The 118,105-nt window shown below is 39.5% G+C and overlaps 3 protein-coding genes across 16 annotated transcripts; 1 reads left to right on the top strand and 2 right to left on the bottom strand.

The window, feature by feature from the left end:
• Nucleotides 1-412: 412 nt before the first annotated feature.
• On the bottom strand, nucleotides 413-23,005 carry ATP5F1C (ATP synthase F1 subunit gamma). Of its 8 annotated transcripts, none has more exons than XM_036461422.2 (10): nucleotides 22,897-23,005; nucleotides 14,109-14,143; nucleotides 13,243-13,374; nucleotides 9,087-9,291; nucleotides 8,177-8,320; nucleotides 7,148-7,212; nucleotides 5,590-5,745; nucleotides 4,808-4,904; nucleotides 1,509-1,545; nucleotides 413-553 (listed from the first exon to the last, which is right to left on the bottom strand). In XM_036461422.2, the coding sequence occupies exons 1-9, from the start codon at nucleotides 22,950-22,952 to the stop codon at nucleotides 1,539-1,541; spliced, it is 897 nt and encodes a 298-aa protein (XP_036317315.1). In that variant the 5' UTR covers nucleotides 22,953-23,005; the 3' UTR covers nucleotides 413-553; nucleotides 1,509-1,538. The 8 variants fall into 8 exon arrangements, with proteins under 8 accessions (XP_036317315.1, XP_036317298.1, XP_036317323.1 ...); XM_036461405.2 differs by having other exon boundaries at nucleotides 22,882-22,984; XM_036461430.2 differs by lacking the exon at nucleotides 1,509-1,545.
• KIN (Kin17 DNA and RNA binding protein) lies at nucleotides 22,951-61,254 on the top strand. 7 transcript variants are annotated; one of them, XM_036461374.1, is made up of 13 exons: nucleotides 23,153-23,339; nucleotides 27,196-27,290; nucleotides 29,698-29,741; nucleotides 29,823-29,945; nucleotides 31,876-32,057; nucleotides 32,865-32,913; nucleotides 33,826-33,883; nucleotides 37,841-37,970; nucleotides 43,428-43,478; nucleotides 47,725-47,793; nucleotides 48,612-48,711; nucleotides 50,727-50,827; nucleotides 60,937-61,254. In XM_036461374.1, the coding sequence occupies exons 1-13, from the start codon at nucleotides 23,226-23,228 to the stop codon at nucleotides 60,997-60,999; spliced, it is 1,179 nt and encodes a 392-aa protein (XP_036317267.1). In that variant the 5' UTR covers nucleotides 23,153-23,225; the 3' UTR covers nucleotides 61,000-61,254. The 7 variants fall into 7 exon arrangements, 6 of the variants coding, with proteins under 6 accessions (XP_036317259.1, XP_036317265.1, XP_045444582.1 ...); XM_036461366.2 differs by lacking the exon at nucleotides 27,196-27,290 and having other exon boundaries at nucleotides 22,951-23,339; XM_036461395.2 differs by lacking the exon at nucleotides 29,823-29,945 and having other exon boundaries at nucleotides 23,152-23,339.
• Nucleotides 61,255-68,291: 7,037 nt separating this feature from the next.
• ITIH2 (inter-alpha-trypsin inhibitor heavy chain 2) lies at nucleotides 68,292-107,385 on the bottom strand. The gene is made up of 21 exons (XM_036461344.2): nucleotides 107,172-107,385; nucleotides 105,282-105,356; nucleotides 103,312-103,344; nucleotides 101,732-101,901; nucleotides 97,966-98,070; nucleotides 95,148-95,310; nucleotides 93,295-93,402; nucleotides 92,216-92,344; nucleotides 90,455-90,571; nucleotides 86,988-87,156; nucleotides 86,262-86,387; nucleotides 84,073-84,254; nucleotides 82,765-82,950; nucleotides 82,253-82,392; nucleotides 80,080-80,249; nucleotides 77,413-77,550; nucleotides 72,119-72,232; nucleotides 71,194-71,392; nucleotides 70,483-70,655; nucleotides 69,154-69,265; nucleotides 68,292-68,475 (listed from the first exon to the last, which is right to left on the bottom strand). The coding sequence occupies exons 1-21, from the start codon at nucleotides 107,253-107,255 to the stop codon at nucleotides 68,328-68,330; spliced, it is 2,841 nt and encodes a 946-aa protein (XP_036317237.1). The 5' UTR covers nucleotides 107,256-107,385; the 3' UTR covers nucleotides 68,292-68,327.
• Nucleotides 107,386-118,105: the final 10,720 nt, after the last annotated feature.

The raw sequence follows: 118,105 nt of genomic DNA, 5'->3' as shown, positions 1-118,105 counted from the left end.
CAGCTAGGGTGGCACCCAATCTTAATGGTTATCTAAATGTGAATATGGAATTAATATCATATTGGTATGTTTCTCAGTGCTTACAAAATGTATTTTAAAATTTATTAGGCTAAGTGTATGCCTGGAATTCTGTATCCCATATATGAGAGACAGCAGGTGACTGCAATCCAATATTTTACTTCATTGTGTTGACTGCTCTTTGACAGTGCAAAAGGATGGAAGCCTGGCTGAGGTGTGGTCTGTTGGTTGTCTCATCCTTCCACCCTGACCTCAAAGAGGCCAGATGTTTTAGAAAGTCTTTTCGATTTTCAAAAAATTTAATAGTAGCGTATTAATAGTTTTAAATTTTTTAACATGTCACTTAGAAAACTATGTTATTCTTATATACTAAGTAAAGACAATGAAATCAAACTTTATTGTAAGTTGTTTATTGTAAGATAATTTACAAATATCTTGCTGTCTTTAGTAATTTAAACAACAGACCAATAATTTCTTCTGACCAGGACAGCAGTAAGATAAAGCAAAATCAGCTGGCTGAATTTTTCTTCTTTACCTGAAAAAACAAAACACAGAACAAATAAAAATCAAGCAATATTTTCAGAAAAAATAATGGTATCAAAAGACAATACAGGGACTGTCACTTATATGTTACTGTTCAACTAACATATATTACTGTTCAACTAACATATTTTCTTCCTTATTTTATATGTATGTTATAAAATAGTAAAAAAATAATTTCTTGATTGAAAAGATACAAAATCCACAATTTTGATAAATGTAAATTGCCCATTGTTTTGCAGTATTTTATTTTTCAGGCATCTTGTTTTTTTTTTTTTTTTAAGTTAACTTATGAATTAATACATTAGATACTTTTGGGTTTTAGTTAATATTTTATCTAGCTTGCATTTTAATTTTTTTGTCCTTTATAGTTTCTATTATCCCATGTCATCATTTTAATAAGTGTTATAATACCAACCTACCAAAAGATTTAAAGAGTTTTTACATAATAAAATGTTCCCCTACATTAGTGGTTCTCAAATTTTGGTCTGGAGACCCTTTCATGAGGTTCATGAGGGCAAGACCATTTTCATAATGTTATCTGCCTGTTTTAGTGTCATTCTCATGAATAGATGGTAGTTTTCCAGTATGTGATATCCGAATGTAATGAATACAGAAAATAGATGGGAATCTTGCTGAGTTTTTTTTATCAGAAATTCAGGGGTCCTGAGACCATAAAGTTTGAGAACCACTACTGTTATCAATCTATATTTAATATCTCAAAATAATGCTAATTCTCTTTCCTTGAAGTTTACTTAACAAAGCTAAAAAAAGAAAAATTCTCCCAGCATTATACACATGCTTCCATAAGTTAGCTGTTACACTAAACAGGCCTAGCAACCTAAACCTCAACAGTGTCACTGTTGCTAAATTAGCTTCAGTTCTTAACTGCCTTGTTTTTTTTTCTGAAAGGGTATGGGGAGAGAGTATGTGAAATATTACCACTTTACCTCTTGTCTGAGGACAAAACTTGATTTTCATTAATCCCTGGTTATTATATTAGAGAAAAAAGACAAACACAAACAAGCAGGTCAACAAGCAATCCATGCTAGTTAATCATGTACGCCTGCCAACTAAAAATGTCTTATTTCTTCATTCAGTACCCTTGAGGGTATCACATACTTACCAAAATATTCCTTTAAATCAATCAATGATTACTATAAAAATCTTATAGATCTCAATCTGGTTATAAGCAATAAAACCATATTCATGCAAATAGGCAAGACTGTGAAAGTATAATTAAAATCACAATTATTCTATAAAAAATAAAATGCAATATATTAGAAATTTTAGGCTGACAACTAATACTTGGCACTTCAAATACTGTGGTTTATTCATGCTTTATATTTTATTTCTAAAGAGCTAAAAGTGTTGGTGTTAAATGTTAACGTCTTTAACTAGAATGACCAATAGGGTAGAAAGCATGCAAATCCATAAACAATTCAACCCTGGGACCACAGAGCTAACTTTTTAGAAAGGATGTGGGCAACCTCTAGAAAGCGAAAATTTAACAACTTCCAATTTTTAGAATTCTTTTTAAAATTCTGTTTTATGTCCCAATCTCCTCCTCATTTTCCTTGATTTGCTACTGTGTAGTCAGGTTTCCCAGATTTCTAATCCATTTAAGACCCTAATCCACAATTCTGCAGAAATTATAATCTCACACTTTATTCCCGGTTTTCCTTTTTTAAGAGCAAAAAAAGAACCTTGGTTCTCTATATCTCAGAGACCCTGAACCATCAGAATGCAGTCTTTCCTCCAGGCCTTCCCACATTTGCCATTCAAGAAGCAATCAATTTAGCATTAGCACTAGGCCATATATATACGTAATAAGGAGGACAATGAGTTATATAATTATTTAACCCTTGGATTAGTGCCCATGTTTTTGATGACAAAATTGAGTTGCAGAGAGTATCTTAACCAAGTTTATCAAGACAGTAAGTAGCAGGGCCATTCATTATTGCATTGTAATCTATGATGCTAATAGAACATGAGTGAGCAGGCTGAATGATAGATTTGTCTTAAAGGAAGGGTCCTTAAGATAGCAAAGCTGATGGATGCAACTAATGGTCTCAATCAGTTTTACTTGTGTCTCTGGCATTCTGCCCAGTTTCTAGCCTTGAGGCAATACTTAAAAAGCAATTTAAATTTCACCATAGTGTTGAATCTTTCCTGAATTCTTAAACATGTTTTCATGTACTCAACAAAATGTTATTTCTCCCTCTACTGAACTTCCAGTTCTTAATATACTTATGGCATGTCAATCATTCACTCAACCACCATTTATTGAGGAAGTACATGCCAGGTGATGGGGCTACAAAAGTGAGTACGATAACCCCTCCCAAGCCACTAGAGCATACAAATAAAAAGGTAATTCCTAATACAATGTTAAGTGCTGATAAAGGGAAGCACAAGATGCTGAAGAAGGATACCCCACCCAAACAATGCAAGAAAGTTTCTGGAGGAAAAGAATTCCCTCAGCTCAGTTAGGAAGGATAAACAGGACTGTCAGATGAAGAACCAAATGTGCAAGGGGAAGAAAAAGGTGGCACTTGAAGCAAAGGCACATGCCACTCTGAAGGGAAAAGAGCATATATTTGCAGAACAACAAGTACATCAATGTGGTTGAAGTTCCAGGAAAGTGAGAAATAGTAGTGGTAAGAGACTAGACTCCAGAGAATGGTGGTGGCCAGAAACTATAGGTCCACACATATCAAGCTAAGCTGTTTCTATAGGATGACACTGAGAGAATGGCTCTATTAACTTCATCATACTACTTTGTCAAATTTTGTCTATAAACGGCTAAACAGTAAGTATTTTAGGCTTTGTAGGTCACAGTATTTTTTTAAACATTTTTTAATTGATTTTTTACAGAGAGGAAGGGAGAGGGACAGAGAGTTAGAAACATCAATGAGAGAGAAACATCAACCAGCTGCTTCCAGCACACCTCCCATTGGGGATGTGCCCGCAACCAAGGCACACATCCTTGACCAGAATCAAATCCGGGACCCAGGACCCGAGTCCACAGGCCAGCACACTATCCACTGAGCTAAACCAGCCAGGGCACAGTCGTCTCTCTTTTTATAATCCTTTAAAAATATGAAAACGGCCAAAACCGGTTTGACTCAATGGATAGAGCGTCGGCTTGGGGACTGAAAGGTCCCGGGTTCGATTCCGGTCAAGGGCATGTACCTTGGTTGCGGGCATATCCCCAGTAGGGGGTGTGCAAGAGGCAGCTGATCGATGACTCTATCATCGATGTTTCTAACTTTCTATCCCTCTCCCTTCCTCTCTGTACAAAATCAATATAATATATTTAAAAAATAAATAAATAAATAAAAATATGAAAACCATTCTTAGCACTAGACTTAAGTTTTTTGACTTCCATTCTACTGCAATTTCAAATATAATTTCTGTCTTCCCTGTTAAGGTGGTGCGCTCTTTGAGGGCAAACACTACTATATCCAGTGCTTAGCATAGGGGCTGACAATGAATAGGCTCTCAAAGGAAATCTTTTCAGTTCAAGAGAGAAATATACAAGAATCTGCATTAAATGGGCATTAAGGGAAAAGAGTCATGGGCTATTTACAAAGTAAAACTTACAGAACTTGCTGACCAATTAGTTGAGGGGATAAAAAATAATTCAAAGACAACTTATACGTTTTATCCTTCATCACAATTACCTGAATATTTTTATCCTGTTAGCTTTTAACAATTGTACTTTGCATATAGTGAGGGTGTAATTTAATAATGTTTTGAATAGAATTCCCATTATCTTAACCCTGGTTTCACATTAATATTTTCTCAAGGAAAGTGGTATACTATTTTAAGGTTCTGATACAGAAATCTTAATAATTTAAAAAGTCCCAAACCCTACCATCATTCAATGATTTATACATAAAACCAAACCCAAAACCAGTCCTGTAATTCAGAAAGCTTAGTTTGTAATGTTTTAAGATCCAAACACAGATTTTTATAAATGATATTCCATTGTCCACATCCTTATTCCCAATGCTTTATTTAGAAAGTGAAGTTAGCAATATTGATTTCTAAAGAAAAAACTAGCCAAAAACAATCATAATAAACTCAAGATTCCATTTTCACCAAATAAGTACACAGTTAAGCAATGAGTCATTTCATCTTTAACAGGCAAACCAAACAAGAAAGCATTTAAACACCCAAAAGTTAAACTAGCAGACATACAAATATGAGAACAAAAACTCTCTGAAGGTAATCTACAAGTACTTACAGAGCTGCAGCACCAGAGATGATTTCAATCAACTCCTTTGTGATGACAGCTTGGCGGGTGCGGTTGAAGGTCAAAGTCAATTTGTCAATCATTTCAGCTACACACAAAACAAAAATATTAGACAACAAAATCTAAAAACTAGAAGGGAATAACTGCATTAATTTATTCATAGATAAATGTTGTTTAATTTATCAATAAGATTTTGGGAGTTTTTCTTGGGGGTGAGGGACCTGGACTAAAATTGGACCCCAAAAATTTCAAGGTGTTTTAAAATCTTTATGGGATACTTTTCCAAGTATTTACAAACTTAATGCCTACCAAGTAAGATATACTTCCTTTAAGGCAAAGAATATTACTTTTATATCTTTTCAGATGAGAAGAGAGATATTTGATCAAAAACTTCATAGAACCAGCCGAAACCGGTTTGGCTCAGTGGATAGAGCGTCGGCTTGGGGACTGAAGGGGCCGGGTTCGATTCCGGTCAAGGGCTTGGTTGCGGGCACATCCCCAGTAGAGGGTGTGCAAGAGGCAGCTGATCGGTGACTCTCTCATCGATGTTTCTAACTTGCTATCTCTCCCCCTTCCTCTCTGTACAAAATCAATAAAATATATTTAAAACAAAAAAACAAAAAAACAAAAAAAACTTCATAGAACCAGTAGTAGAGCCCAGGACTAAGTCCTATCTCTCATTCCCCAATCTACTTAAAGAATGGTCATGTTTTTGATATGAGGGTCTTCATGCCACTACGGAGCAGAATTTTCTCAAAAAACTGTGTGCTTACAAGCATTTTTGCTCGCATTGTCCATGGCTGTCATCCTGGCACTTTGCTCACTCGTGGTGGACTCCTTCAGAGAATAGTAGATGATGTTGGCCAGAGTGTATTCCTGATAATTCTGTAGCACGTCAGCATCAATGTCATCATAGATACTCATGCTCTCTGTTAAAACAAGTGATAAATCTCTGAAGCAATACAGCACAAAGACTAATCACAGTGGCTTACTATTAAAAGAATCCTTTATAATTACAGAGAGGAAATAAGTGTTAGAAAGGGCAAGACTCCATTCTAATAGTCTTATCTATTTCCACACTGAAGATTTTCAGCAATGTGTAATAAAGCACTGGGTATCTCTCTATATAAAAGCCTAAGTGACCAAACAACAGGTCACTATGATGTGCACTGACCACCAGTGGGCAGATGTTTAACATAGGAGCTGCCTCCTGGTGGTCAATGTGCTCCCACAGCCAACCTCCCGCAGACCCGTGGCCCCTCCCCCTGACCAACCTTCCACTGCCCTGATTGGCCCTGAGTGCTGGCCAGGCCGAGGGACCCCACCCATGCATGAATTCATGCACCAGGCCTCTAGTTTTTAAATAACTTTACTATATTTCATGGTCATGAAGCTGTCATGAGAGCATCTGGCTGAGCACAAAGTCAGCAAACAATAAATGATTTGTTTTTATTTTATTTTCCAATAAAGAAACTAAGAATGGAAACTACGTAACATAATACAAAAATCTCCATTCAACCTTTTGGTTACTGGAGAAATCAGCAAGTGTCAGTCAAGAAAATGAGAGCAGGCAAATTTTTCCAAGAATATAGAAGAGTAGGAGAAATAAGAGGCTCATAGGAATTTTAGTAATCATGTTACAGAAATTTAGCAGCACATTTCAAAATTCATCCATTGGGGGAAGTGTGAAATAGTGCTATTTCATCAAACTTAAGATACTACAGATTATAACCTATATTTGATATGCCATTAAGAAAGAAAACAGCATAGTCAAATAAAAATGACATGCCACTGACCGGGAGAAGCATCCCAATTTTAGAAATAATTAAAATGCAAAAAAGTGTACATCTTAGAATAGATGAAACATGATAAATAAAAGGAGAAAATGCCTTAGGAAAATAAAAACAGTTCCAGAATATTGTTTTTACAATGCTCCATTGAACAATGGTGACTTTATTCAAACAATAAAACAAGAGAATTTACTGGAACAATATAAATAAGTTGTGAATACTGTTCAAATTTCTATTCTAGACTTTCAGGTTGTACTGGAGTGAGTTAGTTTGCATACAAGACTGCAAAGCCAATTTCTGTCCCCCGAGGACAGAAAGCATATCAAAGACTGCCCTCAATAGCTATTTTTTGAATTAATGAAGGAACGGAGTAAAAGTTGTCAATTAATGCATCATGGAACCCATTAATAGATGGTGACAGAAACAACCAACCATCATTTTGTTACTTCTGAAACAGGCCATTCTGACATAAACCATTTTCCTAAATGAATAAATCTCTCCTTTTATGTGGTAAAATACTTGTCATACAAAAACTACTTACCAGCACTTGCAATGGTATTAAGAGAAAAGATGGGTTTTTCGTCTGTCTTGTAGGAGATGACAGACCTATAAAGAACAAAAGCAAATGTAAATCCTATACTAATAAAATATTAGTAGATAAATTGACCGTCACTTTGCAACACCCACAGCCAATTGGGATCGAGTATTTAAATTAACCCAACAAAGATGGCAGTGGCCCCACCCCTGGCTACTCTGGGCCTCTAGGCAGCATGTGTCCTCAGGGCCTCCCTGCCGGGCTCCACACCTGTCAACCGTCCTTGCAGTCTCCCTGTGGCCCAGCTCCCAGCCTTAGAGGCAACCCTCTAGTGCCTGAGGTCATAGCTCCCAGTGTCTGGTGTCTCCCTCTACCCAACTCCTGCCCCACAGCTCTGGTAAACAAAACCCTAGCATTTGAGCAGCCCATAGGCACGAACACACATGGGAGCTCACTTGGTGCAGTTAGCATGCCCCGGGAGGCCTGGGCCAGCCAAGGGGCAATGGCGGTGGCTGTGACAGGTGGCAGCTCAGCTTTGCTTTGAATAGATGAAAGAGGCCACCTACACAGTAACCCAAATTATCAGATCTCCTCCTCCCTATCTCACCAAATCAAGAGAGGAGGGGTGATGGGCATGGAGGGAGGGCAGGTGGATAGGAGGTGGAGAAGGGGTCCAGTTGCTTCCCATTTTCACACTGGGCAAGTGAAAAGCACTAGCACACTCAACCTTTCCAGTCCTCCCCGCCTGCCTTGCTCCCCCCACCTCTTCCCTTCCATGCCTCCCTGGGAGTGCCAGCACTGTACAGGGAAATTCTCCAGAGAAGGAGGGCGAGGAGGAAGTGGCGCCAGAGCGCACACGGCCTGCCACCATGGCCGCCACTGTACAGGCTGCTAGAGTGAGCCTGCCATGTGCCGGCAGCCAAGGGAAGGAAGGCCTATTCCTGCACGAATCTTAATGTATCGAGCTTCTAAACTGTTAAGTATTTACTTATTTTTAAATATTAACATAAGCTTTGATTTCTAAAATTTTCTTGCCTGAATCGATTAAAGATGATAGATCCTTCATCAAATTCATATCCAGAATTTAGTAGTTCCAGGGCAATGACTGATGCATCTCCAAAAGTAGGGGGTTTTCTTCCCACTTCTTTGAACGACACCAGAAACTGGTCAGAATGAGTCCTACAATAAAGTCAAGAGAGCACATAAGATGTTTTAATGGAATTATTCTTCTAAAAATCACAAAAAAAGCCAAAACCGGTTTGGTTCAGTGGATAGAGCCTTGGCCTGCGGACTGAAGGGTCCCAGGTTCGATTCCGGTCAAGGGCATGTACCTTGGTTGAGGGCACATCCCCAGTAGGGGGTGTGCAAGAGGCAGCTGGTCGATGATTCTCTCTCATCAATGTTTCTAACTCTCTATCCCTCCCTCTTTCTCTCTGTAAAAAATCAATAAAATATATTAAAAAATAAACAAACATAAAAAATAAAAAAATAAAAAACACAAGAAAAAAAAAAAGAGATCCCAAGATTTTTGGAGGAAAAGGGGGTGTTCACTGAATCACTTTGTTCCATACACTATCATGATTATCCTTTTCTCTCAGCACCTGCAAAGAGACCAATAGTCAGGCCTTTCTTGTTTTATTTTTCTATGCCTTTGTCTTTCTCCTTCCAATCCTAATTAACTATTGTTCGTTCTGACATTTCCAACCTGTGATAGCTTCTCAGATCCAGTCCTGATGTTTAAAAAGGTCAATAGCTTTTGATATACCCATTGCATTTCATTTATGGTTTGGATGAAAAAGCTAAACACAAGTAGAAAAGGAGGGAAATCTATATATTCTAATATATTCTGGGAAAAATAAAAATAAAACATAAGCCCGAGTACAAAAACTAGCAAAGAAATTTCCATTTATTCATGCTTTTTAAACATAAATAATATATAAATTACCTATGAAGTATAGCCCTAATTTTATCACCAACTCCAACAATCTTAACTTCTTTCCCAGCTGCTGTGAGCGTAGCCACCTCATTTTTCATCTGTTTAGCAACCGAGGAATGGATAGCACCACAAAGCCCTCTGTCTGAAGACACGCCGATGAGGAGGTGCTTCTTCATGTCCTCAGGCACCTTAATATCAGCCTTCTCATACAGAGCTTAAACACAAACGACAAAAAGCAAACACGAGAATTTATGTATGCAATTCATTCCAAATACAATAATCCCTAATTTACTGTTTTAAAAATGATGCATTTAAATTTAGGTGGCACTTGATTAATATAACCAAAACATCCTGTGTATTTATTCTATTTATAATCAAGATGAAAACCACAAAGGTTTAAATCTACATGACAAAGGTTCCCAAGAGTCCATTAACGGCCACTTTATCTTAAATTCTGACTAAAATAAATCTCTGGTTCAATTAAAGTACTTTTAAAGAGACTAGAATTAAAGAGGTAACAACTTATTTGTTATCAGACTTTTAAATAACGCAAATCCTTAGTATACAATTAAAAATGGCAAATATTTACTAAGCTTCTTATATAATTTGCATATCAAGCTCTTACAAAAACTGTTATCCTATCTAATAAAAGAGTAATATGCAAATTAACAGTCACTCTTCTACAAAGATAGCGGTGCCCATGTCACCATGGTGAGGAAGCTAGCATCCCACTCCCAGGCTATAGAAGGAGGAAGGGCTGCATACAGAATGTTGGGCTGCTGGGCCGGGGGCTGCTCAGAGCTGATGCTGCCTGGCTTGGGACACGTCCCAGGCCCAGCAGACAGAAGCCCAGCTGACAGAAAGTGGGGTCACTGGGCTGGGGACATGCTCAATGGCGCCCAGTGGACAGAAGCCCTGCGGACACAATGCAGGGGGCCCTCTGTGCATGAGCTGCAGAGGAAACACTTTTTCTGAAGGCTCATTGGCTAAGCTCCCTGTAAGCTGCCTCTCACAGTGTTCTTGGTAACTTGAGTAATAAGAATCCAAGAAGGTGATCTAGGGTTTTTCCACCACACTCCTGGAAGAAAAACTAAGGTCTGCTGCTGGAGGGGCTAAGAAATTTAATATCCTGCCCTAGACAGTTTGGCTCAATGGATGGAGCCTCAGCTTGCTGATCGCAGGTCTGGGTTCGACTCTGATCAAGGACATGTACCTAGGTTGCAGGCTCCTCCCTAGCCAGGGCCTAGGTCAGGTCTCATGCAGGAGGCAACCAATTGAAATGTCCCTCTCACATTGATGTTTCTCTCTGCCTTTCCCTCTCTCTTCCAAGCTCTCTAAAAATCAAGGGAAACATCCTTAGGTGCGGATAAAAAAGAAAGAAATGTCATATCCTATGAAAGACACACCTTGAAAATGCCTAAAGAAAGTTGTCATTTTTTCATGGTGTAGGGACTGAAGTCAGTGTTGATGAAAACACCTTGGCGGCTGTGACAGTGGCAGCAGCAGCGGGGTGATGGGGCTGGCGCCTTCCCCTGATCACCCCTGTCACCTCCAGCAGAGGAAGGCCAGACTATGGCTTAGGCCCGCTCCCTGTCAGTAGGAAATCTCCTGAGGGCTCCCCATCTATGAGAGGGGGCAGGGTTGGCTGAGGAAACCCTCTCTCCCCCCACAGTGCACAAATTTCTAGTGTTAAAATAATGTTGCCACTTCATTTTCAGGATTACTTTAACAACCTCACTTTGTTGGTATCATTTTCTAAGAAGCAGAGACCAAAAGAGGATTCAGTGGGATGAAATATACATGGACTTTACTAGGAGATATGCATATGAAAGAAAATAAGAAATCAGAAGAGTCATCATACCATGCATGATGAAGGTCTGAGCCGTGGGAAGAAAGGTTGGGTGGCAGCTTCCCAATGTATTGTAGTTTAAGGGAAGCTCAACAAGGCTGCTGGGAACCCCAAGTCTCCCAATAACATGCCTGCCTGTATCTACCCTGTGCTCAGGTGCTGGCTAGGAGCAGGCCATTGAAAGCATGGCTGGATGTACATGCAGGATGGATTTCAGCAGCTGGTGCTCACTGTAATTGCAAGGTGCAACTTTATGGCTGCCACATTTACCCATTTCAACAAAATTCTTGTTACTACTCTTTTTCAGTATGAATTTTCAAATTTCAATACCTGAGACCCTCCACAAAAAGCAGAGAGAAGTGCCCTGGCCGGGTAGCTCAGCTGGTTAGATTGCTGTCCTAGTCAACCAATGGCCTGGCTAGTGTGGCTCTGTGGTTGAGGTCAACCTATGAACCAGAAGGTTATAGTTCCATTCCCGGTCAAGGCACATGCCACGGTTTTGAGTTGGATCCCCAGTAGGGGGTGTGCAGGAGGCTGATCAGTGATTCTCTCTCATCATTCATGTTTATGATCTCTTTCTCTCTCTTCCTTCCTCTCTAAAATCAATTTTTAAAAATACTAAAAAAAAAGAAAAAAATCAACGGAGGAATGAACACATAAATGGAACAAATTAATGTTTCTCTCTTTCTCAAATCAATAAAATAAAATAAAAAACAAAGCAGAGAGAAGTAGTCAACTCCAAAGTTCAGCAGTGAGGAGAGAATATTTCTTTTAAGTTGCTTTTTAATATTATATAGTATAAAATGCCTGCTTTACATTTTAAAATATTTCAAATAATTAGCTATTTAATATTTACCAGTTAGGAGTTTTTTTTTCTGTTTGTTTTGGTTGTTTTGTTATTTCTCTTTAGTCGAAGGACTTTAAAAGATGATTGGCAGCCTTAATTTGGATGTTTAGTATTTTTCCACAAATAATCAGTTATCTAAGCCAATTTCTTCATTATATAATTTTGTGGTTATAGACTTTTGGAGGGTAACAAATTTATTATACATATTCATGACAGCAAGAAAAATAAATAGTAAATGACTTTTCTTTTTCATAATAAATAGCTATTGAATAATTTAACCAACCAACATTTACCAAGCCACCAACTACCGTAGATGCTTTAGTATTATGCTAAGGAGGGAAAGAGACATGAAAGCAAATGGCTCGCGCTGACAAGGACTGATGAAACCTAACCTAGCAACTCTCCTCCAGGTGAAACTAAGTATGATATTTAAACAAAGGGGCCATTTCTACTGATGCCTAGTGCTCCATAATTTCCTTACGTAAAAATTTCTTTAGCAGTATTAATGCATGTTTAAAATATATGGAAGAGCACAATAAAACTACTGCACAGGACAATTTACATCTAATACATAAACCTATTAATATACAGATATATAGCATATCTCAATGTATACACACTTTAATAGCTGAAAGCTCAATTTTGAAAACAAAATCTTAATAAACACTGACTTTATAATTACTCAAAGTGTGAGCAGACATTTTTTTAGACACAAAATATTTTCTCTAATTTGGAAATAAGCAAATTTTGTTTTATTTATAGTTGGTGTTTAAACACTGCACTCATGTATTCATGAGCCATGTCCACGACTACTCGGCCAACTCTCCACTGCAGAGTATCACCTCCCCACCCTGTACTTCTAAAATATCACATCACAACTGAATAGGACGAACTCAAGCATTGGAGTTTAATGCACTATGTTCTTTCAATGGTATATTCAATAATCTAGAAAACTTTTCAGAATCTTTAAAAAATTAACACAACAGGTATGCAATCTCAGGCAAGTTACTTGATGTCATGTGCTTCAATTTTTCTCACCAGCAAAGCAGAGGCTCAAACAGTTCCTACCCCAATAGGATTGCTGTGAAAAATGAGTACATGTAAAATAGTCAGAATAGGCCCATTGATACTAAATAAGTCATTAATAGTGATCTTCTTTATGTTAAATTAGAGGCCTGGTGCATGAAATTCATGAACAGGTAGGGTCCCTGGGCCTGGCTGGTGATCAGAGCCAATCAGGCCTTCTGACTGCTGGCCAGTTCCACGCCCCCCTTGATGGTCAGCGCACATCATAGGGAGTGACAGAATTCCAGGTTGAACTCCTGGAGGAGACACTTTGCATATTAGCCTTTCATGTATGTATGTGTATGTGTGTGTATTTTATTTATAGATAGACAGATAGATAGATAGATAGATAGATACAATAGATAGATAGTTCTTCATAGTTTTGAATTACATTCTCCTCTTACCCAAAGATCCTGTTCCATATACTCGAGCTGGTTTCAGCTCCCTCTCAGCTCGGGCATATTTTGCTGCTGCTACCATTTTCATAGACTTGGTAATTTTCTGGATGTTTTTGATTGACTTCAGTCGCCTGGTAACTGAAAAATAGAAGTGTTGTGTTAACACACTGTGGGCGGAACATGAGCATTCTCATGTTTTCATAGTACACATTGTTTTACATAAATGTTAAAGTCACATTTTAAAATTAAATACCCATTTGAAGTTATTTATTACATGTTCTTACAAGCTAATATCTTTTTAAAGTAAGATACTTTGTAAACTTTTTTGTACTCATTTATTAGAAACTTATCTGGCCACTGGGTAAAGCTAGCAATAAAACTACTGGTGCACAATTTGTTAAGATAAAAGTTATAATTTCATTTGTGAATTTTTCTAAACTGTAAGCCCTCATTTATACCATTAATTAAGAGCATGATGCTAAGCTAGGGTTAATGTTAGAATGAGTACTAATAAAAGGTCAAACTTAGCTGACAATTTAAGAGATCAGTAAACTAAACACTGAAAATATTAAATGGTATTGAAAATGACTTTTAACTACATGTTTCATAACCTTTTTTATATATATCTACAAACAGTGTAGTTTTACTCAATTATAACATTCTCATTCTACAGACAACAGAATCCAGAAACCATGCATCACCTCAATGGTTGAGCATCTAGAACAAGTTTAATGCCCCACACATATGACACAGATTTATTTTGTCAATTTTGACATAATATATAATGGGCTTAAAAAGGTGGCATATTTTTTAAAAGTATTATTGCCAAAATTTAGTTTTTCTTGATTCATATACTGAGATAAAGTACTTACTGTCTTTCAAAGTTGCCATATTTCGAACTTGGATCCTGAAAGGTTTAAAAAGTATTTTAGTTTTTTGAAAAAATAGTTCCATTATATAATAAAAACTTTTGAAGTTAATATGTTTATTTAAAGAATACCCCATAAAGAATTACTCAAATATAGGACTCTAAATATATACATATATGTTAATTTTAAATCCCTCAATATTGATACCTAATCCTGTATCAAAGACCTGATTTTATTTAACTTAACTAATACAAACCTTTCACTGAACTCACATCGGCATTCATACATGCTCTCTTCCCATCTTCATGTCTTTGCCTATATTGTCCTCCCAAAAGAAAAGTCTTTTCCTTTAGTTAGGCTACCCAACTTTCAAGGTCAGCCACCTCTAAAAATAGCATTCCTTGCCCGGCAGTGTGGTACAATGGTTGAGCCTCAATCTATTAAGTAAGAAACCATGATATGATTCCGGGTTGGAGAGCATGCCTGAGTTGTGGCTCGATCCCCAGTAGCGGGTGCGCAGGAGGCAGCAGATCAATGATTCTTGCTCATTATTGATGTTGTTATCCCTCTCTCCCTCTCCCTTCCTCTCTGAAAATATATAAAAATATATTTTAAAAAAGCATTCATTGACTTCTTCAGCTCACCAAAACCTTTTTTAAATAACACTTATACATTCTAACATAACAAAATGTGTGAAAGCAGTTTTATTCCATCTAATTCTTAACTTCCAACTCAATTCAATAAACATTTACTATATAGCTACTGTTCTTCAGGATATGGTCTCTGATCACAAGAAGGATACACCATTATCTCATAAACAAGATTCATGAAAATTTAGCTTTACATTAAGTTTACATGAAAAATTTTCTATAATTTTAAAGTATAATTCATAAAAGTCAAAATGACTTAAATGTAATGTTAGTGAAAGATAAATATGAGAAAATCTCTTCCCTATCAGGAAGGCAACATATTATCAAATATAAATTATCTTCCAGCCTTTATATCCATACAAAGTACTTGTGTGGCCCAGAACAGTCCATGGAAGACTTGAAGATTCAGTAAATTTGTGCATAGAGGTGGACTAAGGAGGGCATTCCCCGAATTGGGAAATCGTTTTGAAGTTGTAGACATGAATTGGTTTAGTAAGTTTAAATATTATTTTATAGGGAATGAGGAAGTGAACATCCATAAACCAACAAACAGTTTAGTTTTTCAGTGAAGTATCTTGGATGGCAGTGAAAAGCCCAAAATAATGTTGGAATACTGATGACATGGAAACTATATAGGGGCTGTTGCAACTTCTAAACAAAAGCAAGAACCTAGACTAAGATGTTAGCAAAGCCAAGAGATGAGGTTTGAGATTAAATTCTTAAGAGTGAAGAGGAGCCCAGGGTGGCTCAGTGGCTAAGCATCAAACTATGAACCAGGAGGTCAGGGTTTGATTCCTGGTCAGGGCATGTGCCCAGGTTGCAGGCTTGATCCCCTGTGGGGTATACAGGAGGCCATTGATGGATGATTTTCTCTCTCATCACTGATGTTTCTACTTCTCTCCCTCTCCTTTCCTCTCTGAAATAAACAAATATATAATATTTATAAAAAAAAAAAAAATGAGTGCTGCCCTGGCCAGTTTGACTTGGTGGATGGAGCGTCAGCCTGTGGGCTGAAGGGTCCTGGGTTCGATTCCGGCCAAGGGCACATGCCTGGGTTGCGGGCTCAATACCCAAAGGGGGTTGTGCAGGAGGCAGCCAATCAATGATTCTCTCTCATCATTGATGTTTCTTTCTTTCTTTCCTTTTTAAAAAATATACTTTATTGATCTTTTACAGAGAGGAAGGGAGAAGGATAGATAGAGTTAGAAACATTGATGAGAGAAACATCGATCAGCTGCCTCCTGCACACCTCCTACTGGGAACGTGCCCGCAACCAAGCTACATGCCCTTGACTGGAATCGAACCTGGGACCTTTCAGTCCGCAGGCCGAGGCTCTATCCACTGAGCCAAACCAGTTTTGGCATCATTGATGTTTCTATCTCTCCCTCTTCCTTCCTCTCTGAAATTAATAAAAAATATTTTTAAAAAAAGAGTGCAAAGGAAAACAATAAAAATGACCCAAAACTTTCTAATTTAATGACCTGAATGGATGATGTTGTCATTAATCAAGATAGATAAAGTGGGTGCAGATGATCTTCCTGGAAAAAATGACTTTTGAATATGATATAATTAAAAGACTATGGGCCAGGTGGAAATGTCCAGTGGGTCTGAGATTTTGAGATTTGTGATACAGATTTGTAACTATCAGTAAACATAGTAGTTGATGCCATGTTTTCCAAAGGAAAAAAAAATGGGAATAGAAGCAGGGGAAAATTCCTAATTTTATGAGGTTAGCTTTATCTTTATACTGAAATCACATAAATACATTAAAAATGACAGAGAATATCTCTAATGAACTAGATGCTAAAATCCTCAACAAAATATTAGCAAATTGAACCCAACAATATATACAGCATGGCCAAGTGGAATTTATTCTAGGTATGCAAGGCTGGTCCATCATTCACAAATCAAATACTACAATAGTAATACCCATCACATCAACAGGTTAAAGAAGAAAAATCATATGATCAATAGATGCCAAAAATATCATTTGACATATCTAATACTTTTTAGCAAATTAAAAATAGAAGAAAAAACTTCCTTAACCTAGTAAAGAATATCTAGCAAAAACCCCATGGTTTAATTTAATGGTGAGAAACTTTCACCCTAAGATTGGAAATAAGACAAGATTGTCCTCTCTTACCACTCCTATTCACATCATACTAAATATCCCAGCTAATATAAGATGAGAAAATGAAATAAAAGGTATATAGACTGGAAGGGAAGAAATATGTCTTAGTTCATAGGTGACCTGATCGTCTAGGACTAGGTAGACTATCCCAAAGAAGTAGCAAAAAAACTTCTGGAACTAGTAACCAATTATAGTAAGATTTCAGGATACAAGGTTAATATATATAAAAGTCAGTTTTTCCCTTTATACCAGCTATCAACAATTGAGTTTCAAGTTAAAAAACACACACAAAAAAAATACCATAAACTGAAGACTTAAAAAATAGATATGGTGACAAATTTTATGTTTTACCACAATTGTAAAAATATACAAAGATATATATAAACCTAACAAAATGTGTGTAAGATATATATGAGGAAAACTGCAAAACTGATGAAAGAAATGAAAGATTCAAATAAATGGAGAGAAATTCCATATTCATAGATAGGACAATTCAATGTTGCTAACAAGTCAATTCTTCCCATTTGATCTAAGATTATTACAATTCCAATAAAAATCTCAGTAAGTTACTTTGTGACTATCAATAAACTGATTTTAATGTCTATATAGAAAGGCAAAATACCCAGAATAGCCAACATTACAGTGAAGAAGAACAATGCCGGTGAAGTGACACTACCAGGTTTCAAGACTTACTGATTCCATAAAACAAGGCATTGGTGAAAGAATGGACAAGTAGATCAATGGAACAGAATACAGAGCCCATAGACTCACACAAATATATTAAGTTTGACAAAGGAGCAAAAGTCATATGGAAAGGACACTCTTCAACAAATGGTGTTGGTGCCCTACCAATCTTGCTCAATAGAGCACTGGCCAGCAGACTGAAGGGTCCTGGGTTTGATTCCAGTCAAGGGCATGTACCTCATTGCAGACTCAATCCCCAGCTGGTTTGGGGGTATAATAGGCAACCAATTGATGTGTCTTTCCTCCTCTCTCCAAAAATTAATGGAAAAATATCCTCCGGGGAAGATTAACATCAAAACAACTTCTACAAGATACCAAAGGAGAAAATCTAGGTGCTTTCTTTGACTGAGTTTCTAGCTAAAACATCCAAGGTATTATCTATGGGAGAAAAAAATTGAGAAGTTGGACTTCATTAATTTTAAAAACTTTCACTCTTCAAAAGACACTGTTAAGAGAATGAAAAGACAAAGCCACACACTGGAAGAAAGTATTTACAAAACTCATATCTGATAAAGGACTGTTATCCAACATCTACAAAGAATTCTTTAAAACTCAGCAATAAGCCGAAGCCGGTTTGGCTCAGTGGTAAAGCGTCGGTCTGCAAACTGAAAGGTCCCAGGTTCGATTCCGGTCAAGGGCATGTACCTTGGTTGTGGGCACATCCCCGGTGGGGGGTGTGCAAGAGGCAGCTGGTCGATGTTTCTCTCTCATCGACGTTTCTAGCTCTCTATCTCTCTCCCTTTCTCTCTGTTAAAAATCAATAAAAATATATTTTTTAAAAAAATAAATAAATAAATAAAACTCAGCAATAAGAACATGGACAACATAATTAAAAAAAAAAAAAAGCAAAAAATTGGAACAGCCACTTCACCAAAGAAGCTATACAAGTGGCAAATACGCATATAAAAAGATGCTGAGTATCATGTCATTAGGGAACTGCATATTACTGGGTTACAACTACCAACCTGTAAGAATATCTAAAATTTAAAAAACTGACAATACCAAGTGATGATGAGGCTAAGGATGTGGAACAAAAGGAACTCTCATTGATTACCAATGGGAATGTAGAATGTATGGCTACTCTGGAAGATGGTTTGACAGATCTTACAGATCTTAAACATAGTGTTAACATATGATCCAGCAATCATGCTCCTTGGTATCTAATCTACTGAGCTAAAAACTTAAGTCTACACAAAAACCAGCACATGAATTATTAAATATTTATTCATGATCACCAAAAATTGGAAGCAACCAAGATGTCTTTCAATGTGAAAGGATAAACAAACTGGTACATACATATATACAATGGAGTATTATTCTGAAATAAAAATAAATGAGCTCTCAAGCCACAAAAAGACATGACAGAACCTTAACTGCATATTGCTCAGTGAAAGAAGACAATCTTTAAGGCTATATACTGATTTCAACTACACATCATTCCAGAAAAGACAAATTACAGCAACAGTAACATTATCAGTGGTGGCCAGGATTTGAAAAAGAGATTTTTGGGGGAGCGAAACTATTCTGTATGATACTGTAATAGTAGGCACAAGTTATTATGCATTTGTCAAAACCAACAGAACTATACAATAGGAGTGACCTTAATGAAATAATGCAACTTAATTAATAATGTATTAATGATCCATTAATTGTATATATACCACACTAATGCAAGCTATTAATAATTGGGGTACTGTTCAAAGTGGGGTGTAGTTATACAGAATGCTCTGTACTTTATGATCAATTTTCCTATAGGCCTAAAACTACTAAAAAATAACCAACCTATTAATAACAACTTAAAAATGCAGATTATGAAATGGTATGTTATATGATCCCATTTTTTGTGATTATGTGCATAAAAATAAGTCTGGAAGGTGACAACCAAAACTGTTATCTTTAAAAACTTTGTCTTATCTAACTACTGGTATTGCTTAGCCAAAGAAAAATATGGAGACAAGAGGACAGAGACTTTATGGGAAATACTACTGTAGGTTTGGTTAGAATGGATCCACTAAAGATTAAAGTTATAAATACTGACAAGTGCAACTATTTCAAGTACAGACTTATATGAGCATCCTGTTAATTAATAGTACTTGAAAAGTGGCCCCATTTTTTAACAACTTTCTTTTTATGGGGTAATGATTTTTTTACTTTAAGCATTCTCAATCTATAGATTATTATAGACCCAGTGCACAAGTTCATGCATCAGTGGGATCCCTCGGCCTGGCCTGCGGGGATTGGACTGAAACAGCTTCTCTGACATCCCCCAAAGAGCCCCAGATTGTGACAGGGTGAAGGCCAGGCCAAGGTAGGGCTCCAGGGGCGGGGCCAGCTGACCTTCCACGGCCCATCCTCCCCCACCCCACTGCCAGCCAGCCCACACTCATGCACAAATTTGTGCACTGGGCCTCTAGTTATAAAATAGTTCCATTTTAGAGAATGTGGAACACTAGGAAATACAGATGTATTTTTCCCTAATTTGAGATGGAAAAAGTAGAGACTCTTCAAATTTCTTATTTCAATTTTCTTAAATACTACTTAAAAAAAAGTTAATTTCTGAAACTTTAGGGCACTTGCTGATTCCCTAAACAATTAAAATAATTTCATCATGCCGGGACCGGTTTGGCTCAATGGATAGAGCGTCGGCTTGGGGACTGAAGGGTCCCGGGTTCGATTCTGGTCAAAGGCATGTACCTTGGTTGCGGGCATATCCCCAGTAGGGGGTGTGCAAGAGGCAGCTGATAGATGACTCTCTCTCATCGATGTTTCTAACTCTCTATCTCTCTCCCTTCCTCTCTGTATAAAATCAATAAAATACATTTACAAAAAAAAAAAAATAATAATAATTTCATCATGATTTCAATTAAGCTTCGTGTTTAAGGTTAGAATGCAAACTTCCCTGAAGCAAAAACTGTAACAAATCCATGTTTAAAAACTCAATAACCAAAACAGAACCAAGGAAATGCCCTTTCATGGTACTGTTAAAGCAAAGGTATTTTTCTACATCTCAAATTACTTCTGTGAAGTGTGAAATTTTGAGATGGTTTTCATTTCTGAATTTAAAAGGCAATTATAATTAATGGGAAAGAAAAGGGGCGAATAGGTAGAAAAGACATCAGGCCCCCAAAGTGATGGAAAATTTGAAGAGGGTAGAATATGCTTTCCACGTGGAATACCAATATTTGATGAATATTCATTATCTACCAATTTAAAACCATCATTCCAAGGGGATTAAGATCAGGACTAGGACCTTTATTTGAAGATTCAGGTTCCAATTTAGGTCCCTAGAATTAGTTGTCTCAGACTGAGAGAGCTTTTATTTAAAATAATTCTTTATGAAAAGATTTTCAAATTGTCTTATGGTGTTTTTTTGGTTTTTTTTTTATGTGTTTTTAAAGTTATTTCTACAGTTTTATTTTTATTTTGTAGAAAAGCAAGGAAGAATTTATTGACCACAGCAAAAAGCTATTTAGGACAGTGAAACAAGGAAGGGCATAGAAGAAGCAACAGGAGAGTCTAGGCTGGGCTGCTTTAGCTCACTGAGAAGTCAGAGAAAAGGGGGCTTTGGAGACAGGCTCAGGGGGTTAGCCTGGAATGAGCTGCCACTGCCATTGCTACCCTGGATGCAAGTCTATGTGCCTGTGGGGGAATGGCACCAGTGTACTCCTAGGAGGGAGAGCATGACTACAGTTTATGTAAAATATTTTGTCCTCAATTCAGAACATTTAAAAAAAGATAACTCAGATACCATTTAAGGCTCTAAAAATATAGGAGGGAGGGAGGGAGGGAGCTAGCTGATGATTGCTGACCACCCCTGCATGCCAGGAACTGTCCCATGAAGCTCACTTAAGACCACATCTATTTAACACCACATTTTAGCGACTTAATGCAGACCAGGCACCTAACAAATGTGTGCTGAGTGATTAGCAAATAATACAACTCATACAACCGAGAATTTAACAGAAGTGACGTCTTAATTCCCGTGAATAATCTTCCTCGATATATGAGGGTGCGGTGGGGAAACCTACTTCCAAGGCAAATCCACCAACATTTTAATGTAGGCATTTTACAGCATACTAAATGACTTCCTTATCCTATTATAAATTCTTTTCTTAATGAAAAACATACCTATTTCAATTAATGCTTTATAATACCTTCACATAAACTAGGATACAAAAATCTAGTTTAGTGTTATAGCTCTTAGAATTCTCCCTTACTGTAAACCCAGGGAACTGCTACACAGAAGATAACTAAGATCTCCTTAGCACTGCATCTGAAATTTTCCCAGGCTTTGCCTAACATAGGTATTTCATCCTTTTATATGGTTCCACCACAAGCCAACGTTGATGTGCCTATTCCTAGGCCTTTTACTATGCAATTGTTTTTGGAAGCCAATGTTTAAAATCCTTAAAAATTGCAAGACAGTTACTTGATCCAAACTCCTCCTCCTCCTCCTCTCAGGACCTTGGGACAATTTCATGACCTTGCAGGGTTACTGCTTCAGCATAATGGTTGCAAGATCCTATAAGGTGTCTTTCTCTTGCTCGCCAACAGACAGATTTTTTTAAAGGTCCCTTTTGCACCCAAACTACCACCGGCCCAAGGAGGCACTTATTTGGTTCACCAGCGCCCAGCAAAGCGCCTGCTACGAGGCAGGTGCTTCATAAACGTCTGGCTGAATCGGACAGCCCTTAAAGGGTCACTCCGCTCTACACTGGCCATGCAAACTCTCTCCAACACCGGGGAGTTCTAAAAGGCGTCAAGGACGGAAAGAACACCTTAATCTTCCCCTGGACCTCACCTTGGATGCTCCCTTCCCCCTCACGTTGTGGGCCCAGGTCAAGGCTGCACGATATTCGTGGCCTGGCACCAAGCGGGAGCTCCGCAAATACTGGTTAGCGGAATGAATACAATACCGCTCAGAAGTTTACTGGGACTAAGGCCTCAATCCCCGAAATTAACTCGGACTAAGGTCACAACTCCTCGTGCGCCCTCCCCCCCTCCTCCCGCCCCACTCCGCCCCGGGAGACGTGGCGTAACCTTGCGGTCTCTCCGGCCCCTTCACGTGCCCTTCTCGGACTCGAGGCGCTTCCTGCACCCCGGGGCCCCGGAGCCTCCAGGGACCGAGGCCTCCAGGGACCAGGGTCCCGGCCGGCCTGCGACCCCAGTTTTGTCCCACACGCCTCCACCCGCGTCCTCCTTCTGGAGTCCTTCCAACCCGTGCAACCCTTGCAACCCTCCCATTTCCTACCGCAAACTGCCATACCATTGCGGCTGCACGGCCCAGGCCGAGACCCCCACGACGCCCGCCCGAGAAAACATGGTGGTACTGGCCCCGCTGAAGGTCGGTCAGACAGGCCTCGCCGCGCATGCGCGGGAGCTCCCCACGCCCCTTCCCGCCCCACTTCCTTCCTCAGTCTCGTTTCCTGATGCCGAACGGAGGCAAACCTCGCGAGCTTTCAGGGCCCAGCCTTCCGAGGCCCCACCTTCCTCCGGCGCCGGGCTGGTATTTGTCCCGCCCACTCCTATCGGCTCCATTCCGCTTCCGGTTGTCTGGGCTCTGGGTTCCCGAGGGATATTGCTGCGGTGGTCGCGATGGGAAAGTCAGATTTTCTTACCCCGAAGGCCATTGCCAACAGGATCAAATCCAAGGGCCTTCAGAAGCTGCGCTGGTATTGCCAGATGTGCCAGAAGCAGTGTCGGGACGAGGTGAGCGGCCCCGGGCTGGCCCGCCATGCCCCGTCCTCTCTCTTGTCTGGGTCCAGCTGGAAATCCGGGCTCCAGCCCCTGATGCTGAAAGGGGAGGCGTGGAACTCAGGTCCCTAGTCCTGGGGTCTGTACTGGGCGAGTCAGCTAGTCCACACAGTAGGGACCCTTCCCTGCAGCCCCCGTCCTGGTGGGAACCAATAGTCTTTGACGCCTCTTTCTACCTAATCTGCCCCCAAAGAAATGGGAAATAAAAGATTTTGCAGCTCTGAGCTTGAACAGTTAAATGCCAAGCGCCTCGGTAATAGCAATAACAATCATCTCTGACTTGACCTGGCTCTTAAGAGAAACACAATTATTAGGACTCACATCTTTTTTCAGGATCAGATGAGAAAGAAGAAATAAATTCCTGCACACTACTTACCTAACAATAATTTATTGAGCAGCTACTATGAGATGTGGACCAGGGTCAGACAGTCAGAATTATGAAGCCTTTGCTGCATCACTTAATTGCTGTGTGGCCTTGGGCAAGTAACTTACGTTCTCTCTGCCTGTTTACTTATCTGTAAAATGGGAACGGTAATTATACCTACTGTACTTGTAAGATTGTCGTGAATTTTAAATGAGTGAAATATCTTTAAAGTGACTCTGGGGGTGAGGGAAGTAGTCTTTGGTCAGATCTTGAAAAGCTTTGTGTGCTGTGCTATGGAGTTGACACTTTTTCACATTAATGAGATGGATGATGAATGCGTCGCCTTGAAGAATTGAGAACAGGCTAGTAGTGATGTGATCATATTTTTCTATGGCGATTTAATTGGGTAAGGATGGGAGAAGACTAGGCAATTCTGTGTGAGGGATGAGATATTTTAAGTGGGACTCATATTGAGTAACATTGATACTGTTATTTGTTTTAATTTCTCTTTAGTCCTTTCTAATCGAGTCAAAGTTGGAATTCTCACACAGAAAACTAGAGACTAGTACATTGAACATCCATATATCCATTACCCAGATTTAACATTTTAAGTATTTTGTCATATTTACTTTTCCCTGAAATGTTTTAAAGTAATGTATAAACTTAAGGATATTTCACCTCTAAATACTTAAATATGCATTTCTAAAATATCAGGATATTTTTCCATAGAGCCATAATATATGTCATCACACATAACAAAATTAATAGAAATTCTTTCATGTCATCTGATACACACTACAAACCCACATTTTCTCATTTGTTCCCCCAATTGCTTTTAAAGCAATTAAAAAAACAAGATCAAATCAAAAGCATGAATTGGATTTGGTTATTAGGGCTTAAAAAAATAAACTTTATTTTTCAAGCAGTTTTACATTGACATGTCATTATCACCAAAATCCATAGTTTACATTAGTATTCACTCTTGGTATTGGACATTCTAAGGGTTTGGACAAAAGTCTAATGACACATATCCACCAGTGATATGATACTGAGTGGTTTCACTGCCCTAAAAATCTCTGCTCCAGGTTATTAGGACTTTCAATTCTCCCTAAATTCTCAAATTACAGTACGATACACTTCCTCCACCCTTTCCTTCCACTTCCCTCCTTTTTTTCTTACCATTGACTTGAAGATACTATGTCAGTTATCAGAACATTGACACTTTCTGGATATGTTAAATTGTTTCCATTAATTGTCATTTACCTTCTTTCTCTGACTCTTGTAATTATTGATCTAACGACCTGATTAGGTTCAAATATTTTGGGACAAATACTTTATAGGTGATTCAATATATTTCATATTGCATTATATAAGGAAGCCCATATGTCTAGTAGTGCTAAGATGATCATGTAAAGATCACAGCTTGAAAAATAATATTTTAGAAAATATTAGAAAGTAATATTTTCCCTCTTGCAAGAGCATGCAACTAGTAGGGTGATACTTTGGAATCATGACCATAAATCTAGTTTTCCTTTCACTTGTGTGTTTTAGCTTCTTTGTCTGTCTGAGTCAATTATTTCATTAGGGGTTGCAGAGCGGTTATTTTTCTAATTCTTTTTACATTTATTATTGGCTGCTACTCATTTATAAAAATAAGCCAGGGCTATTCAATTATTTTCAAATGTTATCCTAAAATACAGTTCCAATAGGAAAAGGAAAGTAAATGCTTAATACTTTCATTTAAGGCATTTGTGGTGATTCAGGTCTGTTTGCCCCCAGATCTGTTTATTTCCCTTCCCAACCCTGGAGGACAGCCTTGGGGAGGAGAGGTTGACCCTAATAAGTTTCTGCCTCTGTCTTCATCTCTCGGTATTGGAAGATTGAGAGCGAGAAAGGTCAGGCCCAGAGTATTCCATTCCTACCTATCCACTCCCTTGGGTTTCCTTGAAACTAGCCTAGTCAAGATTTAGTGTTGAAATCAGGATAGTGGCAATGGGAATGAGCAGAGGGACTGGATAAGAGTTATTAAGAAAGCTGACTGGGCTTAGTGATTTGTGGGATGAAAGAGAAGGACACTAGAATGCCAGCCTTGGTCTTGACTGGGTGTGATACCTCCTATTCACTGAGGTAGGGGTTACAGGAGGAGAGGCACATTTTTCATTTCTATTACTGGTGAAGAATCAGGTTCAAATGCTCTTTAGAACAGATACAAAGTCAAAATGTATTTCTGTATACACTGAGTGGCCAGATTATTATGATCTCTGAACGCAAATATAATATAATGTAATGTAATGTAATATATATGTATATATATTAGAGGCCTGGTGCATGGATGTATATGGGTGGGGTCCAGCCAGCCTGGCCAGGGGGAGAGGACATGGGCAGTGGGCCGGCCTGCCTGCTGGTTGAACTCCTGGCCAACGGGACAATTTGCATATTAGCCTTTTATTATATTATATGAGTAATCCTTTCAAACTGTTTAGAAGAGTACCTAGTACTCAATAATAATCAGAGATCATAATAATCTGGCCACTCAGTGTATATAAAAGCCTAAGTGACCATCCAACCAGTTGTTATAACACGCACTGACCACCATGGGGCAGACTCTCAATGCAGGAGCTGCCAAGCAACAGCAACTTTGTAGAGTGCCCTCTTGCACTCTGGGACCCCTTGGGGGATGTTGGACTTCTGGTTTCGGGTCAATCCCCGCAGGCTAGGCTGAGGGACCCCACCTGCCAAAGGGACCCTGCTCACAGCACAGATGCCTTTTGAGCCCCAGCACCGCCCCAGGTGCAGCTGGCAGGGGAGGGACTGCGGGAGGTTGGCTCCAGTGGGTGTCTGTCCCACCTTGCCCAGGCTTGCCCTACTGGCCACCTTTTAATTTATTAATTTCCACCACCCATATTAATTTCCTTTCAATGTGCACTGGGCCTCTAATATTTTTATAATCAGCTGAGCAGATATAGATTTAGTGTGTTTAATATAAGGTTTATGTAATATGCAACAATGTATTTTGGATAATAGCTGAAGTAGAGAAAAGATGGTGAAAAATAGTGTCCTTACTGGAAATTAATGGCCCATTTTATTTCCTTATATTCCTCAAAGCACTTGTATAACACACACTCTGTGTGCAATAGGTACTCAACAGTAATTTGTTAAATTGACACACAAAAAATGAAATCACTCCTATTTTACTGTGCATAGAAGTGTTTCTTACTAATGTTTTCTAAAGCACTATTTTTTTTTTTTTTGTCTCTTTAATACCTGGAATTATTCTTTGATTAGCAGGGTTGTAAAACTCAGCTTGGTAATTTGGCTAGTGATTTTATTACTTTTTACAGTCTATCATCAAAGAGCAACTTTTTAGAGTTTAATTAAATACTTCTACTTAGGCTCCATTATGATGACCTAAATCAGAATTTAACTACTCCCTTTACATTTTTGTAGAATGGCTTTAAGTGTCATTGTATGTCCGAATCTCATCAGAGACAACTATTGCTGGCTTCAGAAAATCCTCAGCAGTTTATGGATTATTTTTCAGAGTAAGTAACTCAAAGACATTCTTATCTCATAAACCTCATTCAGTTGGACATTTTATAGATGATTAATATTTTATGTACGGAAGGCTCTGTTTATCCTTGCATATTAACATGATAGTTATATTTGTGCTCAGTTTCTGTCTTCCTTGTACAATTTATCATAGTATGAAATTATTTAAAAAATATTCCTCACAGTTCAGTGTTTCTTTTTATTCACTTCAAACAAACAAAACTATCTTTTCTTTTAAAAGTGTGGCTAAGAGCACAGCTCTAGAGTAAGATTGCCTGACTTGAAATTCTTTAAATCCACTCATGAGCTATGTGAGTAGTGAATTACTTAAGTTTTTTTTGGCTTTAATCTCATTTCTAAAATGAGACTAAAGATAGTCCCCTCGTCCAGGTATTGTTTCTTCTTCTTAGGGTTTATATGAGTCTATCTGAGTAATACTTTCAAATTGTTTAGAAGAGTACCTAGTACTCAATAATATTAGCTATTAATTACTAATATTTAGTCTTGCTTCTCTCCATCTCTTTTTTTCTAAAGTTGTAGGTCTTTTGATTTTAGGACTGTCTTGAATGCCACCAGGGTACTTACAGTGCACTTTGGGAAATAACATTCTGGCAGGAGCCATCTACACTCAGTGCTTTCCTTGCCCCCTCCCTCCCATTCAGTCCATCCACCACAGCGCCTTTTGCCTCTGTTAGACTCCTGAAGAGTCACTCATGCTTTTTTCCATCTTCCTTTTCCTTGATCTTTCTTCAATGGATTAAATCTTAACTCTCAATTGAAACATCTCTCTGATTTATATTCTTCCCTGGTTTTCCTCCTACCACTCCCTCTGCTCACTCTCTTCACTAACTCCTCTTCCTCTCCCAGCTCCTCAAATGTAGAAAGTCCTCCAGGTGCCCGCTTGGCTTCTTTTCACCCCATTCTACAGTCTTCATGAGTTACATTACTCTTCTGTTACCTTTATGATTGGATAAACATAAATTCCTAAGTCTGAATGTTCATTCATAAACATCTATCTTGAGTTATAGATTTTTTTTTTTGGGGGGGGCAATTCTAATCTGTATTTCTGAGGGCCATTTCAGAGCCAACATTTCTAAAGCTGGACATAGGATTCTCCCCTCTCCCCCTCACCTACTGGTTATTCTTTGCTGGCTAAAAACTGCCTGTGCAGACTGCCAAGCTGCAAACCTAGCATTCTCTGGAAATACTTTCCTGTGGATTCTCCCTTACAATGGCCTTTAAATGTATTTTTTCTATTCTCACAGTCACAGAAATCATCCTCATTGTCTCCACCTAAAAGATTTCAGTGACTTCCTCACTGGTTTCCTGGCCTGCAGCTTCTGATCCTCTTGAATTAGTACCTGTTCTCTGCCTGTGGTTCACAAACCAGTGCCCAATCAGAATCACCTTGAGGGCTTGTGAAGACAGAATGGCAGACTCCATACCCCTTTCTGATTCAGTAGATCTGGGATGGGGCTGTAGACATTGCATTTCTATAAAGTGTCCAGGTGACATTAATGCTGTTGGTCTAGGGACCAGACTATGAGAACTATTGTATATGCTCCAACAGCATTATCTTTCTAAGTCACAGATTGTCACAAGTTAGCTAAGTAAATTATTTTATGCTTTTCCATTGTCTGCATAAACCCAACCTCTATAGCATGACCATCAAGGTACTTCAAAAATTAGCTCTAATATTATAGTCCAGCTACTAGGTACATCTTCTTCTTATTGTTCTGTCTTCAATGTTAGCCAAATTCAATTGTCATTTCTCAAACATGTGATTCTTTCATCTTTCATTTCTCTGTGCCAGTTGGGAATGGCCTTCTCTTCTTCACCTGTAAAAGTCCTATTTACACTTCACCACCCATATTACAAATCACCACTAGGCACCTCTGGATATCTCCCTTAATTCTTCCTATGACATTTTGTTACATCTCTTTTTCAACTTGACTTTTGTTATGATTGGGTCTGCTAAATTATAACTGAGGTAAAGATTCATGTTTTATTCACCTATGTTTATCTAGCACTTAACACAGTGAGCTCAGTTCAAAGGGACACATTGAGTGCCAGTTTCTTATGAAATAAGGGCAGTTTTGTTATCAATAGACAAGGGTTGTTATGCCACAGTCAATAGTGCTAAGAGATTTCATGAAGGACCCTCCCCAAAAACGTGTAGTCACTTTTGCTACAACTCCAAACTGACTTTTAACTTGAATTCTTGAAAACTATAATCTTTGGGGATTCTTTCCTTGTTCATTTTTAAAAGATTCATAACAAATAAATATTCAACAAATGTTTCATATATCTTTTGAGAATTCAAACTGGCTTAAATTTCAGGAAGATAATGTTATGTATTTATAGAAAATACTTTAATGCTTTCCTTTCTTTCTTAATTAGGGAATTCCGAAATGACTTTCTAGAACTTCTCAGGAGACGATTTGGTAAGCATTTTATGTATTATGCACAGAAAACTTTCTGGTCTATAACCTGCTCAGGATCATAGTTTCACATTTTGTTTTTAGGCACTAAGAGAGTTCACAACAACATTGTTTATAATGAATATATCAGCCACCGAGAACACATCCACATGAATGCCACTCAGTGGGAAACTCTGACTGACTTTACCAAATGGCTGGGCAGAGAAGGTAAGAATGAGACATCCTATCTAATAAAAGAGTAATATGCATATTGGCCATCACTCCAACACACAAGATGGCTGCCCCCATGTGATCAGAGATGGCTGCCCCCATGTGGACACAAGATAGCTGTCACAAGATGGCCAGCAAGGGAGGGCAGTTGAGAGGGACCAAGCCTGCAAGGAAGGGCAATCTGGGGCAGTCAAGCCTGTAGAGGAGGGCAGTTAGGGATGACCAGATCAGCAGAAGAGGGAAGTTGGGGGTGATTGGGCCTGTGGGGAAGGGCAGTTTGGGGGGACCCAGACCTGCAGGGAAAAACAGTTCAAGGGGGGCAGGCTTGCAGGGAAGGGCAGTTAGGGGTGACCAACCTACAGGGAAGGCAGTTAGGGGTGACCAGGCCTTCAGGGAGGGCAGTTAGGAGTGACCAGGCCTACAGGAGAGTGCACTTAGGGACAGTCAGGCTGGCAGGGGAGCAGATAGGCACCAATCAGGCTGGCAGGGCAGTGGTTAGGGGGTGATCAGGCTGGTAGGTAGAAGAGGTTAGGGCAATTAGGAAGTTAGGCAGGCGAGCAGTTGGGAGCCAGCAATTCTGAATTGTGAGAGGGATGTCTGACAGTCGAACATCCCTCGAGGGGTCCCAGATTGGAGAGGGTGCAGGCTGGGCTGAGGGACACACCCCTTTCCCCATGCACAAATTTAGTGCACCGGGCCTCTAGTATTTAAATAATAGCAGTTATGTGGCTCCATTTCAGGGAGAGAGAGAGTGTCATAGTTTCTATATAAATTTATTGGAAAGAGGATGAGTAAGGTAATTTAAAAAATGTGGATCCTGTCCCATATACCAAAAGGTAATGGGTTCAATTCCCAGTCAGGTCAGGGCACATGTCCAGAGTGCTGGTTCGGTCCCCAGTCAGGGTGCATATGATGTTTCTCTCTCACGTTGATGTTTCTCTTTCTCCTTCTCTCTTTCTCTCTCTCAAATCAATAAAAACATACAAAAAAATTTAAAACAAAACAAAAAGACTGTGGAGTCCTAGCTGATGTAGCTCAGTTGGTTAGAGCATCGTCCCATACAGCTGAGGGTAGAGGGTTCAATTCCAAGTCAATGGTTCAATCCTGGGTCGAGTGTTCAATTCAGGTCAGAGCAAGTACTGGAGGCAACTAATGTTTCTCACATTGATGTTTCTCTCTCACTTTTTCCTCTCTTCTTTCTCTAGAATCAATGAAAAACATATCCTTGGGCGAGGATTAAAAAACAAAATGGGGAGAGAAGCATAATATTCCAGGGTTGATTTTTGTATATTGCAGTTAAATATAAATGTCTGAAATCACTCGTTTGACAGTGCCAAGATTTATCACTGAAGCAACTTCTCATTTATATTAAGGATCATTATCAATCCTCTTCCATTTTTGCCCCCCGTATTCATTTCACTTTAGGAATCTTCTTATCCCTCTTAAGTAGATTTTTTAAATGTATTGCTTTATTCATTTTTAATCTCATAGGATGAAAAGTTGGGGAGAAGAAAAGAAGGGAAATTTTGTGTCAATGTATTACCTATTCAATGTCTTAATTACTCAGTGTGCTATTTTATTTCATTTTAGGGGAATAATTTCACTTAGTTACATTAACAAAATATCATGTACTCATTGAATGTTAGACACACACAGTTGATTAATTGCCAAGCAAGATAATACTTTCATGTTTAAATATGTTTCCTCAACCTAGGTGGCTAAAAATCAAAATAGTAATTTATGTTCAAAGACAGAGACTATTCCACTTGAAATACATAAATCTCATTAATTATAAGTATGGAAAATTCATGTACTGCAAGAATTTCTATATTTGAATGAATGTGTAAATTATGCAAAGATAGAACATTTATATTTACCTTCAGCTTTAATTATGTGCAAATTTATTATATCTGTGTGTTTTTTTAAGGCTTGTGCAAAGTAGATGAGACACCTAAAGGCTGGTACATTCAGTACATAGACAGGGACCCAGAAACTATCCGCCGGCAACTGGAACTAGAGAAAAAGAAGAAGCAGGACCTTGATGATGAAGAAAAAACTGCTAAATTTATTGAAGAACAAGTGAGAAGAGGTCTGGAAGGGAAAGAACAGGTGGGTACGGTATTATTGAGAGAGGCAATAGAAAGAAGCAAAATTGCTTGTTTTGTTAAGTATTCAATTGAGTTTTGTAAGTATTGTGCCTTAAGTAGGAGGAGAAAGATCATGGCTGAATTTATTGTAAAAGCCCAGGTTTTGGAGTTGAGACAAACCTGGGTCAATTCCTGACTTACTGACTACTCAATCTTATGTAATTGTATAATCTTCTAAACCTCAGTGTTCATAGCTCTCAAAAGAGGCAGTAGTTAATCAGAAAGAAATAAGCAGATAATTTCTCCTGATTGTAATTAATGCAGGGCTGGAGATAAACTGTGTGGGAGAGTGAGGAGCCAGAGCTTGCTCCAGCCTGGAGAGGACATAAAATATTTGAGGGTAAATACAATTCCTGGGTTGAGAAGTCTTAAAGAATGGGCAACACCAGAGTAAATGGGGAGGGTGGGCAGGCATGGTGATGGTTCAGGGGTTAGAATAAGTAGATCAAGGCATTTATTTCTAAATTATTTATTGGATACCTCCTACGTGCCAGGCACTCTTATAGACATGGGGTATACAACAGAGAACAAAAGAAAAAAAATCCAATAAAATAATTCTTAATTGGAGAATATTTATAACACATATAATTTCTTAATTATGTTAGAGTTGTATCTTAGAGCAACATTGCAACATAGGTAGAGTACTATCATGTTAGAGTTGTATCTTAGAGCAACATTGCAACATAGGTAGCAAGTACTAATATAGGAGTATTGAATATTGTTAGTAAATGCTTTGTGAACCAATCTTCAAATTGTTTTTCTCCCCAAGGAAGCCCCTGTTTTTACAGAATTAAGCAGAGAAAATGATGAAGAGAAAGGTAATTTTACTTGTTTTTCTTTTATTAATGTGGATGCTTTTGCATTGGATCTGCTAAAAGTTGGCATGTTTGGAAGCAAGATGCAATCTGTCAGGATTGCATTGTTCTCATTTATAAAAAGGCATTACTGATGAATTTGATGGGATGCCCTCAGCTACAAATAAAAACAAAACTGGCAAATAACAAATTAGCTTAAACAATAAGGAACTATTTTGTCATATCAAGAGTTCCACAGGTAGGGTAGTGCAGGATGCTGAACTATCAGCAGCTGGACAAGAGGTGGCTGCTGGCACTTCTGGCCATCATATGCAGACCCAGCATTGTCCCGAGGATGACAGACAGAGCATCTCTCCAGGAGTTCCTTATGAGCAGATACTCCTCCCGCCAGTGGACTTCTTTTTGGATGTCATTGATCACATGTCCACCTAAAGAACCGTCACAGGGAAGGGAATGGGATTGTTTTGATTTATTTATACCAAAACACCCTTACCAATCACCTCCCAAGGGTCCCACCTTGTAATCCTGATGCCTTCGGCATTCCCTTTTCAGCTAATTTAAGTATGAATTTTGGGAGATACAAACATTCAGACCATTGCACCCTTTTAGCCATGTTTGAGAGGTATGGACACTTAAACAAAATTGAATTCCTGTTAGTGAAGAGAGGGAAGCAGCAGAGTAGAAAGGCAGTGCAGGCTGTCTGCTAAGTCCTTGATCATGAAGGTCTTTCCCAGCCCTGTGAGCATCCATCCAGCATATTCTACAGGAATTTATTCCAGCTCTCATTTATTCAAAATGCCCATGGAAAACAACAAAAACAAAATGCCCGTGAATTTCTGTGTGGATATATTGTGGTATCTGATAATTTTTATTATCATTTTCCTAAAATATGCAATACCAATTTTTTTCTCCTAGTGGCATTTAATTTGAATAAAGGAGCATGTAGTTCGACAGCAACATCTTCCAAGTCAAGGTAAGTTGCTTGAACAGGTATCTTAGAAATTGAGAATTTCTGTGAAATATTGATGACTACATTTTAAAAGCTGCAGTATTAAAAGAAAGAAAAGAAAGAAAGAAAAACTGCAGTATTATAAATTATTTTTTTCTGGTTGTACTTTTTGTTTTTTGCTTGATGGTTGGTTTGCTTGACAGTGTGATTAGCAGCTGTTTTTTTCCATACACTTGCCTGTCATAAGATGACTGTCTTTTGAGGAAAGGGTTTTTTTATTAAAGGCTTCGCATGGATAAACTATTACTTCTCCATGCATCCTCCGCCACTTAATGGTTCCTCTGCTACTGCAATATTGTTTATTTTTCTATCATAGTCCATTTAGCAAATTTAAATGTTAGCCAGGGTATACATTTTTTGCTTTACCTGCTGTGTTACAGTCTTCTGAGAATAGAGACTACATTATTGAGTCATCTCCTTGGTATACCACCTAGTACAGTATAAATGCACTAGTGGTCACTCAGTAAGAATTGCCTTCTCTTCTAGATGGTATAATATAGGCAGGAGTCCACAAACTTTTCTGTAAAGGGCCACATAGTTAATACTTAAGTCATTGTTGGTCATCCTATCTATGCAAATTAACCATCACTCTACCACACCCATAAGCCACACCCACCAGCCAATCAGGAGTGAGTATGCCAATTAACCCAATCAAGTTGGCTGTGGCCATGGAGCGAGCAGGAGGCGTGGGTTTCTCCAGAAATGGAGGAAGCCAAGCTTTCTGCACATCCTGGCAGGTCCAGGCCTTCACTAAAGGCTACAAAGTTTAAAAAAATTTTTTTTTTTTTTTATATTTTATTTATTTTTTACAGAGAGGAAGGGAGAGAGATAGAGAGCTAGAAACGTCGATGAGAGAAAAAACCAGCTGCCTCTTGCACACCCCCTACTGGGGATGTGCCCACAACCAACGTACATGCCCTTGACCGGAATCGAACCTGGGACCTTTCAGTCCGCAGACTGACGCTCTACCGCTGAGCCAAACCGGTTTCAGCCAAAGTTTTTAATTATAGAAGAGAACTAAATCTCTGCAGAGCTGGAGAGAGCAGGAGGCTTGAGTTGCCCCCAGCGATGGAGGAGGCCAAGTTTCTGCAGCCCTAGCCAGCCTTGGCCTCTGCTTAAGGCTAAAAAGTTTCAATTATAAAAAATAAATAAATCTCAGATTCCAGGGCTTCCACTTGGGTCACCAGGGGGCATGGTTGGTCTGCAAACTACCACAGGCCCCTAGCCCAGGCCACCCCATGCCCTAAGTGAACCTCCACCCTAATCTAGGACACCCTTCAGGGTAAACCAACTGGCCCCCACCCATGCATCAGGCCTCTATCCTATCTAATAATACTGTCTAATAAAAGAGTAATATGCAAATTGATCATCATCTAACACAAAAGATGGCTTCCCCCATGAGGACACAAGATGGCGACAGGGGAGGGTAGTTGGGAGGAACCAGGCCTGCAAGGGAGGGCAGTTGTGGACTATCAGGCCAGCAGGGGAGGGCAGTTGGGAGGGACCAGCCTGAAAGGGAGGACAGTTGGGGACAATCAAGCCTGCAGAGGAGGGCAGTTAGGGGTGACCAGTCTGGCAGAAGAGGGAAGTTGGGTGCGACCAGGCCTGCAGGAGAGGGCAGTTGGGGGGGGACCCAGGCCTGCAGGGGAGAGCAGTTATGGGAGACCAGGCTTGCAGGGGAAGGCAGGGGGATGACCAGGCCTGCAGGGGAGGGCAGTTATGGGAGACCAGGCTTGCAGGGGAAGGCAGGGGGATGACCAGGCCTCCAGGGGAGAGCAGTTATGGGAGACCAGGCTTGCAGGGGAAGGCAGGGGGATGACCAGGCCTGCAGGGGAGGGCAGTTAGGGGCAAACAGGCTGGCAGGAGTGCAGTTAGGCATCAATCAGGCTGGCAGGAGAGTGGTTAGAGGGTGATCAGGCTGGCAGGCAGAAGCGGTTAGGGGCAGTCAGGAAGGCAGGTAGGCGAATAGTTGGTAGCCAGCAGTCCCAAATTGTGAGAGGGATGTTCGACTGCCTGTTTATGCCCGATCCTACCAGGATATGTCTTTGTCACAAACATTTAACTGCTGTCAGAGTAAGAAAGCAAAAACATAGGCAATATGTAAACGAATGAGAATGCTGTGTTCCAGTAACATCATATTTGTAAAGTTAGGCCGCAGGCTGGATTTTGTCCTTAGGCTGCAGTTTGCCAAACCCTGATATAGCATGTAGTCAGGTACTTATCATTTTTCATGTTCTTTTCTAGTTATACTAGAGACTCTGTGCATAAATTTTTGCACCAGTGGGGTCCCTCATCCTGGCCTGCGGGATTGGGTTGAAACTGGCTCTCAGACATCCCCTGAGGGGTCCTGGATTGTGAGAGGTCACTGGCCAGGCTGAGAGACCCCACCAGTGCACTATCAGGGCTGGGGAGGATTGCAGGAGGTTGGCTAGTATGCCGTGCCAGCACAGCTAAGGGTTTGGCAAGCCTGAGGAGGGCTGGTGAAGGATGAAGAAAAGACAGACAGAATAAGCCAGGTCTAGGTGGATCTTCTGTGCCTGGCTGAGACCACAGAAAAGATACAGACTGCAAGCTGAGCCTTTATTTTATAGTCAGAGGTAAAGAAGGTAATTTACAATGTTCTTGTAAGGGCATGGCTCAGTTAATAGCTAATTGTTTATAATGGCCAGTGAACATAAAAATCAGAGATAGTACTCTGGGGTCAGTGATGACAATTTCATATCGGCATTAAAGAAAAAATTAAAATCGCCCTAACTGGTTTGGTTCAGTGGATAAGAGTGTCGGCCTGTGGACTGAAGGGTCCCACGTTCAATTCAGGTCAAGGGCATGTACCTTGGTTGCAAGCACATCCCCAGAAGGGGGTGTGCAGGAAGCAGCTGATCGATGTTTCTAACTCCCTATTGCTCTCCCTTCCTCTCTGTAAAAAATCAATAAATATATTTTTTTAAAATTAGAATTTACACTGTCAATTAGGTCAGGCAATAAAAAAATAAGTGACGTGGTAAGACCTTTGCTTTAAAAAATAGAGCTAACAATAATGTGTTAGATTTCTAGCAGTCATTTTACAAACATTTGATCCCTGCATTTGAGCTCAGAGTTGGGTCACGTTATTATCCCCATCATAATAATAAAGAGCTAATATGCTAAGGGGTGGGATGCTGTAATGTGTAATACTGATCGCAGGAGGTTACCTGCGCGTGCGCAGTGAGGTGTTGCTCTAGAGACCGGGTGGAAGCGGAGAGGCACCGGAGGAGGTGGGACTATCCCATCCCGGGGAGGGCAGGGCTGAGAGCCCATAGCACCCCCCTCACCAGTCCTTCGCCACCACCTGCCAGGGGAAGGAGCACAGCGCAGCAGGCGGAAGGCTTCCACACTCTCCCCTGGTGCCATGATGGGGGTGAGCCACTGTGCTGATCTGGAGACAGGGTGGAAGCTGGAAGGCGCCAGCCTCTGGAGGGACTGAGGGCGGGCTTGAAGTGGCCAGAGAAGGCCAGCTCCAGGCTGGAGCTCTGTGTGGAGTGGTTCAGGTGTCAAGGCAGGGCTGCACAGCACGATTTCACGTACTGGACCCCTAGTTTATAGATGAGGAACTGAGGCTTAGAAAAGTTCATTACTCAAAGTTCTAAGAGAAGTAACCTCAAACCTGAAGTGCCTAACACTGAAGCCAATGCTGTCATCACTCTGCTATTCTGGTTATATTGACACTTGCTGAAGGAGTAAGGAGAATGTAACAGTAGATGAAGGCAGGAAGGATTACATGTTCTGGTGTCAAATCGTGTAAGGGATGCCGATGACTCCTTCATTGCTTCCACTGATCTGTTATAAATGAATCATATAACACATTTCTTCTGTTATTTATTCTGCACATTCTAAAGCCTTTCTCTGTGTATAGTTTTGTTAACAAGCAGTTCTTCTTGTCAGTTCTTTGGGACCAAGTGCATTGAAGGTGATAGAGGCCACAGCATCAGTGAAACGAAAAGAACCTTCCCATAGCTCAGCTCAACCAAAAGAAAAGAAGAAAAAGAAGTCTGCACTGGATGAAATCATGGAGGTACAGTTGATGAACTTTCTGTTTACTCTTTAGCATTGGAGGAATGATGCAGCTTAAACCAAGGAAACAAACTTAAATAGTTTCACCTTTGTTAGGTTACTATAAAATTAAAAAATGTGCACATGCTAGGTTAGGAAAAAGAAACCTAAGTGCAGTTTCACTGGAATAGAATTTCCAAAAGCTTTAGTTTCTTGCTGCAAGTGTTGTCTTCAGAACTCTCCATGCAACTATGTGGAGTTCAAAGAGAAGGACTTCAGTGGTAATGGGAGCTAGACATGAAAGCTCTGTTTCCCTTCGGTGGCTGTGAAATTGGCATCCTCCAAGGATTCTCCCACTAACCTTTGCTCTCCTGTTGTCTTAACTTCCACTTGTTGCCTTTTAGCAAGTAGAAAAGAAGCTGTGACATAACTAGTTTTAATTTGATTTAACCTGATGGCTAAGTTTATTTGGTGAGCTATTGAAAACATAACTATCAGGATCTAGGGCCATACTTTTTACCTGGATTCTAGAGCAATTCTGCAGAAAATTCTTAATGTACTCCTAAATATTCCTTTTGCCCTTCTATGTATCATATGTCTTCTTTTCCCCCCATTGACCTCTCCCTGGCCTCCCCCGTCCCCCTAACACATGCCATCACACCCTCTGCCCTCCCAGTCTGTGTCCATTGGTTATGCTCATATGCATGTATACAAGTCCTTTGGTTGATCTCTTACCCCCTCACCCCCTGCATTTTCTCAAAGGTTGGGCAATCTGTTCAATGCTTCAGTGACTCTGGTTCTATTTTTGTTCATCAGTTTATGTTGTTCATTATATTCCACTAATGAGTGCGATCATGTGATATTTATCTTTCTCTGAATGACTTATTTCGCTTAGCACAATGCTCTCCAGTTCTATCCATGGTGTCGCAAATGGTAAGAATTCCTTCTTTTTTTACTGCAGTATAGTATTCCATTTTGTAGATGTACCACAGTTTTCTAATCCACTCATCTACTGACGGGAACTTGCTAGAAGGCTCTTTCCAAATCTTACCTATTGTAAATTGTGCTGCTATGAACATAGGCTGCATATATCCTTTCTGATTGGTGTTTCTGTTTCCTTGGGATATATTCCTAGAAGTGGGACGACTGTGTCAAATGGAAGTCCCATTTTTAAATTTTTGAGGAAACGCCATACTGTCTTACACCAGTCTGCATCCTCTCCAGCGCTTGTTGGTTGATTTCTTGATGATAGCCATTCTGATTGGTGTGAAATGATACCTCATTGTTGATTTGATTTGTATCTATCAGATGATTAGTGACTTTGAGTATGTTTTCATATGTATCTTGGCCTTCTGTATGTCCTCTTTCAAAAAGTGTCTAATTAGGCCCTTTGCCCATTTTTTGATTGACTTGTTTATTTTCCTTTTGTTAAGTTGTATGAGTTCCCTATAAATTTTGGAGATTAAAGGCTTGTTGAAGATAGCATTGGTAAATATGTTCTCCCCTGTGGTGGGCTTTCTTGTTGTTTTATTGATGGTTTCTTTTGCTCTAGAGCAGGCATCCTCAAACTTTTTAAAGTGGGGGCCAGATCATGGTCCCTCAGAGAGCTGGAGGGCCGGACTATATGAACTACTAATTCCTACTGTAACACCTCGGCTGCGCTCACTGCCCAAAAAACCTGGGGGCCGGATCAGACTCCTCTGCGGGCCGCATGTGGCCCGCGGGCCGTAGTTTGAAGACGCCTGCAGAGGCTTTTTATTTTGATGTAGTCCCATTTGTTTATTTTCTCCTTAGTTTCTATTATCCTAGGAGCCATATCAGTAAAGATATTGCTATGACAAATCAGCTGTATCAGTAAAGATTTTGCTGTCCATGGCTTCTTCTAAGATTTTTATCATTTCCCGTTTTACATTTAAGTCCTTTTTCCATTTTGAGTTTATTTTTGTGTATGGTGTAAGTTGGTGATCTAGTTATTCTTTCTTTCTTTCTTTCTTTCTTTCTTTCTTTCTTTCTTTCTTTCTTTCTTCTTTCTTTCTTTCTTTCTTTCTTTCGTCTTTCTTTTTTTTTATTTTTATGTATGTGTCCAATTTTCCCAACACCATTTATTGAAGAGACTGTCTTGACTCCATTGTATGCCCTTGCCTCCTTTGTCAAATATTAATTGAGCATAATGGCTTGTGTTGATTTCTGGGTTCTCTGTTCTGTTCCATTGGTTTATATGTCTGTTATTGTGGCAGTACCAGGCATTTTTGAAAACTGTGACTTTGTAGTATAGCTTGATATCTGGTACTGTGATCCCTTCAATTTTGTCCTTCTTTCTCAAGATCACTGCAACTATTCGTGGTCTTTCTAAATCCTAGATGAGTTTTTGGAGAGTTTTTTCTAGGGCTTTGAAACGTTGTTGGTATTTTAATGGGGATTGCATTGAATTTATAGATTGCTTTGGGTAGTATGGACATTTTAATGATGTTGACTCTACCAATCCATGAGCATGATATATTTTTCCATTTGGTTATGTCTTCCTCTATCTTTTTTTTCAGCATCCTATAATTTTATGAGTACAAGTCCTTTACCTCCTTAGTTAAATTAATTCCTAGGTATCTTAATTTTTTTTTGTTGCAATGGTAAATGGGATTGATTTTTTAGTTTCTCTTTCTGGAGTTCATTATTGTATAAAAAGCCATAGATTTATGGGTGTTAATTTGTATCCTTAAGTCTAGTAGTTTTATGATGGAATCTTTGGAGTTTGAATACTGTATATGATACTATGTAGTACAATATCATGTCATCTGCAAATAGTGACAATTTTACTTCTTTTTTAATTTGGATGCCTTTTATGTCTTCTTATCTGATTGCTATAGCTAGCACTTCCAGTACTATGTTGAACAGGAGTGGTGAAAGTGGTTATCCCTGTCTTGTTCCTGCTCTTAAGGAAAATGGTTTTAGTTTTTGCTCATTGTGTATTATCTTGGCTATAGGTTTGTCATATAAGGCTTTTAATATATTGAAGTAAGATCCCTTTATTCCCACTTTGCTGAGAGTTTTTATCAGGAAAGGGTGCTGGATTTGTGAAATGCCTTTTCTGCATCAATTAATACAATTATGTGATTTTTGTCTCTCAGTTTGTTTATATGATAGTATCACCTTTATTGATTTTCGGATACTGTACCAGCCTTGCATCCCTGGAATAAATCCCACTTGGTCATAGTGTATGATCTTTCTATTAATGCTAGATCCTATTTGCTAAAATTTTGCCGAGGATTTTAGCATCTATCTTCATCAGGGATATTGGCCTGCAGTTCTCTTTCTTTGTAGTGTCTTTATCTGGTTTTGGAGTTAGAGTAAAGTTGGTTTCATAGAACTGGCTTGGAATGTGCCTTCCTCTTGAGTTTTTTGGAATAGTCTGAGCAGGATAGGTTTTAGTTCTTCTTTGAATGTTTGGTAAACTCCCCTGTGAAGCTGTCTGGCCCTGGGCTTTTGTTTGCTGGGAGTTTTAGACGACTGCTTCAATTTCCTCCTTAGTTATCAACTGTTGAGATTTTTTTATTCTTCTTGATTGAGTTTTGGAAGGTTGTATTTTTCTAGGAATATGTCCATTTCCTCTAGGTTGTCCATTTTGTTGGAATAGAGTTGTTCATAGTATTTTTTTTTTTTTACAATCCTTTTATTTCTGTGGGGTCTGTTGTTATTTCGCCTCTTTCATTTCTGATTTTGTTTAATTTGGTCCTCTTTGTTTCTTGATGAGTCTGGCTAGAGGTTTGTCTATCTTGTTTATCCTTTCAAGGAACCAGCTCTTGGTTTCATTAATCTTGTATTGTTTTTTGGTCTCTGTGTCATTTATTTCTGATCTGATCTTTATTATCTCCTTCTTTCTGCTCACTCGATTTCTCTTGTTGCTCTCTTTCTAATTCTTTAAGTTGTAGAGTTGGATAATTATTACCAGTTTTTCTTTGTGTGTGTGTGTGTGTGTGTGTGTGTGTGTGTGTGTGTGTGTGTGTGTGTGTTTAGATAGGCCTGTAATGCTATGAACTTCCCTCTCAGGGACATAGCTTTCACTGTGTCCCATAGGTTTCTGATTGTTTTGTTTTTATTGTCATTCATTTCTAGGATGTTTTTAATTTCTTCTTTGATCTCTTTGGTAACCCACTCATTGTTGAATAGCATGCTATTCAGCCTCAAAGTGTTTGAGTATTTTTTTGCTTGTTTTTATTGTAGTTGATTTATAATATTATGCCATTGTGGTCTGAGAAGATGTTTGATATAATTTCAATCTTCTTGAATTTGGAGAGACTTTGCCTGTGACCCAATATGTGGTCTATCTTTGAAAATGACCCATGTGCACTTGAGAAGAATATATATTCTGTAACTTTGGGGTGAAATGTTCTGAAGATGTCAGTTAAGTCCATCTGATCTAGTGAGTCACTTAGGATTGCTTTTTCTTTACTCATGTTTTGTCTAGAGTATTTATTCAGTGATGTCTGTGGAGTATTAAAATCCCCTACTATGATTGTATTGCTGTCGATCTCTTCCTTGATATCTTCCAGAAGGTTTTTTTGTTTTGTTTTGTTTTCTACTGTATTTAGGTATTCCTATATTGGGTGCATATATGTTTACCAGAGTTATATCCTCTTGTTGTATCAAACCCTTTAGTATTATGAAGTATGCCTTTTGATCTTTCCATCACCCTTTTATGTACATCTCTCTTGATGATATGTTTCATCCCTTCCCTTTACAAGTTTTATTATTTTTATCAAACAGAGTAGCTCCTTTTTACCATAACACTCTGTACCTAACTATGCTGTGCTATTATAAATTGGTCTATAAGTAGGTTTTTGTTTTTTTTTTAATTTTTTAATATATTTTATTGATTTTTTTTTTACAGAGAGGAAGGGAGAGGGATAGAGAGTCAGAAACATCAGTGAAAGAGAAACATTGATCAGTTGCCTCTTGCACGCCCCCTATCGGGGATGTGCCCGCAACCAAGGCACATGCCCTTGACTGGAATCGAACTTGGGACCCTGCAGTCCGCAGGCCAATGCTTTATCCACTGAGCCTAACCGGTCAGGACTATAAGTGTTTTTACCACATTAAAACATCCTGTTTTCTATTAATAGTTCATGACAGTCACGTGGGAGGAAGCATGGGGAGTGCAGTACTGTAGCGCTGTCAGATTACCTTGCAGTATTTTCTAAGCAGAGGTTGCTTGTGTTTATTTTCTTGGTCAGTTGGAAGCTTTATGACATATTATTTTTAAACCATTTTAAAAAATATCAAAACCCAGTGTCAAAACATGTTACATGCAAATTACATTGTTGATCTTCTGAGAAGTATGTGTTTTCTGTTGTTCTTTTCCTAAATAAAATTTTTTTCATACAAATTGAGGATTTTAAAGAGATTTTTTAAGAGTCTCATGCTCTACCGACTGAGCTAGCCGGGCACCTAAAGAGATTTTTTAATAATTGTCTTGTGTGTTCTACAGATTGAAGAGGAAAAGAAAAGAGCTGCCCGAACAGATTACTGGCTACAGCCTGTATGTATTCAGTTGGAGTGTCTTAAGTTATATATGTAATTTTAAGTGAATGATTTAAGTAGTATTTGGTATAAATGACTAAATTTCTCAACTATATATATAAACTACATAGATAGACATAACTTCAGTGAGCTTTTTTACTCTTTGATCTTTAATTATTGGTTGCACCTGTATTGGAGGGTTACTTGTTGTTTATTAGGCTGGTAATATTTCTTGAGTTTAATGCCAAACTTGTTTATGGCATCTTGAATTTAAGCCTGGAATTATTTCCATTTTAGCCATATGACAAAAGATGGTAGTTTCAGAAATGGAATTAAATAGAATTGTAAATGCAAAAGTACTTGTTATCAACTTACATCTTATTGAACTTAGGATACCCATTTATGTACTTTGTACAGAAAAAAAGAATTTGAATTTTACAACCTCAAGGAAAGTTATATTTTATTGCTTACTTATTGTTTATTATTTTAAGATAATTTTATAACAATTTGTAAACATTTGAATAATTTTTAAATTACTGTCAGTTGATGGTTCTGTTTTGAACTTATTGAAATCATAAAACCTTTAGAGGGCCTTCATTATTCTTAAAGAAGTTGGTTTGATCAATAATAGGAGAGGGGAAAAGTACTGTGCTATTTAGAGAATTTTTGACTTGAAAAATAAGAAAAGTACTAACCTCAGAAGTCAAGAAGTCCAAAGTTCTGATTCAGATCTTCATAGTCATTCTCTCACTAGTTTGGAAATAATTTAGCTTCCATGACTTACTTTATATTTGTGTATAATGGGAAACATTTCTACCTCAGGATCACATGACAGAGGACGAAATAAGATATTTAATACAAAAATATTGTGTTAAATATAAAGTAATAATTTTAGATAAATAATTTCAGTTAATTCTCATATAAGCTCTATAAGGTAATTAATGTTATTATACCATTTTGTAGGTGAGGAAACTGAGGTATAAAGTATTTGAGTAATTTCCTCAGGGTCATTTAGGAAGTGATGAGCCAGGTTTTCCCTGACAATCTGATTCAGTGGGTTGTATTCTCAACTAGTAAATTTCTTTTTCCTGGGAAACTTTAGTCACCCTGACTTTGTGTCTGAGTAGAATCTGGGTCAAAATTATTAGTAAAGGAAGGACCTGAAGGGAAGATACCATGCATGAATTATTTTAGTTTCCTCTATTAAAGTAGCTAGCATTTGAACATTTATGAAAATGTAATCAAGAATTGAGATTAAGCCTAATCCGGTTTGGCTCGGTGGATAGAGCGTCGGCCTGCAGACTGAAGAGGCCCAGGTTCGATTCCGGTCAAGGGCATGTACCTTGGTTGTGAGCACGTCTCTGGTAGGGGGTGTGCAGGAGGCAGCTGGTCGATATTTCTCTCTCATTGATGTTTCTAGCTCTCTATCTCTCTCCTTTCCTCTCTGTAAAAAATTAATAAAATATATTTTTTTTAAAATTGTGATTAAATGCCCTTGCTGGTTTGGCTCAGTAGATAGAAAATCAGCCTGGGACTGAAGGTCCCATGTTCAGTTCCAGTCAAGGGCACATGCCTGTGTTGCGGGCTCAGTCCCCAGTGCGGGGTATGCAGGAGGCAACCAATCAATGATTCTCTCTCATCATTGATGTTTCTATCTTTTCCTCTCCCTTCCTCTCTGAAATCAATAAAAATATATTTTAAAAAATAATTCTGATTAAAGCAGTTATTAACCATTAGTGATTAAGAAATTTTTTTATCCTATGCTTACCTCCATCTCTATAATAGCAAACATCATAGAAAAGTTTATTTTATACAGTCGTCCTCTGGACACAAAAGCTTAGGCTACAATAAGCCATGGGATTTCAAAATACACCTGATTTAGTACTCCCAACATCCAGTATCCTGGTGTGAAATGCACATTTTCACTAATCTCCCAGGTGAATCTTACATGTACCCTTGGTTAAGAACCATTGTTTTAAAGGGAAAAGAAAACAAACTAAAAGAAAAAAGACAAAACATTCCAAAATTAATTAGTCTAAAAATTCTCTTCCTATTGACAAAACTTAAAATTAAATTTTATTTTCTGTTGTTAATTTTCTTATATTGTAAATTCTGGAGCTTTTCTACATAGTTCCTTTTACAGAGTGTTACGTATAAAATGAGAATGACTCGGTGTGTTTCTTATTTTCAAAGGGGCATTATGTTTATTAAAATAGCTAGCAGTTTACAGAAATAGTTCGGAAAACTTTATTTTTTGAACTCAGAAAAGAAAGGTTTTGAACAGATCTATTATAAGTGTCATTAAGTTCAATGATGTAAAGATCTATCTTTAAATGAAGGCCTTCGATTTACCCCAGAAGTCCTCTGGCTGATTCAGAGAAGCTGTTTTAATATTATTTGGTTTCATTTCATTTAGAAAGTCTTAGTAAAATAAAAGCTTAAAAATAAGACCCTTCAAAGCATTCTCTATAGCTCTTTTTTTTCAAGTCTTCTCTTAAACATGTCTTTCTATTATTAAATATCATCCCCCAAGGTCCTTACTGAATTTTTGTTCATACAATTTTTAGTATGGCTTAGTGAAGTACTCAAGACCATCTACCAGGGTGGGGAACATCCAGCCTGCTGGCCATATTAAGTCCTGAGAAATTACATAAGTCCAAGGCATTATGAGTGAGTTAATTAAACCAAATATAGTAGGCTAATTTTTAAGTTGATAATTTTGTATGGCCCTCAAATGATGTTATAAATATCCAATGGCCCTTCACAGAAAAAAGGTTCCCTGAACTAGTACCTCTGTTACTGTTATTTGAAGTAGCAAATATAGAATTACTGTAGTGAATATAGCAATAAGTTACATGGATTAATATTGATTATCAGCCATGACACAGCTAATTCACATCAGGAAATAGCAATGAAGAAGCAAACTCAGAATGCATTAATCTATATATATGAAAGCCTAAGCAACTGGCTGACTGTTTGACCACTCATCTGTTTGCTATGATCACCAGGAGGCAGATGCTCAACAAACAGGCATGGAAACATGAAACAGACTGAGTCTCAGCGGGGAGGGTGGAAAGAGATTAACCAAAGATCTTATATGCATACTAGAGGCCTGGTGCACACATTCTTGCACCAGTGGGGTCCCTCAGCCTGGCTTGCAGGGATCAGTCCAAATCAGTGCATTGGGCCTCTGACATTCCCCAAAGGGTCTCGGATTGTGAGAGGGCAAAGGCCAGGCCAAAGGACCCCCCGAGTGCATGAACCCAGGCACCAGGTCTCTAGTATTAAATAAGCCTGGATTTCTGATACTTTTAATTGGAGCTAATCTTGGAGGGATCTGATGTGTATAAAAAATGAAAGCAACATAATGAGAAAAGAACACTGTACAGTGTCATGTCCTGAGAATTCCCAGCGAGACTCTTGGCATCTGCATTTTTTTTTTCTTTTAAAAAAAATATATTTTATTGATTTTTTACAGAGAGGAGGAGAGAGGGACAGAGAGCCAGAAACATCGATGAGAGAGAAACATCGACCAGCTGCCTCCTGCACACCCCCCACCGGGGATGTGCCCACAACCAATGTACATGCCCTTGACCGGAATTGAACCTGGGACCTCTCAGTCCGCAGTCTGACTCTCTACCACTGAGCCAAACCGGTTTAGGCGGCATCTGCATTTTTATCAGCAGTGAACACCAGCAGTATAATATCCTTAACACTTTCCACTTCCTTAAATGGATAGAGAGAAAGAAGCTGTTTATGAAGGACATGAGTTAATAGAGTTTAGATTTATTTATAAAAGTCCTAGATTTTAAGAAACCTTTGCTATGGAAATCAGCCATTAGATATATATTTTTTCCTCTCGGTAGCTGTATTTAATAAAAAGAGAAAGAAGGAATGAAAGATTACTAAGGAAGTGCCATTGTTGGGAAGGCTTAGAACTCCAAATTTTATTATTTAGCGTAGGGGTGTCAAACTCAATCAGAGAAGGGGCCAAAATCTAAAATCCAGCCTAAATCGTGGGCCGGATGGTTTACTGAACAGTCATAAACTGTCATTGTGATGGAAATGCAGCGGAGTGCAGTGATGACAGCGCGGTGCGGGCCACATTGCAAGGCCTGGCGGGACGGATTTGGCCCGCGGGCCTTGTGTTTGACACATGATTTAGCAGAGTAGTCACATCTTATGATGATTTTTGGTGAACACAGTTTAAAATGAAGGAGTAAAATAGAAAAGATAACTTGTCTTTCCTTTTTTGTTATTTTTAGGAAATAATTGTGAAAATTATAACCAAAAAACTTGGAGAGAAATATCACAAGAAAAAAGGCATTGTTAAGGTAAGAACATGAAGTTAAAAATGGAATTTGTGAAAGGAGTCATGGGTGACTGAGGAAATCCATTTTGGTACTCCTTAAAAATCAAGTCCTAGTAGCAGAATGCATATGTCTAAGGTACGTGATGGTTCTATAAAAGGAAAGATGAATTCATAATCATTGGAGATATAATCCATTGTCAACCATTGTTTATACTTAATCTCTGTTTGCTTTCTTACTGGAGCAAATAGTATGTATCAGATCCCATTGGCACCTCTTAAACTCAGTGTACACACCTTACTAATCTGTAAGATGCATTCTCTTTGTTGATGATGGACAATATAATTGTGCCCCCAGAGTTCCAAGAAGGCCTTTCGTGCGTTTTGCCTTAAGAGATTATCTTTTGATTGCCCTAGGATTTTAAAACTTAAAAATCAACACTCCAGTCCTTTCTTCCCTTTTGTTTTTCCTAAATATAGCTCATTTCAGCAACCAGCCTGTGTGTGCATGCATAAATTGCCCTCCCACTGTCCTTGAAGCTAAGTGAAATTATCCCTCTCACTATACTTCTTAAAATCTTATTCTGAGATCGCCAGTTTTTATTCTTTCCAACCGAAAACCTTAACGTAAGCTTTAAATTGAATTTTTTATTAAAAATCATAGACTTAGGAATAGTAAATGGTTCCTAGAAAATAGTGTTGTTTATAGAAGGAATTACTCTTTTGATTGGAATTTCATTTCTTTTTATTTATTTCTGGTGTGTGTGTGTGTGTTTGTGTGTGTGTGTGTGTGTGTGTTCCACATATCTCTTCTATTATAAAAGTGTTGATTTTACATGACAGGAAGTAATTGACAAATATACAGCTGTTGTAAAGATGATTGACTCTGGAGATAAGCTGAAACTTGACCAGACTCATTTAGAAACAGTAATTCCAGCACCAGGTAAATCTTTTTGCAGACTGTTTAATGCATATGCCATCAATATGAGTGATTCCGTTCATTAACCCAGTTTTCTGACATTACTTGATAGTTATAGATACAAGTTTCCTTTTTAGAAATACTATATAACTGCCAATACATATAACTATATAATTGATGTTTTTTGACTTGGTGTTATCATAGTTTGCCAGTTTTCTGTGAAAGCTTTTTGTATCATGAACAAGTTTTCCCTTCCTGGATTTTTTTTTTCCAGAAGCAAAACACAGACATATCTAGAGAGATTCAATCATATTAGAGTTATCTATATATAAAGCCTAAGTGACCAAATAACTGAGCAACCTAACGACTAGTTGATTGGTCACTATGACATGCACTGACCACCAGGTGGCAGATGCTCAACGTAGGTGGTCAGTGCACTCCCACAGTGGGAGTGCCGCTCAGCTGACCAATGGGCACCAGATGCAGGGCTCATGGCTAGTGAGCTCTGCTTCAAGCCTCTCCAGATCCAGACTGACTGGGCAGGTGCAAGCCTGCAGCAGATATAGTGGGGCCAGAATGAGCAGGAGCAGCCCTTGGTTAGACTGCCAGTTTCAGCCCAAAACCCACAGGCCATGCCGGGGGACCCCACCAGTTTACAAATTTATGCACCAGGCCTCTAGTTATTAATATTTTTATTTAGCTACCTGAAATAGTAAAGTAAAAATCAGTATGAATTTTCTTTTTCTTTTTCTTTAATGATCTTTTTTTTTATTGTTTAAAGTTTTACATATGTCTTCTTTTTCCCCAATTGACACCCACCCTCCCCCAGCTAGTCCCACCCTGGGTAAGCCCCCACCACCCCATTGTCTGTCCATTGGTTATGCTAATATGCATGCATACAAGTCCTTTCTTTAATGATCTTGATCATTTGGGTACTAACACAGTGTCCAATATTAATGCGGTTTGGTCAGGTTGTTGCCTCTGATTTACTTCATGATAATATCATTACTGGCACAGTGATCATGTTAGTCTCTAAAACTTCACTTATCAGATCCTTTATTCTTTCCCTCTAAAATAAAAACTCATTAAAAATCTTTTCCTAATAAACTGAACCTTTAGAAAGTATACAATTCAATATTTCTTAAGATATGAATACTCACATGAAACCAACCCTATAATCAAGATAATGAATGTTTTATCACACTCAACTCCCGTTTTTTTTTTCCTTTGTAATCTACTCATTCCCTTTCACTTCTCTTGCCTCCCATCTCCCCCCAGGCAACCATCAATCTGTTGTTACTGCTGTTTATGTACCATTCATCTGGTGATAGACATTTTGGTTATTTATAATTTTTTAAAATATATTTTGATTTTTTTTACAGAGAGGAAGGGAGAGACAAAGTTAGAAATATTGATGAGAGAGAAACATCAATCAGCTGCCTCTTGCACACCTCCCACTGGGGATGTGCCCACAACCAAGGCACATGCCCTTGACTGGAACCAAACCTGGGACCCCTCAGTCCACAGGTTGAAACTCTATCCAGTGAGCCAAACCGGTTTTGGCTATTTATAATTTTTAATTGTTAAAAACAAAATCCTGTGAACGTTCACATACCAGTCTTTGTATGGACTTATGATTGCTTTGGTTTAGTAACATCGGGCATATATTTTAACTTTAATGTAACTGCCAAACCATCTTTTAAAAGAGATGAATTAAAGGAAACAATTTTTCTTGTACTTACTTATGGACTCTGAGCATTTCTTCCAAATGCCTTATACACCATGCAGTCTAAAAATAAAAATATATTCCTTTGACAAATAAGTGAACAAAATGAGGAGTCAGAAGGTGATAGTAATTAAATTTTCTACAAACTATACTTTAGAATATTATAGAGTTTTTAAATGATTAAGAACTTCTAAGAAAATGGTTTTATTTTTCGTTATGCTCATTCAGTGTAGTTGCATTTTGCTGTGACAAAAGTAGAAGAAAAAAGTGGACATTCTTTTTGCATTCAGTGTTATATTCTTTTCTGTTGTAGGAAAAAGAATTCTTGTTTTAAATGGAGGCTACAGAGGAAATGAAGCTATCTTAGAATCCATCAATGAGAAGACATTTTCAGCTACTATAGTCATTGAAACTGTAAGTATGTTTATGCAGACAGAAATTTCAAAATGCTTTAAAAATGTGTCCTAGTTCTTTTTTATTGGATTGGTCTTTGTTTCATTTTAGAGTTTGGGGTTTTTCTTTACCTTCTCTCCAGTTTAGAAATCTGTAAGCTTATTTTCTCTAATGACTCTACCATTGATAAAGCATTTCATTTTCTGATTCCCAAAGAAATGCCTATATGTCTTAGTCCATTCTGCTGCTGTAACAAAATACCACCAACTGGGTGGCTTATAAACAACAGAAATATACTTCTCACAAGTCTTAAGGGCTAGAAGTCCAAGGTTAAGGCACTGGTCAATTTTGTTGATATTTTAATGGGAAGTGCATTGAATCTATAGATTGCTTTAGGTAGTATGGACATTTTAATGCTGTTGATTCTACCAATCCATGAACATTGTATGTTCTTCCATTTATTTATGTCTTCCTCTATCTTTTCAATGTCTTGTAGTTTCCGAGTACAGGTCTTTTACATCCTTATTTAAGTTTATTCCTAGGTATCTTAATTTTTTTGGTGCATTGGTAAATGGGATTGTTCTTTCTGTGAGTTCATTATGGTGTATAAAAGGCCATTGGTTTCTGGGTGTCAATTTGATATGATTATGTGATTTTTGTCTCTCAATTTGTTTATGCGATGTATCACGTTTGATTTGCGGATACTGTACCAACTTTGCATCCCCAGAATTTCACTTAATCACGGTGTATTATTTTTCTAATGTATTGCTGAATGCAATTTGCTAGAATTTTGTTGAGGATTTTAGCATCTGTGTTCATCAAGGATATTGACCTATAGTACCCTTTTTTGTCTTTTATCTGGTTTTGGGATTAGTGTAATATTGGCTCCATAGAAAGAGCTTGGAAGTGTGCCTTCCTCTTGAAATTTTTGAAATAGTCTGAGGAGAATAGGTTTTAGTTCTTCTTTCAGTGCTTCATAGAACTCCCCTATAAAGTCATCTGGGCCAATGCTTTTGTTTGCTGGAAGATTTTTGATCGCTGTTTTAGTTTCATCGGTATATCAGCCTATTCAGGTTTTTTGATTTTTCTTGGTAGAATTTTGGGAGCTTATATTTTTTTAAGAATATATCAGTGCCAAAACCAGTTTGGCTTACTGGATGGAGCATCAGCCTGCGGACTGTGGGGTCCCAGGTTCAATTCCAGTCAAGGGCATTTACCTTGGTTGCCGGCACATCCCCAGTAGGGGGTGTGCAGGAGACAGCTGGTCGATGTTTCTCTCTCATTGATGTATCTAGCTCTCTATCCCTCTCCCTTCCTCTCTGTAAAAAAATCAATAAAATAAATTTAAAAAGAATATGTACATTACCTCTAAGTTGTCCATTTTGTTGGAATAGAGTTGTCCATAGTATTTTTTCATAATTACCGTATTTTTCGGACCATAAGACGCTCCGGACCATAAGACGCACCAGTTTTTAGAGAAGGGAAATGAAGAAAAAAAGATTCTGAAACAAATAGTGTCCTAAAATATTTTATGTGCATTAAAACCCAACATCACAGTCATAAACACATGTAATCAACCCTGTAAAGAAAACAGCAGCATTTAGAACCATTTTAGAGCCGGGCAAGCACACAGAGACCACACAGAGCCGGGCAAGTAAAAAAACTTTTTTTTTAAAGTATATGTGTAGGCTATATTTGGACCATAAGACACAGGGACTTTTTCCCCCACTTCGGGGGAAAAAAAGTGCGTCTTATGGTCCGAAAAATACGGTATTAGTGTTTCTGTGGGATCAGTTGTTACTTTACCTCTTTCATTTCTGATTTTTTTTTTATTTGGATCCTCTCTCTTTCTTTCTTGGTGACCCTGGCTAGAGGTTCATCAATCTTGAACCAGCTCTTGGTTTTGCTGGTCTTTCTTATTGTTTTTTTGGCCTCTATTGTTTATCTCCTCTCTGATCTTTATTATTTCCTCCTGTTTATACTGGGGTTTTCTTGTTGCTCTTTTTCTAACTCTTCTTGTTGTAGGATTAGATAATTTATTACCATTGTTTCTTGTTTTGAGGTAGGTTTATAGAGCTATGAACTTCCTTCTCAGGACTGCTCTTACTGTGTCCCATAGATTTTAGAATGTTGTGTTTTCTTTGTCATTTGTTGCCATGATGCTTTTTATTTCTTCTTTGATCTCTTTACTAACTCAGTTATTGTTTAATAGCATGCTATTTAGCCTTTAGGTTAGGGGTGTTGAACTCAATCAGAGAAGGGGCCAAAATCTAAAATCCAGCCTAAATCGCGGGCCGAATGGTTTACTGAACAGTCATAAACTGTCATTGTGATGGAAACGCAGCGGAGTGCAGTGATGACAGCGCAGTGCGGGCCACATTGCAAGGCCTGGCGGAACGGATTTGGCCCGCGGGCCTTGTGTTTGACACATGTGCTTTAGGTGTTTGATTTTTTTTTTTGATAGTTTTTATTGTAGTTGATTTCTAGTTTTATGCCATTGTGATCTGAGAAGGTGCTTGATAAGATTTCTATATTCTTAATTTTGAAGAAGCTTTGTCTGTGTCCCTATATTTGGTCTGTCTTTGAAAATGACCCATGTCCACTTGAAAAGAATGCATATTCTGTGGCTTTGGGGTGAAATGTTCTGAAGATGTCATTTAATTCTATATAGTGTGTCATGTAATATTATTGTTTCTTTGCTGATTTTTTTATTTAGATTTGTTGAGTGGTGTTAGAGGGATATTAATCTCCCCTACTATGACTGTATTGCTGTCAGTCTCTCCCTTGAGATCCTCCAGAACTTATTTTATGTAAATGGGTACTCCTGTATGGAGTGTGTGTATGTTTATCAGAGTTATATCTTCTTTTTAGATTGCTCCCTTTAGTATTATGAAGTGGCCTTCCTTATCTCTTCATATGTCATTCACTTTGAGATCTAATTTGCCAGATGTAAGAATTGCTACCCCAGCTTTTCTTTCATTTCCATTCATCTAAAAAAACCTTTTTCCATTCCTTCACCATCAATCTTTGTGAGTTCCTTTTTTTCTGATGTCCTTTTCAGAGTCCTTTTTCAGATAAACAGCAGATATATAGGTTATGTTCTTTTATCCACTCAGCTGTCCTATGCCTTTTGATTGGGACATTTAATCCATTTACATTTAAAGTTATTTTTTATAAGTACTTGTTTGTCACCATTTTTATCTTTTACCCTTGTATTCCTTCTTCGCTTCCTATTTCTTCTTTTAACATCAGACCCTTTAACATTTTTTATATTTCTGGTTTTGTGGTAATAAACTCCCTTAGTCCTTTTTTGTCTGTGAAGCTGCTGATTTCATCTTCAATTTTGATTGATAGTCTTGCTGGGTACAGTATTCTTGGATTCAGACCCTTCCTTTGCATGCCTTTGTATATTTAATTCCATTTCCTTTTGGCCTAATGTGTTTCTGTTGAGAAATTAGTCACTAGTCTAATGGGGATCATTTGTAGGTAACTTTCTATCTCTCTCTGGCCACTTTTAAGATTTTTACTTTGTCGTTGGTGTTTGCCAGTTTAATTATAATGTGCCTTGGTGTCGGTCTTTTGGGTTTCATTTTGTTTGGGACTCTGTGAGCTTCTTGGACTTGTGTGAGTTTTTTCTTCCTATATCAGGGAAGTTTTCTGTCATTATTTCCTCAAACAGGTTTTCTCTTCCTTGCTCAGATTCTTCTCCCTCCTACTCCCTATTATGTGGATGTTGTTTTGTTTCATGTTGTCCCAAAGTTTCCTTAGGCTCTCCTCCTGTTTTTTAAATTTTGTTTCTAGATGCTGCTTTGCTTGGGTATTTTTTCCTACCTTGTTTTCTAGCTCACTGATGCGGTCCTCCACTTCTTTTAGTCTACTGGTGATGCTCTTTATTGCCATGATGTCATTTTTCATTTCTTATTGGTTCTTTTTCATTTCCTCCTGATTCTTACACATATTGTTGAATTTGTTTCCAAACCTTTTCAGCAATTTTATGACCATTTTTCTGAGTTCTTTCTCTGACATATTGCTTGCCTCCATTTTATTTACTTCCTTTCCTGGTGATGCCTCCTTTTCTTTCATATGTGGGCTGTTTCTTTGTCTCCCGATGATCTCTCCTCTCCGGGTGCCTGGCTATATAGCTCTTACTCTCCTGTGTTGGCTTAAAGGCACAAAATACAACACACCAAGGCACAACGTACAAGGCCCTGAACACAAATGTACTCACTATACTAATAACCCCAAAAAAGGTGACCACTAGAGAAAAGAGAATTAGGGGATTAAAAAAGGACAGGGTGCAAAAATGATATTGAGGAAAGGATAAAAGTAAGACAGAAAAGAGACTAAAAAAGAAGGGGGGAAAACTATATATGGGGAGAAAACTCAATAGAACAAGAACTAATCCAAAGAATTGCAAAAAACTGACACCCAAAGGTGAATGCAAACTACAAACAAGTAATAACAAGCGAGGAAAGGAAACACAGAAGGAAAAAAAAGAGACAAATAATCACACAAATAAACAAAAAGCAATAATCTAATTAACAATCAAACAACAATTGCACAGAGAGAAAAAAACAGTAAAACCAAACAAAATAAAACAGAGAACATAAAAGAAAATAACAAAACAAAACAACAAACCAAAAAAAAGAGGAAAGAAAAATATTTTTTTTTATAGTGAAGAAAAAGAAGAGAGAAGTGTGTATGGACTTAGAGCAGGTGATCAGAAATTAGATTTATAAGTAGGATGAATTGTTAACAGGGGTTAAAAAGAAAAATCTAAAGCAGGAATAGGGTAAGAGAAACAGGACAACAAAAGGGGAAAAATGAGGAAGATAGTGTTGGCATAAAGTAAAAGTCGAGATAGAGTAAAATGATACTAAAGGAAAAATGAAAATAGAATGTAAAACATTAATCCTGAAATAAAATAAAACTTAAAAAAAAGGTAAAATAATACTAGTAATAATACTGATTAAAAATAAAAATATAATTTTTTAAATCTTTATTGTTCAGATTATTACAAATATTCCTCTTTCCCCTCCCCCCCAATTGCTTCTCTCCACCAGGTTCCCACCACACCCTCTGCCCTTTCCCGACCCCCCATTGCCCTCATCCATAGGTGCACAGTTTTTTTTTGTGTGCTTTTTTTTCCATTTTTTTTTCTTTCTCATTTTTAATTGTTTTTTTTATGGAGAAATTTCTCAACTTTATTTTTTTTTTAATTTTAAAAATAAACCTTTATTCTTCATATTTTTACAAAAGTTCCTCATTTTTTCCCCCTCCACCGGGTTCCCACCCACATCTGCCCTTTTCCCACCCCCCATTGACCTCATCCATAAGTGCACAGTTTATGTTCAGTCTCTTCCCGCACCCCCACTCCTCTTTTCCCCGAGATTTGTCAGTCCACTCCCCTTCCATACCTCTGATTTTATTATATTCAACAGTTAATATTGTTCATCAGATTTTTTAATTCCCTTGGTTTTTAGATTCACTTGTTGATAGTTACGTATTTGTTCTTCTTAATTTTTATCTTTATCTTCTTCCTCTTCCTAAAGAACCCCCTTCAGCAATTCATGTAATTTTGGTTTGGTGGTGATGAACTCCTTTAGCTTTTTTTTTATTAGTGAAGCTCTTTATCTGGCCTTCATTTCTGAGTGATAGCTTTGCTGGGTAGAGTATTATTGGCTGTAAGTTCTTGCTATTCATCACCTTGAATATTTCTTGCCATTCCCGTCTGGCCTGCATGGTTTCTATTGAGAAATAAGCTGACAATCGTATGGGTGCTCCTTTATAGGTAACTACCTGTTTCTCTCTCGCTGCTTTGTCTTTGTCTTTTGCTCTTGGAATTTTAATTATGATGTGTCTTGGTGTGATCCTCTTTGGATTCCTTTTGTTTGGGATTCTGTGCGCTTCCTGGGCTTCTAATTCTTTCACCAGGTGGCGAAGTTTTCTTTTACTATTTCTTTCAGTATGTTTTCGATATCTTGCTCTCTCTTATCTTCTGGGACCCCCATAATTCTGATGTCGGTTCGTTTGAAGTTGTCCCTGAGGTTTCTTACATTATCTTCAACTTTCTGGGTTCTCTTGTCTTCTTGCTTCTGTGGAGGAGTGTCTTCTGGCTCTTTGTGTTCCAAGTCTTTGACTTGATTCTTCTGAACTTCCATTCTCTTTTTAGGACTCTGTATAATGTTTTTTATTTTAGACAATGTATTCTTTATTTCTAGTTGATCCCTTTTCATATACTCAAAGGGCTCATTTATTTTATCGGCCTTTTCTAGGAAATTCTTAAAAAACCTTATAAGTATGGTTTGGAACTCTACATCCAGTTGCTTTTTGTCCTCCATTTCTTTTGTGTGTTGTTGGCATTTTCACAGCTTCCCTGAGTTGGTAGGGTGGCTCTGTGTTCTAAGGTGTCCTATATGATTCAGTGGGTCAGCCTCCCAGTTACCTGAGGTGGACAGTCTTGGTGTAGCCCTTTGTGGGCTGTGTGTGCAGTATTGTTGTTAACCCCTGCTTGTTGTTGGTATCACTGGGAAGTGTTGATCTCCAAGCTAATTGGCGATGAGGTTCAGAAGTGTCTCAGCTAGGAGGGTTTCTGTATTCTGCTTGGATGGGGCAGAGTCTTGGGGTGGCCCTGACAAGCCTTGGTGAATCCCATAAGATTGGTTGCAGGCGCACACAAGCTTTGGATTCCTGTCTGTCCCTCCCTAGGAGAGTCCTATTTGCGGCAAACAAGAAAGCTAGCCACTGATAGGGCTTCTGTGCTCCGCTTGGATGGGGCCAAGTCTTGGGGTGGTGCAGACAAGCTTTAGTCAGCCCCTCCTTACAAGGGTCTGCTTTCTGAGTCCCGCAGTAATGGCAGCTGGCTTCACACAACTCCGAAAGATCTCTGCCCACTGCCTGACCGTCTGGCCTCTCCCTGTCTAGGGCCCTCTATCAGAGCAATAGGGTGGTTCTGTTTTTTTTCCCCAAACAAGAAAGCTAGCTGTGCATTAACTGTCCGCCCTCTCTGCGCACGGGGAGTAAGACAGTAGCGAACTTTGCCCGCCCTCTCCGCGCTCCACAAACAAGCCAGCAGCGAAGTCGGGCGGCTGCCATTTTGCGCGCGCAGTTCACCGCACCTTCACAGTTCCTGAGGTTCAGAGTGCCTTCTCTCTCCTTCCCAGATGGTAGAGCCTCCTCTCAGCCAGCCGTCCTGCGCTTCAGGGTGATGTTTCCCCTGTTTTTCAGTTGTAAATTCAAAATTCTTGTGGTAGGCTGCATTCAGGTGTCTACCCTATGCCGCCATCTTGGCTTCTCCAAAAATATAATTAAAAAGGTAAAATCAAGGGAGAAAAGAAATAGTTTCTTAAGTGACAGATAAAAAATTTGCAATTGTAGGAGATATCAAGATGGCGGCATAGGTAAACACTTAACTGCAGCCTCACACAACAATTTCAATAAAATACAACTAAAATGCAAAATGGACATTACCCAGAACTACACGAAAGTCAACTGACTGGAAATTCTACAATGAGAAGGAAAGAGAAAACCAGAAGGAAAATCAGAGGAGCTGTAAAAGCCTAAGGTACGGAGACATGTTGCGCGCACGGAGAGGATGGAGCCGGACAGGAGGATAGGCTTAGTGCCTGGCTGGCGTTCCCTAGTGGGAAGGAGATAAAAGCTCCGGACTGTGCTGAACCCCCGTTACGACAGCACTGAACCCCAGTTCTGAGCTAGACCCTGGGGACCCAGACACATACGGAGGGAGTCTGGGCTGTAAGTCGGAACCTCAGGGGAGTAGTGAAAGGCAGTCCCGGAGGCACATACATTACACGCAAAGGGCAGACTGTTGACTCTGCTGCTACCGTGTTTCCCAGAAAATAAGACCATAAGACCTAGTGCATGAAAAGATAAGACATCCCCTGAAAATAAGACCTAGCTCAACTTTGGGAGAAAAAATTAATATAAGACACTGTCTTATTTTCGGGGAAACAGGGTAGATTGCCCTAGCGGGAAGGAGACAAAAGCTCCAGACTGTGCTGAGCCCCAGTTCCGACTGCACTGAACCCTAGTTCTAGGCCAGACCCTGGGGACTCAGGCTCATATGGAGGGAGCCTGGGCTGTAAGGTGGAAACTCAGGGGAACGGCGAAAGGCAGTCTGCATGTACATTGCACGTAAAGAACAGAATGTTGACTGTGCCACTGGATTGCCCTAGTGGGAAGGAAACAAAAGCTCCAGACTGCTCTGAACCCCACTTCCAGCTGAACTGAACTCCAGTTCCGGGCTCATTGTGGGAGAGCCTAGACTGTTTGGTATTGGGTGAAACTCGAGGGTACCTTTCTCTCAGAGGTGCTTGCACCGAGTACCGAAGGATACTGAGGAACACTGAGACTCAGAAGCCTCATAGGCAGGGCTCTCGGAAGCCAAGGCTGTATGTAGGCTCCACCCTGAAACTCTGCCCCATCCAAGCTGAGCACAGAGACTTTAAGGCTACCAACTCAGGGAAGCTGCGAAAATGCCGAGACAAGGAAACAGATCACAGACAAAAGAAATGGAGGACAAAAAGCAACTGGATATAGAGTTCAAAACCATGCTTATAAGGTTTTTCAAGAATTTCCTAGAAAAGGCCAATGAAATAAAGGAGACCTATGAGGATATGAAAAGGGATCAACTAGAAATAAAGAATACATTGCCTGAAATAAAAAATACTATACAGAGTCCTAAAAAGAGAATGGAAGTTCAGAAGAATCAAGTCAAAGACTTGGAACACAAAAAGCCAGAAGACACTCCTCCACAGAAGCAAGAAGACAAGAGAACCCAGAAAGTTGAAGATAATGTAAGAAACCTCAGGGACAACTTCAAACGAACCGACATCAGAATTATGGGGGTCCCAGAAGATAAGAGAGAGCAAGATATCAAAAACATACTGAAAGAAATAGTAAAAGAAAACTTCGCCACCTGGTGAAAGAATTAGACTTAGAAGCCCAGGAAGCGCACAGAATCCCAAACAAAAGGAATCCAAAGAGGATCACACCAAGACACATCATAATTAAAATTCCAAGAGCAAAAGACAAAGATAGAATATTAAAAGCAGCGAGAGAGAAACAGGTAGTTACCTATAAGGGAACACCCATACGATTGTCAGCTTATTTCTCAATAGAAACCATGCAGGCCAGACGGGAATGGCAAGAAATATTCAAGGTGATGAATAGCAAAAACCTACATCCAAAAATACTCTACCCAGCAAAGCTATCACTCAGAATCGAAGGCCAGATAAAGAGCTTCACTAATAAAAAAAAAAGCTAAAGGAATTTATTATCACCAAACTGATAATGGTACCACTATTATAAAGTTTCACTTTTCATTCTAAAAGTCCAAAATAGTTTTTCTTGATCATGGAACAGCTCTTTTCGGAAGGGTGATGTATGAGCCATAACCCTTCTAACTTGTGACTTTACCATCTTTAGTAATTAGCTTTTTATAGTTGTGTTTGCTTCAGGCAGACCAAGGAAAGCATTGGATTGCAGGTGAAAAGGAGCCTGGCCTGTGCCTGGCAATGGCAGGCATTCACTTCTGTGAGCTGGAGCTCCAGCTTATGGCACACCTAACCACAGGGGGAGCTAGGACATCTCCCTATCCAGGAGGAAGATACGGAACAGCTAGCAGATGTTGCCACAGTATCTAGTGATAACATGTTTCAAGTATCTTTGAAGAAAATTATGGAAGTTTTTTAATGCGAATGTCATAGAATGTTTTAAAAGCTCATAGACATACAGAAATGTTAGCTACTTTATTTATTTATTTTTAAATATATTTTATTGATTTTGTACAGAGAGATAGGGAGAGAGATAGAGAGTTAGAAACATCAATGAGAGAGAGTCATCGATCAGCTGCCTCTTGCACACCCCCTACTGGGGATATGCCCGCAACCAAGGTACATGCCCTTGACCAGAATCGAACCCGGGACCTCTCAGTCCCCAAGCCGACGCTCTATCCATTGAGCCAAACCGGACTTGGCAGAAATGTTAGCTACTTTAATTGTATTTTAGGGAAATTGAAAAGGCAAATTTGTATTTCTTAGTGTAGTGTCATTTTCATGTCTTTTAAGTACATGTGTGTTTTTAACCTTTTCTTCAATTTTCATTTATAGGGCCCTTTAAAAGGACGCAGAGTTGAAGGAATTCAATATGAAGATATTTCTAAACTTGCTTGAGTTTGAAAATTTGTGAACATATTAAAATACTAAAGCATCAAATTGGTGTTCGCCAAGGCATTATGAGACTCTACTGTGTCAGGGTATTTCTTTTATATACAACAAATGGATTTATGTAAATATTATTGTATAGTTGTTTAGCTAAACTTGTAGGAAATCTAATTATGTCTTATGAAATATCAAACTATGTAAATTTGTTCTTATTTTTGTTTATAATATTCCTTTGATTTTTAAAATTTGCATTAAAATAATATTGTAAAGTGTTTTATATAAGGCAGTTTAGAATCATATAATTAGAGGAAATTCTTATATACTCTAAATTTATATTTTTAGTAGTAATGTTGAACTATAAACATAGTTACATTTTAAAAAGTCAAACTAAATATAATAGCTTTATTGAGATGTCATTCATACACCATACAATATCACCCACTTAAAGTGTACAATTTCAGTGGTATTTAGTATATTTACAGAGTTGTGCAACCATCACCACTATCTAATTTTAGAACATTTTCATTACCCCCAAAAGAAATCCTGTACCCATAGTTACTCCCTGTTCTCCCTCTTTTTCCAGCACCTGGTAGCCCCTAGTCTACTTTCTGTTTCTAAGTATGTGCCTATTCTAGACATTTCATATATTGATAAATAGAATCACACAATATGTGGTATTTTATGACTGGTTTCTTTCATATAACATAATGTTTATAAAGTTATTTGATATTGTGGCATATTTCAGTATTTCACTCCTTTTTATTACTGAACAGTATTCTAGGTATAGGATATACCACACTTTTTAAATACATTACCAGTTGGTGGACATTTCAGTTCTTTCTACTTTGGGGCTATTATGAATAATCCTTTCTAATAAAGAGAAACATGCAAATTGACCGTACCTTTGCTTCACCCACAAGCCACGCCCACCAGCCAATCAGGGTGAGTATGCAAATTAACCCAACCAACGTGTCTGTTAATTTGCATTTTGAAGCCAGAGCAAAGAAAGAAGCCAAGCACTGCAGAAGGGAGCAAAGCTGCAGAGAAGCAAGCAAGCGGGGTGGCAGAGAAGGCAGGGCAGGGAGAAGAGAGAGAAGCTGCTGGGGCAGCAGAGAAGGAAGGGAAACAGGCAGGCTGGGGAGAAGGGAGAGAAGCAGACCGGGCAGTGGAGACTGCAGCAGGAATCCATATTGCAGGAATCATCCTGCAAGGGGCATCTAGTGTTTCTATATTTGTGTATAAGATTCCATGTGAATATTTCAGTTCCTAGGAAGAGAGTTGCTGAGTAACATTGTAACGCAAGATACCATGTTGAACATTCTATGAAACTGCCAGACTGTGTGTTAAAATGGCTATACCATTTTACAATTCCACTGACATGTTGAACTATGCATTTTTAAATAAGTAGAGCAGTATGTTATATAGGGATATAAAAAATTTGAAACGCACCCCACACTTGCTTATGTACCCAGAAAAAAGGAGAAAAGAAAATTTATAGTTCATACAACTGAAAACGAATAGAACCTAGCTTCACGTGCAGTGGGGACTCAGTGTAAGGACAGAATCCCACTGGGTCTTGGAACTCCATCTGATTGCAATAAGGCTAAAGAAAAGATGCCACTTTTTATGATAATAAGTGATTCTTTGAAGCATGTAGAATGATTTGAAGAAAATGAGTAAGTACTAAAATAACTCCTGATTCGTAGTTTATTTTTACCATACATTGAGGCACTCTAATTTCCTTTTTTTTTAAATATTTATTGTTCAGATTATTACAGTTGTTCCTCTTTTTCCCCCTCATAGCTCCCCTCCACCCAGTTTCCACCCCACCCCCTTTCCTTACCCTCCCCACTATCCTTATCCGTAGGTTTACGATTTTTGTCCACTCTCTTCCTGCACCCCTCTTACCTTCTTTCCCCCAAGAATTGTCAGTCCACTCCCTTTCTATGCCCCTGATTCTATTATATTCACCATTTTATTCTGTTTGCCAGATTTTTAATTCACTTGTTTATAGATATGTATTTGTTGTCACTTCGTTGTTCAACATTTTTATCTTTATCTTTTTTTTCTTCTTCCTCCTCTTCTTAAAGAATACCCTTCAGCATTTCATATGATATTGTTTTGGATGTGATGAACTCCTTTAGCTTTTTCTTTTTTCTTTTTTAATATATTTTATTGATTTTTTACAGAGAGGAAGGGAGAGGGATAGAGAGCTAGAAACATCGATGAGAGAGAAACATCAACCAGCTGCCTCTTGCACACCCCCTACTGGGGATGTGCCCGCAACCAATGTACATGCCCTGTGACTGGAATTGAATCTTGGACCTTTCAATCCACAGACCAACGCTCTATCACTGAGCCAAACCGGTTTCGGCTCCTTTAGCTTTTTCTTATCTATGAAGCTCTTTACCTGACCTTCAATTCTACAGGATAGCTTTGCTGTGTAATCTTGGTTGTAGGTACTTGTTATTCATCACTTTGAATATTTCTTACCACTCCCTTCTGGCCTGCATACTTTCTGTTGAGAAATCAGCTATCAGTCATATAGGTGCTCCCTTGTAGGTAAATAACTGTTTTTCTCTTGCTTTCAAGATTCTCTGTCTTTTGCTCTTGGCATTTTAATTATGGTGTGCCTGGGGTGGTTCTCTTTGGATTCTTTTTGTTTGGGATTCTGTGTGCTTCCTGGACTTATAGGTTTATTTCTTTAACCAGGTAAGAGAAGTTTTCTGTCATCATTTCTTCAAATAAGTTTTCAATATCTTGCTCTCTCTTCTTCTGGCACCCCTAAAATTTGGATGTTGGTACACTTGAAGTTGTCCCAGAGGCTCCTTAGACCATCTTCATATTCTTGGATTTTTTTTTTTAATTAATTAATTTATTTATTTATTTATGCTTTTCTGGTTGGGTGTCTTTTGCTTCCTCATATTTCAAATCTATGACTTGATTTTGGGGATCCTCTAGTCTGCTTTTGGATCTTTGAATATTATTCTTTATTTTAGTCAATGTATGTTTAATTTCTAATTGGTCCTTTTTCATATTCTTGATTGTCTCACTATATTTCTTGAAGGTTTCTAGAAGATTCTTGAGTATCCTTATAACCATGGTTTTGAACTCTATATCCAGTAGTTCGCTTTCCTCCATTTCTTTCATAAGTGACCTGTTTCTTTGTCTCTGCATTTTGGCTGCTTCCCTGTGTTGATAGAGTAGCTTTGTGTGCTAGATGTCCTGTAGGACCCAGTAGCTCAGCCTCCTTAATTAATTACCTGAGGTGGACACTCTTGGTATACCCCTGTGTGGGCTGTGTGCACAGTCTTCTTGTAGTTAAGTCTTGATTGCTGTTGGGATCACTGGGAGGAATTGACCTCCAGATCAATTGGCTGTGAGGACCCAGTTGTGTCTATAATGGAGAACTTCTGTGCTGAAGACACTCTTATGGGGCAGGTCTAGCTTCGGGGGTTTTGGTGCTCACTGGGTCTGCCTCCTGAGTGTGTGTCTTATGGATGTGAGGAGTTGTAATCTGGATGGTCTCACTATGACCACTTGGTACACTGGCTCTTGGATCTCTAAGGAGATACAAAGTCAGCCACCTCCTGAGGCCACCCAGTAGGAGCTACGGAGAGATTTGCAGATTCCTCTTCTTTGGGGTTTGGAGGTACCCAGATGAGGCCCAGCTGTGAAGCAATGCAAGCTGCGGTGGAGCTTTGGGCCTTCTTTTGGAAGCTCTGGCTCTCTCGGACCCAGCTAGAGTTTGTTAGGTTTAAATTGAAAAAGGCCAGTCTATTCATATGCAAAAGCCTTTATACACAGCTAGGGTGGGTTTGTAAATTGGGTGGGGTGGGGTCTCAGGGAATCACCAGGGTCAAGCAAACAGCAGTACCTGCCCATCAGCTCTGCCCTGAAGAAGTCACCAGGTCTCTGTGTCCCATGGCACCAGGCAGGAACAATGATTGCTGCAAGCTGCCCTTGCATTCCTGCCTGATGCCAGACCGTGCAGTTTCTCTCCGTATGAGTCTGGGTTTCTAGAGTCTTGCCTGGAACTGGAGTTCAGAACAGTCAGGAGCTTGTATCTCCCTCCTGTTTGAAAAAAGACAACAGTGTACCCAGTTGCCAGCCCCTTTTATGTGTGCCTCCATACTTCCACACCTACTACCGGACTCAATGCGCTTTTCTCTTTCCTTCTAGTTATAGAATTTCCACTCAGCCAGCGTTCTCATTGCTTCTGGATGATATCCATTTTGTCTTTTAGTTGTAGTTTTGATATGGTTGTGTGTGGCAGCAAGTTCAGGGGTCTACTTATGCCACCATCTTGGTTGTCCCTAATTTCCCTTTTTGATTTGTTGCTTTGGATAGCCAGGTTCCCAACTCTAAGAAATCTTGTTTAGTTTTTACTATATTAAAAACACAAACAAATTTATGACAGGAATGATCTGAGCCAAGAGTCTGGATTTCCTGGAACACAGACTTTCATTTTCCTAACAAGGCATATATATTTCATTGGTTTAATGGAAACTGTTTACTAGTAGATTGATATTTAAGAGAATCTTTGAAGACAGACTGCATAAATACTAAAGATGATTAATATATCTGACAAACACGAGCCCTGTTTACCTCAACTCTATACAAAATACAATATTAATTATCAGTGGGTTGCATAGTGCTCCACAAAATAAATATAATATAGGCAATTGTCACGTTTTCCTTCACTGAGAGCATACTTTCAGAAATTAATCAAGAGGTAGACAATGGAATAGTTCCTTTCTTTCCAGTGAGTCCCATTAATTTGATTTCTTTGGAATTCAAAATTGATTATTCATTTGTAATTAAAAATTAATTATATAAAGAAGGCAGATTTCAGGCCTCAAGGGAAACGTGAACCATATTAATAAAGTTATTTTTACAGCCAATAAATTTCAAAACACCAGCTATTAATAGTTTTGATAATTTGAATAATACAAACTTGATTTTAAATCTAGTTGCTTTTGATAGCACTCTTGCTCAATATTTGCATATAAATATACACCCCAACATTTTCATCATTATTTTAAAAACACAGCATATTTAAGATATTAGGAATCAATGTTATCTAAAGGTAGAAGTTTTAAAGTAAAAATTTTTACCAAGTAACAATGACAAGAACCCACTTTTGAAGTCTGCATTGAATATTAGCATTTTAATGTTAGTATTTTTGAAATAGGAAATGGAAAAGATGTAAATTTTTTAAAAGCATTTCATAGGTGACCAATTTTTATAGAATAAAACTAAAAGGCAATGCCATTTATCTCCTAAGTACTGGGATAATTGCTTTTTCAAAGATAGTTTGGGTATTGTAGTTTTGTCTACATTCTACAATGAAAAATGATATTAATCAAATTATGGAGAGAAAATTTCTTAAAAGTACTCCAAAAATTTTAAATGTAATTTTATGAATTTGGTCTTTGAAAAAAAGTGCATTTTAAGAATTGATTTTTAAAAGAAAGTTATAAACAAAGGAAAGCACAAAATTACCATGGGTAAGACTTGGACTGTGTCACCAAAATCTGCTATACCAAACAGACATGAGAAAGTCACCTGATTTCACTTTAAATTTGTTTATTTTGCCTTATAAATGCCATTAGCTTTTTGTTAGGATGTAATTTGCTAGTTAATTTATTTTTAAATAAATCTAACCATATAAGGTTTAAAATTAAATGACATTACTCTTAGGAATTGCTTAACTACAAATAAACTCAAGGTCTACAAGAAGCACTACTAAAGAAGATTCGGTGTTCAAGAATCTATTAAATTTATGTGGATCTTATTGCTTCACAGACAAGGAGCTTCCAGAGCATTTGGAATGGTGATTCTCTTCAGAAGTCATAGTAACATTAATACTGTGTACAATTAGCCATCTGAGATAGTCTCCTGAGCAATTTTAAATGTGTGAAGAATTTGAGATCAATGAAGTCTCCAAGGTGATCTTAGAATAATGTTAAGAAGGCAGGACTGTAATAGGATTTAATTTAATCAGAAGACACCTACCCAATCATATTTTATCTTATTTGGAGAAGGGCTGTTTTAACAGAATGAGGCTAGTGAACTAAGGCCTTGTTATGGCTTATTTTATGTGTCAATTTAGATGGGCCAAGGGGAGCCCCGAGGGTTGGTCAGACATTTTACTGGGTGTGTCTATGAGTATATTTTGGACGAAATTTACATTTAAAAATGTAGACAGCCCTAGTCAGTGTGGCTCAGTCATTAGAGCATCGGCCTGTGCACCAAAGGGTCATGAGTTCCATTCCTAGTCAAGTGCATGTGCCTGGGTTGTGGGTTTGAACCCCAGCTTTGGTCGGTCGTGTGTGTGGGAGGCAACAAATTGATGTCTCTTTCACATCAATGTTTCCCTCCTTCCCTTTCACTCTGGCTCTATATATATATATATATATATATATATATATATATATAAACAGCAACACTCTAGTCCATTTGGCTCAGTGGATAGAGCATTGGCCTATGGAATGAAGGGTCCTGGGTTCAATTGTGGTCAAGGGCACATGCCTGGGTTGTGGGCTCAAACCTCGGGGGGGGGGGGGGGGGGGGCATGCAAGAGCCAGGCAATCAATGATTCTCTCTCAGTGATGTTTCTGTCTTTCCCTTCCTCTCAGAAGTCAATAAAAATAGAAAAAAAAAAATCAATGGAAAAAATATCCTCAGATGAGGATTTAATAAAATAAAATAAAATAAAAAGTATACTGAGTAAAGCAAATTGCCCTCTTTAATGTGGGAGGGAGGCCTCATCCAATCAGTGTAACAAAAACTGACCTTCCCCCAACTGACTGCCTTTGGACTTCATCTATAACATTGATTCTTCTTGCCTAATGGCCTCTGAACCAGAATATCAGCTCTCCCTGGGTCTCCTGCACAACTGGTCTTCCTTGCAGATTCTGGACTTTCTGTCTTCATAATTATGTGAACCAATTCATATAATATATGTCACTCTTCTTATTCCACATTTCACCATATAACCTCAAAGCTGAATTTTTCACTTCATTGACAATATAAAGATGTATTCAACCTGCAAAGTTGAGGATCTGACATTTAAGAACAATGAAATCCCAGTAAATACCAAATCTAGGGCTCTGCCTGGATGACAGCTTGACTTGCCAAAGCAGCTTTCCTTGCATCGCTTTGATGAACTCACCTCAGCATCTGAAGACGCAACAAAATCCTAAAGCTTCTTTGCAAAGCATTTATTTTCTTCAGATGTGTTAATATCTGGTTAGGTTTTAATATTAGAAGAATGAATGCAAAAGAACGGGAAAATGTACATTTATACATTTAATTTCCAAAACAAAAAACCTTTAAGGCCATTGGAGGAAGCTATAGAGCTGAGGCACAAAGTAATCCTTGTAGTGTCCATCGATGAAACCCTTCCCACTGTTGTGTACAAACCAACAGGGAACATCTGTTCCAAATACGCTGTCTGTTCGGTAATCTTTCTGCAGGCCTCTGCAAGGAAAGTGGGGGGTATGGTTAGGGCACAGACCAAAGCATTCCAGCCTGCGAATCTCCAGAGGAGACATGCTCTCCCCCTTGCTGTTCTTTGTGCCCCTTCCACCACCACATCTGCCTGCCCTCACCCTTCCCCATTCCCCAAGTCATCTGAGTCTGGGCTGAGTTTTGGAAGGACAGACTACTAGTAAACAGTGAGTCCAGATATTATTAGATAATTCAGATATCCCTTACTAAGGACCATTGTGGACTTCTTCAGCAAGGTAAAAAGTACAAATTAACTTAGAAATGGAAAAAAGGTGGGGACACAACTCTGAAGTGTGGGCTTCACCTCAGATACTCAAGAAGGCTCTAGTTTGAATATAAAAATATACATTCTCTATCACAGTGGCGTGTGGGTATTTATATAATTTCCTCCTTTGGTCAGCTTTATCCAGCTGGTGAGCATAGGGCTTCTAATGTAGGAAGGTGAGAACAACAGATTAATTAATTTTGGCATTTCATGTACATGTTTATATATGTAGTCATCATTTTCATTTCAGAAGGTAAGCTGCAGTGTCCAGCAAATGTTATGTATGTGCCTATTCCCGATGAGTGTTTGGCTTGATAGGTAATGCTGTGAGTCCAATCCTAGAGGAAGCCCTATTGCCACTGTCATACGCATCTGAGGCTTACCTTGTGACAACCAGCTTATGCCCTTTCACTTCCATGGTGGCCTCTGGCTTCTCGGGGTTCTTCCCAGGTCGCTCATTGAAGATGTGTATCTTTGGCTCATGCATGAACTGGCCTAGTGAATGAAGGTCAGACAGCGATTTACATGTTACCCAAGAATAACTAAAAAGACAGGCTGGTCATTTAATCCAAGCTACCAAGTTGCTCCTCCCTCCAGAATTTCTGGCGTAGAAAGACCTCCTCGGAGGAAAAGGGCACAGCAATGGGGGAGATGTAAAGTGACCATGCTGCTCACCCCGTGGTCACCTAACATGTGAGGCTGACTATTGGGTCAGAAGTAAAATCAAATGCCTTGATTGGGGCAGGGGGTGAAGGTCAGCACCTGAGAGCATAGCTTACATCACAGACACAGGTTTGTTTGTGGTGTCATATGCTTAAACTGGAACCATTCATTTAAAAGTAAGGAGAGTTGGCCTGGATATCCTGCTTGTCATCACAGACTTCGTAAGCCAGTTCACTCCTCTTTAATTAGGAAAAACTTTTTAGCATAAAACTTAAGATTTATTTGCCCCATCTCTTATTTTGCCCAGTTCATGATGATGAAATCCTGGTTCTGGGAAAACCTTGTTTAGAAGGGCAAAGGTCCTGGTGATAACATTAATAAGTCACCCTGTACTGCTGTGTTGGGCTGTATTGATCATGGTTTTTCTTTTCTATACATTAGAATGTTTGACATCTTAAAAATCATGTCTGGCTGGGGAGAAACTGTCCACCCCATGATTAGCCAATTCTGAAAGGTAGCAAAGGACTCCCCACCAGGAGCATGCTTTGCTATACAATTAACCAACCCAGAGCCACATCTCTGCTATTGGGCCTATATAACCCAGAAGAATTCCAGGACCAGATGCCCTGGAACTAAAGACCAATCCATAGCCCAAAAGCCCATAGGAATTGTTCACAACAGCCAACTCTAATCTACCCTGCTCGGTCTTGGCTTTCCATGGAAACCCCTATGAAGGCTCCTACATGAACTTATCACTTGCTCCAGCTTCCCTGACCAAATCTGGCCTTCCTCCTGTGGCCCTGCATGGCCAGCTGTGCCTCTTGTTTCTAAGAGAAACAGGGAGTAACAATTAACATTTCTTCCAATGGCAATGGCCTCTTTGTGTCATCACTCACACACCCTTATAAACTAGGACCTGAGCTCAGAACATACATCCTGTGCTTTTCAGTCCACACCTGTCACTTTCCCAAGTTCTCATCACCATTATCCAAAGATAATCAAGGCCTAGCGTGGTTCCACACTTGTCAGATGGTTGACCAACACTTTACCTATTAGTCCATGTGCTTTAGGTGAAAACTTGTTTGTGGAAGGAATGTAGATCCCTAAAAAGTCTACATTGATTGGATGCTTCTTCCAAACACGATGAAGTAACACGGAGAACGACATCTCCTTATCCAGGGTAATAGTCACAGTTTTCTCTTTCTTCACCGAGACCAGCACCCTGGTGGGAAAGTTGAAATGGAATTAATTTCAGAACAGACTCTTCTTAGAAAGTCATCCTTCTCACCCCTAGTATGAACTATCATTCCTCCCAGTACAGTCCCACTAGTTTTCTAAAACCTTTTCCATGTTTTTTCCCCCCCACAAAATGCTGTTTTAACTCCCAGCTCTGAAATTCTGTCAACATATGTTTGCTTAAACATACTCATGGGAAAATATTACTCATAGGATAACAATTGTAGCATTTCTGAGCATAACCAACACAGAGTCAGCTGTGGATTTCAGTTAATGGACTCACTCACCCAACATGTGTTTGAGAACTCTACATGCGAGGCACGAGGCTAGCCCTGAGACATGTGGTGACCAAAACACAGGATTCCTGCTGCCAGGAGCAGGGAGGTGGGCAACAAAAATGTTTCTGAACTCCAACTTCATATTTAAAATGATGATTTTAAGGCCTATGTTTATGTCGTGGATGTTGGGATTTATTTATGTAATGTGTCAAGGATAGGCCCGAATCCACACATCAGAATACTTGCCTCTGATTAATGACCTGAGCTGTGTCAGACCAGGATAAGAATGACATATGGGTGCCCTGGCTCAAGGTGATGGCCTCAGTGCTAACTTCTATTTTCACATCTTCACGTTGGAAATAAAATCCCAGTTTTCCAAAATAGGTGCTTAGTTTTTTATTCTTGGGCTTCTTAGCACCAACGAGTTGTCCATTGACCAAAATCCCTACAGTAAAAAAGAAAGCTTTTTTTTTTCTTTCTCTTGTGTGCCATTTTTTTTTTTTTTCATGTGTGGGTACCATAATACAAATTTATGTAACTTGACAATATGGGTAAATTATTACTTTGCTTTAGGATTTAATAATACTTTTTTCTTTTTCTTTTAAAAAAATATATTTTATTGACTTTTTTTTTTTTTTTTTTACAGAGAGAAAGAGAGAGATATAGAGAGTTAGAAACATCGATGAGAGAGAATCATTGATCAGCTGCCTCTTGCACACCCTCTACTGGAGATGTGCCCGCAACCAAGGTACATGCCCTTCACTGGAATCGAACCTGGGACCTTTCAGTCCACAAGCAGACGCTCTATCCACTGAGCCAAACTGGTTTTAGCTACATAATACTTTTTTCTTTGTACCTCTGACTATGTAACTATGCTTTATTATAGTTTAATTATATTACAATACCTGCTATTTCATACTACATTCTCTTCACAAACAAGTTTTCACCAAAGCACATGGCCTAATAGGTAAAGTGAGGTAGCCTATTTTATCGGTAATAGTTCAAACACTTAGGAATATATTTGTAATTTATTTCTCACTAATTATCCAAGTTTGGAAAATATAGGACTTATGTTGAAGTGAGAAAGAAATTCCAGGCAGTGACAGTGACAGTGTAGGGCAGCAAAGATAAAATTATCTAATTTAAACATTATAAATATATATATTTTTACCTAATTCTGGATCAGAAACAAGGTTGAGGATTTTTCCAGGTTCTGAGTCAATATTGAAGCAAATATTCTTTTGGCTCTTTGGTAGGTAAATGATGAAGTGTGGGTCATTTTCAACTGGAAAATATACAAAGAAAATATTTTAAAAATCATAGAAGAAAAGAGGGTTTTGAAAAGTATTTTATTCCTAAACATCTTTAACAATAATAAATATTTATTGTGCTTCTACTGTATGTCAGATACTGTTCTAAACACTGGGGGCCAAGTGGTCCATACCCACTGTCCCTTTCTCATTCAGCCTCCATCAGAGGTTTATGTTAAGATAGTGGATACTTATCCTGTAACTATCGCATTTGCACTAGGCTAGAGATAAAAATGAATAAGACATATACATACATACTATATATATACATATATACATATATATATACATATATACATATATACATATATACACATATATAATACATATGTGTAAATTATATATATATATATATAGTGAGTATATAGATAACAAGATATGCATTTTATTAAGCATGCATACACAGTATATAAAAATAAAGAAGATGATATTATTTGTTGGCATACAGATGAGTATTAGTCCAGAGCAATGAAGGATCAAGGGCTCCCAAGAAAGTACTCCTTTGTTATTGGACATCATTATTCTGGCTGATCTTGTTTGTTTACCCATTCAACAAATATTTAGTGTGTGTGTGGGGGGGGATAACTATGTGCAAAACACTAAATCTGGCCATGTTTTATGCAGCCATAGCTAAGCCATGGCCTTCAGGAAAGTAAGGATGTAATGAGGGAGTGTTAAATGTTCTCTCTTGACCAAACTCTATTCAGGCTCCCCTGAACTTATCAATGAGGCCTTAATTTTTGGGCGTCCATGTTGGTCTCTGCATTGTTTATTTTAGCAAGGATCCTGCCAAGTCAGTTTAACCAGAAACTCCATCCTCCATATCTGATCTCCCTCATTATCTGATTGGGTTCCTCATCTCCCCTGCTCCCTCTCCCCTAGTGATGTCTGACCACACCAGCCTGCCTTCAGTAAGAATCCTGTTAGAGGTATCTAGCCTAAACCCCCTGCCTATGCTTGTTTCCTCTTAGAAATCTTTCATCCATTGACCCCCACCCCACTCCTTATCTATAAAGTATTTGCAGTTGAGTGAAATCTCTCTCCCCCACCGCCAAACCTCATCGAATAAAATCTTCCTCGCCATGCTTTAACAAATGTCATGAATTAATTTTGTTCTTTAACAGTTTGAACATTATTTTCTTCTTCTAAGGAAGCAGATATAACCACTAATGTAAGCTAGAATAAAAATGATGCAATAATGGCCCATGCACAATGCTCCTAGAATGAAGAAGCAAGGATGATTGACTCCACCTGACAAAGTTGGAAAAGGCCTTATAAAGAATTTAGCTTTTGAATTAAGTCTTAAAAATAGGAGAAGAAGAGGGGAAGATTGAGACACGGGAAAGACAGATATTTTATTGAGTGGACAGACTGAGGAATGGCAGGGAGGTAGAAAAGTTGATGATTTGTTTAGAAAGTAACTCAAAGTGACTTACTAAGGATGGGTTCTTGAATATAGAAAAAGATTAGACTAAAAATGTGGGTGATGGAGACCACAGAACATCACGCTAAAGAATGGACCTTTATTCTGTTGGATAACTAATAAATGCTTTTGAGAATAAATTATCTGAACCTTATTTTAGGAAAAATGTGGTTACAGTATAAATTAAGTTGACATAGCAGCTAAAATGGCAGTAACCCAGGCAAGAAATGTTAAATTCAAGAAAGTAGGATGGCGAATGGGATTGGCAACAGAGTGAAAATTCTGGAGACATCTGGTAAAATCCACCATATCTGGCAACCAGTGGAGCGGAACAATTTATCTCTGTCAGGCTTCTTGCCTCAGTAATTGAAGGGATTGAAGAGGAAGGATTGAGTTGACAGTGGTGTGTTTTCCAGGATAAAATGGGAAGAGTTGGCTGCCATCCATTGACAGGCTGCTGTTTTCCAGGTACCATCACAAAACTCCTTATAAACATTAATTCAACTCATTCTCCTTTCAGAGGACAGGTGACCTGCCCAAGGGCACACCATGGAGTTAGTAGGAGCCAGAGCTATGACTCACAGCCAAGCTATCTGGTTACACGCCTATTCTCCCAACCATTCTGATATGCTCATTCATTTTCTTTTCTTTTCTTTACTTTTTTTTAATATATTTTATTAATTTTTTACAGAGAGGAAGAGAGAGGGATAGAGAGAAACATTGATGAAAGAGAATTATGGATCAGCTGCCTCTTGGACACCCCCTACTGAGGATGTGCCCGCAACCAAGGTACATGCCTTTGACCGGAATCGAAACTGGGACCTTTCAGTCTGCAGGCCGACGCTCTATCCACTGAGCCAAACCGGTTTTGGTTGCTCATTCATTTTCAAGTATGTGTTTTGGAACTCAGAATCAAGAATAATCTTATTCAGAGCAGAAACAAAACCTTGTATTTCTTTGTGTCCCTGACATCACCAAGCTCATGCTATGTATTCAGTAAGTATCTGGTTTAATTGATTTTGTGTCGGTACTGGGCACTAGAGGGCATCATTTAAACACAGAACAAAAGGTTCTTAATGCCTTAAAAATTAAAAAAACAAAACAAAAAAACCACCACTTAGTTATGCTTTTTTCCTTCCTTCTTCTACATAAATATGGCATTTTGAAACATTTTGTTTGAAGGAAACTGTTTTTGTTAAAGATAATGATTATTTTTGCCATTTTAATTAACCCAGATCCCACCAATCAAGCCTTCTCATAAATGAATGTTTCAGTGCTGTCACATTGAGTTGACATAGTTCTAGGCTTCTAGGCAACACGAATGAGACATCATCTGTAAATTGGTTTATGCATCCTAAATCTTAATTAGAGTGAAAGTAGATTGAGATCTCCCATGACTATTTTTATGGATTCTTAGGATCTGGGGTGTTTGAGCCAAAGAGTAGCCAGTGTTTATTGAGTTTCTACTGGGAACCAGGAACTTACCATACAACCACCTTGTAGGGGAAGTATTATCATCCCCATTTTATAGGTGGGCTACCTTTGGGAGGTAACTTAGATGAGATCATGAGAGTGGGGCTCCATGATGGGATTAGTGTCCTTATTAGAAGAGACACCAGTGAGCTTGCCTGCCATTTCTCTCTCTAGAGATCATGTAAACTCACAAGAAGATGGTGGCCACACACAAGCCAAAACAAATGAAATCGACCTTGCCGGTACTATGGTCTTGGACTTTGGGCTTTAGAACTGTGAAAAAATAAATTTCTGTTGTTTTAACCACCCAGTCTATAGTACTTAGTTGTGGTGGCCAAGCTGACTAACACAGGGAGTTTTCCTCTTTCAATGGAAGGCAGTGATGCCTATAAAAGTCTCCTAGATTTCCAGGGCACAGTGGTTTTAACATACTAGAGGCCTGGTGCACAAATTCATGCATGGGTAGGGTCCCTTGGCCTGGCCTGCAATCTGGGCTGATTGGGGCCATCTCGTCCAGTCCCAATTGGAGTTGATTGGCCAGAAGTGGGGGGTGGGATGGGGATGTGGATAGACCTTGGGAGGTTGGCCAGCTGTGGGAATGCACTGACTACCAGGGGCAGCTCCTGCACTGAGCTTCTGACCCTGGTGGTCAGTGCATGTCACAGCTACTGGCTGGTCATCCAGTTGTCCAGTCTTAATAGTTGCTTAGGATTTATAATATATTAGAGGCCTGGTGCACAAAATTCATGCACAGGGGCGGTGTCCCTCAGCCCAGCCTGCACCCTTTCTAATCTGGGACTCCTCAAAGGATGTCCCACTGCCCATTTAGGGTAGTCAGACATCCCTCTCACAGTCCAGGACTGCTGGCTCCCACCTGCTCACCTGCCTGCTTTCCTGATTGCCCCTAACTCCTTCTGCCTGCCAGCCTTATCACCCCCTAACCACTGCCCTGCCAGCCTGATTGATGTCTAACTGCTCCCTTGCCAGCCTGTTTGCCCCCAACTGCCCTCCTTTGCCAGCCTGGTCACTCCTAACTGCCCTCCCCTGCAGGGTTGATCACCCCCAACTTCTCTCTCTTGCAAGCCTGGTGTCTCTCAACTGCCCTCCCCTGCTGGCCATCTTGTGTCCACATGGGGGAAGGATCTTTGACTAAATGTGGGCAGCCATCTTGTGTGCTGGATTGTTGGTCAATCTGCATATTACTCTTTAGATAGGATAGAGGCCTGGTGCATGGGTGGGGCTGGCTGGTTTGGCCTGAAGGGTGTCCCTGATCAGGGTGGGAGTCTCCTTGGGGAATGGGGTGGCCTGGGTGAGGGGCCTGTGGTGGTTTGCAGGCCAGCCATGCCCTCCAGCAACCCAAGTAGAGCCCCTGGTATCTGGGATATATTTATCTTCTATAATTGAAACTTTGTAGCCTAAGTGGAGGCCTTAGCCAGCCAGGGCAGGTGGAAAGCGTGGCTTCCTCCATCGCCAGGGACAACCCTACCCTTCTTTCTCCAGCTCTGTGGCTGCTGCCATTTTTCTTGGGATTTATCTTCTATGATTGAAACTTTGTATCCTTGAGTGGAGACCTGGGCCAGCAGGGTGTATGGAAAGCTTGGCTTTCTCCATTGCCAGGGAAACTGAAGCCTCCCTCCTACTCTCTGTGGTGGCAGTCATCTTGGTTTGGGATAATTTGCATACCTGCTCTGATTGGCTGGTGGGCAAGGCTGGTGGACATGGCTTGTGGTGCAGCAGAGTGATGGTTAATTTGCATATTACTCTTTTATTAGATAGGACTAGAGGCCTGGTGCACAGATTCATACACTGTTGGGGTCTCTCAGCCTGGCCTGTGCCCTCTCACAATCCGGGATCTCTCAGTGAATATTGGACTGCTGGCTTCAGCCCAGTCCCTGCAGGCCAAGCCGAGAGACCCCACTGGCACACAAATCTGTACACTGGGCCTCTAGTATGCATATAAGATCTTTTCATCCTACCCCCTCTCCCCTTCCCTCTGAAATTCATCAGTCTATTCCATGTCTCCATGCCTGTGCATTGAGCATCTGCCCCTGGTGGTCAGTGCATGTCATAGCTACTGGTCAAATGGTGGAATGGTGGAACAGTCAGACACTTAGTATATTTAACCTTTTAGATAGATAGATAGATAGATAGATAGATAGATAGATAGATAGATGATAGATAGATGATAGATAGATATGCTCCACAGATTATGATCTGATTGAGACCAAGGATGTGAAAGCCATGTCGAAGTTCTCTCACCTCTCATCACATGTGGAGGAGGAGTGCTCTCAAGTACAGAAGCTCCTTTCACAGGCATTGGGATCCTTGGCGTTGGTGATGGGTGGACCCAAGATGGGAGTGGACTTGGAGCAACTTTGCTGCCATAATACAGGGCACCTGGGTAGAAAAACCTGTATCCATTAGTTTCCATGCTAACTTTTCCATGTAAGTCGCTTACAGTTTCAACAATTATGCAGACTCCAGAGGCTCTCAGCTAAGGTCTCTTCCCATCCTTTTTATTCCTGAGTTCTCTCTCCTAGGGCTCCCTCTGTTGTCATGCTGTGGGCCTCCTGTGGGCTTTTCCTCAGAATCTGGAACCTGGGCTGGGGTTGCAGCAGAGGAACTGCCCCGTGGAGCTGGGGAAGGACCTCATGCCTTCAGCACAGGTTGGTGGGGGGTGGGGGTGGGGAAGGTGTAATGTCCAGTCCAGCCCCTGGAGAAGTCCTGGATTATGGTCAACATCTTCCTAATACATTCCTATTCATCTACCAAAAAGCAATCTGAGCAACGTAGTTTCCCAAAGAGGTTCTCCTATTGGTTACAAAAACATCATTTTGCTTTCTGATATCCAGTCTCCTGTATTTGAGAAACAAATGCCGGTTCACCCTAGTATTGTTGGCATCTCACTTGGACAAAATTACAAATTCACAAAATGTCCCCTTTAGTGTGTGTAGGTCTTTTTCAAGACTATGTTCAGTAGTCCTCAAGAAAGAGAGGAAGGAAGCAGGAGAAAAACCAAAGTCTTTTAAACGTGGGTACAGTCCCCTTGGATATGCCTTGGGACTTTCCTCAGGAAACAGAGATCAGGGATAATTTTTCAGGCAATTTCTAGGTTCTCAGATTTCACATACACTTTCTCCTAGTTTTCAAGCTGAAGGCATGCTTTCTCCTGCTTTTCCTCACCAAAGCCTCCCGGAAACCAAAGTATCCAGTTGAAAATTGGTATAGTGCCAAAAAAAACCAATTACTTCAATGACTGGGAAACAAATTCATTCGAAAGTCAGATAGTTCCAATTCTTACTTTCGACTGAACTGGAGTAGGGCCCAAGCTGTCATCTGATATATCATTAAAAATAAAAGCTGTGGTATATTTACACAATAGAACACTATTAGGCTGTAAAAAAGAAGGATCTCTGATCATTTATTTCAACAGCTGTAAAAAAGAAGGATCTCTGACCATTTATTTCAACAGCATGGATAGACCTAGAGATTATTATGCTAAGCGAAATAAACCAGGGAAAGACAAATATCACATGATCTCACTTATATGTGGAATCTAATGAACAAAATAAACTGGTAAACAAAATGGGTCCAGAGGCATGGATGCATGGAACAGACTGGCAGATCTCAGAGGAAAGGGGAGTAAGGGCGGATGGGAAGAGATTAACCAAAGAATTTATATGCATATCCCATGGACACAGATAATGAATAGTGAAGGCCTGAGATAGGATAAAGGTTGGGGATAGGGGTGCAAAATGGGGGATATCTGTAATACTCTTAACAGTAAAAATAAGTTAAAAAATAATATTTCAATATAGATCAATATGTGAGTTTTATCAAGTAATTTCAAAGAAGTTCAGGTAAATGAATGATGTTGCCATAAGCAAGTGCTTTCTATTACCATCTACTTATCAATATCCATAATGTTTATCAGGACTTGCACCCATGAAACACCTTTTTAAAAAAGTAGAGTTATACACATGCAATATACAGATCTTATGACATAGAGACCCACAGCTGAAACCTATATGATCATGTTGACCAATGTCACCCCAATGAATTTTTTTAAAAGTAGAGTTGATGCTGAATCTTGTCTTTTTCAATCTACTAATGAATAACATTTACCATATAGACAAGAAAAATACATTCAGACACATTAAAATATGATTTTCAAGAAAATAGGACATTCTATGTATATCAAAATTTAAAATATATTTATATTATTTTGATGAATTGTCTACTTATAGTAGTTTTCATAAAATTCAATCCAGAAGAAAACTTTGAACACTCAGTATCTTATGGTCACAAAAAATTGAAAATATTTAAATTTGTATATATATATTTCCCTTACTGAGGAAAAGGATTATTAATAAAAGATTTTCAAGCATAAAAATATGTTAGGATATGATTCTGCCAGAGAAGTGAAATGGAAATATAAGTTTCACTAGAAAAAAAAAAGAACCCTATAAAATTTATAATGATGAAAATAGAATTTATTCATGTATTTTTTTGTGGATGATGGTAAGTATCAGGTATTCAGTTTCATTGGCTACACTTAAAAGAGTTATACCACAGTTTCACTTTAAAAGTTCAAACTTTACAATATGCCAGACATTAAATTCATTGCAAGTACTTAAATAAGGTGAAATAAATTTTAATGTTGTGTGTTTTTTTCTTTTTTTAACTTAAGAAGGCATACATAAGTTTTTAAAATTTCTTTGCAAAACATGTGAGCAAAAAAATGTTTGAAGATCAAGGCAATAAATTATTCTTAACATAAATTGGCAGGAAGAGCTCAGCAGGGGGAGGAAGGAGGAGATACACACATAGGCCTGGGAGTTAGAGGTGGACTGGGAGTGGGTGAGGGCAGAGGTTCGAGGACCGTTAGTAAGCCTTACTGTTTCTCCACCAGACTGAAACACTGACCTGAACAGCAAGAATGGTCTTGCGGAGGGGAGTCAGCCAGCATGCGCTCATTCCCATCTTCACTCTCAATCACCATGGCAGTGAGTGGGGTCACTATGTGATGTTCCAGTGACATCTGCAAGATTGTTTTTGTAATTTTCCTTTTGACAGCAGCTGTAGGAGCCAGGCTTCTGTATTCAAGAAATAGAGATATTATAGAGTGTCACTTTATTTAAGGCCGAGTGAAACTCTCACAACTCCATCACTTCCAGTGTCCAACCAGGACCCTGGGAACCATAAGGAAAAATATAATTAACTTAGTGTTTTATCTAGCCATGCAGTCCTAAGGAATTTTTTAATAGACGTGATTTTTTTTTAAAGAATAATTTTAGGTTCACAGCAAAACTGAGTGGAAAGTATAGAGATTTACTCCCATTATTAACATCCCCAACATAAGCATATGTGTTATAATCAATAAACCTACACTGACACATCATTATCATGCAAGGGCCACAGTTGATATTAGGGTTTCACGGTCTATGTATTTGGACAAGTGCATGACATGTATCCAACATGATAGGATCATACAGAGTAGCTTCACTGCCCTAAAAATCTCTGTGCTTTACCTATTCATTCCCACCCACCCTCCAGCAAGCATTGGTCTGTTTTACAGGGATTGTTTTTTGAAAATCAATATTTAACTTTTGCAACAACTTACTATCTACCTTTAAATGCATCCAGCTTGCTTCTGTAAAGGGACAGAGATATTTCTTGCTCACTTTAAAGCAACAGCTTACAGCCATGTGTCTGTTTTAAAATCTATTGATATCATGGATTTTCTCTGTGAGTAGTTAGTTATATTCATTTTATCCAATCCAGTTCAGATGATCTGTTTCATCTCCCTGAGAATCTGATAGAGCAGGTGAAGTGATCTCAGGAATGATAATTTTAGCCAGCACCTGTATGTAACTCTGAAGCAGGTGGTCAAAGAACCAACCATTACTCTAGAAATATGGTTTCCATATTGGAGAGTTTCACTGCAGGTCAGTGGAGAAGCCAGGGATGAAACAGATGACTGTTAGGGAGACCTTCCTTATGTGAGATCATCTATATAAATATATAAATATATAAATATATAAATATATATATATATATATAATACATAATATATAATATATAATAAATATATAATATATAATATATAATATATAATATATAATATATAATGTATAATATATAATACACACACACACACACACACACACACACACACACACACACACATATATATATATATATATATATATATATATATATATATATATATATTAAAGCCTAAGTTACCTCTATGACCAGTCAACCAACTGGCCGCTATGACATGCACTGACCACCAGGGGCAAATGCTCAACATAAGAGATGCCTCCTGGTGATTAGTGTGTTCCCGCCTCCCTGTCCCTCCATTACTGGCCAGGCTGAGGGACCCCACCCATATATGATTTCATACACTTGGCCTCTAGTAATCACATAATTATTGATTTCTCATTCAGTCACAGACAAAAGTAATTGATGGTGACACAATCTGGACAGTGATTTTGTTTTTTTTAAAAAAATCCTCACCCAAGGATATGCTTATTGATTTTAGAGAGAGGAGATAGATAGATAAATGATAAATAGATAGATAAATGTGAGAGAGAAACATTGATTAGTTACTTCCTATATGCCCTGACTGACAATCTAAGTATGTTCCTTGGCTGGGAATTGAAGCTGCAACCTTTTGGCGTACAGGATGACACTCCAACTAACTGAGCCACCTGGCCAGGCTGAACAATGATTTCTGCTGGAGGTGGTGGTGGGGGTTGAGTTGGAAGAAGAGCAAGGGAAACCATAGAGATAAAAAAAGTCTTCTATTCCCGGATCTGAGTGCTGATTACATGGATAATGAATATAAAAATTCATTAAAGTCTTCACTTAAGATCAGTGCACATCACACTCTTTATGTATGCTAAGCCTCAAAACAAAAGAAAATAAGGGTGATTCAGCTTTAGTTGAATTGCTTGGAACTTGTGGAAATGAATCATCTAAACCTTGTACTAATTTGCTGCATTTCTTGGTTCTAATCTTTTTGTGTATTACCTCCAAATCTCAAGGCAAATCATCCAGTTTTGCAAATCCCTGTGGTGTATGCACTTCTTACCGCTCAGCCAGGAGTTGGTTGATTGTCAGATAGGCCCACAATTTCCTGGTGAAATCAGGATCTGCATGCTTGTCTTTTGATAGGAAATCCTCCAATTCATCCATTTGAGCCAGGGTCTCCAAGACTAACTCTGTGCTGGCCTGGATGATGCAAGGTTCAGTTCAAAGACACGAGAGGAGCAGAATTATAGTTAATCAATTCACAGTTTTTCATACCTATCTACTGTGAGTGAACCAGGGTACTCTACAACAACTTTATGGGAAATGTAAAATAATTAAAAAGGACACAAAGAAGGAAGTTAAGTATATACTTCCGGAGTTTCCAATTAGTCTGGGGTGAAAAAGGTAAGGATTTACACAATAGTTGGGAAGATGGCATAATCTCATGTCTTTCCTTTCACTGTTGCTTTCATTCTACATACATGGTTCTTGGAATGCAGTGTTAGCCTATTAATACACAAGAGGGGTTGTATCCAGTTAGTATTTTTAGAATAAGCAGATAAGCCGAAGTACCGAAGTTGCTGTGATAATGCTCTGTAATTGCTCTGATTTTGCAGGGTCAAATTTTCCTGCCACCACAATCTCTGAGCCTCCAAAATAGTTATGGAAACTGTTTTGAGTGACATCCGTGGCTGACGTATGGGGATAGTTGAACTGAACATTCCGGAGCAATGGAGTAGAGACCTGGTTGTAGAATTTCTATAATTGATAAAAAATAAAAAAGAGAGAGAGAGAGAAAAACCATTTTTTTTCATGCCACTTTATAGGTCTAAAGCATTTTTCACTGAGATTCTTCAAATGCTTAACAGATATCTCTTATTCTCACAGGATCTTTGTGGAAAACCATGGTGGACAAGAACAATTCTCATAATTATCAGATGAACTGAGACATAGAAAAGATAAAGACTGTTAAGAATATTACAACCGCCGAAACTGGTTTGGCTCACTGGTAGAGAGTCGGTCTGCGGACTGAAAGGTCCCAGGTTCAATTCCTGTCAAGGGCATGTACATTGGTTGCGGGTACATCCCCAGTAGGGGGTGTGCAGGAGGCAGCTGGAGGATGTTTCTCTCTCATTGATGTTTCTAGATCTCTATCTCTCTCCCTTCCTCTCTGTTAGAAAATCAATAAAATATATTTAAAAAAAAAAAAAGAATATTACAACTGACTTAATAAGAGTCCAGCATTTTTTTCTTAATAAGACCAGCATGAATAGCTATTGGACACTCAGAATCAGAAAAGCCAGCTAGGTTGATATTCCCCAAAGTAGAACTTATCCCTATCTATCCCAAAGTTTAAATATGGTGCCTACCATTAGTAAATGGGAACTGACACTGACAGAGAGGGGGAAAAATATGTTCTTCTCCTACAACTTTTTCTTGTTCATTTAGTCAAAGTAACTCATATTCTTTATATTTAAGGGAACTTATAGGCTACAGCTTGATCTGTGTTGCATTATAAGAAGTTGATATCCAAAATGCCAATGTACTTTAAAGGAAAAACATGGTCATGCTGATAAAGAGGATGGACGAACTACTTGGTGGGACTGTACAGCCATAAGAAGCTCTGATAGTGCCTCGGAAAACTTGTTCAGGAAGTAGGGAAGTGACCATCGCATTACTGCCTCGCATCTCACTGTTATTGCAGGTGTACAAGTAGAACAGAGTGCCTGAGAAAGGATGAACTCTTTCTTTATTCTTGCAACCAAGCATAGCTGAAATTATGACAATTTTCACTTAAATTTGGCCATCTTCTTTTAGGTATCAGATATTGCTAATTGAATGATTTTTGAGTGAACAGAAAAGAACAGAAAAAAATATTACCTTGAGCTGTAAAGATGTGTCCTGGTTTCCATAAATCCTTTGAGCAATTCCTCGGTTGTCAATGGACAGTCTCTTCAGAAAATCATAATCAACATCAAACCCTATCCCCAAACTGAACAAGGATATATTGTCTCGTATGTTCTGCTTTACATTTTTCTGAATTTTTGACAACTTTAGTTCACCTAAAGTTGGTGATGTCAGAAAGAAGAGAAATGAGGGGGCAATGTTATACAGTTTTTGGAAAATCCATGGAGAACAATTTAACAAAATTTGTCAAAATTAAAAACTCACTCTTTGACCCAGTGACTCAGTTACTAGGAATTTTTTCTTACAGATGCATTCATACATGTTGAAATGAAGTATGTGCAATGGTACATCCTATATAATAAAAGGCTAATATGCAAATTGACTGATCGGCAGAATGACCGGTCACTATGAAGTGCACTGACCACCAGGGAGCAGACACTCAATGCAGGTGCTTCCCCCTAGTGGTCAGTGCACTCCCACAGAAGCTGTGAGCCAGGCTCATGGCTGGTGAGCACAGCGGTGGTGGCAGGACCCTCTCCCACCTCTGCAGCAGTGCTAAAGATATCCAATTGTCGCCTTAGGCCCACTTCAACATCCCCTGAGGGCTCCCCAGACTGCGAGAGGGTGCAGGTTGGCCTGAGGGACCTTCTCCTTATGTGCATGAATTTCATGCACTGGGCATCTAGTAGTAATGTAATTGGAAATAGCCACATATTAGAAACAAATGTACAGCAATAGGGAGATTGGTTAAATTATAGTACATTTCCCTGGCCTGTGTTGCTCAGTGGTTGAGTGTCAACCCATGAACCAAGAGATCACTGGTTTGATTCCCGGTCAGGGCACATGCCCAGGTTGTGGGCTTGATCTCTGGTAGCGGGTGTGCAGGAGGTTTTTCTACCTCCCTGTTCCTCTCCCTCCCTCTCTCTTTCAAAATCAATAAAAACATTTCTTTAAAAAATGATGGCATATTCAAATTGTGAAATACTATATAGTTATTAAAAAGAACCAGGCAACTAAATATTTATTTTGAATAATCTCAAAGACACATTTTAAAGGGGAAAACCATAATAATTGATAATATGTAGGATGTATTTGTATATGTGCATGCATGTGTGTATGTATATATGTGTGTATGGATTCAAATACTAGTATATGTGTATATGTATGTATATGTAGTATACAGACTTGCATAAGATATCTCTGGAAAGACACAAGAAATTGGTAACGAGTGGCTGCCTCTGGGGACAGGAACTGGAAGTTTGAAGGACAGGAGTGAGAAACCAACTTAATTTTTTACTTTATTGCCTTTTCCTTATGATTTTATTCTAAAGTTCAATTTTCAAGTAATCTGATCCAAAGTGGGGGGGGGGGCAATGAATCTGCAACAAACATATAACAACTGCCATTCTAGTTTCACCATTAACAAAACGGTTGCTCTTTGTCTTTCTAAAGCTCAGGATGCCATCCTCATGATCATGTCACCAGTCTTCCTCCCACTGAGCTGTCATGAATAGGTTAGGTACAGTCCTTGTCCACATAACACCAGACACAATTAAGCGTTTACTCTTCCTTATATTTGTCAGTGTAAAGAGACAAAACAAATAAAAATACATGATAGAAGCAGGGAGGTGTTGAGCTATTTTGTGAATAAGAAAAATGGTCAACAGGATGCATTGAACAGAAGTAATTTCTCTGGGTGCAGTGAGGGGCTGGGGGAAGTGTGAGAACAATAAAAACACATTACTGAGGACGCCAGAGGTCCAATTGGACACCTGGATCAGTCCTCACCACACATATGCCCATTCACCACCTCCCATACCTGAAGTTGAGGAAATAAATGCAATTCACTAGTATGTATTAGCAATCGTCATAGCACACAATTACAATGAAAATTAAAGTTTCTCCACATTGTAAAGGTGACACTGAGGCATTCAAGGACATCCCCGGAAAATGTCTGGGCACTGGTGTAACCAGGATGAATGTTTCAGGGTCAGAAGAAGTCTTTTTTTTTTTTTTTTTTTTTTAATAGAAGCACGGGTTTAAAATAATTTAGAAAGTCAGTTTAAAATCTAAATGCCATTAGATTTCCCTCTGTAAATCAATCACATTCCCAAGAAATGGCAGTAAAAATATTTGTACTAGAAAATTGAAGTGCTACTTACCTACTGTTGGATCACCGTCAGAAACCAAAATGATCAGAGAGGCTGAATTGGGGTCCAGCAGTCCCAAGTTATTGGCTTCGTTCAAAATAAAGATGGCCCGCAGGAGTGCCTCGTTGATATTTGTGCCTGATAAAGTAATATAATGTGCTTGTTCTATTATATACTCTTTCATTGAACAGAAACAGTCACATCTTGGTTCGTCTATCTAGTAATTACTCAAGAATAATTTATTCAGTACCCAAATCATTTGATTGCTTTCCAAGTGACACCAATTTTGCCCAGGCAGGTCAAGATCCCCTGTGGAGTGAAATATCCCCTTTGTAGTGTAAACTACTTCCTCGGAGATGAGTTAGCCCTTTCCAAGCAGTCTGTCATTTTGTTAAACATAACATTGAAGGTACCTAACCCAGCCTTGCTGATAGATAGACTTGAACACTCCTCGCTAGGCAGTTACATTTACGCTTTGCAAGCAATGAGAAGGCAAATGTCACTTACTGACCATCCTTTCTGAGGAAGGTTAGAATAATTAAAAACTTGTGTGGGACTGGTTATGTATTTTACTTTTGCAATGAACTTAGTATTCATCATTTAATAACAAATGTATTATTTAAGACAGACCATTGCAGATGGGGCAAAGAACACTTGTAGGAAATAATATTTCTTCAGTGAATCAAGATTCAAATCCTATGGACGTTTCTCACTGGGCTTCAGGCTAAACTCACTCACCTCCATTGGGCTGGATTTTCTCAATATACTTCTTGGCATCTGCAACTTGTGTCGCAGTGGCTGAGACCAAATCATTTCTCCAGGTTCGCACGTTGTGGTTGAAATCAACCACAGAGAATTGGTCTTCAGTTCTCAGGTCATCCAATATGGTTTTCATGGCTTCCACTGTCTATTTCAACAGAGAGAGGAGAGGGGCTCATTAAATAAGCTCTGAGCCTGGGAAGAGAACGAAGACCAATAATCTATCCCAGTCATCTTTCAAGTACTGACTCAAGCTATAATTCTTTTTTTTAAAATTCAATTATTATCTGTGTACATATTTTAACATTGCCCCCCCCCCCCAATGCCTACCCTCCCTCCCCAGAGTTTTGTGTCCATTGGTTGTACTTATATGCATGTATACAAGTCCTTCGGTTTACCTCTTTTTTTTTTTTTAAATAACTTTTTATTGTTCATATTATTACAAATGTTCCTTTTCCCCCCCCACCATTGCTCTCCTCCACCAGGTTCCCACCCCGCCCTCTGCCCTTTCCCCACTCCCCATTGTCCTCATCCATAGGTGCACAGTTTATGTTCAGTCTCTTCCCACACCCCCCTCTCCCCTTTTCCCCAAGAATCGTCAGTTCACTCCCCTTCCGTACCTCTGATTCTATTATATTCAACAGTTACTATTGTTCATCAGATTTTTTTTTTTTAATTTCCTTGGTTTTTAGATTCACTTGTTGATAGTTATGTATTTGTTGTTCATAATTTTTATGTTTGTTTACTTTCTCTTCTGAAAGAACCCCCTTCAGCAATTCATATAATTCTGGTTTGGTGTTGATGAACTCCTTTAGCTATTTTTATTAGTGAAGCTCTTTATCTGACCTTCGATTCTGAGGATAGCTTTGCTGGATAGATTATCTTTAGCTGTAGGTTCTTACTATTCATCACCTTGAATATTTCTTGCCATTCCCATCTGGCCTGCATGGTTTCTGTTGAGAAATCAGCTGACAATCATATAGGTGCTCCTTTATAGGTAACTACCTGCTTTGCTCTTTCTGCTTTTAATATTCTCTCTTTGTCTTTTGCTCTTGGAATTTTAATTATGTGGTCTTCTTTGGATTCCTTTTGTTTGGAGTTCTGTACGCTTCCTGGGCTTGTAAGTCTAATTCTTTCACCAGGTGGGGAAAGTTTTCTGTCACTATTTCTTTCAGTATGTTTTTGATCTATTTCGTTTGTGATCTATTTTGTTGTCTCATTTCGCAGTTACAGATGGGATGGGGTTTCAGGGTGGAGCCTGCAGCTTTAGCTTCCGTCAGCCCAGCCCTATGCGGGTCCTTCAGTGCTCGCTGCTGGCGCCTCTGAGAGAAAGGTGCCCTCGATTTTCACCTGCTGCCAAACAGTCTATGCTCTCCCCCAATGAGCCCGATATTGGGGTTCAGTTCAGTTGGAAGTGGAGTTGGAGGTGGCGTTCACAGCAGTCTGGAGCCCCAGTCTCCTTCCCATCAGGGCAATCCCGCGGCACAGCCGACCGTCCCTTCTCTGACCTCCTTTCGCCACTTCCTTGGGGTTCCGCCTTACAGCCCGGCTCCCTATGGCTGAGCCTGAGTCCCCGGAGTCTGGCCTAGAACTGGGGTTCAGAGCAGTCGGGGGCCCAGCACAGTGGAAGTTTTATTTCCTTCCCGCTAGGGAACGCCCGCTAGGCACTCCGCCTCTCCCTCCTCTCTGGCTCCGTCCTCTCCGTGTGCCGCGTCTCTGTACCTTGGGCTTTTCCAGCTCCTCCGCGCCTCCTTCTGGTTTTCTCCTTGCTTCTCACTGTAGAATTTCCAGTCAGTCAACCTTCCTGTAGTTCTGGGCAATGTCCGTTTTATATTTTAGTTGTATTTTATTGAAATTGTTGTGTGCTGCTGCGGCTAGGTGTTCACCTGGGCGCAGCCATCTTGGATCCTATGATCTCGGTTTATCTCTTATCTCCCCCAGATCTCCCTCCCCTCCCCACTGTAATTTGACAGTCTGCTTGTTTCAAGCTATAATTCTTACAGAAAACCTCTTACATCCATCTCACTCAACACATACCTACCTCTCACATATACTAAGCATGGGTCATCTGCATTTTGGGACTTAAACTTTTACTGACTTCCTTTGTTTCAAAGGATCACAAACTTCAGGTTCTGCCTTAGTTGTGCCTGAAAATCAGATGTATTTCACAAGTCCATCGACTCACCCACTCTCTTAAACTAACCGAGTCTCATCTTTCTCTTCAAACTATCAAAACCTCCCTGCAACTCACACTCCTGATTTCTAATACACTAAAAAAAAAAAAAAAAAAAAAGCCTTTTCCCCCACAACTTTTGAAATGTACTTATTATGTTTATTGCTTATTCTCTATCCCCCTTCCTCTAGAATATAAGTTCTGTAAGCTCCAGGAGGGTAGGGATAATTTCTTAAACATGTTTCTGGTAGATTCTGTTACTGATGAACAAAGTGCCTGACACGTATTGGGTGCTTAATTAATATTTATTAAATGAATGGAGGAAGGAAGGAAGCAATGAATAAATTGCTATGTTAGGGCAGTAGTTCTCAACTGAGGGGAATTTCCCCACCAGGGGACACTTGGCAACGTAAGAAAACATGTTGATTATCATAGCTGAGGGGTTGGTGCTACTGGCAATTAGAGGGCAGAGGCCCTGGATGCTAAACATCCTGCAATGTACATGGTGGCACTACCAATAAATAATTATCCAATCCAAAGTGTTCATAATACCATTGTTGAGAAATCTGGTGCTGGAGTATGAACACGGAGGGGGGGGGGGGGGGGGGGGGGAGAGAAGCCCGGGGGGGGGGGGGGGGCGGAGGGCTTGAGGAGGTGAGGCATGGCATGAATTTCCCTCCTTTTGGATGCCAGAAGAGTAGTGAACACTTGGATGATCAGAAATGGTTATTGAATTAATTAATTAATTAATTAATTAATAGATAGTAAGTTGTTCAACTTGTTTAGGTGAATGGATTGATGAATAAAATAAGAAATTTCCTTGTTTGTTCTTTAGAATTACATCTACCCCATTTAATGCTAAATAAGCCTACGCTGAGCTCCAAACAGGAAGACATGGGACAGGTGGTCTCCCTCAAAGCATGACAGTATAATTAGAGAAGATATGCACAGAATGATTTCAAAGTAATTCATGAACAATGGCAAGATATTAAAGTAAAATGTTATGCAGAGGAACCAGAAGACTATGAGACAAAAGTGTTTTCAGGGAGAAGAGGTTATACTGAGATAAAATGTTTCAAAAAGGTGAGTTCTGAGATAAATTTCTGTTATTCACAAGCCATCCAGTCTGTAGCACTTTCTTATGGCAGCCCAAGCCATCTAAGACAAGCCCTGGGGGTAAGGTGCATTGGATGATTGTATTGTTGCAGGTTGGGGGTTGTGGATTCAAAGAAGGTAGAGAGTCCCAGGTACAAAGCCAACAAGAGGTACTTACTTGTTTCATTTTTACTCCCCACATTGAGCCGCTGACATCAATGACAAAGAGGATGTTTTTGGGAATTGGGTCCATGTTTTCAGGAGCAAAAAAGTGGACAAAATATCCATTAAACACCTGAAAAACAGAACATATGTGTGGGCCAAACCATTACCAATGTTTGAGATGTAGGAAGATGGGGAACTGGGGAGAGGTGAGGAGAGGTAAGTCATAGTGAGCAGCACGCATGACAGTTGTCAAGAAGAGGACAGAGGTGGCAGCTTGGTGTCCATCTGTCTCTCCCTTCTTCCTGTTTCCTCCTTCCTTACCTGTGAAGGTCCAAGCCCTCTTAGCAGGTTATCTTCCCAGGGTGTTTCACTTCTCTCTCCTCTCCTCTCCTCTCCACTCCACCTAGTCTTCGGTGATAGCCTCTGCTCTAGGCACCCTGCTAGCCAGCAGTGAATGACAGAGCCTCTGTCCTCCTGCGCTCACAGGCCAGTGGAGGATCCAGAGAAGTGAAGAGGCTCTGTTTGCAGCTCAGGGTATTAAGTGCTACCATCAGAAAAATAAAGGTTCCAAGCATGCTCAGTGGAGAAGAATCTGGCATCTACACGGGACTTGAGTGTGAGTTTGGAGTTAGCCTGCCAGCATGAGGGTGGGTAGGGTTGTAGTGGAGAGTTCTAGATAGTGCAGTGGCTCTGAGTGAATAGGCACCTTCGGGCTCTGTCAGTGGTTCAGCAAAATGGGGCCACAGAATTCAAGCATTTAGGGAGTGAGGGTGGATAGTCAGCAGGGCAGATCTGAAAGGACCTTTATGAGCATTCTAGGGAGTTTGGATTGTTCTTGAGGTGAATGGAGGCCACTCTGGCTGGATGCCTGATTACCTTTTAGTATTCTGCTGCAGGCCATAAAGATTGGCTCCCCTCATTCTCTTTCTCCTGCCCACTGGTTGCTTCTACCAGGATCTTACAGGTTTCCCTACAGGGTGTGTATAGCTGTGGATACTTCCTACCTCCCTGTTCCTGGAGAAGCACAAGTTTTGGATACCCTCTAAGGGCTATACTTTAGCACAAGGGAAATACAAACACACACCTAAGACATGACAAAGGGCAAAGGAAAATTTTCATTGATCCTAGACTTCACCACTGGCCCAGATCTTTCTCCAGGCTTTGGTTGTGCCTTCCTGCCAGCCCATGAACTCCGTGCTTTGCAAAGAACCTTGAAAGTTTATACAAAAATCCCATTTCATTATTTTTTGTTATTCTTCATGTGAGGCCTAAAGGCACCTTTCTGGGACAAGGACATGAGACCCAAGGACCCGCTATTCAAGTCTCTTGATGTGAAGAGATAATGCTTAGATATGATTTTAGTCCCTTCTCTGCAGCTCTGACATTTGCCTTGGCAGCTAGGAGATACCCAGAGGCAAGGGAGTTTGTTCAGCAAGAGTTTCTACTTTGGCCTCAGAGCGGTGGCTCTAATAGTGAGAGGGCAGAGCGGGGCTAACTCCTAATCCTCCATTTTGTATGTCACTGTGTAACTGGACCCTAGCCCTCACCCAACCAATCGGGATCAGCCAAAGCAGTGACATCACCACCCTTCCCCCAGACCCCTATAAAACCCTTTGATCTATTGAAGCTCGCTCTCTTCCGCCTATTCACTGCATCACAGAGCTCAGGCTAGCCTGATTAAACTGCTCTTTTGGTTTTGCATTGGACTCAGCTCCCTGGTGGTTTTTGGGGATCACAAAATCTGGGCATAACACTAGAGTCTGTTTTCACCCACCTCAAGTTCCCCGGCATTCTTCTCTCTGTTCACGTCATACACTACCACCAGCTCTCCGTCCACCGCAGTCTCAGAGCAGTTAGAGCATTTTCTTTGTTGTGCTACTGTGGGCTTGAAGGACACATGGGCCTAGAAAGAACAGTCACGTCAGAGCCAGGTCTCAGTCCACATTCCTCTGCAGGCCAGAGGTTCACAGCTGTACCCCAGCAGCATCATAGTACTGTTACTGATGGAAGGGACAGTGTCAAGGCATGTGAAAGGAGTCTCTGCCAGCCGGTTGGCCAAGTTTTCAGTCCTTTTTTTCTTTTTTTTTCTTTTAAGATTAGGGAGAGTGTAAATGCAGTTCTCCAATTCCACAAATTATGCAGTAGAGTTTCCCACATTTGGAGAAATGGCAGGGGTCAGCACACCTATGATGCAATGGATAATCCTAGATTTTCAGGCATTTTTGAAAATGTAATTGATTTTTAAAATTGTTGACAGTATTGCAGTTGTCCCCCATTCTCCCCATCTCCCCAGCCTCTACTCCACCCCAGGCCTTCACACACTATTGTCTTCTTTTATGGGCTATGCATATATGCATATATGCTCTTTGGCTAATCTCTTCCCGCTCCCCGCTTTGCCCCACAATCCCGTCCCCGCTTACCTTCTTGAAAAGGTTTGGAGAATCTATCCCTTCCCCCATGGAAGAAATACCTACCAGCTCTAATTCTGAAAGATTCTTAGAGGAATTTAACTCATCCACAGTTGGTTATTATTGGCCATTAAACTGAATATCTCTTGCTGGGATTAATGTAAACCCACCATATGTTATGTGAAAGCTGTCTTTTAGTTACCAGTCAAGATGACTTGGGGGAAATGAGATTACAAAAGGACAGTCACTGGTCAAAATGCAATGAAACAGTTGGGAGTTGTTTTTTAATATCCTGTGGAAGACCCTAGATTTTTGCCTCGGATCACTGCTCAACACCTCAGCTCAACACCTGTCTGCTTTTCTATTCCCCAGGGCACATGAGGAGGGCAGAACCCATGTCTGGAGGCCACTTGGATTCTCTACAACACACAGTGCTTGTGATTACCTTTTGGTCTCTTTTAGATATGACTGGCACACCATCGAAATGGCCATCAGATGTGTCAGGAACATGAAGAAATTTCAATCCCTGAGGTTCAATAATCCACACATCTACCTAGAGATGGCAAAGAAAATTACTCAATGCATGAAAATATCTTTCAAGGTTTTTTGTGCTTGAAGAACAATTGCTAAGTCCTCTGCTGGTTTTATCTTCTTCAAGTTTTCCCAGAGATGAACCAGTGTAATCCCACGATCACTTCTGCATGTTCTTTAAATTCTCTGGGATATAATGCATTTTACCAGAGAGACTGAAGTCCCTTTAGGCAACTGAATGCTCACCTTCTATTGTTTCATTTCTCTGGGATTAATCCTATTCTATTCTATCCATTCTATTTATAAGAGAATGCATGTTATTAGGACAAGAAATAAATGGAAGGGAAGCCATTGTTAAATGATCCTGCATTTACTCTGTAGATCTGTCAATAATAGTAATTTCCCCCACATCCTGGGCTTTTTAAAATTCCTTTTCTGACTTCTTGTTTTGAGCAGGGCTGATAGTAGCAAGGAATCTTTCTTGGTGATCCTTGGCAAAACCATAGTCATAGCTGCCATTTCTCTATGTATACTTTAAGTGCTTTGCTGAGCAATTCACATGTATAAACTCATTTAACTCTCACCGATGTTATTATTTATTATTGTTCTTACTTTTTATTTCTCATTTTGCAAATGAAGAAAAAGAGATTCAGAGTGACCTAGCTAGTGAGTGGCTGAGCCACACTTCAAACCCAGAGGAGGGTTCCTCAGGCTTTGTTCACTGCTTCTTGACTTCCAATAGCTTCTGTCAGCTCCAGCTTTTCAGTAGACATTGTCCTACTGTTTTTTAGCCTTATAACAAAATATGTGATAGTAACCTTTTCACATATGAAAACATGGGCACTCAGGGTAACTGTCCCATGTCAGAAGGTCAGTATAGTGGGTTGAATGACAGTCCCCTAAAAGATATGTTTACATCAAGTCCCTGGAACTTGTGGGTGTTAACTCATTTGGATAAAGGTAACAGATGCAGCTAAAAATCTTTTGTTGTTGTTAATCCTTACCCAAGGATATTTTTTCCATTGATTTTTTTTTTTTTTTTTTTGAGAATGGAAGAGAGAGGGAGAGAGACACACAGAGAGAAACATCAAAAGATCCATCAACTAGCTGTCTCTGGGGCCAAGGACTGAGCCTGAAACTGAGGTATGTGCTCTTGACTGGCTGGTACTCTAACCACTGAGCAACAAGCTGGAGCAAGAATTTTGAGATGAGATCATCCTGTACTATGCGGTGGTTCTTAAATCCAATGACAACTTTTCTTATAAGAGAAAAGGCAGAGTGAGACTGGGATATGCAGAGGAGGTGATGATTGGAGTGATGTGGCCATGAGGCCAGATGTCAATGCCAGCAGTTGCCAGACCCGGGAAAAAAGCAAAGAATAGACTCTTTCCTAGAACCTGTGGGAGTGCTGCCCCATCAACAGCTTGATTTCTGATTTCTGCTCTCCAAAACCGTGAGAGAACAAATTTCTGTGGTTTTAAGGTTGTGGTAATTTGTTACAGCAGTGCTAGGAAACTGACATAGCTAATAAGAAATCCAGCTGACGCTGAAATCAGTAAGGAAGTGGCCTAGTAGACTCCAAACTCATACCCTTTTCAGGATATCAACCTGTCTTGTAGAGTTGAATCGTATCAAACACCATTTATAAGAGAATGTATGTTATTAGGACAAGAAATAAATGGAAGGGAAGCCATTGTTAAATGATTCTGCAAACAACAGAACAGTAAGGGGATGACATCACTGCACACCCTGCAAATCCACACTTACCTCCAAGTGTTTGGCCAGTCGTCCTGGATTCAGAGGAAGCCTGTGTTCATAGGATCCCAGCTTCCTCCACTTCACTTCCTGGTAATGAAGTTCAAACTGCACCTTTGCTCCAGGGCGGATGTTCACTTCGGTTTTAAAGTTCTCCATATCCAGAACCCTGCTCCTGAAGGTGTGAGCCCCTGATGTAAGTTATCACATGTGTGACCAAGCGCAAGACCCAGAATCTAGGCAGAGGGTAGTTGGATGATGGCTCAATTGTTCATGAAAATGAATAGTATATTTAAACCTACAAGTAAATTTATTTTTATGAACACTTTTAGTCTCCTCTCTTACCTGATCTTTTCTTCCGGAGTTTCTTAAAGATTTGAGGGCCATTTGCAAAAAGCTCCCAGTTACTGATGCCTATTGTGTGCTAGAAACTTGACACATGTCATCATAGCTTGCAAAGCAGCTCTGCAAGATGGGTACCAGTACCCTTATTTATCAGACAATAACATATGAGGCTAATAGAGAATTGGTAACCTGCTGAAGACTACACAGGTAGTTAATTGCAGGGCTGAGCCTCACACTGAAGTTTAGATAGCTCCAAGGAGAGCACCCATTTCCTCTGCTGCACTGTACTCTCATTCTAGGGATTCTTTAATTTTGAAAGTCTTCAGAAAGAAGATATCTATTATTTCACCAAATTGAATACGTATTTCCAGCATAAGGCTTCACTTAGTCATGTACTTATCAAGCCCAATGCCATCATTGGTCTTGAAATGTTTATGGTTTTAAAGAGAAATTATCAAATGAGGATAATTTGAATATTAGGATACATAATATTTTTAAAAAGTTAACTGACTAACGCAGCAAGGTGAGATTGTGATAATGAGCCCACTGGGGATCGGGGAAGTACTGTGGGAAGGCAGCTTGGAATACCAGGTGGCTGAAGAAAAAGATGAACATAGCCTGGTGCGCACCTCGTCAGCATGTGACCACCGGCCTTATTATCTGGGGAGTGAACTAGGACGTGAGCTCTATGGTCTGTTGTACCTGCAGAACCTAAGAGAATTTCTGTTGCTAAGAAATATTTGTGGAGTGAGTAATAGCAAGTGAGTGGGCAATGTGGTCAAGGTGATGGATAAAAATGGAAAAATGATATCCTAAAGATAAAAGAACTCAATCAACCTGGATCAGTACTGGATCAGTCCCCTCTGCTTGGAATTTCTTCTCTCCTTTCTCTATCTGGATAAATTTTTACAATCGAATTGTGTTCAGTTCAAACACCAGATCCTCTGTGACGATTCTTCTGAACTCCCAGACAGAATTGTACACTTGAGCTCCCCCATAAGGTTTTGCACCCTCTCTACATGAGCACTTACTTCATTGTATATTATCCTATCTAATGAAGAGGGAATATGCAAATATGCATCTTTGTAACCATCACTCAGTCACAAAGATGGCTGCACCCACAGCTGAGGCCAAGTTCCCATAAAGAGCCTTGATGAGCAATCAGCAGGGACCTGAGGCTGTGCCCTCCTCTGCCCCTGTGGAGTTTGACAGGGGACCTAAGGCTGCACCCCTGACCAGGCAGGGCTTGACAGGGAACCTCAGGCCATGCCCCTGCCCCAGTGCCAGGTCCGGGGGCCTGAGGCCACACCCCCAACCCGGCGGGACTTGACAGCGGACCTCAAGGTGTGGTTCCCGTCCTGGTGCTGGGCTAGGGGACCTCAGGCTGCTACCCCTACCCCAGCACCAGGCTGGAGGACCTCAGGCTGTGCTCCCCACCAGGTGGGGCTTGACAGGGGACTTCAAGCCATGCCCTCCACCCAGCAAGGCTTGATGGAGAACCTCAATGCATGCCCCCAAACCAGTCTGGGCTGGGGGACCTCAGGCAATGCTCCCGTCCTGGGGCTGGGCCAGGGGATCTAAGGCTATGCCCCCTGCCTGGCAGGGCTTGACAAGGGTGGGACTGGATGGCTCTGGATCTAGCCCAGTTTCAGGGGGGAGGAGGGCAGCTGGGTCTGGGTCTCATGCGATTTTGAGGTGCATGTGGGTGGGCAGGGACTTGACTTTGAGTCCCATGGTATGCCCCAGACTCTGATAGGAGGAAGGTTTTCATATACATTTTACTAATTTTCGTTCATCTCTGACACTTCTATTATGAAGAAAGGGCAACTAGCAATATTAAATTATTTCCTCTAATCAATCCCCTTTTAATGTGCATGGATTTCATGCACTGGGTCACTAGTATGGACCAACCCCTTAAAAGTACATATATTGTATATATGAGCTTGCTAACATCATTAGTTTTGGACTGACTTGTTTGGTGTGCGCAACAGGAAATATTTTGCTTTCGGAGAACAAGAAAAAATAGATTTATTTGTGTTATACTTATTCATTTGTGTTGTTATTCAGTGTCTGGTAAGTTAATGTTCAAGAAAATATATTAATGTTTAATAAAATGGTCTATTATTTTACGTTAATGATTACTCATTTATTTCAGCCCTTTGTAATCAGCATGTCTCTATCAAAATAAACCTACGTTTCTGTGAAAATTGAAGCTTTTCTTTTTTTGTGGCCCACATAAACTTAAACCTTGTTTATTTGGCCCATGGTAGCCTTTGAGTTTGACATGCTTTCTTTACATACACTTTTAGCAAATCAACATTAGCTAGATCATCCATCTGAAGCTGTGTAAGGATAGCTCAGTTGCTGCAGAGAGGCCTTAGGGAATAGAAACTGGAGCACCTAACTCTGCCATCTGACTACCAGGCTGTGTGCTCTTGAGGAAGGGACCGGGGAGACAGCAGTGGGATGAGGGCGCGGGCCTTACCTCACCATTCCGGTGCTTTTGTCTTTTGCTCTTGCCTGTGAGTAGAGGGCTCTACCCACGGTTTTCTCCTTAATGGAACTAGTGAATGTAGTGCCATCTACACTCCTAGAAAATGACAGAAAGCCACCAGTTGGTCTGAATATAAAGCAAACAAAAACAGCAAAACTAACAAAAACAACAAGCACACATGCCAACAGGTGGATTTACTGAATGGGGGCAATGATCATTTTGTACCTGGAAGAAAAAAGAAGAGAGACATTTGCATATTTCATGCACAGGCGTCTCTTCATCTGACAGTGTGATTTAAGGCTCCCATCATCCTAAAAGCTTTCCCTTACTACTGTTGCTTGTGTTAAAAATGTTCCTTTATTTTCAAATTTTACCCTGCAGATAAGGTATTGTTTTTATTGGGTAACCTTTTAAAAATTTTAAAAGTTCTTTTCAATGGTTGACATTCAATATTTTTTTATAATAGTTTCCGGTATACATTTATATATATATATATATATATATATATATATATATATATATATATATATAGTGATTAAATATTTATATAATTTATGAAGTGATCCCCCTATAAGTCTAATACCCACCTGGCACCATATACAGATATTACAATATCGTTGACTATATTCCCTATGCTATACTTTAAATTCCATGACTCTTTTATAACTACCAGTTTGTACTTCTCAATTCCTTCATCTCTTTTTCCCCAGCTTCCTAAACCCCTTCCCCTGTGGCAATCATCAGTCTTCTCTCTACATCTATTAGTCTGTTATAATTTTGTTTGTTCATTTATTTTGCTCTTTAGATTCCACATGTAAGTAAATCATATTTGTTTTTCTCTGTCTTATTTCACTTAGCATAATCCTCTCTAGGTTCATGGTTGTTGCAAAATGTAAGATTTCATTCTTTTTAATGGCTGAGTCATATTCCATCATTTATATGTACTACACTTTCTTTATCCACTTATCTATTGATGGGCACTTAGGTTGCTTTGGCTGTCCCCTTTGAATCACAAACGTGCTCAGAAGAGGTAACTGGTAAGTCACAAGTTATCTGGCTTACATTGGGTTCATAAGATCAAACTTCTATGAATTAAAGTTTGTCTGCCATAGCTTGTGGGCATTTTGCTCTCCTACAAGGGTGGCAGAGAATAAAGAAAGCTGGAGAAAGGTGTGATGAAGGAACCCTTTTGCAAAGTTTGTGTTCACCCCTCTAACATCTCCCTTGGGGACCTCTAGCCTCTCTTTACATCTCCATCTCTATCTACCTGAATTTTAGCTGGCTGTTCTGTAATCCATACCAAGAAATGACAGGTTAGAGCAGTTGAATTACAGAATTTTAGAAACAAAAGGGGGGCTTATGGCATTCAAATGGGCAGTATCTCTTTCCAAGAAGGAACTTAGAAATGTGTGGAAATGTTTTTGGTTGTTCTGATCACTGAAAGTATTACTGGCATGATAGGAGGGCACCAAGAATGCTAGATATTCTGCAGTGTGTAGGGCAGTTTTGCTAAAAATTGTCCTGTCCCATGCACCAATAGCATGCTTGTTGATGCACACCTCTATGTTTGCCTTTTTAGATGAGAGAAATCAGAGCCAAAGGTACAAGTGACTTGATCAAGGTCACAAAGCTGGTTAGAGACTGAGTAAGAACTGCGCCCTACATGCCAGGTTAGCACTATTTCTATCAGTCATTCTAAGGTTCAAAGACCAAAAAGTTTTAAAGACAAAAGTAAATCATTTCTATTAGTAGAATATTTGGAACCTTGATTAAAAAAAGGCAGAAGAAATATTTTGCATATGGAGGTCTGCACAACTTCTAGTAAATTGTAGTGATTTAAGCAACTATTTCCTCTGGTCTTATAAATCCAGCCCTGGGTAGAGGGAGATCAAATAAATGTATATACATAATTCTGTCTTTCATCACTTCAAATCTTCTCTGGAATGAGATACAAAAAATGGAGAGGATAGAGGAAAATAGAAAGAAGATACAGTTAGAATGAGTCCTGGATTTGTAGTTTAAAACTAAAGATATATTAAAATAGTTTTAAATATAAATTTTCAGACACAGTATTACATAATATTCCTACATAAAAGCTTTTCATTCTACATTTGCTTCCTACAAAAAGCTTACTAAAATGCTTTAAAAATAATTTTCTAAGCCAATTCAAAGGAAACCTATTCAAAGTCAAATACTGTCCTTTTTCAACCTACTTTATTTTGTTTAGAAAATAGTTAATTGGCTCTGCAATTTTTTGAAGTTAACATGCATGGTATTTGAATCTTTTGTTTTATTTCTTCACAGTTATAATTGATCATATTGGTGTAAGAGAGACAAAAGCAGACGAGAAGTAACTCAATCTAATGCCTTAATAAAAAACAGCCAGACTGTATGCAGAGCATCGTCTCTCTTCTAGGCAACCGGAGAAGGACATCAGCCAAGTGGCGCACAGGGAACATTTAATAAATGAAGCAGCCAAGTGGGACAAAGTAACTGGACCTCACTTTGTCCAGTTGAAAGGTGTTTTAGTGGTTAAACATTTTTGTTGTTGTTGTAGAAATCTTCAAACATACAAAGAATAAAAAGAATAATATAAACAACTCCATGGATCCATCATTGAACTACACCATTATCAGTATTTCAGACAATTTAATTGTCTGAATCCCCACTCTCTTCACTTTGATTATTCTGAAGCCAGAAGCCAATCTCAGACAGTATGTCATGTCCTTCTAGAACTCTTCATTATGCATTTTGTAGAGAATTTTTAAAAAATTGTGAGTAGAACTCGAGTTACTGGGTAGAAAAATGGAACAGATTTCAATTAAGTATAAGAGATAATTCTAACAGACCTATCAACTATACAGTGGATTGCCCTGGGAAGTAGTAAGTTTATTATTAAAGAGATATTTAAGTTAAGCCTGGATAATCCACTTTTCAGGGATATAATAGTGGAATTCAATCATTTGACTGATGATTGGACTTAATCAATGGTTCTTATATATTTTTTCCCATACAGAAAGAAGACAGATGATACTGAACTGCTATGCACACATTCATATATGGTTCCCTGGAAGCCAGAGCAATTTCTTATATTTATCTCCTGTCCTTCACCCCCCCCCCCGCGGCCCCCCCCCCCCCCCCCCCCCCCCCCCGCGCCTCCTCCCCTCACCAGTTTGGCTCAGTGGATAGAGCGTCGGCCTGTGGACTGAAAGGTCCCGGGCTCGATTCTGGTCAAGGGCATGTACCTTGGTTGCGGGTACATCCCCAGTGGGGGGCGGTGCAAGAGGCAGCTGGTTGATGTATCTCTCTCATCGACGTTTCTAACTCTCTATCCCTCTAAATTCCTCTCTGTGTAAAAATCAATAAAATATATTTTTTTAAATAAAAATACATATTTTAAAAAATGCAAGTAAAGGGAGAGGTTGTTACTACAGAGATAGCTTAAATTTGTTTTAACTTATTAGAAATGAAAAGCAAATCCTTCACAAATTCTGATTTTTTTGGAGTTTTTTTTTCCCTTATTTTTTTTATTAAATTATTATTGTGTACATATCTTACCATTGCCCCCCCCCCCCCAAATCTGATATTTTTAACAGAAACAAATTATTTGGGGTCCACTCCACAATGACCCTTGACATCCAGTGGGTCCAAAACTCTGAGAGTGAGAACCACTGGAGCAGTTGACCGTTAAAGCCCATTCTAACTATGATTCTGTTAGTAGCACATAAACAATTTCTGGGTGCATAGAATTACTCACATGGAGAAGTTGGAAATGAAGGCTCCTTTGGGAATCTGAACATCAAACACGACATCCTGAGGTTTTGGGGAATTGTTCACCACTTTGGTCTGGATCATGGTGTTGGCCATACGGGAAGTAATAGTGGATTGGACTTTGTAGCTATAAAGAGTTACTTGATCAACATCTTCCTGTTGACAAGGAAGCATAGCTATACTCAGAAAAAAATTATACAGAACTTCACTATGGATTTGATGCTAAGAGTAGTACATCTTCTTATGAACAAGCCTAAGGCAGTATTAAGCGTCTATCTCAGGTGGGTATTATTAAACATTCTTCTAACTTGAAATACTCCCCAGGCAGAAGTCTGCCTTTATTTTGAGATCTCTTGACATGCCTTTCAAGTTTATACATCTATTAATGATTTTTAAAGATAGAACACAAATAGAAAGTGGTTGTGGGAAGCGAGATCAGATTGTAAAAGTCCTAGAAATAACTTCAAATGCAGGGCCACAGTGAAAGAAAGGATACAGGATTGCAAGGTTGGAAGGGGACCCTGTCTGCACCTCCAGCGTGGAGGTGAAGCCAGGGATATGGTGAGGTGGAAGACACACATGGTCTCCATACTGCTATCTTCTTTGATTTTATCTATTACAATTGAATCTTCTCCCCGTCTTCTTCTCTTTCCCCAAGGAAAGACACTGATAGGTGAGAACACTGATAGGTGTGAGTAACAAATTGAATAGAAGGACAAGAAAAATATCATTTAAATGCCATTATTGGTCCAGCACTCTGGACCCCCTTTGCCAGTTCTCTACTCAGTTAAGGCAGCCCCAATGTAAAAAAGGCTACAGTTTATGAACATGCTCAAGGCAAGGGATTATAAACACATTGCTTTTAGGAGGTGCCTGAGAATTACAAGCTGCTTCAGGACTATAGCAATGCAACTTCATTAGGTTTTGCCTTTTTCCTTCTAAATAAATTGCTTAATTCAATGCTAGGTGTCATCCCTCAAACTTTCTCATTCAAGATGAAACCTTTCAACTCAATATCCAGCTCACTTCCAGCTAAGATAAAACCCAGGCTGTTATTGTTCTTCCTACTCCTTAAACCTGTGCTTGCCACAATTTCTGTCAGTTCAGAGCAGGAAGCCAACACAAACCACTTCCTTTTGACATTTTCTTGCCACGGGAAACACGACCTTGAACATCTCAGGGAATCAAGTCATTTCATTTTTAGGAGTTCCTTTCCCACACTCCTTTAACTCCAGAGCTGTGAGATGTCATATTTGAAATAAAAACTGTTAATCTGGAATAAATATATCTGCTTGGATGAAATCTATGTTGGCAAAACTTAAGAAGACAAAGAGAAAGGGCATTTGCAATACTTGGTGACATCTCCTCTGGATGCTTGTACACGGTTCTCTTCCATGCTGAGTTTTAGACACACTTCCAAATAGAATTGGGCAACAGGGTATTTCAAAAGTCAGGTAAATGCTCTCGGTGATGGAGACAAAGGAGGTAACAGAACTGATTTCTAGATAATAGGTAACAGAAAAATCATTCAGGTATCAATATTTAACAAAATCAAAGTAAGCTTACCATGGTTTCTCCGGATTCTCCAGAAACACTTCTCTGTGAAAGGAAGTTAGATAATCATTCTTCAAAAGTGTGTTACTTATTACCATAAGGGCAAAAACTGCTTTCTCTCAGTAAAAAAAAAAAAAAAAAAAAAAAAAAAAAAAAAAGTGCCCCCCCCCCCCCCCCCGCAATCCTGAGCTGTAATCTCTTCATTGAGCCAAGACATAAATATCAAACATTCTGGGATACTATTTTACTATTTCCCATTGGTGTGTTTCTCTGAACAAATTTCTCAGCCCCCTTTGGGTTGCATGCCCATCATTGTTTACATAATGCTAAAGCAAATGTTTTTAAATGAAAATATCTAACCAAACTCATGCTGAGTAGCATATACCACCTTCATCCTACTTGTATGATTGATTTTTTATTCAATTGAATGGTTGTTTGGGTGTTTGTTTTTTTGTTTTTTTGTTTTCCTACCATGGGGCTCTGGCCATGCCATCCCCATTTGTTTGCTTCCCTTTCTGGCTCCCCTCTGTCCCCTCCCTCAATATCACTAACTCCTATTCCTCCTTCAGATCTCTGCGCAGACAGAATTTTCTCAGTGAAGTTCTCTCTGACCCCCTCTAAATAGTAAGCATTTCATAGCAGCATAGCTCTTCTTCAAAGGAAGAGAGTGGGAATATGTGTCAGTCTCCTCCATTAGACTAAGCTACGTGGGAGTCAGGATTTTGATGTATTTTCTCCTTGGTGGAGCTAAGCATGGTGACTGGCATGTGGAAACTCTGTACCCTAACCGCTCTGCTAGGGAATTATTCACAGGAAAGATTGTCCTGTGGGCATGGAAAGCTGAGTGGCTTTAGAGAGATGGGTGAATATTTCATGTCTGGTGAAGTTTAAAGTAATAATTCAGGTGTTGGATATAAGCTTTGCTTGCCTGATTTGGGGTGAAATGAGGTATTAAGAGGTATTACATGACATAATGAGTCAATAGTTGCCTCTTGCCAAGACTGGTTTGGCTCAGTGGATAGAGCGTCGGCCTGCGGACTGAAAGGTCCCGGGTTCGATTCCGGGCAAGGGCATGTACCTTGGTTGCGGGCACATCCCCGGTGGGGGGCATGCAAGAGGCAGCTGATCGATGATTCTCTCTCATCGATGTTTCCAACTCTCTATCCCTCTCTCTTCCTCTCTGTGAAAAATCAATAAAATATATTAAAAAAAATAGTTGCCTCCTTTTAGACTTTTCAAGTGAAATTTTCAATGACTAAGTTTTCTCTCTTGTAGGTAGATGAAGATCCTGACATGAGGGCTTGGCTATTGGGTTTTAATATTATTGGTTTACAAAAAACCTGGACTTCTGGAAAGTAAAAAATTCATTCCCATACAAAATAAGTCACCAGTCAGCTTAGGGTTGTTTCCACAAATACCTTTCTCAGCATGTAGGCTCTTTGGGGAGGAAGCCAAACCTTTCCTGGGCTCCTGGAGAAGTCACCCCCATGAATGAGAGGATCTTGTTTATGTTGCCTCTAGAATGCAGCCCAAGTGTGGCCAGTTCTCCGAGCCACTTCCTTGCTCTCTGAGCTACACCTCAAGAGAGCAGTGACCAAGGGAAAGAGAATGTGTGGCTGTAAGAGAGACACATCTGCCACCACTGGGATGGGAAATACCACCTAAGAGGAAGTTCTTCCTTATCAGGCAGTAAAATCATCCCACAATCTTTAAGTTTAAAGAAAACACATAGCTGCATATCCTTCAAGGGACTCAGGTGACCATTATGGTTCAGAGGCTCAGGGACAGCTGCATAGAAGTCTCTCTTGATTTTTACCTTGAAATGCTTCCACTTACGTGTAAAACCATTGGCTTCTTTCTGCTTAAGAACCCCACAAGCTCTTGAGAGCATCTAGCAAAAAGTATCTTACTCCTTCTCCTACTTCTTCAGTCATGGCTTCTTTTATTTATTTTTCCCTTTTCGAATTTAAGGCTTACTACACCTGATGCCTCCGGTTCTCGGGCACAAATTGAAATCTGCCTGGAGCCAGTTCCACAAGATCTTCATATTCTGCAAACTTAAAAAAATAATTTAAGATGTTTATTTCTATTAATTAACGAAATTGAGAGCAAAGTAAGCAGCTGGTGATAGGCATAGAAGTATTCATTATATTATTTTATCTTATTTCCTATACTCTGGGCACTCTCACATTTTTACATAAATATTTCTTTAATATGTTTGCTAGTTATTAAGTGGAAGAAATTAATTTATGAGTTTGCCAAAAGATGCTGTGGCATAAGATAGGGGAAAAAGTAACCCACGGTTCAGGCGTGTGTCTGGGGGAAGTAGTGGGTAGATCTTAGGGGCATCAACAGTATCTGCCTGGATAACTGTGAGCCATTAACCACTGGATTAAGAATGTCAATATAAAAGTAATACCAGTAAGAAGTGATAGAAAAAACACAAACAAATTTGGATGTGTTGGCTTTAATTCTGGTGGTTTTTGGAGTGGTGGTTTTTAAAGTGTTAGAAAATATGGAAGTTGCTAAGCAGACAGAGTGATCCATCTCCCCGCACCACCACCACCAATAAATAAATAAATAAATAAATAAATAAGTAAAAAAAAAAATAGGTTTTCCTGTTTTTTGGCATATTTATTTTTTAGTAACCCACTCTTCAAGTACCTGTGTTTCCCTGAAAATAAGACACCTTCCGAAAATAAGACCTATTTACAGGTTTCCTTCTGAGTGAAATATAAGGCATCCCCCTAAAATAAACCCCCCCTAGGCTCTGTCTCAGAATGCTATTGCTAAACATGAGAGGTTTGGTCCACTGATTCTGAAAGAAATGGAGTCACAAGAAATTCACCAGGAAATTCAGGAATTGGATTGTTATGATGATGTTCCAGAAGATGAAGACATGATTGTCATTAAATAAATGAGTAAATTCTTGATACTGTAGGATTCACAGTTTGTCTGGAACTACCGTACTACCATACTGTATACAGGTAATAAATTTCCTTTATTTTCATTTAACAATAAATGTGTACCATATTCTTCTTCATGGAAAAATAAGACATCCGCTGAAATTAAGACCTAGCGCATCTTTGGGAGCAAAAATTAATATAAGACACGGCAATATTTTCGGGGAAACAGGGTATTACAATCTTCTGCATCTCCCAGGATATTCCCATAATACACATTGCTTTCTGGCATAAAAATAGCTTTTGTATGACTTTCAAAATGACTCAGTCCAAGGTTTTCCTTATGTAGGGATGGCCAAAGGTCTAAAGTAGAGACCTTGAGCTCTGAGAATAATTCCTGCACTCCACCAGCCCACTTGCCACCTTCCCCTTTAACAGGAATATTTAACATGCTCTTATTACAGAAATCATTGTCCACTTAGGTATGAAAAACAATACTGCTTTCATAATGATTTTTCTTATTTTCTGCATGAGTGATAATGCCATGTCATCACCATCATTATCATCATCATCAACATTATCATTATAGCTAAAAATTATTAGGTGCTTTCTGGTGTTTGCCCTGGGTTAGATAATTTAATATGTCATTTAATTCTCAAATAACCTTTGAGTTAGGTCAGTTATTATTCCCATTTTTTTTTAGGTAAGAAGTGGGCAGCTGCACTCCATAAATGCTACATAATGGGGCCAGCACATTGAGCTTGATTTCAATCATCTCATTTGAAACTGTTAATGCTTTAAAAAATAAATACACAGTCCAGTAATTACAACAGTGAATACTTCTATTCAGATGAGTTTATCATAAGTTTTCTTTCCACCCCGAATACAGTCCTTGAACAGCTACGGCAACAGGGTAAGTTTCTGAGCATCCGTATAGGCAAGAGCAAGGAGGCTTCAGCAAGTACTTACTTCTGGGAGTCCGTTGGTGGGGATTTCGAAGGCTTGTGCCTCAGAAAGAAAGAACCAGATGAGAAAGCTCGTGAGCCATTGCATCTTGCTGGGCAGCTTGGCCAAGGGCTCGTCCAGTGCAGAGTCTGGGGAGAATTCCCCTCTCACCGAACTGAGTTCAAAGGAACAGCAGAGGAGTACAGTTCGTTTTTAAAAAGTAGAAAAAAGAGGAAGAAAGCTCTCAAACTTTGTTCAAACATGGGACAAATATTTGTTCTGGAGTTCAAACTCGAGCTGAGGGGGTGGATTGGACACCCAGAGGTTATTCAAACAGCAAGGCCTGAGGCAGGCCCTGGGCTGTGAGAACCCGGATGACAGTGCTGTCTCCGCTTCTGCTTCTTTGAATGCTGCTTCTTCTTTCGCCTCTGCGGGTGTTTGTTCCTCTTAAAAGCAGAGAGGCCTAAAGATAAGTGCCATCCTCTTTGAAGGACCAAGAGAGGGACTGCAGTGAGAAACAGAGGCAGAGAGAGAGGGGGGAAAAAAGCTAAGTGAAGTTTCTGGGGACAAAATCCTTTGATTTAAATGAAAGAAGGAGGAATTTAGCAAAAAATGGGAGAGGAAACTGAATGCTTTTCTGAGCAACGCATTCCTTGTCAATGCTTTCCCTCTCTTTGGTAACTGAGTACCTATCCCTCGCGGAGAACTGGGCAGGCAGCTGTGCCGGATACAAAAGCCGCTCTTCAGTGAGGACGCTTCATGGAAGTGTGATGAAGAGAGTGGGGTCCTTCCTGCTGCCCTGACCAGCCTTTGCTCAGGTCGGTGGCAAGTCAGTCCTCGCCTGGCCCAGAATCTGGGAAGTCCAGCCTGGAAGTGGAGTGTATTATTCCTTCCCGTTCACAGTCTGGATAGAATAGTAAAGTTAAGTAGGATCTATTGAGCCTTGCCTGGTGCCAAGCACTTTTACTTTCATTATCTTTAAATTTTTTTAATCTATAAAAGAGCCAGGTGATGTGAGTGCTGTATTTATCCTCATTTACAATGGAGGAAAATAAGGTTAAATAATGTATTCCACATCTCACAGTGGGTAAATAGAGACAAGGATCAAGGTCGGCATGACCTCAAAGCCTTTGCTCTTCAGGACTGAGCCCAAGAGAAGCAACCTGCCACCCATCATCGGGATCCAATGTCCCAGGTATGAATTTAGACTGGAATTTACCTGACATCCCCAGCATCGTCTCTTTGTTGAGCCCGTTTCTTGAGCCTCTCCTGCAGACATCTTCTTGAACAAGGCCCGTGCTGTGGACCTCAGTTTGGTCCATGGGGGAACTCTCAGGTTGTTTCTAGCAGTTTCCTTCCCAGGAATGCAACTCATGGCTTCCTCCCTGAAATTCCATGATCTAGCATCTAATCATGGACCTGCTGCTGGGAACCTTCACTCTTTAAGGAAACTTGCACCCACATGGAAAAAGAGAGTCGGGCATGGCCTCTGAAACATGAGGATATAGGGCTGTTCCTAACGGATCCTTGTCTGGCGAAACTCAGCATGTTTCCTTGCACCTCAGAGTCACTGTGGGGATTACACAGAACACAGCACAAATGAATGGGTCAGTTGTCTGAGATAGCTTCCTGATTTGGTTTGAAGGGAAATGGTTTAAAGTTTATTTTAAAAACATTTCCAGATGAAAAGAGAAAGTAAAAAACAATGCAAAAAAGAGGAACTTATGGATTCAAATATGCATAATAGTATTTAAAAAAAAAACCCTATAATTTTATTGATTATATCCAAGCACATGCCAAAAATAGTTTGAAATATAAAATAGAAATAGATTAAATTTATCTGTAAGATTATGAAGGGTTACTGATTTTTTTTAAAAAGGTCAACCATATACTGTCTCTAAGATTTACACTTTATAGCCATGAGACAAAAACAGACTAAGAGTTAAGACTGCATTAAAATCTATTTGCTGTATTTCAAATACCTAAAAACAGAGATTATAAAAATGGTATCAGGTTAAATATATGTCATGACAAATAATAAAAAATGTCAGAAGATGCCCAGCTGGTTTGGTTTAGTGGATAGACGGTCTGCCTGGTGACTGAAGAGTCCTGGGTTCGATTCCAGTCAAGGGCAAATGCCTGAGTTGCAGGTTCAGTCTCCACTAGGTGGCATGAAGGAGGCAGCCAATCAATGAATCTCTCTCATCATTGATGTTTCTATCTCTCTCTGTCCCCTCTCTGAAATCAGTAAAAATATATATTTTAAAAAGTCAGAAGAGATTAATAAGTCTAAAATTAAAAATTAACTCTTTGGGGAAATAAGACAATAATAATATAGATTTTTAAATTAGAAGAAAGTGATAAATATTTGAATTCCATAAAAACAATACACAATAATAAATTAAAATTGAAAATGAGATATATAATGATTAACAAAACATATTTTAAAATAAATGTATATATTGCTAATAAATAGAGATATTGATTAGTATGTTAAATTTATAAAAAAAAAACCTTATGTGAAATGTAAAATATTTTAAATGGCTCATAATGTAGAGGCAAACAGACCAAAAACAGAGAAAGAAATGGAAAGTTACATAAAAAAGACTATTGAGACTGACCATTTTTTAAAAACTTCATCAGATATATAGTATCTGTACAATATGCAGATAGTGATCATGTGGTTTTTAATTCATCTAATGAGGCAGATATTGTCTTCACCCCTCAAATATGAACAGTACAACACATACACAAAGTTTAGGACCAATTTATTTTTTAAAAACTAGAGACCCAGTGCACAAAATTTGTGCACAGGGGCGGGAGAGGGGTTTCCCTCAGCCCAGCCTGCACCCTTTAGCAATCTGGGACCTTTTGGGGGACCCCTGTGGATCAGGCCTGAACTGGAGTTGGGCATCCCTCTTGTAATTCAGCAGCTCTGGTTTCTAACTGCCCATCTGTTTGCCTGGTTGCCACTAACCACTTGCTTGCTTGCCTAATTGCCCCTAATCACTCTGCCTGCCTGCCTGATCGCCCTTAACTGCTCTCTGGGAGGCAGGGCTAGCCAGGGTGAGGGATTGTGGTCATTCTGGTCTCTGGTCATTCTGCCATTTCAGTCACTAGATTTTTATTATACAGGACAATAAATTTGGGGCAACATCTTGGTACCATGAGAGAATAATTCACTATAACTGAGAGTGGATTGTCTAGAAAATCAAGGCTGATATTACACAAGAATACTTGTTAAAATAAAATTTCATTCAAAACATTAAAAGTTATTTTATTTATCTCAATAGCTATTGTGAAGCCATTCAATAAATTTCAAATTTGACTCTGATTAAAGAGCTAAAAATATTAGCATTAGCAGGAAATTATATATATCTATATATAAAAGCCTAAGCGACCGTTATGACCAGTTGCCCGAATGAACAGTCAACCAGTTGCTATGACATGCACTGGCCATCAGGAAGCAGACACCCAATGCAGGAGATGCCTCCTGGTGGTCAGTATGCTCCCACAGACAACCTACCGCAGTCCCTCCCCCCAAGCCATTTGGCCCTGATCAGCCCTGATTGGGACTGGGCGAAATGACTCAGACCGGCCCGATTGCTGGCCAGGCAGAGGGACCCAACCCGTGCACGAATTCGTTCACTCAGTTTCTAGTACGTGTGTGTGTGTGTGTGTGTGTGTGTGTGTGTGTGTATGTGTGTGTGATATATATATATATATATATATATATATATATATATATATATATATATATATATATATTGTTGTTGTTGTTGTTAATCCTCACCTGAGGATATTTTTTCATTAATTTTAGGGAGAGTGGAAGAGAGAGGGAAAAACAGAGAGAAACATCCATGTGAGAGAAACATATTAATTAGTTGCCTCCAACTAGGGCCAGGGCTCGAGGAGCCTGCAATGAAGGTATGTGTCCTTGTCTGGAATCAAACCTGGGACTCTTTGGTCTGTAGGCTGACACTCTATCCATTGAACCAAAACAGCTAGGGCAGGAGGCAAATTTTTTTTTTTAACATGACATGAGATGTGTGTTTGTAAGATAGACTATTCAAAAAAGTCGCTTCTCTCTTACAAAGAGAAACCAAATGATTTGTTTTGTAGAGGATGATATTCCTTTCCTAGAAAAATCTAATAAAAATTACTAGATGCAGTACATTTGTTTAGCCAAACAGCAAGATATAAGGTGAACCTGCAAAATCAGTTATATTTCTCTTAACTAGTGATTACACAGAAAATAATATGAAAAATATGTCTTATTAACCAACTGTATCAAAAGCACAAAGGAAATTGAATGAGGGATTCACAAGAAGAAATATTTTAAATTCTGATAAAATAAAAGAAGACACGAATAGATGGGATATTCTATTCTTAGAAATACTAATAGTTCATACTAATAACTGATTAGCTAATAAATTATTCATTAGCTAAATTAATATATACATTTTATAGAATATTGATGTCAGTGTCCCCATAGAATAATTTATAGAACCTAAAAACTCTGAGGATGAAAAGATAATAAAAGACAAAAAAAACCCATGTTTTTTAGCCCTCACTGGTTTGGCTCAGTGGATACAGCGTAATATAGACACTAATTAATACAATAAAATGTTGAGCCAGAAATACTTTTCATAGAGAACATATATATATCTAAAGCAACACAACAGTGGGGGAATGATTCAGTCCTGAATAAATGGTACTGGAACAGTTGGATTGCGGTATGTGAGAACTAACTGTAATCCAGTCCTTCCCTCCCTCGCTTAGGATGGGCCGGGTGAGCTCCCAGCCACATGGGTGTCTCTACCCAACCCTCACAGAAACATCCTGTCATAGCTCCAATCTGCTGAGATGATGCCTCTGAGCAACTGAGACCCTGTGGAATATTTTTAAGAAAATAATTATGATTCCCAACATGATGGCCCCTTCATCTCTTGTAATCTAATATTTTGAATGATCTCAGAACAACCAAACTGAGGGCAGCCTGGGTCAGTCTTTTTTTTTCTTTCTTCATGCAGGCCGATAACCTATCTCTAAATTCCAAGGTCTTGGACAGAATACCATGTTTGATCTCTTAATGTTCACAAACTTTATGGCTCCCTACCAGGGTAGGTGTGTATTCAGGTCACTGGGTCCTGAACCTGGGACTCTCCCACCCCACCTTGGCCTGGGCAACTGTAATCCAATGAATTAAAAGTATCCACTGTTACTTAAACTCTCCTGATTTATAGGATGGAAATCACTACTGCAAATTCCACAAGAGTACTCACTTTCATGTATTAGAAAATCAGTAGGAAATTTAAGGGATTTTTTTTTTATTTTTTTATTTTTTTATTTTTTTACTATATTTCATAATGTTTACTAGTAAGCAAAACAGTAACTCACTTAGTATTCAACGAGAATTCTAAGGAATATCAATAAACTTGAGGTTCATGACTCTGAGTATGCCACTGTGGCTTAGCTAACAGTGTGGCAATAGCCATCAGAAATTTATAAAATTCCGTTCTAGTTCAATCATTGTGAAAGAATAGTTTTAAAAGTCCAATGTCAAAAGTGAACTAATTTACAAATAGCTGTATCTGACTCTCTGCTGCTTATTCATTAGTTCGGATGAGACATAATTTGGAGAATGTCAGTTTTCAACACATATTTGAACTCTGATGGTTTCCTCTCATAGTGAAGTTAAGACATTTTGCTTTAGATTTTTAAAGAATTATTTGTTTTAAAATTTTCAAGAGGATATTCTATTATTCTGCCAAATCCCTTTTCTTCCCTCTTAGGCACAGGTGGGGGTTAATTTAATTTGGGGCCAGACATAAAGAAATTGCAAAAGAAAATTATTAAAAATTAGATAAATGTACTACAAGTCCAAAATACAAAATTAGGAAGTGTGGGTTTAAAGCAACAAACATTTTGCCTGATTCTTGGACATACTCCTTATTGCCCTCACTCAGAGGTCCAGGCTCACAGAGGCAAGAGAAAAATGGGGAGAAGTACATTACTTCTACCTGCAAGTGACACGTGTCATTTCCATTAATAGGTCTATTGTCGGAGTAAGGCACATGGCCTTGCTTAATTTCAAGGGTAGTGGGGTGGGGTGAAGTGGGGGTGGGGCAAGAAATTGCAATCGTTTCCTCTGCTGGAGAGGATAGGGAATTTGGATTTTTGGTAAAGAGTAATGTCTACCACTGGAGGAAAGCTGCAACTGAGAAATGAATGTTAACAAGAATTAGCTCTGGAATTCAAAATATATACAATATATTTTTATTGATTTCAGAGAGGAAGGGAAAGGGAGAGATAGAAACATCAATGAGAGAGAACCCTTGATCGGCTGCCTCCTGCATGCCCCTTACTGGGAATTGAGCCCATAACCCGGGCATGTGCCCTTACCGGGAATTGAACCATGACCTCCAGGTTCATGGGTCAATGCTCAACCACTGAGAACACCAACCAAGCTAGAATTTTTGCAAATATCAAGGAGGCCGTTGAGCGTCCCACCAAACAAAGAAGAGCAACATTCCAACAACATTTACCTACACAGCAGAGGTGAGTAACTGACAAAGGGTTACTGCAATCACAGATTTTCACTTTCCATAAGACCCTTCACTCCCTCTTCCTGGGCAATACTGACTTAGCCAGGGCCCCTGCAACATATTGTGAAAGAAATAGACCTTTGGGGTCAACTAACTGATTAGGAGACTGACCTCTTCTCGGAAACACTGTGGGTGTTGTCAGTTGGAAGCTGCTGTGTGGAATCAGGAAAAGGGGACAACAATCTGGGAGAAGCTAAAAGAAGGTTTTTAGAGCCCCAGGTTATTAGGAGAAAGAGCCCAGTTTTATTCCACATTTCTGCTTTTATTTTGTGTAGGTCTCTCTGAAGTGGCATTTGGATGATATGACTATAAAATTCACTCGAAATGTTTTTCAAAACGTGTCCCCACTAGATGGCGAAAGGTGCTCACCTATTTTGAACTGATCTAAAGAACCCAAGCAAAGTAGGGGATGAAGAATTTCAACGTAAAATATTGATTACACAATTGAGGGTGCGGACTTCTATAATAAGAAGCCTTATATAGTGCATTAAATGAGCATAACCTAGTATTTCTAGAGCTTGATTATGTGGTTATCCTCTCCAAGAATATATTTAAGTAATTACATATTAAAAGTATTGATTGATTCTGACACTTAACACATGATGGATACATGAGTGAATCATGCATAAGTATCATGGATTAGCTGTACTTACAAAACAGGAGATGTGGATATTTATTTATAAAAATTAATCATCCACCCAAGCTATCAATATACCTGAACACTTTCTGTATGCAGTGCCTGCTGTGAGACTGTTCATGGCACGTGCAGCCATCTAGGGGGTGAAGAGCAAATCTTTGGGGCACTGAGTGCTTTAGTTTCTACCACTTATTCGCTATGACCTTGAAAAGCTACTCAACCTGTTTGAGATTCTCGCTAAATGAAAAATGAATACAGAAGTTGGCCACTGCTCATTGGCTATTTTGTTGTATGTGGACGGACACATCCTATCCAGTAAAATCATTATTCTGTGAGATTGTTTTGGATGATATTAACATGGACTGGTCAATTGGTGGACTTCGAGTAAAGCAAATTGCCCTCCCTAACGTGGGTGGGCCTCGTCCAATCAGTTGAGGCCTGAATAAAAGAAAAGACTCACCTTCCCCCCAACTGAGAGAGAATTCTGGACTCAAACTGCACCTGTTCCCCGAGTCTCACCCTGCAGGGTTTGGACTCACCAAGCCTCCACAGTCACGTGAGCCAATTCCTTAAAATATGTCTCTCTCTTAGGTGTACGACTGCTCTTCCTCTGGAGAGCCCCAAGACAGCTGTCCTGTGAGTAGGGCTGATTTTGTTTCTCTCCTGAACAGGCTGTTGGGACACCTTCTCTGGTGAAGGAATCTCCAGCTGCACCTCCCTCAGCAGTGGCCATGTCCCTTCTGCAGTTGCTCAGTGCCTCCCTCAGCCGCTGGCTTCCTGTGATCTACTCCCCTCTAATGGAGTGTCTCCTTGCAGTTCACAAGTGAAGCAATCAGGCGACCCAATCACAGCTCCCTCCCACACGGCAGGCAATGTGCAGTTCACTCCTCAGATTGCCTTCCCCCTCACAGATGGCTTCAGCCAGCCTCATAGGGAGGGGAGACACCAGAATGCACCAGACAACCTTTTCCAAAGGGGCCCCTCACCTCAGTCCTCCCAGCATCAGCTTTTGAGGTAGGTGGTGGGTGAAAAGGCACAAAACTGGCTTGGGAACACATCTTTTCAAGACCTGCATGGGGAGTGAGGGTAGCACTTATTTTGCAATGTGGCATGGCCTGTCCATTTTAGCTTTAATCTTTGAAAGAGTCCCTATATAATGTTTTTCTCTTTCCTCTCTCCTCTGATGTGCAAAGTGCAGGCTTTAGGGAAGGACACCAAGTAAACATTCAGAGAGTGTGGTAGGCTGAATAACAACCCCAAAAGATTTAAGTCCTGATCCCCACAACCTGTGAACATGCTACTTTACAGGGCAAAAGGGATTTTGCAGATGTGATTAAGGATTTTAAGATGAGGAAATTATTCTGGATTATGTGGGTGGGCCCAATGTAAAAGAAAGAGGGTGACAGGAGGGTCAGAATCAGAGAGGAGCTGTGATGATGGAAGCGGAAGTTGGAATGATGCGGGGTCATGAGCCAACACAGTTGGCCTCCAGAAACTGGAAAAGACAAGTAAATGATTCTTCCTCAGAGCCTCCAGAAACAACATGGCCCAGTGAACCTATCTTTAGCCTCAGGAGGAAGGAGCTGTGAGAGAATGCAGGTGAGTTGTTATAAACCACTACTTTTGTGGCCATTTGTTACAGCAGCCACAGGAGACTAATATAGATGTTCTCTCAGAATATCTGTCACTAAAAATATATCAGGCATGCATGACATAAGTGTAGAAAAGAATGTTTCCCTTTTGTGATCATAAAATTATCTTGACATAAGGGGCAACCTTATTGGTATTCCTGTTTAAATGTGGTAAAACCATAGCAATGTAAAAATAAAAGAGATACTCCATTACAAGGTTCAATTACATAGTCAGGGACTTTTTTTTCTTTTTTTAAATATATTTTCATTGATTTCATAGAGGAAGGGAGAGGGAGAAAGAGATGGGATCATTAATGATGAGAGGGAATCATTGATAGGCTGCCTCCTGCACACCCCCTACTGGGGATGGAGCTTGCAACCCAGGCCTAAATCCTGACTAGGAATTGAACCATGACCTCCTGGTTCATAGGTTGATATTCAACCACCGAGCCATGCTGGCCAGGTGTCAGTGACATTTTCTGTGCTATATTTAATAACTTAAAAAAATTCAGAGTGAAGAATAACACAGACCAAATATTCAATAAAAGGACAGCAGTCTTATTAAGAAATATAAGCTATGTCGCTGTTTTGAGGTTCAGATATGAATTTATAAATCCCAGCTAGACCATTTCAAAACCTGGAGTAGTTACTTCATCATTCTGAAGTCGTGTTTTTATCTGTGTGATGGAGGTTGCCTGAGGAGAAAATAAGATATGGCATGTATAACACTTAGTGTAATGTTGGCATAGGGTTGAATTAAGAGAAACAGGTCATCTGTGTCTTTTATATTTATAAAATTGTCTTAGCAAGACTCTTGAGAAGGGGGGCATATACTGGCATTTCTCTTTAAATGGTAGTGAAACCGATATTTTTGAAAAAGATGCTTCATTAGAAAGTCACATTATGTAATCAATTTCAGAACTGAGACATGCCCCCATATAGTAGATTTTCATTGGCCAATAGTTTATGTAGAAGTTTTGTCATTCCTAATTGATAGAATGAGCGAAGACAGACTGATTTGCTTTATTCCCTACATTTTTTAGGCAGATAATAAGTAAAGGTGATGACTATGGAATAGAGAAGGTAGAAGGTGACATATACAATGTCTTCAGGAAAATACCCTTCCCTCCTCTCCCTGCCCCCTCTTCCACCTGGAGTCTTATTTCCCACAAGGATGTAAGACATAATAAACCTTATTTTTAATTTTAAAATAGTATAGATTCACAAAAGTTGTAACAATAATACATCAGGTTCCATGTACTCTTCATTCAATATCCCTACTGCTCACATCTGATGTATAACTATTGCACAATATCAAAACCAGGGAAATTGCCGTTGTTCCATCACGGGAGCGGGGATCCCTCAGCCATCAGTTGGACATCCTCAGTGCTGCCATTGAGGTGGAAGAGGCTCCCGCCACTGCCATTGCGCTTGCCAGCCATAGCCTGGCCTGGCTTCTAGCTGTGCAGTGCTTCCTCTGTGGCAGCACACATTGAGCATCTGCCCCTGGTGGTCAGTGGACGTCATAGTGACCAGTCATTCCACTGTTTGGCCAACTTGCATATTGACCTTTTATTATATAGTATTTCCTCTTCCATAGATCTTGTCTATAAAAGCCCAAGTGACCAAACAACCAAACAACTGAATGACCAAACAACTGGTTGATGAGTTGCTACGATGCACACTGACAATCAGAGGGCATATTCTCAATGCAAAAACTGCTCCCTGGTGGTCAGTGCACTCCCACAGCCAACCTCAATCAAGGAGGCCAGCTGGCCAACCTCCTGCAGCTCCTCCCCCCTGCTGGCCAACTTCTCATGGTCCCTCTCCTTGGCCGGCCAAGCTTTCCCCCACCCCCAGTTGGCTCTGATTGCCAGCCAGGCCAAGAGACCCCATCTGTGTATGAGTTTGTACACTAGGCCTCTAGTCTCTGGATAAAACTCAATGGTTAATAAAGTAGATGAAAAGTGGGTATAACTAGACTCCCAAGATATTGTGGGCTCCTGAGAAATCATAGAGCCAAAGCCAAAAGCAATCCATTTGCTCCCTAATATCTTTGATTTAGAAGGAAGGAAAAACCCC

Source organism: Pipistrellus kuhlii, unplaced genomic scaffold, assembly GCF_014108245.1.
Source record: "Pipistrellus kuhlii isolate mPipKuh1 unplaced genomic scaffold, mPipKuh1.p scaffold_m20_p_1, whole genome shotgun sequence".
Classification (NCBI taxonomy): domain Eukaryota; kingdom Metazoa; phylum Chordata; class Mammalia; order Chiroptera; family Vespertilionidae; genus Pipistrellus; species Pipistrellus kuhlii.
Note: the sequence above shows the minus strand (reverse complement) of the source record. Positions and strands in the feature narration are given on the sequence as shown.

What these genes read in the sequence shown, in the direction of transcription:
- KIN (XM_036461366.2), top strand. Translation starts at nt 22,951, where the DNA reads ATGGTGGTACTGGCCCCGCTGAAGGTCGGTCAGACAGGCCTCGCCGCG. An exon ending in ACTTCTCAGGAGACGATTTG is followed by an intron (nt 29,742 to 29,822) that starts GTAAGCATTTTA and finishes TTTTGTTTTTAG; the next exon opens with GCACTAAGAGAGTTCACAAC. An exon ending in CAGATTACTGGCTACAGCCT is followed by an intron (nt 43,479 to 47,724) that starts GTATGTATTCAG and finishes TGTTATTTTTAG; the next exon opens with GAAATAATTGTGAAAATTAT.
- ATP5F1C (XM_045588634.1), bottom strand. Translation starts at nt 22,952, where the DNA reads ATGTTTTCTCGGGCGGGCGTCGTGGGGGTCTCGGCCTGGGCCGTGCAG. An exon ending in ATTAGGGCTATACTTCATAG is followed by an intron (nt 8,321 to 9,086) that starts GTAATTTATATA and finishes ACTTTATTGTAG; the next exon opens with GACTCATTCTGACCAGTTTC. An exon ending in ATCATCTTTAATCGATTCAG is followed by an intron (nt 7,213 to 8,176) that starts GCAAGAAAATTT and finishes TGTTCTTTATAG; the next exon opens with GTCTGTCATCTCCTACAAGA.
- ITIH2 (XM_036461344.2), bottom strand. Translation starts at nt 107,255, where the DNA reads ATGCAATGGCTCACGAGCTTTCTCATCTGGTTCTTTCTTTCTGAGGCA. An exon ending in CCACCAACGGACTCCCAGAA is followed by an intron (nt 105,357 to 107,171) that starts GTAAGTACTTGC and finishes TATTTTTTTAAG; the next exon opens with TTTGCAGAATATGAAGATCT. An exon ending in AAAAGCACCGGAATGGTGAG is followed by an intron (nt 95,311 to 97,965) that starts GTAAGGCCCGCG and finishes TCACACCTTCAG; the next exon opens with GAGCAGGGTTCTGGATATGG.